The 143,264-nt window shown below is 46.5% G+C and overlaps 3 protein-coding genes across 3 annotated transcripts; all 3 read left to right on the forward strand.

The window, feature by feature from the left end:
• The first annotated feature begins 6,060 nt into the window (after positions 1-6,060).
• On the forward strand, positions 6,061-65,233 carry LOC144249838 (uncharacterized). Its single transcript, XM_077792035.1, has 16 exons — positions 6,061-6,094; positions 7,176-7,219; positions 13,020-13,080; positions 26,139-26,319; positions 36,122-36,226; positions 39,280-39,365; positions 46,226-46,340; positions 46,535-46,632; positions 46,799-46,915; positions 47,890-48,004; positions 49,922-49,986; positions 61,230-61,344; positions 61,539-61,636; positions 61,803-61,919; positions 62,894-63,008; positions 64,926-65,233. The coding sequence occupies exons 4-16, from the start codon at positions 26,187-26,189 to the stop codon at positions 65,129-65,131; spliced, it is 1,485 nt and encodes a 494-aa protein (XP_077648161.1). The 5' UTR covers positions 6,061-6,094; positions 7,176-7,219; positions 13,020-13,080; positions 26,139-26,186; the 3' UTR covers positions 65,132-65,233.
• Positions 65,234-72,655: 7,422 nt separating this feature from the next.
• Positions 72,656-82,400, forward strand: LOC144249839 (ral guanine nucleotide dissociation stimulator-like). The gene is made up of 7 exons (XM_077792036.1): positions 72,656-72,688; positions 76,234-76,348; positions 76,543-76,640; positions 76,807-76,923; positions 77,898-78,012; positions 79,930-80,010; positions 82,393-82,400. Exons 1-7 carry the CDS (start codon positions 72,656-72,658, stop codon positions 82,398-82,400), a joined length of 567 nt encoding a protein of 188 aa, XP_077648162.1.
• Positions 82,401-102,653: 20,253 nt separating this feature from the next.
• LOC144249840 (uncharacterized) lies at positions 102,654-140,241 on the forward strand. Its single transcript, XM_077792037.1, has 16 exons — positions 102,654-102,686; positions 106,232-106,346; positions 106,541-106,638; positions 106,805-106,921; positions 107,896-108,010; positions 109,928-109,992; positions 121,234-121,348; positions 121,543-121,640; positions 121,807-121,923; positions 122,898-123,012; positions 124,930-124,994; positions 136,238-136,352; positions 136,547-136,644; positions 136,811-136,927; positions 137,902-138,016; positions 139,934-140,241. Exons 1-16 carry the CDS (start codon positions 102,654-102,656, stop codon positions 140,137-140,139), a joined length of 1,704 nt encoding a protein of 567 aa, XP_077648163.1. The 3' UTR covers positions 140,140-140,241.
• The last annotated feature ends 3,023 nt before the right edge of the window (positions 140,242-143,264 follow it).

Consider the following 143,264-nt stretch of genomic DNA (forward strand, 5'->3'; position numbering starts at 1 on the left):
GATGAGCTTGGCAGTGCTTGGTGGTGGCCGCTTCTGGCCCAGACATCACCTGCAGAAGAGCCAAGAGGGTTGAGAGTGGTGAGTGGCTTAGGGAGGGCAGAGAGTGGGCTGCTGTGAGGTCTGATGGGGGAGGAGCGGAAGAACAACCAGGAGGGAGGGAGTACCTCCAGATGAGAGCTGCAGAAACAGATCCAGGCCTTATTCATTCACCATTTATAAAGGCTGGTAAAGCTGGGGCCTCAGTGGGACAGGAAAGAGGGCTCAGGGAATAGGTGTCTGGGAGGGGAGGTAGCTTTTGATTCTCTGAATGGGACTAAGTGGTGATAGGACTGAGGATGTCTGAGAAACCTGCATTTTAAACTGATTTGAGCAAAGGTTGAAAGAAAAAAAGCTAAATAAACCAGGAGCCATAGAATGATTTGAAAAGTCATCAAAAGGTGCCACCCACCCAGAAGGCACATTAAAGAATGATTTTTCCTTGTATACACAGTGCCATAGCGTAGCCAGAAAAGGCCTCTCCTAGTCTGTTTGGATAAGGAGCTTAATCCTAAAGCCAGAATGAGTCCATTTATTTGAAATGTACCCATTTATTTAAGAAAAAGTCCTTGTGAGTTGACAACAGGTGCCTCCCCTGTGATCTCTGTGGGCTCTGTCAGGGGGTGACAGTGCCTTGTGCCTGAGGTGAGCACTGATCCAGGTGTTCACAGGGGTCTAGGAGGAGACAGAACAGGGTAACAGGTGCATGGAGATTAGCAAAAAATCTCTCCCCTCCTTTTTTAAAAGCAAGGCAAATTCCTAAATCCAAGAAGAAACAAACAGTTTCTCATGTCAGCATTTAAACTCAGTGTTTTTAGAATCTCTGTTTTTCAGGGTATTCTAACAGTGCAGGTGAGGCTGTGTTACAGGGTCGGTCACCAGCCAGTGATGTTGTTGGGAGGTGAGTCCTCATTCCTGGGGGGAGGGATGTTTGGTCATTGGGGATATTAGGACCCCACCCCTTTCCTCTCTCCTTGGCTTCCTGTTGGCCATGAGGTGAACAGCTTTGCCAAGTGCTTCCTGCCATGGTGTCCTTCCTTACCACAGGCCCAAAGAAGCAGAGTCAAGAGACCACGGACTGAAACTATGAACCAAAATAAACCTTTGCTCCTCTTAAGTTGTTTATCTCAGGCATTTTATTAGAATAATGGGAAACTTACTAACATACTGTGTTAGGAGCCACAGCAAAAATATTGATACAGGCACCTTTGGATTTAATAACTGCCAGCCAGCAATTCACATTCATATGGTAATTGGACTCATGCTGTCTAGCTGGCCCCATTTCAGGACTCAGGTTACTCATGTCACTCTTGTAATGGGAGAGTTCCCATTGGTTGGGAAAGGATGGTAGGAGGGTGTTCCGGGGGAAGGGGAAACCCCCCCGGCTCAGGTAGGAGACACACGTGGTGGACCCACTTGTTAGGGGACGCACACGGCCTCTCTCTAAATAAAACTTTGTCTCAGTTTGACTGGCTTGTGTTTTTGTGCCCAACCGGGTTGTAAGCGCACTGACAGCTCAGCAGGGAGTCGCTCAGCAGGGGTGCGGCAGGCAGGGCTCGGCGATAGAGGTGGCAGGAGCGGAACTCAGCCGACCCGGTCCGGGCAGCCTGCGGCAATACTGTATACATATATTTTCATCATATATATTCATGCTGTCATAAGAGCATTAATATGTGTAGAGGCTCAGAAAATGATACCCCAAAGTATAGTGCTTTGGTATGCTATGCTAAGTGTTTTGAATACTGGACATTGGAAGGCCTTAGAAGCAGACTTAAAACCAAGGTCTCTCTGCCCTCCTATCTCTTGCTTCCACAGAACCAAGTCATAGAAACCAGAATTCCTCTTCTCCAGGACAAGCCATAGAAACTAGAGTCCTTTTTCCCCAAAGTCAGCCATAGAGTCTAAAAATAGTCCTCTCACCTTTCCAGACTTTTCTGTCTCAGAACTGGCCATTAAGAGAGTCTCTGATCTACCTTGTCTAATAGTAGGTCATCAGACCTCCATTTCAGAAGGGGTCCTGCTGCATTCCCAGGAAGAAGGAATCCCGCACAGAGGGGCCAAGAAGAATCTGGCCAGACAGGCCTTGCTGGACTCGCTGGGATCATCACTGTTAGCCACACCCTTTGTCCAGTCACATCTTCACAGAGTTGTTTCTGCTTTCTTCAACTGAAGCAAAAAATAGACGTTTTCCTTTATGTCTTTGAGTCTCTATTTTGAAGGCTTTCATGTCTTATAAAACTGTGGTTAAATATGCATGCTTTGCTGTTCTCTGTGAACCTGTTGTAAGAGTGTTGACTGAGACCCTGTGATGGGGTGGAAAGGGATCAGCCCCTTCCCCTACACAGGTTACCATATCGTCGCATATGCTTACCCTTTCAGGTTGCCTTGAATGACTCTACTGTAATATGTATAGGAGGTTCCAGTTGTGGGACTTTGGGATTTATTCCTTTTTTTGTGTGGGTAAGTTTATATTTTTGTGAAGATGACTTTCCTGCTTCTATACTTATTTCCTGAAAATAGTACATCATCCAAAAAAATACTTTCTTAATGAATAATAAATCTAGTATAGCTTTTTAATTTTCTCCCAGTTCTTCTTTACCGCTTGTTTAGTTATTTATTGCTATCTTTTCTATTAATAGTTCCTCCTCTGAAGAAAGATGTGCTTTTATGGAATCAATTACATTCCCCTCTTGACAATGGGAATTTCTTATTGGGGATGACTTTGAACACTGAATTCTATTCAATAAACATTTACTAACCCATACTAAGTGCCAGAGATGGTAATGTGACAGTGCCTAGGGTCATTAGATACTAGTCTCAAGGCCTTCCCAAATGCAAAAACTTCCCATCCCTATGGCATCTGTATTTGCTCGCTATTCAGCTCCTGCACCTGGAATCATCTAAGAGTACCAGGTACGTTGTAGGCATGCAGTATCTGGTCAGAGACCAAATTGGAATACATATAAAGTATTAAGACAGGGCTGGGATTGTGGCTCAGCGGTAGAGAGCTCGCCTTGCATGGGCGGGACCCGGGTTCGATCCTCAGCACCACATAAAAATAAAGGCATTGTGTTGTGTCCATCTACACCTAAAAAATAAATATTTTTTTTTTAAAGAGTATTAAGACAGACCATGTATGTATTCATGGCAAAGAGTGTCTATGAAATAATGTTCTGCTCACTAATTTAAGGTGATTTCTTATGGTCTAGTATGGTTCAGTATCCCTTATTTCAAATAGTTAGGACCAGCACTGTTTCATATTTGGGATTTTGAGGGATGTTATTTTGGATATTTGCATATACATAATGGAATGGGACCCAACTCCAAACATGAAATTCATGGTTCCCTAGACATGTAACCTGAAGGTAATTTTATGTAGTATCTAATGATTTTGTGGATAAAACAATATTTCATGGTAATGGAATTTCCCACTTGTGTCATATCAGGGCTCAAAAAGTTATAATTTGGGGACATTTCAGGTTTTGTATTTTCAGATTCAGAATGCTCCTTCATATTTTATTTATTTTTAAAATTTTATTTATTTGTTTAGTTAGTTAGTTCTAGATGGACACAATATCTTTTTTTTTTTTTTTTTTTTTAAGTTGTAGTTGGCACAGCACCTTTATTTCACTTATTTTTGTATGTGGTGCTGAGGATCAAACCCAGGGCCTCTCACATGTGAGGCAGGCAGGCAGGCAAGGCAGGCACTCTACCTCTGAGCTACAGCTCCAACTCCCCTATTGTGTTTTAAAATCATCCAAGGTCCGGTTTCACTGTTGGGTCTGAAGACATGGGGTGTCTGTAGCCAATGGCAGAGACCTGCAGAGAAGTCATTGAATGAGATGGATTAAGTGCTGAGAAATGTTGGCCACCTAGTGGTGGTCAGCCTCAACTGCAGGCCATTATTTAGCTTCTGTGGTTTGTTTTCCTTAATGTTTAAAGGGAGAGTTTGGATTGAACGCTGGGTTCTCGTTGAGGCATACAGTTCTTTAATTTTTGTGACTGACTCTTCCAGAAATGCTATGTTGAGGACATACTGTCATTCATGCACCTTTGAACTCTAAATGCCAAAACTGTGAACCTGGGAGCAGGGATAAATAGGATTGTTTTTTTTCTATTTTGCAGGACTTAATTTTTCTGAAAACAAAGTGTACATTTATTGTCTGCATGAGCTGTAGTCCAGATTCTCAGTGGTTAAAAATTAAAATTTTGGGGCTTGGGTTGTGGCTCAGTGGTAGAGTGCTTGCCTAGCACATGTAAAAAAAAAATTAAATTAAAATTTTGTTAGTTGGAATACCAGAATGTTGCAAACTTAAATATTGACTTTTTTTCTCTCTCTCTCACAGCTGTTTGGGGCAACTTTGTTAATATGAGGTAATTGTTTTTAATTACTTGGGTATTGTGGTTGGGTTTTATAGACACATTTTAGTAGTTACCTACATCCTATTGTTTTCATGGGTTAGTGGAATAATTTTAGTGAAACTGAGTATTTTGCTAATTACACATTTGGGCTGTTTCTTTTCTGCTGTGGATATTTTCAAGGAACACAGCTGATTTGAATGTTACCCAGGAAAATTCCATGTAAACAATGGTCAGCTCCTCTCTTCACCTCTTCACTACCCCTTCTTCTGTAGGTAATATAGGTGTGACCCTAACTGTTGCACTACTGAAGTATAAACTGTATTTCTGGGTGGCAAGAGCATGGACACAGGGGCAAAGCCTTTGAGAAAGGATTTGTTCCAGGGAAATGATAGTCTTTTGGTCCCAGAGCAAACTACAACTTGTGTAACCCCTATCCAAAATACTGGGGACCAGAATACTTGGATTTTGAATTTTTTTCTTTGGAATACACACACACACACAGACACAGAGAGAGAGAGAGAGAGAGAGATTCACACACATATATGTACACTATAGAATAGGATGAAGGCAATGGAAAACTATTCTTTAATTTTAAGCCTGATCTTAGTTGTTATTTGTGTGTGTGTGACCTATCACATGAAGTTAGGTGTAGAATTTCCCACTTGTGTTATGTTATCTTGTCAGCTCTCAAATAATTTTAGATTTTGGAGTATTTTGGATTTTATGCTTTTAAATCTTCAGATTAGGGATGTTTAGCTCACACCAGATGTGGATGCTGAGACCACCTGTCAATCTCAGGGTTAGGCTTGAGGAACCCTCTGACTTGAGTATGCATTATTTGTGCCAGTTAACAGGGCAGGAGGGACACTTGCAAAATCCTTATGTTAATTATCTCTACAAAATTAAAAAATAGCCCTTTTTAAAAAGTCAGCAGAAAAGTAATGAGTATTCACTGTGAAGCAAATTTGGCACCATTAATACAGATTTCCATTTAAAGAAAAATTGCTTCACTTTGCTATTCCATGGTGTTAAGAAATGTAAGAATGACACGTTTGTGTTGGTGAAGCTGGCACGAGAAGTTCAGTCCTGCTGCACAAGGACACAAGGGTAGAAGGTCACTGGGCCCCCAGCAGGCTTTTCATGTGGAGTTGGCTTTGCAAGGTGGGTGGGGCCATGTTGGTCTGATTCCTACCGCTGGGTTGTGTGTTTCCTGACAAAGGCTGCTGTGTGTGGCTAGGTGGGGTGCTCAGATCCCATTTAAAGGAGCTTTGTTTTTACTTGGAGAAACTCCATTTTGTGTTAAATCCCTGAGAAAGCCCTGCAGAGAAGCATATACTCTTATAGACATGGCTTCCCGTTTCTAATTTAAAATCCCATGTTGTAATGCAGAGATGAAATTAGTTTGGTTTGATACAAACAACCAGTTGGTTAAAACTGAGAATGTTTGCCTATGTACTTAAGATTTCCTCCTCCTGGTGTCCTACTTTCCCCTGGCACGCCCCCTGTCGGAGGGAGTCGGCACAGATCACTGTGTCAGGGAGGATAGGGCTGCAGCCTTGGGTTTGTTGTGGCAATTTGTGCAGAAACAAATCTTGAAGTCACAAGTTCTTTCAACTGATTTCAGTGTTGTAACTTTCTGCTCAACAGGTCTATCCGGGAAAATGGCGAATTAAAAATTGAAAGCAAGATTGAAGAGGTTGGTTTCTTTTCCATATTTTCTTTTGTCTTAACTATATATATTTGTCAGTTTCACTTCCTTTGCTTATTCTGAGCTCTTTATTTTGGCAGCTTTATGTCATTCAGTGATTTTGAAATTATCTCTCAAACAATCATTCACTTCTTTAAGATACAATGTCTCTGTCACCATTTGCCCATTTTTATAAAGGTCTGGCGTATTAAAACAAATTTTGCCCTGAAGGAAAAATACATTTAAGACTTTTATGTGGCTTCAGATGACCCTTTCTTAGAGGAAGGGAAGTGATAACCTGTGAGAGGTGGAGGCAGATGCCAACACCCAGTCCCTGAGCAGATGCTCAGAGGAAAGCTACCCCAAACCAAATGCAAGGACTTGAGAAATAAAAACAGCATCCATATGCACAGATTGGTGATCACACACCCACCTAGCTGAAGGCAAGCACCTCTACTCGATCATACACTTTCTAGTTTAAGACAATTGCCTATAACAGATAAGTAAATAGAGATACAGCTAGACTATTACCGCATGGGCTGTGGAAGGGGCTAGAGAGTTATCCACTTTGGATTTGAAGCCAGATGCCAATGTCCCAGGGAAGCCCTTGGAATGCTCTCTTTTTGCCTGAGCTCCTGGTGGATGGTGACACACACGAATGTGGTTTGACTCGCAGACTGCGATTTATCTGCAAGAGCTGATAACACAAATATAATCGCAAAAACAAAATGTTAGGATTGTGGGGACCACATGTGGGGGATTCTTTGGTTCCTGAAAAGATGGAAAGTGTTGATCTGCTCCTTTTTATGAACCTGAAACACCTTTCACATTCTTCCTAGTGAGGTGGGTGAGTAAAGAGGTCCATTTGCTCAGATGAAGACCTATGGAGTCAGTGCCAACATAGAGTTTATCTGCTTGATTCTAGCATTGTGACTCGAGTGGTTTATTTTAATTTCAAACTGGAAGTGAATTTGTAGATGGTATTAAAATCTATTTTGCACTATTTCATGCTTGTATGAATCATCAGAATGGAGTGAGAATAGTGGAAGACTGCTTTTGTTTTAAATCTGATTTTGGTTGATTTTTCTAGATTGTTGAACCACTCAGAGAGAAAATCAGAGATTTGGAGAAAAGGTAAGAGCACTTTTTGTTTTGACTTGAGGAAAATGCTTGTATCTTAGTTACATGACAGGAAAGGTCAATATCAAATACAAGTTTTTCTCAGTTGAACTTATATATGAAACTTTTATAATAAGAAAGATGTTAGGCATCCTCAAGAGAAATCCGTTTCCATAAGAACATAAGTTTTTACTTTAAAATCTAAATGCAGGCCTAGGTATACAGCTTATTTGGTAGAGTGCTTGCCTTGCATTACAATGCCCTGGGTTTGATCCCCAGCACCACATACACACAAAAAAATTAAATGCAGTTTTTAAACTATTTTTTCTACCTTTTGTCTTTAAGGACCTTTTCTAATGAAAGCACTAGATACTCTCCATTAAGGAAGATTTATATCTATTTAATTCATTTTAAATTTATTTTTCCAGAGGTCTTGCTGAAGTGCAACCACAAATGCTAAGCTAAAAATCCTAAAATCACTTTGCTTTGCATAAACTACAGCAACTTAACTAAATTACAACATAAAGCTTTTTTGGTTTTGCTTCCATTTGAGTGTGATATTCCAGCAGTCAGCACATGAGAAGAAGAAAGGATCTGGGTGTGCTGAAGTCCTTGCTCTAACCCTGTGAATTCCTGGATTCTGTAGATTTATGACATTTTGAAGCCAAATAAGCTTTCACCTCCTTTGCATTTCTGCAAGGTGGTCAGATGGCTTCTGACATGTGTTCATTAGTCCAACAGTTCCAACCCAAGAGAGCTACCTGGAGAGTGTAAATCAAAGCACCGGTGATCACACTTAAGAAACTGGACACGGAGTCAGTTATTTGTCAGGTTTAGTCATGTATCTGCTTTTGCCACCAGAGTACATCAGGAGATTTGCAGAATTTAGTCCAGGTGAAGTGGCTGGGAGAGAAAGCTTGAATAGTATGGCAAAGATTTCATTTGAATTAGATTTTGGCAAAATATCCTTCTCATCCCTTAATCTTCGGGCTTTCCCTCTTGAATGTGTGAAGCTGTTGTGCCTGTGTCCTCTGTCCGTCACATGCATTTCCAGTTGATGTAGTCTTAAGCACTGGTGCTTTTTCCTTGGGTGTACATATGTGAAGGCATTATGTGATAGTTGAGAAATTTTAAAAGGAAAATGGAAAATTAATTAAAGTTATGTAATTTTTTTCTTTCCTTGGGATGAGTTGGTGATTCATGTCAGCATCCTATACCAAGCTCAGAACAAAAAGGAAGAAGTGAAGAGTAGTTTTTCTTTGGTTTCCATTAAGTGATCAAAGAGAAGTAGGGATCAAGAATTTTCATCAAATGTGTTCATTCATTTTCTTATCCTCTTATCCTGAGCAGTCAGGCAAACTATTTTCAACTCTTACTGAGGTAGAGGTGTTTTTTAACAAATTCCCTTAGGAATGTAAAGCAGAATGAATGAATCAGAAGCAGAATGAAGTATGAAACAAATAATTCATCATTTCTTAGTCCCCAATTAATTATTTATTATTTGGGCTTTAAATTTTCCTTTCCAAAATTTTGTGCTGAAATTCTGTTGCATGTATCAATTTCATTGGATGGGAGCCAGAAATTCTGCCCTCAATAAGTCTGCATAATTTCAAAGTATTTTCTTTTTTCAGTACTGGGATTTGAATCCAGGCATGCTGAACCACTGAGCTACATCCCCAGCCCTTTTTATTTATTTATTTTTAATTTTGAGACAAATTCACACTAAGTTGTTTAGGGCCTCGCTAAGTTGCTGAGGCTAGCCTCAAACTTTTGATCCTCCTTCCTCAGCCTTCTAAGCTGCTGGGATTACAGGTACATACCACCATGCCTAGCTACTTTGAGAGATTTTAATTGAAGATTTTTGTTTTTAAATAAAATGTAAGAAATATTGCACTAATTTTTTCTTTTTTTTTTTTTGGTTCAAGAAAAAGTCTGTCTACTGGTCTTTTTCTTGAGACAAAAACATTCATTTATTTTTGAGGAAAATAAGCTATTGATAGCTTACAGGTAACATCTCTTAAAATCTGAGAATCCATGATTTCTTTTGATATTTTTGTGATGCTTTTTGTGCCTTTGAACCGGAAAAAGAAGTATAAGTCCAAACTCAATCTTAAGGATTTGCCAGTAACCTATTCTTGTCACACTGGGAGAACTGTCTCTAATTAGGGACGGAGAGTAAACATTTGCCTCTTGGATCTGCTTTTTGGTTTCTCATCTAAAACGATTTTGTTTTTCAAGTTCGTGAGCAAGTCAAATGATAAAAAAGAAAAGGCCCGGGTTTTGTTTCAGTTGAAAAGCCAAGTGTAGATATGATTGAAAAGGTTTGTGCTTATTAATGGATTTCTGTCTAGTTTTATTTTTCCTGACTGCAATAAGAATCAAACAGCCACCTCGATACTGGCAATACATGAATGTTTCTGGAGCCAGGCACTGAGGTGCACTCCTGTAATCCCAGCGACTTAGGAGGCTGAGGCAGGAGGATCACAGTTTCACATTACCCTCAGTAACTTAGCAAGGCCCTATCTCAAAATAAAAATTAAAAAGAGCTGTGATATGGTAAGAGCACTCCTGGGTTCAATCCCTAGTACCAAAAAGAATATGTACACTCAGAAAAATGAGAAATTATACCCATTTGATTCAAATGTATGCTATGTCAAGATCATTGTATTGTCATGTGCAACTAATAAAAAAAATGAAAAAAAAAAGAATAGGGACTTCATTTAAAAAAAAAAGAAAAGAAAAAGAATATATCTAGAAATGTTTTCTTGAAACGCTTGTCACTTTGAGCAGAGTGGCCTCTAAGAAGTAAGGATATTTTTCAAGGTTGAAGGTTATATTTATAGAGAGAGATAGGAGGACAGTGCCATTGCAGAAGCCTGAGTAAGTGGATTATATATGTTCCTTATCACATTCCCGCTTAAAGCTTTGATTATACATTTGTCCCTTGGTGTCCATAGCGGATTAGTTCCAGGGCCTCCCTGTGGATATTAAAAATCACAGATGCCTTACATAAAATGGTGCAGTATTTGCATAGAACTTACAAAATGCCCTCGTTTATACTTTAAACCCTCTCTAGATAACTTATAATGCCTATTTAGTGTCAGTGGCATGTAAATAGTTGTTATACTGTATTGTTTAAGGACTAATGACAAAAAAAATAAGCCTATACATGTTCAGTAGATACACTTGTAAAATATTTTTTGATCCATAATTGAATTCATGAATGCTAAACCTGCAGATATGCCTGCACATGCTGTTTGTTTAATTTCATCTCTGTCTCTTTAAATGTTCTTTGAATAGGTAGCTAGTAATGTTAACTGAAATTCCAAGCAGGAGTACTTCTTGCAGGCTGTCCAGGAAGCAGTAAGATCTGAAAATAACACAAAGCACTTATGATCTGAAATGGCCTAAAACCATTATGAAAGGATTAATTTGGGCAGGTGTAAGAGAAGACCCATCATTTGCTTCATACTTCTGCCTCTTCTTGCTGGCTGGTCTCCCACACTCAAGGATGCAGACCTTGTATGGTTAGGGACCGACCTGTTCCCGTATTTACTGCCGTATCCCCATGCCTAGCATGGAACCAGTGTTCCACTAAGGTTCTAAATTAAAAGATGAGCCAATACACTGGGTGAGATTCTACCCGCTGCCCCGATTCAGGCTCTGCCCCTCTGCTGCCCATTGTCCAGCACTGAGTGCAGCAGATGCTGGGGAGTGCTGAGCTACTGGCTGAGAGAGTGGCCCAGCCATGGGCACCCAGCAGCTGCACCCTGATCATCTCGCCTACAAGAAGGCAAACATACAGGGGAGGACCCTGACAGCTCTCCCATCCTGTCACTGCTTCTTGTGGTGTGATTTCTCCAAGGAAGAAACGAGGGTATAAAATGGTCTTTAAGAGTTGAATGACTTGGTACTGTGTTCAAGCTCTGGAACACAGTTGCTGCATACTGAAGAAAACCAAAGCAGGAGACCCAAACTATTTTTTGTTTATTAAATTACAGGTTTCAGCACACAGTGTTGGAAATATATTTTAGTCCATCCTACATACACTAACTGACTGCATGGTGGATAACTGTGCTTCTCCCTCAGATTTTTGAAAAATGAACGTAAAAGTTGTATATATTTATGGGGTATTATGTGATGGTACATGTGTGTATTGTGCAGTGTTCACATCTGCTTCACTTTTATTTAAGTACATTTCCTATAAGAAAACACATTTTCTTCCTGGTATAAGTATTATACTGTTTCATTTTAAGCTTTCAAATAGGGGCTGTAGTTGTCCTTCCATTCCTCAGGTTCTGCATCAGATTCAACCAACCAACCATGAACCAAATATTTCAAGGGAACCGGGTGTGATGGCACACGCCTGTAATCACAGCAACTTGGGATCCTGAGGCAGGAGGATTACAGATTAAAAGCCAACATCAACAACTTAGAGAGGCCCTAGAAACTTGTGCTCGATGGTAAAAAAAAAACAAAAAACAAAAAACACCCTTAGGTTCAATCTCCAGGACCAAAAAAAAGCCAATATATATGGGTGTGGGTGGGTGGATGGGTATGTGAGTGAGGGGGAGGGGAGAGAGAGAGAGAGAGAGAAATGTGCCCATACTGTGTACCTGAACGGACTCTTCTTTTTGTTATTTCCTAAACAATGAAATGAAATGACTGCATAGCATTCACATTGTATAAGGCATTGTAAGTAACCTAGAGATGAATTAAGAATATGGGAGGATGTACACAAGTAAAATGCAAAGATTTTACCACTTTATTTTAGAGGCTTGAGCATCCTCAGTCCCGAGGAGAGGTTCTCTGCAGTCTTCTGCCACTGGCTCTCACTGAGTGGATTCTCTGTCCTTCTGCTTCATTTGCCGGGGCGCAGCTCCACCTCATTCTGCTCAGGCTCTTACTCTAAAGTCATGGGGAGGTAGAGAATGAACCTCTGAGCTGGAGGATAGCTCCTGGTGGATTTCTTGCCTAGCAGGTTCTGGCCCAGGTTCTGTCCCCATCACCAGGTGGTGGGGAGGTAAACTGTCACAGCAGGTAAATACCCAGGCCTGAGGCGGAGCACATTATGGATTCCAGCAGTCTGAGAGCTACAGCCAGGCACAATGCTGCTGCGGAAAAGAGTGCTTTTCCTTGATGCCATGCCACTAAGTGTGGGATGCCAGGGTGCTGTTGCTTAGTGAAGATGAGGGAGAGTGCAGCTGGTATGAGGGTACCCTGGACCACCAGAGCTTTACGTTGCTAGCCCCACATGAGAAACAGAGGAACAGTCATCTGTCTAGCTCCCTCAAGTCCTGCAGTGTGGTCCCAGACCTAAGGCAGAAGGACCCTGTCCCCAAGAAGTGTTGATGACAGACAGGGGCTGCGAGAAGTTAAGACTGCTTGTAACGGAAGCCAGTTTTGTTAATATCTCCTGTTTTCAGCTTGTTTGGCAACCTCCTGCCTGGGGCCTGACCTCATGCAGCAGCCACCCTCCATCTAGACTCCGACGGGCTTCCCCCAGATGCCTCTTGCTCCCACATTTTGTGTTTTTACAGGTCTGGTAGAGGTAGGGCTGCCTCTTCTTTCATGGCTGCTTGCAGCTTCTTAGTTTTCACCTCCCAGGGATGGAAACTTATGTTGTGTCTTTAGCTCGATTCTAAACTGGATCAGGTGAGATGTTTCTTTAACTGAAGCTAGCTAGGGCCTCAGGTGGTGAAGAGAGTAGGAGCAAATTGCAAGAACTTGAGAATCTGGTGTTTGTTCTGATTGTCAATGGAGAAAATGCAGGAGATATTTGACTTTTCTTTTTTAATCTCTTCATATTATACAGCTTTACCCAGAAATACCCACCAGTAAAGTTCTTATCAGAAAAGGATCGAAAAAGAATTTTGGTAAGTTTGCACATCTGATTAATATTTGTAATATTAAGACACTTTTTTTTAATGGAGAGATAATTCATATGCCACAAAATCCAACCTTCTCAAGTACCAGTTCAGTGGTTTGTGGATTGGATAGCTGCAACAGCACCACATAAAATTCCACAGTATGTTCATCACTCCAAAAAGAAACTCTGTACCCGTGAGCACTTACTTTTTCTCACCTCTCTCCCAGCTCCTGGCGACTAAAAGTACTTAGTCTCTGTGGATTTTCCTTTTATAAACATTTCATACAAATGAAGTGATAACATAGGTGGTCTTTTGTGACTAGTTTCTTTCACTGATAATAATGGTTCTCAGGCTCATCCATACTGTTTTATGAAGCAGTACTTAGTTCCTTTTTATGGCTGAAGAATATTCCATTTTGTGGATGGACCTCATTTGTTTATCCATTTCTCAATTGTTGGACATTGAGAGTTGTTTCTGCTTGGAGGGTGTTATGAACAATGCTACAACAAAACATCTGTGTGTGTGTAGGTTTTTAGTTTTAGGGTATACTTAAGAGTAGAACTACTGAATCACGTAATCCTATGTTTAGCTTTTTGAGGAAGTGTGAAACTTCCGGACATTTTCAACTTTTTCTGGCTCAAAGACCACTTTGGTAAATACGGTGATGGCTTCCTTGGCTAATAGTCTTCTTGTTAAACATCCAAACAGGGCTGGGGCTATAGCTCAGTGGTAGAACACCTGCCTCGCATGTGTGAGGCATGGGCTTAATCCTCAGCGCCACATAAAAATAAATAAACAAACAAACAGACATCAATACAAATTTCACCAGTAAAGAAGCCCTATTTTACTATCCTATAGAAAACTGAAGACATTATGCCTTTACACTTTTTTAACTAACGCTTTATTAACATATAACTTGCTTTTTAAAGTGTACAATTCCATGATTTTTCATATAATCCCAGAGTTGTGCAACCTTCATGTATCCAACTTAGAACCCTCAGAAACCCTGAAGCCAGCTGTATGGGCACTTGTTCTCCGCTCAAGTCCCACCACGCCTCAAGCCCTAGGCAGCTATCAGTTTACTTTCTGTCCTATAGATTTACCAATTCTGGATTCATTATAGATGAAATAATGTCATATTTATCCTTTTGTGACTGGTGTCTCTCACTTAGCATAATGTTGTCATGCTTTATTCATATTGTAGCTTGTCTCAGTATTTTATGTGAATAAAACATGTTATTTATACGTACATATTATAAGTCAAATGATGATTCTATGTTTAACCTTTTGAGAAACTGCCAGACTGTCAAAACAGCTGCACCATTTCACATTTCCACCAACAATGTGTGATATTCTGGTTTTTCCACATTGTTGTCTGGTTTTTTTGATTGTAGGTGTGAAGTGATTTCTGTTTGTGGTTTGGATTTGCATTTTTTTTTGGGGGGGGGGCATGTACTGGAGATTGAACTCAGGGACATTTAACCACTGAGCCAGATCCCCAGCCCTATTTTATATATATATTTTTTAGAGCCAGGGTCTCACTGAGTTGTTTAGCTTCTGGCCAATGCTGAGCCTGGCTTTGAATTCTTGATCCTCCTGCCTCAGCCTCCTGAGCCACTGGGATTACAGATGTGCGACACTGCGCCCGGCTGATGCTGGCTTCTTATCATGTGCTCATTGGCCATTTCTTATCTTTGGAGAAATTTATTTTCAGATACTTTTATTTTATTTATTTATTTATTTTTTAGGTGTAGATGGACACAACACAATGCCTTTATTTTTATGTGGTGCTGAGGATCGAACCCGGGTCCCACCCGTGCTAGGCGAGCTCTCTATCGCTGAGCCACAATCCCAGTCCCTTTCAGTACTTTTATATTGGATTATTTTCCTTTCTATTATTGACTTATAAGAGTGCATTAGATAATCCAGATATAGATTTTTTATCAGGTATTTAATACACAAATTTTCTCCCACTCCATGAACTGTCTTCACTTTCTTGATAGTGTTGTTTAAAGCACCAAAGTTTTTAATGTCAACCAAGTCCATTTTTCTTTTGTTGCTTGTACTTTGGTGTTATATTTAAGTCATTGCTTACCCTAAAGTCATAAAACTTTACTATGTCTTCTACTAAAAGTTTTATAGATTTAGTTCTTAAATTTAGGTTTATATCCTGTTTTGAGTTAATTTCTGAATATGGAGTTACGTGAGGTTCCTTCATTCTTTTGCATCTGGCTGCCCAGTTGCCTAACATAGTATGTTGAAAAGATTCATAACTGCCCATCAGATTATCCTGGCACCCTTGTTGAAAATAGTTGATCATAAATGTAAGTATTTCTTTCTAGAGGCTCATCTCCATAGATTTACTTGGCTGTCCTTTGCCAGTATCACATCATCTTGATTACCATAGGTTTACAGTAAGTTTTGAAGTCAGGAAGTGTGATTCCTTTAACTTCATTCTTTTTCCAAGATAGTTTCATTCTTTGGATCTGTATTAGTCATATTTTCATAGCTATGACCAAAATGCCTGACAAGAACAACTTAGAGGAGGAAGACTATATTTTGGCTCACGGTTTCAGAGATTCAGTCCATCATCAGCCAGTTCCATTGCTCTGGGCCCATGGTGAGGCAGAACATCATGGCAGAAGGGTGAGGTGGAGGAGCACTGTTCCATTCATGAGGCCAGGAAGGAGAAAAAGAAAAAGGAAGGGTCTGTAGAAGATGAACTCTTCCATGGTGTGCCCCCAGGAACCCACCTGCCCCAGCTACAGACCACCTGCCTACAATTTCCACCCAGTTAATCCATTCAAACTCGGAGGCACTAATTAGGTTACAGCTCCCACGATCCAGTCATTTTACCTCAACATTTTTGCATTCACACAGGAGCTTTTGGGGAATATCCTATATCCAAACCATAATGGGATTCCTTGCAATTCCTTATGATTTTAGGATTGGCTTGTCAATTCCTCTAGACAAGTCATCCAAGAATTTTTTTAAAAACTACTGAACCTACAGATCATTATGGATGATATTGCCATCTTAATAGTAAGCTTTGTAATTCTTTTTTTTTTAATATTTATTTTTGTAGTTAGACACCATACCTTTATTTCACTTATTTATTTGTATGTGGTGCTGAGGATCAAACCCAGGGTCCCGCACGTGCGAGGTGAGTGCTCTACCACTGAGCCACAACCCCAACCCCATAAACTTTGTAAATCTTTCCATTGTTTCAGGTCTCCTTTCTTTCAACATTTTATTATTTTTTAAATTTTCGAGTACAAGTTCTATACGCCTTTTGTTAAATTTAAGGTGTTTAATTGTTTTTGTTGCTATTTTAGATGGAATTGTTTTATTAGCTTTATTGTATGTGGAAAGTATATTGAGACCAGTTGATTATTTTGCTGGATCCTGCAATCTTGTTGGATTCATTGGTTGGCTTTAGTAATTTTAATTGGATTTCTTCATGTTTTCTAAATGCAAGATAATGTTACCTGCAATTATAAGTAGATTTACCACTGGAGAATGTTCCAAAGAGAAGGACCTCAGAATTAGTAGGGTTCTTGACAAATGTCACAGAAAAGACTTGAGGATACACCAGGTGGAAGCACAAGCAGAGAATTATTTAGGAAAACAAGGATCACACCCTGGGAGGGCAAGAGAGAGGGTGCAGACTGTCTGGCATTGCGTTGGTCTGAGGTTTTAATATTCATAGAGGGATGGTGGCCAGAGGCTAAACTAGAGGTGAAATTGGTTACATAGCTTCGCCTCAGTTGCCTCAGTTGTGCTGTTCTGTGGAAGGGAGAGGGCTGCTTTGCTCGTGCTTGGCATGTTTTCATCAGTGTTTCTTATATGCTGACGGGTGCTTCTTTATTCCAGTGGGATTTATGGGTCTCTTTGAGACTTGGTTTTAATCCCCACATTCCTGCCTCAGTTTAACTTCTGCCTTTTCAATATGAATATCTTTTATTTCATTTCCTTGCCTAATTGCTTTGCCCAGAACTTCCAGTACAGTGTTGACTGTATGTGGAAACAACAGATGTTCTTGCCTTGTTTCTGATCCTGAAGGGTGGGAAACCTTTCAGTCTTTCACAGTTAAATATCATGTTAGGTGTGGCTTTTTTGTGGATGCCCTTTGTCAGGTTGAGGAAGTTACCTCCTAATTTGCTCAGTTTACAACCAATATTACATATGTGAAATAAATCTCATTTGGTTATGGTGAATTTATATTCAAAAGGAATATTGGTCTGTGACTTCTTTTTTTTTAATAAAGTAATACTGGTCTCATAAGATAGATTGGGAAGTATTCCCCTCATGCTTTTATTGATTGATTGATTGATTGATGCGTGTGTGAAGGCTTGGTTTTGATTGTTCTTTACTTGTGTACTGAAATTAACCAAAGAAGCCCTCTGGGCTTGGACTTTCTTAGTAATTTTTTGTGGTTTTTTTTTTTCTTTCAGTTATTAATTCAGTCTTAGATTTTCTGTATCTTAAATCAGCCCTTATAACCTTGTATGTTTCTAGGAGTTTCTCCATTTTACTTAAGTTGTCTAATTTGTTGGCAAATAGTTGGTCACACTATTGCTTCGCTATAATTTATTTCTGAGTTTGGTAATATTTTTCCCTTTTCACTTCTGATTTAAATAGTTTGAATATTTTCTCTTTATTCCTTAGTCTAGTTAAAAATTTGCCAATATTGTTGTTGTTGCTTTTTTTTAAAGGAACTATCTATTGGTTTTCTTGGGTTTTCCTAGTCTGTTTTTATGAATTTATGTTCAAATTTTTCTTTCTTCTGTTGAAGGGTTAGTTTGCTTTTCTGTTTCCAGTATCTTAAGATAGACGTTTAGATTATTGATTTAAGATCTTCTTTATTCAGTATAGGCACATGCAGCTATAAATCTGACTTTAAACACCGCTGTAGCTGCATGCCATAAGTTTGGGTATATTCTTCTTCATTGTCATTCATCTCAAAAGTATTTTCCAATTTTTCTTGTGATTTCTTCTTTGATCCCTTCTATTCAGGAGTGTGTTATTTAATTTCTACAAACTTGTGACTATCTCAGCTTTCTGTGTTTTAGTCAACTTTATGTTGCTGTGACCAAAAAAATATGACCAGAACGAAATAGAGGAGGAAAAGTTTATTTTGACCCACTGTTTCAGAGATTCAGTTAATGGTTGGCCAACTCCAGAGCTGTGGAGGACATGCGATGTAGGACATCTGTGATGTAGGACATCATGGCGGAAGGGTGTGATAGAAGAAAGCAGTACAGAACATAGCAACCAGGAGGTAGAGATCTCTGCTCACCAGGGACAAAATATAAACCCCTAATGCACAACCCCAGTGACTTACTTCCTCCAGCCACACTCTATCTGCCCCACCATTACCACCCAGTTAATCCATCAGCGAACTAACCCACTGATTAAGTTGCACCTCTCATAATCTAATCACTTTCCCTCTGAAAATTTTTGCATTGTCTCACACCTGAACTTTTGGGGGACGCCTCATATCTAAACCATAGCATACTGATAATTTGATTTCATTCTGTTGTAGTCAGAGAACAGCTTTGTATGCTTCAAATCCTTTCAAACATATTGATGCTTGTTTTATAGAATGGGATGTGGTCTAATCTGAAGAATATTTCATTTCTCTTAAAAAGAATCTGTGTTATGACAGTGTTGATTGGAGTATTATGTAGCTATTTTAGGTCTAACTGGTTTATAGTGTTTTCTAAGTCTTCAGTTTCCTTGCTAATCTTCTGCATAGTTCTGTTATAAGCATGGAAGATTGAAGTCTCCAATTATTCTTGTTGAATTCTCTATTTCTTCCTTCAGTTCTTTCCATTTTTTCTTCAATTATTTTGGGTTATTCTTGGTAGGTACATAAATGATTATAAGTGTTATATTTGCCTGATTACCCTTTTGTCATTATAAAAGGCCTCTATCTATTTTAATATTTTTAAAGCATATTTATCTGACATTGTTGTAGCCACTTTTTCTGTTTCCTGATTGTATACTATGTTTTAGAACTTTTTGTGTTCAGCTCATTGTCTTTAAATGTGAAGTGTGCCTCATTTAAATATTTATATTATTGGATTTTTTTTTTGCATTCTTATCATCTCTGCCTTTTGGTGGATTGTTTAATCCTTTGACATTTAATGTTATTGAGATAGTTGAATTTATAACTGCCATTTAACTTTTCTATATGCCTCATGCTTCTGTTCATATTCCCCTATTACTGTTTTCTTTTGCTTTAAATATATTCTTATATAACACCTGCATTATCTTAATGATTTTTTTAACTTTTAAAATTAATTTTATTACTGATTCTGTAGTACTTATGTATCTTATATCTAATTCATTTTTACTAATTGAATTTCACTGACATATAGAAAATTTGCTCTTATATAGTTCTGTAACACCCTCCCACTCTTGTATTATTGTTACGAATATTACTTGTGTCTGTCAGTATTATAAAACCAATACTGTGTTGATGTAATTATCACTTAATGTAATTTAAAGAAGCTGAGAGAAAAGGAGAACCAGGGTAGCTTTATAGAATTGGTTAGGTGAACCTTTTTTGTTACTAAATTCCCCCATTTCTTCCTGAGAATGAATCAACTTTTGGTTTCATTTCTTGCTGCAATATGCACAACTTGGCTGTTTGTGCTGCTATTGTCACATTTATTCATATATGTTGTAGGACTAATCGTACAATTCTACATGTCGTTTTGTTTTATAAACAATTAAGTTTCTTTTTTGTTGCAAAAATATATTCACATTGTTGTATTAATATGATTGCTTTTAAATCAATTAAGAACAAAGATGAAAGATATGCAATTTTATGGTTTTGGATAATTATTTTATTCTCTTATTGGTCCATTTCTCCCCTCTCCTTTTTCCTGTGGATTCCCCTTACTTTCTGGGATCATTACCAGATGGTCTTACCTGAAGATCATTTGTTAGTATTTCTTGTGTTTGCTAGCAATGATTTCTATCACTTTTTGTTTGCTCTTGCAATGTCGTTTTGTTTTTAGAATTGTTTTTGATTATATATAAAATTCTTTACTATCAGTTTTTTTCTCCTTCCTACTTTAAATATGTCATTTACTGCATTCTCCATTGTTTTTTGCAGTAAGTTAGCTATTAACTACATTGGGACTTCCTTGTATTTGATAAGTCACTGTCTTTCTTTTGCCGTACTCACTTCTAGGGCTGCTGTAACAATTATTACCAACTCTGTGGCTTTGAAAAAAATGAAAATTTAATCTCTCACATTTCTGGAAGTTCAAAGTCTTAAAACAAGGTGGTAGCAAAGCCATACCCTCTCTGAAGGCTGTAAAGGAAGAATCATTCTGTTCCATGACTTTCTCCAGCTTCTGGTATTGTAGCAATCCGTAACACTCCTGGGCTTGTGGAGAGGCATCACTGCAATCTCTGCCTCCATCATCACATAGATCCTTATGTGCCTCTCTTGTGGGATTAAGATTCCACCCTAATCTCATATGACCTTATCTTATCTGGATCACATCTGCAGTTGCCAAATTTTCAATCAATGTCACGTTCTGAAGCCCTCTGAAACAAATGAATTTTGTAGTAAATTTGGTATAACTGCTTTCAAATTTTTGTCTTTCTATTTGGTTTTCAACACTTTTGGTATGATTTATGTATGTGTAATTGTTTTTGTTTGGCTTTATCCTACTTAAAGTTGAGCTTCTTGAATATTTAGACTGATAATGTTCAATCAAAGCTCAGGAAATTCATCAGTTATTTCTGTGAATATTTTTATCTGTTCCTGTCTTCCTCCTTTTTTATGTTCCATTTGCATGTATGTTGGTGCACTTAACAGTATCCCCTTTTTGTCTGAAGCTCTACTTAATTTCCTTTCTTTTTCTTTCTTTTTTTTTTTAAATTTATTCTGTGGGTTACAGAAGTCCTCTTAATCTGTCTTAAATTTGCTGATTCTTTTGGCAATTTTGATCAGCTATTGAATCCCTCTGTTGAGTTTTTCTTTTCAGTCTTGTTGCTTTTCAACTCCAGAATTTCCGCTTGTTTCATTTTATATCCTCACTTCTTTAAGCATGGTTTCTGTTAGTTCTTTACACATATTTGCAATGGCCACTTTGAAGTCTGTCACATCTGACATCTGGGCCCTCTCACAGGCAAGCTTTTTGCCTGGTGGTTTCTCTGTGTGTGAGTCACACATTCCTGCTTCTTTATCTGTTTGGTAATTTCTTGTAAAAAATTGGATATTTTAAGCAGTATGTGGTTACATTTCTGGGTGCTATTCCCCTGCTTCTCCACAACTTGTTTTTATTTTTCTTTGCTCTTTTTGTTCAGTGTCTTTGCTGTTCTATTTTAGTGAAGTCTGTTTCGCTATGCAACATCATGATATTTCTGCCTTTTGCTCCTCGTGAGACTGTATCCTTGTCCACACCTCCTGGGATGGTGGTGGCCCTAGCAGGTTGTCATTGACAGTCTCTTTCCCTGATTTCTTGATTAAACTGTCTTGTTTGGTATCACACTCAGCTGTTAGGTTCCAGTGATTGCTGACTAGATTGCACTATTCTTTCAAAAGTGCTCTGTTATAGGAGGGGAGGAGGGATAGTAGAGGATAGGAAAGACAGCAGAATACAACAGACACTAGTATGGCAGTATGTAAAAATGTGGATGTGTAACCGATGTGATTCTGCAATCTGTATACGGGGAAAATGGGAGTTCATAACCCACTTTAATCAAATGTATGAAATATTATATGTCAAGAGCTATGTAATGTTTTGAACAACAAATAAAAATAAATTAAAAAAATAATAAATAAATAAAACCAAAAAAAAGTGCTCTGTTATAAATTATGTTACTATTTGATTTAATGAAATTCTGACCCCTTTAAAGTGGTAGATTTTTAGACCAGTCTTTGGGGTTTGTTCTGATTACAGAGGGCTCTTAAGTATTCCTTTTTCTGGTTCTCTATGTTAAACTAGTTGTCCAAGACTTTGACTTTTTATTCTCAGAGCAACCACTTCTACCTTCATCCTACTACCCGTATCTCCATTATTTGTTTGGGTTTTTTTAAACACCCTTATGCTTATACTTCACCATTTTCTCTTTCAAATAAAGTCAATTCCTCTGGGGATAACTTTGGCATACTCTATTTTTATTGACTAACTTTGTCCTCAGGGAGCAATCCCTGAGCCAGAACTGGGAGTAAAATAACACCTCTACTCTATAATCAGGGTTCTGGGTAGGAGCAATAGACTTGGATCTTTCCTGCCTCTCTCACCATGAAATTACCAAAGGTGACCAGAATCCATTATTCTTGGCCTTTTCTGTTTGGAAAGTACCAGTGATCTGTCCTGTCTAATGAGATATCATCTCTTTTGATTGGTGCCCAGGTCTGGCATTGTTGTTAAAAACTTACATACCTTTTCAATAATTGTTTAAGCCTTATAACAAAGAAGAGATTTATTTGGAAATATAATTTTCTTTGCTAATTTGCTGAGCAGCCTGAGATAGAATGCTGACCTTGAACTGGACAATTTTAATTTCCTATTAGCACTCACTAGGACAAAAAGTATAAGCACATTAAGATGAGCTCATATATTCAGAGTCATGCAAAGCTGTCGAAGTTCTAATCTATTTCCACGTAAGAAGTCTTGCATTTTGCTTTCATTTGAAACACTTCCCTAAGGGATTAAAAAATTACAACTATAACTATTCATCTGTTACATAAATTCTTAAGTATTTATGTTAGAAGTTACTTTAAAACAATACAGAATTCTAGTGCATTTTAATCAAGACTAGGGTGCTTCCAAGGATTTTGTATATTACTTATGAAATATCAGAGGAGTCATGTAATGTAATATACTATATTTGTGTTTTTGCAAGCTCAGTCTTTCAGCCAGGTATTTTGGATGCAGAGATAATGTTAGGGTGCCACAGAATATCTTCCTTTCAGAAACACCTGCATATGACTCTACAGAGTTGCATTAAAAGGGGTTAAGGGGCTGGGGTTGTGGCTCACTGGTAGAGCACTTCCCCAGCATGTGTGAGGCACTGGGTTTGATTCTCAGCACTGCATATGAATAAGTGAATAAAGCAAAAATTCATCAACTACTAAATATATAAATGTGTGTGTATGTGTGTAATTGTGTAATTTTTTTAAAAGGGTTAAGTTTTTTGTTAAAATTTTTTTTTCTGATTTAAAAACTAGAGAGATATTGTAAAGAGGCACAGAATAAAGTTAAAATGAAATGAAATCTCATCCCATGAGTTAAACAGTAATGGTATATCAAATTTGAATATAGGATATTTTCCAAGAAAATTCTTCCTCATGATCATTATGCAGGTACATAAGTAAAATGTAAGTGTGTTTCTGTAACATACCTGAAGATCAGTACTTCCTAAAGAAAAAGGCCTACTGAGCGTTCAGTGTTGTACACTGCAGGTCCAAGGTGGGACTGCCCCATCCTTGGCCCTGGGGAGGACCTCCTGGCAGATGGCATCGTGGCAGCTGTCGGTGAGGAAGAAGGTATCATAGGAGAGTAGGCAGAGCCAGGTCTGATCTTTCATGGTGACGCTCTTGTGAGGGCTGACTGGAACCCCATGAGAACCACATTAATACACTCCAGGGGCATCCCTAGTGGCCTGGACTTGATCTCTAAAAGTCCCATCTTCCCAGCATCACCGCACAGGGGACAGGTTTCTACCACAGGGACCCTTGGGGGACATAACATATCCAAGCGATAGCATCAGGGGTGCTATAGGTTAAAAAAAAAGCACAAACTCGACAAATTGATAGGTAGTGTAGAAAGCCTGTGATTAGGAAGAGTGTAGGTCTATTTTGCCATGACTTGATCATCTGAGGATCTTAATAAAAAAATCAAACTTCTCTGCATCATCAGTTTCTTATCTCTAAAGCAAAGGGGGTTCAGAAAATGATGCGCTCAAGCTAGTTGAAAACTATTGAAAATCCGAGCTTCTTTATCAACCATTCTGTCTTAAACCATTTTGTCAGTATCTTCATCAGAACAAATGGAAATATCTAGTTAGTGGTTAGGAATTGGTTCTCCTTGGAATCTGCCCGATACTGCCTCCTTGTGTTAGTCAGTTTTATATCACTGTGACCAAAACACCTGACAGCAACAACTTAAAGAGGAAAAGCTTATTTTGGCTCACAGTTTCAGAGCTCTCAGTACAGGATTGGTCAAGTGCATTTCTCTGGGCCTGAGGTGAGACCACACATTGTGACAGAAAGTCATGGTAGAAGAAAGTTGCCCAGCTCCTGGAAACCAGGAAGCAGAGAGGGAAAGGGGCCGGGATGAAGGTAAAACCCTTCTAGGGCACACACCCCGTGACTGACTTCTTCAACTAGGCCGTCCCTACCATTCGTCCGTCAGTGGATTAGACTGGCTAATGGATTCATCTACTGGCACGGTCAGAGCTGTCATGATCCAGTCATGGCCTGGAAGCCCTCTTCTTAACCATGCTGCATTGGGGATCATGCAGGGGCCTTCCAGATATAAACCATAATATTCTCCCTTCCTGCCCCTCTTCTTTCTGTGCTTGGCTTTACCTTCTCTCGCCTGTGGCTAACATCACATTGTGAGATTTCAGTTGAGCAGGTGATTCTTGGAAAATAGAAGTTTTACACTACAGACCTAGGAACTTAGGTTTGTAAGTCAGGAGACATGTTTCTTGCAGCTTGAAGCAAGAAGAGAACTAGAATCATGATGAAATGGCATCTAGACAGAACAGGACAGGAACGTGGCTCAATCGCAAGTCTGTTTCCCCAGATGGTGCTTTGCACTCGTACTTCTCCTGTCCCTCTGGGAGAGGAAGCCATCTCTCTCTGGTCACCTCCAGTTACACAGTTCAGTTTGAATAAAATCTTCCTATTCATTTTTAAGAACCTTTTTCAAACAAAATTGACATTTGAGATGGTTTCGGGTTTAGGACACATTGTTGCTTAGCTCCTGTCCTGATCCCTCATGGCTGACATTTTGCTTTGGGCTGTTAGTTGACACTGTGCAGTGATCATGTTCTCCCTCAGACATTAACCCAACAGGGAAACTTCACTTTTATCTTTGGTTCTCAAATGGCATCAATTACCTGTTCTCACAAACAGTTTGAAAGATAACATTTTTCTTGACATGCTTAGTCCAATTTAAATATAATTCTTTTTTTTTTTTTTTGTTTTTGTTTTACATTTTGCTGATTACTCTTTTTAGTTGTAGTATTGGAACCAAATGTACTTGTCCCTATTGTCCCTGGGGTATTGGTTCTAGACTCCCTGAGGATAAAGGAATCTTGAGACTACTTAAGTCACTTATATAAACAGCTTAGTATTTCAATAGAACCTATTTACATCCTTCTGTATACTTTAACTCAACTCTACATTACTTATCCAAGCCCACTGTAAATGCTATATAAATAGTTGTACTGTATTGTTTAGGAATTAATGACAACAACAAAAAGTCTGTAAATGTCTAGTATGGACATAACCATCACAGGCCTACCTAGATTTTCAGTCCATGGCCAGTTAGAGGGGTGGATGTGCACCCCAGATATGGAGGGCCAACTGTAAGGGATGTTAATCATCTCATCTGTGGTAAAACAAGAAACATTTAATGTAAAAAGATTCCTAAGAAGACATTTTGAAACATGTAACTGTGATTTTTCTGTATCATTCACTGAGTGGTAAATCAACATTTTATGCTTCTTGGCAATTCACAGACAGTGTCACTTCTTTGTTTTGGAGTGAGTGTAGAGATCCTGCCTTAAAAACTTTTTCCTCCTCTTCCCTCTTTTTTTTTTTTTTTTTTTGCTTTTTTAAGTTGTAGTTGAACACAATAACTTCATTTTGTTTATTTTTTATGTGGTGCTGAGGATCGAACCTAGTGCCTCATATGTGCGAGGCCAGTGCTCTGCCACTGAACTACAACCCCAGCCCCTCTTCTCTCATCTTAAAAAATTTTAAGTTGGGGTGCACCAAAGATGTGCCTCCATGATGTCAGCCATCACAGTGTTCTCATGTGCCTTTCTCGGGGTATCTCACACGCTGTGTCCCAATGCAGATCACCGGAGGTGCAGGGTTCGTGGGCTCCCACCTAACTGACAAACTCATGATGGATGGCCATGAGGTGACCGTGGTGGACAACTTCTTCACAGGCAGAAAGAGAAATGTGGAACACTGGATTGGCCATGAGAACTTCGAGCTGATTAACCATGATGTGGTGGAGCCCCTCTACATAGAAGGTGAGAGGAAACTGCACATGAGCGTCATTGACAGTTGGACAGCCATCCTCCCCAGAGCAGCCAGATCCCCGTGGGTTTGCCTGGTTTGGCCACATTGAATGTGGTGTGATGTTTTGTTTTTGAAATGGTCTCAATGTGCACAAGGCACCATCCTTGTTCCTGTGGTAAAGAAGGGTTTTCACAGTGTGAATGTCTGTCTCCTCTATCACATGGCCTCCTCTGGTTTTGAACTTCTTGGATTTGGTGAGTAATGTTTGTGTAATGTACCTCTGTTGTGGTCTGAGTGCATATACCCCAGGTTCATATGTTGAAATCTAAACCCCCAGGTGATGGCATTAGGAGTTGGCATCTTTGGGAGATGATCAGGTCATGAGCATGGAGCCCCGTGTGACTGGGATTAGTGTCCTTGTAGAAAAAGCCCAGAGAGCTCCCTCACCCCTTGTACCAAGGGTGGACACAGTGAGAAGCTGCCATCTGTGAACCAGGAAGTGAGTGTTCACCAGATAATTTGCCAGCACCTTGATCTTGGACTGAGAGAGAGAAATTTCTGCTGTGTGTAAGCCACCAGTTTATGATATTTCATTATAGCGGACTGAGTAAACTAAGGTAGCATCCCTATTGCCTAACAAGTCAAATTCCTGAGCTACTTGCATCTAATCACTTCTAGCTTCCTGTAGAAAGTTGGTGATGTGGAATACTGCTATAAGTTTGAATCTTGAATGTCCCCCAAGAGTCTGTGTATTGAAAGCTTGGTCCCTGGGGTTGTGTTATTGGGAGTTGTTAGGGCCTTATGGGGATCCTTAGGATATTGGGGGACATGCCTTTTAAGGGTGTGGTGAGACCCCAACTTTTCTCTTTTCCTTTCCTTCCTGGCTTGTGGTATAATTGATTCTGCTTCACCACAAATTCCTGCCATGATGAGGCCCAAAATCATGGGGTCACTTGATTTTGAGCTGAAACCTCCAGAACTATGAGCCAAAATAAACCTTTCCTCTTTATAAGTTAATTGCCTCAGGCCTTTCATTATAATAACAGAGAGCTGACTAATATAAATATTGAATTAATAATAAAATCTCAGTTATTAGTGTTTAGAGCCCTTTAGTAACTTTGCCATTTTAAAGGGATTATGGTTTGGGCCAATAATAGGTAATATAGTGACTTCAAAATGATTCATCCACATATTAACCTCCAGAACCTGTGAATATACCCTCTGTGGAAAACTGATACATTAAGGATTTCCTATGAATCTAATGTAGATTACCTGAATAGACCATACTTCAAATGGCAAGTGTCCTTATGAAAGAATTGGAGAAAACTCAGACTCACAGGGAGAAAAGGAGAAGGTGATGTGAAGAATGAGAGAGTATCGTTATGCAGCCCCAGGCCAAAGAGTACGTGGAAGAGGCAGGGAAGGCTTCACCTGGAGCCTTTGGAGGAAGTGCAGCCTGACCATGCTGTGTTGCCAGACTTCCAATGTCTAGAGCTGCACAAAAAAGACGTTTTGATTTTTGTGGTTCTTTAGTTAAAGCAACCTTAAGAAGCTAATTCAGGGGCCTTAGGTGCACTTTGAAAGGTCTCCTTCCTCTAAAATCCTCTAAGGTATGCTGAGGTGAGCCATCACGAGGTCTTGCTGGTAGGAGCTCTGAGCTCACAGACTTAAGGTATTCTCGTTCGCATCTGATGGCAACCCGGTGAACTGAATGGACTGGAGTTGGGCTGGAACCTGCCCAAAGCCATGGGGTTATTAGTGGCAGACCCAGAATTCATCCTGGTTCTGTGACTCCAGGGCTTCTACAGTCACCCACACCTCACCCCCACTGCGTGTAGGGTGCAGCATTCTGCCTTCCCCAGTGTTGCGGCGCCGTGAGATTTCCCATGTCCAGCACACTGTCTTGAGAGCCAGTGTAACCACTGAGGAGTACTGCCCCAAAGTTTATTTCATCTTATTTAACATTCTGCAGGGTTTTGTTATAGATACATTTGTTGCTCCTCAGTAAATATCAAAAAGCGAGTTGTTGGGCTGGGGTTGTAGCTCAGTGGCAGAGCGCTTGCCTTGCACATGTGAGGCATTGGGTTCAATCCTCAACACATAAAAAAACGAGTTGTACCAAATATTTCCATGTCGTCTTCATTTTGAGGGGGTGTCCATCTTACTTTGACATTAGTAGCACTAAGTATTATATGTTAACCATTTGGCTGTATTTATCATCTTCCCCCAGTCTGGCTTTTTGGCCTTTTTGTTTCATCAAAACTTTGTGATTTTAATATACTCTCATCTGTTCATTTCCCCTTTGCTATTTTTTCTGTTTATTTTATGTTGTAACCATTTCAAGATTAGATGAACGTTTAATCTTTTAAAAATAGCCTTGGTGGGGTTTTTTGGTTGATTGGTTTTTACCTTGTTTTAAACATTTAATTATTGAATCTGCTTTGGTTTGACTTTGGGACTGGGCTTTGGTTTTTGTAGAGTGAACCAAATTTGGGATAACATGAGTCAGACATTCCACCTTCTGCCCCCAAACTTACTCGTGAAGTGCTCAGGGTCAGCTGGGTGTCACATGTGACAGGGCTCTGCCAGGCTCCTTCCAGGAGTCACTCAGAGATCCAGCTGGAGACTGCTGTAAAGGGACTCTGGCCAACATTTAAGAACCACTTGTTATAAAATGGAGACTATGCTGGATTATCTGGGAGGGCAACAGAATAAGGAGAAGAGGCAGATATATTCTGTGGAAGAGAGGCCCTGGGGAGTCCCAGCAGAGTGGAAACCATGAGATTTGTGTGGGAGAGGCACAGCACTGAGAGCAACTCTGGGCCAGCAGGCGGGACCTCCATCCACAGCCTCGAGGCATATGACCTCATAGCTGGGTAGTTTTTAAGCCTCTAAATTTGTTGAGACAGTAGTAAAACACAGCCCCAGGGTCTCAGCACTGCACCTGGCCCACAGCTACTGCTCCCCAAAGGATAACTATTTTTCTTATTATTACTCTTTGTGTTCTACACTTGGCAATAACATTTATAATAGCATGAAGCAGTTGATTAGATAATTTTAGTACTACTGAGAAATGGTAAAAATTTTGTTAGAAGGTATGTGCTTTAACTGTAAGATGTGACCCAAAGCCTCTCTAGGCCATTTCCACCACTGCTGCCGTAAATCGAGCCTAGAACACATCATACACACAGGCATGCTCCTGCACTGGTGGGATCATGATCAATGAGGAATGTTTTGTCCTGTGCTCAGAGTATTAAACCCCTCAGTTGACATGTATCTTGAGGCACAAGACGTCTCTCCCTCGTAGTTGAAGCCCGCTTTTCGCTTCCTCCTCCCAAGGTTCCCAGCCTTGGCCCAGGGTTCTCCCACATGCTTGATGGTTCCCTCCCTGTCCTGCAGCAGCCCCCACACCATCGCTTCTGCTCTCCCCACCATGCCTGCTTCATTCAGCAGCAGCTGAGCACGGCTTCTCAAGCTCACAAGGAACACTCTACAAAAGTGACCCCTTTCTGGGTCACAGAACACACCTCAACAAACCTGAAAGAACAGAAGCCAGATAGAGTATACTGTCAAGCCACAGTAAAATTAAACTAGAAATCAATAGCAGAAGAACAGCTGGAAAACCACAAAATACTTGAACGACATACTTGTATGTGACACTTGGGTCAAAGAAGAAGTCTCAGTAGAGATTAAAAAGTACTTTGACCTAAATAAGAGAATTAGGTTTTTCATTTAGCATTTGCTAAAGAATGAGATGGGAGAGAATCTTAAGTGTGTATGTGTGACCTAGCTAATACAAATAGGTATTCATAATCTCCCTTACAGAGACAGCAGCCTGTTACATATTGCCCTGCACCTCGTTCTCTTCTCATACTGTATCCTGGTGATCTTTTCATAGTCAGCTGCTTAGCATTCTGTTGTGTGGCTATTCTGGATCTCTTGACAAAGATACATTTTTTCCCCTCAGTGTTATTTATTGAAAAGCCTCCATTGTGTAAATATACAACAATTTTATTATTTCTTGTTATTGAGTCTTTAGGTTCTTTGCAACTTGGGGCCATCGTAAACCATTCTTCAGAGAGCCACCAGTATACACTTGTATGTCCCTTTCATCATGATCTAAACATACCTGGTCGGAGCCTTGTTCAGGCTTCCACTAGATTCATGGAGCCTGTGTTTTCCTGAAAAGCTGTTCTGATTTGCTTTTCAACTAACTGCATGAACAGGAATCTGGACCAGCATTCCTGTAGAGAACTGAAAAAGCAATAATGCCCATCATGTCCTGGGGAGACTGATACCTGGAAATTGCAGTAAGAAAGTTCAGGAAAATAAAAGAATCTGACCTCAGGTAACACTCACTGCACACATCCTGTATTTGAAGCAGCGTTCTGATCATAGTCTGCCTAGTAAATTCAGTGCCCTCAGTACTACATGAAGTAGGCAGTAGTTGTACTCACTGTGCTGGTGAGGAAAGCAAGGCGCAGAGTTCTGTTACCCAGACACTGAACTCCTGTGAAAGGCCATAGGAGAGGTGTAATCAGAGGGGAAATAGCAGAAATTGGGCTGTCAACCCTGGTGTCCACTGAGGAAATAGGGTTTGCCAAGGGGATTGAGTCCATGGTTATGTGCTGGAACACGGGGCTTCCTCCAGAGCAGCTCAGGACACTGGAGGTCTCCCTTACTGTGGTGGCATCTTGAGGCTAGCGAACCCTCCATATCTTGCCAGTAGCACTGATGGGCAACCCCAGGACTGGGGCTGAGCCAGATGTCTGGCATGTGCAGCCTTTTCGCTATGTAAATACTGTTTGACAAGAATCGAGGCAAAATCCCACTGTTCATTTCAGCATAAATGCTGAAAGAAATTTTAGAAGTTCTGCATCTTCTGAAATCCTTTTTTCCCTTATAAATGCTGGGGACAAGGGTTAGGGCCATGCTGTGGGATGCCATGTTGCAGAATGACCTCTCCTTGAGCAGTACAGTCATCCCTCCATACCCAATGGGGACTGGTTCCAGGACCCCTGAGGATACCAAAATCCACAGATGCTCAGGTCTTTTATATACAGTGGTGTGGTTTTTGCACAGAATATACGCATATCCTTCTATGTGCTTAAATTTCTTTCTAAATGACCTGGAATGCCTAATAGAAAGTAAATGTTATGTAAACACTTATTAATACTGTGTTGCTTAGTGAACAGTGATGAGACAAAAAGTCCACACATGTTCAGTACAGACACAGACTTTTGGGGATATTTTTGACCCATGATTGATGGACTCTGTGGGTGTAGTGCCATGGATATGGAGGCCTGACTGTTTTTCTGCCAGGCCTCTGACTTGAAGTGTAGAAAGAAAATCCTGTAGCAAGTGTATCTTTGTGATGGGATTTCATTATATGCTGAATAATCACAGGCATTCACAGAAAGAGCTAACCCTTTTTAGCTGTTTCATTGTCCATAGTCTTCAGTTTCGAGGTACAAATTCCTAACTGGCACTCCACAGTGCTGTTGAGCATGGTGGGAGAAGTTGACACCAGGTACCATGGAAGTTCTGCAGAAGTGATCAACAGAGGCGTGTGTATGTGCAGTCTGTCTTTATGTGGATTTCCCTCTGGTAGAAGTTAACGCTTGATTTCTCTGAAAAGTGGTTTTGGGTTCTCCCAGGAGTTGTTCTGTTTCTGCTGTGTTCTTTTCTTCCCCGGTATGACCATTAGAAAAGTCCATTTGAAGAATATAGAAAGTTCATTTGTGGCAAAAGACGGGGTTTTGCATCATCAGGATTCATGGGAGGCCGAGCAGGCTGTGGCTTCCTCTCACCTGCCTCTCCCCTTCTGGCGGGACTGCTATTGATAATTAATTAGAGCTGTTTATTTCTTGAGGCTCCTTTTTTTTCTACCTGAAATCATGGCACATGTGACCTGGTAATGAGAAGGGTCATGGCAGGGTCACATGGCAGTCACCACATGGCCAACAGATAGGTGGACATCCCTTTCTTTCCCCACTTTAGCGCCTTTCCACTCGCAGCAGGGGTGTTTTTTGTTTTGGTTTTGTTTTGTGGTACTGGGGATTGAACTCGGGCACTCCACCACTGAGCCACATCCCTAGCACTATTTTATTAGACACAGGGTCTCACTGAGCTGCTGAGCGCCTTGCTAAATTGCTGAAGCTGGTTTTGAACTCGAGATCCTCATGCCTCCACCTCCCGAGCTATTGAAATCACAGGCGCACACCCCAGCCCCCAGAAGGGGCTTTTGATGCCACACTCATTTTTTATCTGCTTTGAGCTGCATGGTTCACATGTTTGGGGGACTCTTTCCCTTGACATTCCAGAGCTGGTTGTATTCTGCGGCTTCTCATCCCTGTGTGTTTATCTCTACTCTGAAGTTTCCCTCTTCTCTCCCCTTCATGATTCCTTACCAGATTAATTAAATCAACAGACTGGTGCAGTGTCCTTTTTAGGACAGGAACTGGAGTTGCTGTCATCAGTGTTACAGGCCAAGTACCTCCTCACAGGGAAGAGGAGCTGCAGAGGACTTGGCTTTTCACAGGGCTCGTAGGTTTCTAAGTGGAATGCTGCGCCGTGTTCCACTGAAACAAGGTCATGACACAGTTTTATGGGGCATCCTTAACTTTTCAGGAACAGTAGATGGCAAAACTGTCCAATGATGGGGTGGGGGGAGAACGGATGGAATACCCTTTTTGAATGAAAAAATTCCAAATTATGGCTTCACTCAGCTAACTCAGAGCATTGTTCCCATGGCACCTGGGCCCAAAGGGCTCTTTGTCTTCCACTGAAGGTCTCCAGGTCCATCTACATACAGTTGATGTTCGTCAGCCCTGCAGTGGCTCAGAATCTGTGTTTGCACATACCAGTAGGCCACCAAGGAGGCCTGCCTTCCCGAGACCACAGCTGTGTGGAGAGAGGAAGGGGAAAAGGCATCTAGGTGCTCACTGAGACTGCTGCAGACAAGTGTGGTCACTTGAAGTAGCCTGAAGCCGTTGTGAGCCAGCCTTATAGCCCCCGGCAGCAAGAGGGGGCTTTCTAACGGGGCTGCGGGAGGCTTCCCAGAAACTGGTGTCTGAGTTAGCCTTGGAGAAGAAAGCCTGGCCTGGAGCCTGAGGGAGAAAGTGCAGTTGATGGTTTCCGTTTGATGTCAAGGAAGCATCCTGGGCTCTTCAGGCATTTTGTTTTTTAAGATGAAATGTATTTATTTAATTTTGTGAGTGCGTGTTGTGTGCTGGTGTTGGGATCAAGCCCAGAGCCTTGCACGTGATCGTCAAGTGCTTTGCTGCTGAACTGCCATATCCCCAGCCCTATCAAGGCTTTCTTTCCCCCCTTCATTTTTAGTGCAGTTTTCTGTCTTTCCCTACAGATGTTGTCCCACGGGAGTAAAGTTGGTGCTGAACAGCTTGCTCTGTAAGATCACAACCCGTTGGGGCTGGGGATGTGGCTCAAGCGGTAGCGCGCTCGCCTGGCATGCGTGCGGCGTCGGGTTCGATCCTCAGCACCACATACAAACAAAGATGTTGTGTCTGCCGAGAACTAAAAAAATAAATATTAAAATTCTCTTTCTCTCTCTCTCTCTCTCTCCTCTCTCACTCTCTCTTTTAAAAAAAAAAAAAAAAAAGATCACAACCCGCGCACACTGGCGTACACTCTCTTTGAGGAGCATGGGGTGGCCCCTGTGTGAGAGCAGAAATGCCAGTGGCTTGTGAGGTGTGTAGCAAGATCCAGTTCTTGGCCCACCTCCACGTGCTCTGGGGTCACTCTCAGCTCTGGCTCTGAACGTCTGTTTGACACATTCAGTTTTTGATGACCTGGTCTTGCCCTAGCGTGACAGTGAGTATTGAGGACATGTTTTAGGGAAAGTCTCAGTGCCCATATCTAGGGTTAACCATCTGCCACTTACACCTATAGCCTCAGAATCTTTAAGCACATACACAGGAACTATGCAGTATGTTAGTCACCTTTCTGTTACTGTGACAAATTCCTGAGATAATCAACTTATAAAGAAGAAAGGTTTTTTGTGGTTTATAATTTTAAAGATTTCTATCCTTATTCAGTTTGCCTTATGGCTTTGGGGTTTGTGGTGAGGCAGCACATGGTGAGTGTACCTGGTGGAACAGAACTTCTCACCCCATACAGGGAAAGCGAAAGGTGGGAGGGGAGGGACTAGAGTCCCATTATCCCCTTCAAGGGCACACCTCCAGTGACCTTAAAACCTTCCACAAGTTCCCACCTCTTATGGTTGCATTTCCTTCCACTAATGCTAAGCCGAGGACCAAGCCTTTGCCACAGGGCCTTTCGAGGACATTCCAGATCCAAACTGCACCACACAGGACATGCTGGTCCTCTCTGTAAGCTGGAAAAGACAAGAGCCCCAGGGTTAAGGAATTTTATGAGACTCGATTCTAAAATACTGGTTTATTTCCAGTTCATGTAATAGAGTAGTTTTTTTTTTTTTGCGCTTTTTATTTTTAGCAACTTACCAGGTTAGAATGATTTGTGGGAGTGAGAATGATAAGATTTTCTTGTCATTTGGACACATCCTTTCAATGAATTTGCATATTGGCAGGCGCTCAACCATTTTTAAATGTTTTGTGTTTTCTTAGTTCTCTTGAAAAGAAGATTATTGTTTTATCAAGCGTTAGTTCTGTTTTTAAATTAGGTTGATATTTTTTGAACTTTGCTTTAAATACGCGTGTGTGTGAATACACACACACACACACAAACACACAATACAAACACACAAAAGTTCCAGAGTGTACCCACTTGCAATTCCTATATCAGAGTGTTATCAAAGCATGGCCCCATTGGTAGCTCTGCGAGTGTGTTTTGTGTTACTGTAACAATACCTTAGGCAGGATAATGCATACTAAAAAGAGGTTTATTTAGCTAACAGTTCTGAAGGTCCAAAAGTATGGCATTAACAGTAGCACATACAAGGATTAGAGAGAGAAGAGGAAGAAGAAATCACATGCCAGACAGGAAGCAAGAGAGTAGGGAGTGGCCAGGCCCACTCTTTTATAACAGTTCTCTCTCTTGAGTATTAATATAGCCCACAAGAGCTGGAACTCGAGAGATAGCATTAGTTCACATTAATCTCTTCTGCGAACAATCTGTGGAACCCCCTATGAGGCCCCACCTCTTAAGGGATCCACCCCTTCTCGACACTGCCATACTGGGAACCAAGCCTCCAGCACCTGGTGTGTCAGGGTAGAGGTATTCCCTGCAAGCCTCTTCTCCAGGATGAACCCATGTGCAAAGGATGATTGGTTGCAGCAGCTGGGCTTTCTGATCCCATCCTCAACTTCTCTGTGAGCGATGGGCGTTTCCTTACAGAGCTTAAGAACCACCCTCCTCACCTGTCATCTCAGGGTCTAGTTTTACATGTATAGGATGCAATTTTCTTCCCTAGTTTTGTATTAAATTTGCTCTACCAGCTAAAAACATTCATTTTAGATATACATGCTTAATTCTGTGTCTAAAAATCAGTCTTCCTTCTGATATCATTACTGTATCTGGGACACAAACCTCAGAAAGTTTTCAACTCCGTCATCAGACTTCAGTCAGAGGAGGACAGACTCCACTTACTGGCCTTGCACAGAGGTTTTTTCCAGATAACTAGACTTTCTATTTTTGTTCAAAGTTCTTCTAATTACAAATGTAAATTAGTTTCTATAAAGAATAATGTGCTAACAACTAAAATTTCAGTGAAAGATACACTAACACCTTTATTTCACAGTGTAATCAATAGAAGTTTGAAACTTTCTAAAGTGTTTTACTTGGAAATAACATGCTTCCCTTTTTCTCCTTCAGTTGACCAAATATACCATCTGGCGTCCCCAGCCTCCCCTCCAAATTATATGTATAACCCTATCAAGACGCTGAAGACCAATACAATTGGGACATTGAACATGTTGGGTAAGTGGTCATTTTCTCGTTTTGCTGCCTTTGCTGGGAGTATTTTGGGCAATTCCAAGCATAGATACAGTTGTCCTTCCTTGTCTGCAGTGGGTACATTCCAAGACCACCAGAAACACCTTTTCTCTTAACAAAACACTTATGGCTGTAATTATGCAGTTAGAGATGCAACTACAAAAATAGCTCAAAGATTTTTTTTTCCTTTTTTGCAATTTTAGCTTATGATTAGTTTTTTCTTATTCAAGGACTATCACCTTTCTCTTAAAGGAAATGCTTTATTGCTTCTCTTTGGCATATCTAAATTTCATTCATCTCTACTCTTAGGCCCTGGGAATATTATTAAATAAGGTAAGAGTTTCTTAAACATAAACACTGCCTTATCAGAACAGTTGGTCATTGAGATGGCCACCAAATGGCTGGCAGGTGGGTGGCAAATACAGTGTGGATACACCAGAAAATAGGATGTTTCACATACTGAGCAGAATAGAGTGGCACAGCACAAGAGTTTGTTCTCTATTTAGAGCAGTGCATAGTTGAAAACTAATGAATTGCTTATTTATGAAATTTCCTATTTAATATTTTCAGATTGAGGTTGACCACAGGTAGCTAAAACCATGAAAAACAAAGCAGGCTATGGGGATCCTCATCATTGGAAGTTAATTAGTTTGACCTTGGTATTTATATACCTTCTTCATCACCTTGGCCCTGTTACTTGACAGTTTCACAGTATGTAGCCTGTATGTCATCAGAATTTGTCATGGGGGACAAATTTCAGCATAACTTTTTTGTGCTGTAATCACTGGTATTTGATGCCTCAGGCTAAATCCCCTGGGAGTGACCACAGGTGACCAGCGTTCCTCTTTCAGTTGGCCAGTGCCTAGGATTAATGGCACATCTTGTCCTGGAAGGCTCTGGTCCCAAGATTTTGTGGAGTGGCCTTGCCCAAAGAGGTGGTTCAGCAGCACTCCTGGTAGATTGGGGCCAAGAGGCTGCCCTAGGTGGGTGTTGTGGAAATTGAACTCCTGCTCTAGGCTAACCTTAGGATTCATGTTAGAAGTGGAAGATGAAAGCGTTGGTGACATTAAAAATGGTCACGTGTATTCACAAACAGCGTGCCTTAGATTATGGCTGTGGGTAATATGTACTTGTTAACATTTAAAATTAGAGGCATACTTAAGTTTGGTACTTTTTTTTAAGTAGGTGTTTTGATTATTTGCAAAGTGGAAGAAAGGAACCACTTTTTAAAATGTCAAGTGAAAAACGGATTTAATTATAAGAACATTTAAAGCAGGTTCTAAAAATGGATTTAGGAAAGACAGTCCTAAATATTAATTTGAGTGGAGCATGGAAACAAGGGTCTACAAGGGCAGCCAGAGACTGGATTTTAAGTCTCTAAGGCTGAACATTTTGGAGGATTGTGTTAGGTACTCAAGAGGAACAGAGTAGGAATATAATTAGATATGTAGAAAGGGTGTTATTCGGGTCTGAGGACACAGCTCAGTGATAAGCACTTGCCCAACATGCACAGGGCCCTGGGTTCAATCCCTAGCGCGGCAATTAAAAAAAAAAAATAGAAAAGGAAGAACAGGACTTATGATGGATTGGCTCCTGTGATGGATTGGCTCCTATGATGGATTGGCTCCTGTGATTATAGAAGCTGAGAATTCCCACCTTCCCTCTGCAGGCCGGAGACCCAGGGAAGTGAATAGGATAGTTCAGAGGCCTGAGAACTGGAGAGCTCAGGACAGATCAGTGTTCTGCTTTTTTATTCTATTAGACCCTAAATGAGATGATGCCCATCTCATTTACTTAATCTATAGGTTAAATGCTAATTTCTTCCAGAAATACCTTCACAGACACACCCCCCAAAAAATCTTCAACTAGATATTTGTTGGGGTATATCCTTTAACCTATCTAGTTGATACATGAAATTAACCTTCATAGGGGTCACGTTCTGAGTGAAGTAAGACGATCTATTCTTCTAACCTAGAAAGAACATTTGCCCTCTGTTATTGTCCCCTGCCCTGAACACCAGGCAGGAAAGGATGTCTATCTTCCTACTTAGAAACATGATGTGCTGTACCCAGGTCTTGCCACCACAATCTCCCAGTCACTCTTTTGGCCCCCCATCCCCCTCCATCATACCATAACCAGACACCATGGAGGAAAAACCCCCTGTGCATATGATATCTGATCTTCTATTTAGGGAATTCAGCTACTATACCTAGGGCACTGTACCTTGCACTGTGAGGGGATTTGGATACATTTACCCAGGCTCTTCTGCCGAGGACCTTGGCATTCCATGAGAGGATGCTCTGTAGGCACAGGCATTGGTGATGCAGATGAGGAAGGGGAATGTTCCAGGAGAATGGCCCAACAAGATGCTGTTAAAGTTCAAGGCAAAAGGACTCCTGAGCTAGGGCTTGAGTCAGGAGTAAGAGTGGATGTGGAAGTGTTGCAGGAAGGATGGGGGATCTTCCAGGAATGACATGGACAGAAGTCAAAGGAGACCATCACTAGAATGGGGAGAACTCCACATGGAACTTTGCAGTCTGAACCGAGACATTTTGCACTTGACAAGATGTGGGGTGTCACCTGCTACTGGCATGTCTGCATGTTGTGCTTGACACTAATATCATACTTGGTAGGTGGCAGAAAGTCAATACTGAAGTTAGGCTCTTGTGTTGTAGCAGCAGAGCTGAAGATCCTTGGTGTGCCACCTTCTGCAATCCATGCTGCTCTGTTGGAGTCCTTTAATGACTTCCTGGTGATGAGCATCATGGTCGCCTGGTCTTTGAGAATGGCCAAGCATTGCTCTGTGAATGTGGAAGAGAGTCATGTGGAAGGCTACAGGGAGGATCATTGATCACATACTCTAATCCATATGCCTGTTTAATGACCTGTTTTTTCTTCTTGGGTTTTAAGGGAGACAGTGCCCTCAGACACTTCTGTGCAGCTGGGAATGCAGGCTTCTGCTTCACCTTGAAGGAAGCATTAATGAATCCTTTCCAGAAGACATGAGAAGAGAGAAGTGAGCCTCTGGTATCATGCAGGTTCCTTGCATTGCCCATGGGCTAGAAGAGAGAAGAGTTGCTTCATGAGATTTGATCCCCTTTTTCCTGAAAAGTTCCACACAGAGGTGAGTCCCCAGCATGTTTAGACACCATTTCAGACTGTTTGTTGACGGAAATGAATCACACCCCCTGATGATGTGGAAGAGCTAAACATGTGTTTGCTATGGATTTTCTATTTCATTTCTCAGGGCCTGGGTCAAGCCAGCCATTGTGCTGTTAACACATGAGCTGCTGGTCAAATGTGAGGAAGTGGTCTTGCTTTATGAAAACACCACCCTGATTCAGTGAGCCAGAGGCAGCCTGCAGTCCCTGTTTTCCTGTAAAGGCAGATTGCTGTGGATGGCCTCTGGCCTCGTCATGCAGCCCTGCTCAGAGTAGGGGATTGAGGGACCAGGCAGATCCCTAGTTCCTTTTGACCTTTATTGCCATTGGGCCACCCCAGGGTCCTTGGACTCTACCTGGTCTTCTGGCCTGGGTCAGGGGATGTGAGGTTTGGAATCCCCCTCTGTGGCAGGATCCCAGCCCCCCAGCCACTTGAGGTCAGCACATCCTTCCCTAATTGTGTTAGAGTTGGAGACTTCTCCCACCCATCCTCATCCATGCTCATCCCACATTTTGTAGCTTGGCACCTGAGGACCTTTATTCATTGACTTAGTTGTTAGTGATGATGGTTACTAAGACTAAGTGACTCTTTCAAGTCACATCACTTGCATGGTAGGGCTAGAGCATGGATCTTCCTAATTGATTTCATGGGACTCTCTCATGGAAACTGTGACTGCTTCCTAAACACACACTCTACATTTGGAGTGTCAAAATTCTTGCCACTGCCTCCTTGGCAAGTGTATCTTGTCTTCTACGTGGGAATTTCACAAATATTTTCCTTTGGTTTGTGGAGGTCATGCAGAAGGGATTTCATTTGAAATAGCCCAAACAAGAAATACCAGTTGTCTTTTTCGCACATGGATGTGTGTAGTGAACACCCCTTTCTGTGTGCTTGCATGAGTTACTCCTTTGAATTTGTTGAAGAATGGTTGGCTGGGGAGCAAGTTAACGAGAGATGGATATCAATGGTTGTCAAGTATTCTGACGTGAAGAATGTATTGAGGATGTGAAGGCTTTTCTAGCCAGTTCCTATGGCTCAGTCAGGGATCAGTCAGAGGATTCTGTCTGGTAGACTCTTTGGCACAGATGTCAAAGTGGCCTGGTCTTACCCTGTCCAGGACTGAATGCTGAGCTTGAGTGGGAGCTTCTTGTCATTTCAAGCATTTCCATGAGTCTGTCCTCTGTTCTCTTGTATCCAAGTGGTTTCTAATAGGAAAGCAGAACAAAAATTGAAAGTATGGTGATTGATTATTTTTACCAATGTTATTTCAATCCACTTTGTTTAATACGAAATTACCTTTATGCTAGTAAGATTTCATATGTGAGGAAATAATGAAAATATTGGGGTTAGGGGATGAGAATATGCAAATCAAACATTTTTGAGCACCAAGACCCGTTTTTTGTTTTTGTTTTTGTTTTTTTTAACTTAAATAATATTAAGTGCCAGAGGACCACCGCTGCCATTCAGCCTCAACAACCTCCAGGTCCAGCCTCCAGGTGGCCCATTTCACCAGGGTGTGTGGGACCACACTGTCCTGGGATGAGAGAACAGTACCCACGGATGTTGACATCTCACAGAGTAGATATTGCCAGTGACAGTAGGGAGCTATTGGCACATGAGGAAGGGAAGAGCTCTCAGGATGGGAAGAGGGGGCCGCTTCGAGACTCATTGGGTATGGCACGAGGCTGCTGGGTGTGGTGTTGGCCTGGGCCCACTGAGTGGGGCAGATCCGTGGTCTGTGTTTCTGTACCCTCCTCTGTAGCCTGTGTTGGCAGCAGATCAGGGAATTGCGATCAGAAGTGCTCCCAGTAACACAGGCACCAGCCCCCAGAGTGTGTGCCTATCCGTTTCCCCTCCTGGCCTGACTTAGTGCCTGTCTTGCCTCAGGGCTGAGACCCTACAATCTCTGATGAGGGTGTCTGTGGTCCAGATCCAACCTGCATGGCCAACATGCTCAGACCTTCAGCTGGGTCCTAGGCTGCTGCAACCAAACTCTGTTAACTGGGTGGCCGACAACAGAGGAAGTGTCTTCCGTTGAGCTCCAGAGGCTCAACACAGTAGGTGTTGGGCTGTCCCAGTGCCATAACCCCTCCCAGGTTTCAAGGGGACTGTCTCCCCAACTCTCCCAGCCCTTGCCCACTCTCCTATTGCTGCCCACGATCTGTGGTTCCCATATGGGCATCCCGCCCTGGCTCCAACCTCACATATCCGGTATCCCCCAGTCTCCCTGGTCTCTGGGTCCAGACTCTCCTCTTCCTACAAGAATATCAGATATTGGATTTGGTCCCAGTTGATGCTGTGTTCCATCATGTGAGCTCTTAGCTTCATCACTGTGCAAAGACTCTTTTCCCACACAAGTTCGCACGACTTTTGGCTGGCTAAGAATTTTCAGGCGACACTTTTCTAATGAGTACACTTTCCTTCCTTCCGATCTCCCCCCAGTGAGCATTCCTCGCACCCTTGTCCTAGTTCCTTTATGGCAGTTTCCCTCCTTATGGCTGAGAGGACCTAGTGACCCCTGAATTCACACATTCTCCTTAATCACCAACACACTGCAGAATTCTCCAGGGGGCCATATATGCTCCTGGAAGTTGGTGTTGGAAATAGTTCTCCATCCATTAATCACTCCCTCACTCACTAATGTCCTTGTGTCCTTGAGAAAGGCTCTCCCTTTCCTGGTTTTCCTGAATAGAAATCCTCTTGCCTCTTGGGTGAATAGGGTTATGGGTTGTGCAGAGGGTGTTGGTCCACTGAGCATCTTAGAGACTGTCCTTTATGGAGCCTAATGATCCTCACTGGGGAATGAGGCCAGGGTCCTAACTGTGGTTAGTTAGAGAGGGAAAGAAGGACGAGGGAAACTCAGATGTCCCTTCATGGCCCCTGGAGTTAGAGGACTTACCCCTTTGCATCTGGGATCAGGAGACCTCATTTCCTCGAGGACACGCACACTCAGACGTAAAACTTAAGTGTGGGTTCCTTTCTGGGGTCCAGGGCTGTTGTTAGCCACCAGGAATGACAGTGCTCTCCATGCTGAGTGGAGCCATTTTTGCCAGGAAAGAGAGCCCATGGTCACGCCTTGTGCAAAGCATCCCACGCCAGGGGCTCCCATCCCTACATTCCTGTCCTGAAAGGAAGCCACTCAGAGGCAAGGTGGGTCCAACCACCTCCCATGTATTCACTCATCACTGTGTTCCAGCATCACCCCAGTGAACAGTCCTGATGGGATTGGATGTGGCTCAGAGTGTCACCCTCATGAGCTCTACCCTGCTACAGCTGCATTCTGCAGTGGGAGAAACTCAAAACCTCAAAACACATGCACATGAAAGAAAAGAGCAAGAGCCAGAGCCCAAACAGGCCAGGTGTGGCAAAGACAGCTGGAGTGCCTAGGTTGGGACTCAGAATTATGTCAGTGGGGTGGCATTGCTGCTGGCACCAGCATGATAACCGAGAGCCAGCCCTGCTCATTTTGGGGAGCAGTGTGTTGGGGAAGGCAGCAGAAATTGAGAGGCAGGATTGAGTTTGGCCCTAGGAGGAGGTTGGGTAAGAGGCCAGTGTGGGTTGGAGAGCCTGGGCAGATAGACAGAGGCCAGGGCACACCCCAAAGCCTGGAGACTGCACTTGATGTCCAGGGTTGTGAAACACCACTTCCCCTCTTACTCACAACTGAGAGCAAGGGGGCATTGATGAGTTCAGTTTGTGTGCGGCTGCATCCAAGGTGGCTCGGCTAGGAACCTCTGTTTCCTTGACTCAGGAGGCTGGGAGTCCAGGCTCCACTGAGGCTCGGCTGGGAGGATCGGAGTCTGAGTTTATGCCTGTGTTCCCTGTAGGATCCATGTTGGCTGAGCCTCAGTGTTTTTGTAATGAGAGGATGGGTGACCGTCATGTCTTTATCACAGGACACACTTGCTAAATGGATTTGTTTGCTCTGAGGAGGAAAGAGAGAGGGGGGAGTGGTGCTGGAGACAGGGATGCAGACAGGGGTCATGGACTTGGCATAACTCAGTCTTGGAGGTGATATCCCATCACCTGTACCCACTTCAATTCCCATGAATCCAGAGGCTGAGCCCCCTTGAGGTGAGGGGTGAACCGGTTCTGGGCAGCAGGATGCTGTGGTACCTCGGAGTCTCTGTGAGACCCCAACACTAGACACACTTGGCCCTTTTGAAATCTTAGGAGAAGCCTTGGGAAGTTGTATGGCAGAGGGGAGCAGCCTCTGCATCTCAGTCCCCTCCAACTTGCCATGGTGTAGAGAGGGAACTGCAGCCACGATGGGACGGACATTGGCCATGTCCCTGTGTGGGACACAGGCCTGATTGAGTTAGGGTGCATTCTTTGTCTCTCCCTTTCTTGTGATTATCCCATCTCTACATTTGTGCTTTAGCCACCTGTGAGTCCCATCTCTGGTTTCAGAGAGAATAGAGGGTGTTATGGGCCAATAGACACAATAAACCCTAGAGATTAGATGCTACCCTACTTTCCAGAAAAGACTGGGCACACCATGAGTTGCACAATGATGGGACCAGGGTCCAAAAGCTGCTGAGAGGGAAGGACTGGTTGTGAATGCATTTTTGAAGGCTCCAAGCTGGAACTCTAGTGGCACCAAGCAGGGCAGATGCTGGTGGGGATGTTTGGGTAGTTGTTGGTGAACACCTGCGCACCTGAGATGGGTAGGCATGGAGGAGAAATCGGCAGCCCATAGGGCTGTTGAAAGTGGTCTTATGTGAAAAGAGGCTCAGGTATGGGCACAGGAAATGACATCATTGCCTTGACAATGGATCAAACAGAACATGGAACCCTGGTATCCAGGCACCCACTTCACTGACCAAGCCATCCGAGCTCACTTGGTTGGAGCCACTGGAGGGAGAAGGATGTTCTCCTGTGGTTGCAGACAATGCCGAGCCTCAGGCTCCCAGGAATCTCAGGGGGGCCAACTAGCCCTTTTGTGGATACACTGGGTGAGGCTTCATCTTAGACGCCAGAGCCTCTGGCGATTGTCGCAGAGGAGCTCAAGAGTAACAGTGAGTAGCACAGGGCAGGTGAGCCCAGCAGGCCCTCTAGTCTGATCCCTGATGAATGGCCCAGGACTCCTATTCTGACTCTGTGTGTGTGTGTGTGTGTGTGTTTGTACTGATGGGAACTGTCCCATTGTGCTTTGACTCTAGTGTATTGGCACAAGTCATTTTTCTGTTTGTCACCATTTCCATTTTGACCCCACCATTCTTGGTCCCAACCCAGGGTGAAAATGATCAGAACACGGAGGAGCCCTTCAGGGTTCAGAGCCTTGAACCTTACAGGCAGGACCAGCTTAGGAATGAGCTCCTGCCTGTCATTTGTGGGAGGAACCTACATTTCAGCAGCAACATGGGGTTAATCTCCTGGGATTTCATCCCCACCCAGCAGGTGCTGGATCTCTTGTTCCCAAAACAGCCACCTTCTTCAGTCTTTACTCCTGGTGCCACTCCACATCCTCCAAGGGGACAAGAACCTCAGGTTCTGGATGGATGTTGTAGAATGCCCACAGAGCCAACTGCCAGGCTGGGTGGGGTGCAGTTGCTGGGCTTTGCTGATGTTGTCATCCCCCACAGTTCTTGGAACCTTCTGTGGCAGTGGCATCCAGGACCCCAGCAGCTGTGAGTAGCAGCTCCTCACTGCTTCACTCCAGCGAGCAGGTGGAAGACAGCCGCGTTGTTCACGTCCTCCTAGAGGGACAGAGCCTGAGGGAGACAAAGCGCATCCCGGTAAGCCCGACAGCAGGGCTGCCTCCTGGGTGTCCACACAGTGGAAGGCAGGAGACACAGCCAACCCCAGGGCTATGGTGGGAAATAAAGAAGAGAGAGGTCCGTCTTAAGGGCTTGACCTGAGGAGGGAGAGCATCAGCATGCCCAGCTTCAGTGGTGAGTGGGCCTGTGTATGGTGGGTTTTGCAGGCCAGAAGTGCAGACGGAAGTGCTGTGGACAGATGAAGGCAGAGATATGTCCAGGGTGCAGGCTGCAGTGCCTAGAACTTGGTATTCTCAATGAGTGAAGTTGGAGCAGAGGAGGTGGCAGTGACTTGTCACATGTGTAGGAGGGGATGTGTTCCTGGTGGCAGGGAAGAGAACCTCCTTAGCATGACTAGGTGTAGGAATTTGGGGTCGGGATCACCTGGGGGGTCATGCCAAAGCTTCGGAAATGTTAGGCTTTGCATGTATGTAAATACGGAGCTAAAGGGGTTCTTGGCAGAATTTCTATGGATGTGCAGTAGACACGCTAATGCTGCAGGTGTCCAGCTGCAGAGGAGACATGTTCAGTGACTGCCAGTGCTGAGTCAAGTACATCATTACAACCAGACCCGCACCGAGCTTCCAGAGGCCAGGGCCTCTCAAAGCTATCATGAAGCACTCAAGTGCACACTCTTGTATCTGAGTCCGTTTTGTGTCGTGGCAGTCAGGACCCAAATTTTCAGTGCATCTGCCTCTTCCACCCACAAAGGCAGCCTGCATCCCAGATCACACTTGGTGCGCAGATCCCTGGCCCATTGCTCTCATCTCAGTGAGATGAGAGTGTGTCTGTGCATAGGCAGTTTGGTCCTTTGACATGAGTGGAATGTGGCTCCCCAGGGGGAGGGGAGATGGCAGGTACAGGCAGATATTTGTACCAGGATTGTTCTAGTAGCACATTGCAAGAACCCAGGTGGTATATGGAGGACACACTCAGGTAGCAGGATAACAAGATTGTGCCCTTGTATATGTAGCTGAGATTTCTCCTGAATGTTTGACCACAGTCTTCTGGGTAGCTCTTCTAAAAGCCATTCTCTGATGACATTTGTCCCACCCTGATCCAGGTGACCTTTCAGGAGACGGTGACAAGCCTCATCCGCAGGGCCTTGGACCAAAATTTGTTGCAGCATGAGGATGTGGACAACTTTGAGCTGCTGTATATGATGTCTGAGGATGAGAGTAAGTAGGACAATCAGACAGTGGGGAGACATGATCCACAGTGGGCTCAGGATAACTGACAGCCAAGAGAAAGTGGGCCTTGGCCCCAAAATACCAAAGTGTGATGGGCCTGGCGGAGACTCTCAGGGGTTGTGGGTGTTTTGTGGTATAATCCTTGAGTGCCACCTAACAATTCTCTCCACTTCGCTCTGCAGAAATCAAGGTCTCTGACCACGCACTCGTGTGTCTGTCCATGAATCTGGGAATACAATATTTCATCGTGAGGAAACGCCCCCAGGTCAAGGGAAAGGAGGTAAACACCTACCTTATTCAAGCTGTGCATGTGCTGCCATTCCACTCCGACCTGAGGAAATAAGAAGCCTCAGCACCTGGACATATTTGCTGGAAGCCCATAGAGCCAACTGACAGTCTGGGGTGGCTTTCTGTTTCTGGGTTTGCTGATGTTCCATCCCCCACAGTTCTCAGAATCAACCTGCAAGTCCTCCAGGCCGCTTTCCCACAAGCAGGTGGGAGACACCTGCTTAATTCGTGTCCACCTAGAAACACAAAGTCCAGAGATGGCCAAGAGTGTTCTGGTAAGCCTGGGAGCAGGGGTGTCCCGTGGTGCTTACACCTGGGTGGGGAGCAGACACTGGTCCAATACCATGGACTACTCATGCCCTCTTCAATTTGGAGCTTCTGGATGATCAGGAGGATAGATGGGAATCAAGAAGGGAGAGGTCAGTGTGAAGGGCTGGAGCTGAGATGAGCGAGTGCAGCAGCTTGTCCACTGCCATGTCTGAGGGAGTCTGTGTGTCAGGTGGCAGCATGCAGTCCAGAAGGGCAGGGACAGGTATGGGTGACAGATGAGAATAGGACAGGAAGTAGGTTGCAGGTTCCCTTGTATGGGATGCTGACGTCTATGGAGGAGGACAGCAGTGTGAGGTTCTGCATGTTCCTTGAACAAGGAGCTGAGAGAGTCTCTCTGCAGAGTCGATATGGATGTGGAGCAAGCACACTAAATGTCCAGGTAACCCAATGACCACCCTTGCCGGATGAGGTGCCCTCCTACATCCCAGCCAGCACTGAGCCTCTGGAGGCCAGGAGCTCTCGTGGCTATCTTTCAGCACTCCTGTGTGTGGTCATGTTCCTGGGTCTGTTTTTGGCCCTGGCAATCCAGACCAAAGCCTCTAGGTTTTGTGCCTAGGCCATTCCCAATGCCGCCTGCATCCTCGGGCAGACCTGGGATCTTGGAGGCTATTGTCCCATTCCTCCCAACTTGTGGGATGAGATTGCATCTGTATGCAGGTAGTGGGGTCCTTTCACTCCGAGAGGAGTGCAGCTCCACAAAGAGCAATGGCAGGCCCAGGAAGTCCTATGTACACGGATTGGGCTAGTAGCCTGTGGGAAGAGCCCACACGATGAGCAGGAGGTCAGCCTCGGGTAGTAGGGTCATGGATGTTGCCCTTGTATTTAGAGTGGAGGTGCCTCCAGAATGCCCCTGCCCACTGTCCTTGAGTAGTCACTTCAAGGCCCATTTCCTGAAGGCCTGTCTCCCATGCTGCTCCAGGTGACCTGCCAGGATAGGGCTCCTGTCGTCATCCGCAGCGCCCTCGACCTACACTTCCTTACTGAGGAGAATCCAGAGGATTATGAGCTGGGCCAAATCATCTCTCGCCGTCAGAGTAAGTGAGACAATCAGATAGCAGAGAGCAAGGGTCAGGATGTGGACTCAGGTCAACTCTTAGCAACAAAGAGTAGTCTCTGACCCCCAAGAACACTCCAACAGGTGTGTTGGGTTCGTGCACAAAGCCAACTGCACTTCTGCTGGTGGAAGGTCTTGAGGTCCAATAGTATACCCCAGTGGATATTGCGGCTCCCCACCAGGTGCCCTCCCCTGGACATGAACAGGCATCCAAAGCTGACATCTTTGAGGAGTGAGGAGGAAAGCCTCTCTCCAGGAGCAGTATGTTTTCATGGTCTGGGATAGGAGTGGTTTCAAAGGAACATGGGAATGCATGGGCTAAAGAGGGAACTGGCATTTTGTGGACTGAAGCAGTACTATTGAAAGCCTTCTGTGTGACCAGAAAACCACTGCCTGGGCAGAGCATTGCCAGGATTCTAGCAAGCAGTAACAGGATGAAATTGGGAAGAAAACACAGCCTGGGAGACAGCCTGAATCATCTGTTTTTGCATAAATTCCATGGTCTTACGCACCTGAGTCCACTAGGCAAGGAGTGATCACAATAGCCAGGTTGTGATCCCTAACTAAAGTCAGATGAGGGCTTCCTGAGCACGTAGCCACAGAGCTCATCTGATAATAATGCCAGCGCTTTTTTGTTGGTTGGTTGGTTGGTTTTTGTGAGCCAAACACCACAGCAGCCATTATCCCAGCCTATGTACCCTGAAGACCACCATCCCTATGAGTTCTAGGATCACTTGTCTCCTATCTTAACCTACTGTTAGGTTAGTAGAGTCTATGGAAGAGGAAGTCTGTCTGGGGCCTTGGTAGCCTAAGAAATTCATAGCAGAGATCTCCACATCCAACCCAGAAGGGATGGAGAACAGGCTCTAGGTTAGAGGAGGGCGACAGGAAACACATGTTCAGAGGAAGGAGAAGCGGCTGTTGTATTCCCCCACTCGGGGTCATGGCACCACTGGGCCATACACCATGTTGGAGGGAAGCAGTCCCTTTGCTGGTCTTTGGAACCATTGTTCTCAGTAGGGCAGTATTTGGAATGTGGCCTCCATTCTCAGAAGCCTGGTTCACATGGAGGCGGGCTCCACCAACGCAGAAGCATGGCTCTAACGTGGTATCCGTGCTGGTCAGCCTGTCCTCACTGTGGCCATACTTGAGGAAAATAACTCAGAGGAGGAATCCTAGGCCTTTTCTCTGGGTTTCATAGCTTTCTCTTTGGTTGTGCACTGAGGCTGTCCATAAAGCTCTAGTGTGTGGCAGTGGAGAGCTCCTCAGCCCTTGCCACAAAGGCATAGACTGGGAGAGAGAGAACGAGGCTGGCAGAGAGGGAGAGAGAGAAAGATGGAGAGGGAGGACCTCTACTTGGAGAATGAGGATTCAGTGGAGCCAACAGGAACAAGGTACTGTTGCCCAGGGCACAACCCTGTTTAGGTCTTCCTCCAACCATGCTCAACCTTTCTTCCAGTCCCTCCCACCCCCCAGTAGTGTATTCATCTTGAATGAGAATTTCATGTTGACATCAGAGCACTCACCATCCAATGCTTCCCTCCAAACCCACCTATGAAGATGGCTCATGTGGGGACTGAATCTTCGGCACAGGAGCCTTTTGTGGGAGATTTCAGATGCAAACCCTAGTGGTGTGCTTTGGCAGATGCAAGAGGACCTGAGATATTCTGGAGTCCAAAGCCTTCGGTAGGAACAGACATTAGGTCTGTTGAAGTGCTCTGCCTAGTTCTTCCTCAGGGAGGACTGTGGAGGCTGTCTTTGTTGGTATTGGTGCTGAATTGGAGAGCTCTCAGGTGTGTGGCTCTGGCCTTTTCTGGCACAGGCTCTCAGATGTTGGCGTGTCCTAGGGAGCACCTCCTGAGTGCCACCTTCTTTTTGTACACCCCTCTCTCCCCAGAGCTGAGGATTCCAGCAGAGGCCAACGTATTTTATGCCAAGAATGCTCACAAAAAATCCAACTTTGTGCTGAGGAAAAGGAGCCTCTCCCAAAAGAATGATGGGTGGATCCAGCCTCAACCTCCCTCTCGTCCTGGAAAGAAGGCTCCTGCCCTCCTGAGGATGCTTGCAAAACCATTCTGCTGCTGTGTGCCTGGGCGGGGCTGAGGCAGCCCAGGAATATTTACATTGATTACTATTTTCTTCAAAGTTTAAATCTATAGTTTGCCATTGTCCTTGACCTTGTTTAGTAACACAGTTGTTACTCTATCCTGTATTTGTTGTTTCCATTAATATATTATTATTTTAAAATATATATGTTTTTGTTACCTGATCTACTGTGATGATTTGAGTATACTAAATGTAGCAGTGATTCCTAAAGGACACATCCAAACCAACAGGAAGGAATGTTTCATTCTATCAGCAAGAACTTTGGTTTTTAGGAGTTTGGCAGATGGCGTTATCTGAGTCAGTTTTCCAATGGGGGCAATGAAGTATCAGCTATGATGGTACAAACACAAACAAAGACACACAAACACACACAAGAGCACACACACTCACTGAGAGATAGATAGACAGATGGAGTTGGTCTCTGCTGAAATACTTTGGAGACACGGTTCTGATTTCTCCCCTTTTGGAGTATTTTCAATTGCACAAGGTGTCTTGCAAATGAACCCATGTCTGAGGAAGACATGCATGTGTACTTCACATGCCACTTTTCACATAGCAGGAAGGTCATGTCATGTAATATTTTTCATGCAGCTGTCTTTTGACTGTGAACCATCCCATGAGGTCAGCTGTGGAATTTTCAACTTGTAGCATCACAATGGGGATCCACTCTTTGGATTTGGGGATATTTCCGATTTTCTTGATTCAGATTGGAATGATATATATATTAGTTTTTGATGAAAATTCTGCATTTGATGGTAATGAATGTCGTGCATCTAGGAATCTGTAGAGTGCAGACAATGAATGGATGCCTCCTGTTGTCTGGACTGGTCTGAAAAGTCCTGTAGCATCTGAGCATGTGTGAGGGCTGTACAGGTCTTGCAAAAAGTCCAGGTCAGATGATCCTGCACAAAGCTGAACTCCTAGTGGTCTCCACAACAGTGTAAGGGCCAAGGAGAAACACACTTCCACACAGAAGTTGGGAAGCTACCTTATGAAGGTGATCATAGATACGGGATTATTAATATATCCAGGTTGGCATCTATTATTTTTTTAGCTTTTGACTTTCGCAGCTGTGGGCATCTTGACAACCATCAACTCCCTGTAAGCACAGACAACTCTATAAGAACCTGAGGATAAATTTCCCTGTGCATGTCCCCTTGTGAAACTGCTTAAGCACCGCCTGGTTTACACACAGGTGGAATTTCTAGGTCAAAGTGTGCATGTTTACTTCTTTGACTAAGCACTGCCAGGTGGCTCTTCTGCATAGCTCTACCTGTGGCCAGGATTGTATTATCTAGCTTTCTAACTTTTGCATGTTGAGTAGATACATAGTGGGAGCACACTGTTTTTGTTGGTATTTTTCTTGGTATCTATTCTGATGCTTTTCACTGGGGGATTTTTTCCTGTGAAAACGGGCTTCCTCTACTTGACCTTATTTTCTTCTTTTTAAAATTTTTTCAATGTGACTTTTTAATTTTAGTTTTATTAAAGACATTGCCCCTTGCTTGCATAGTCTATATCTAAAGCACTAGTCCTTGCTCCAAGGCCCAGCTTGCTCTCAGCTGCCCCAGGAGGGGAACAGTCTTTGGCGGTAGACAAGAGACACCCCTGCAGGGGGCACAAGTGCTTTGGCCCTCTGGTGTCTTGCCAGCAGTGCTTCCCATGCTCACAGAGGGTTTCAGACACTGAGTCAATGGTCCAGGTGGTCTTTTGTTCAGTCTGATCTCAAATTGAGCTCCTCTGAGAGGTCATATTGAAGTCCTTGTGTGTACCTGATCCATCATTTTAAACAATATTCCAAGTTCACTTTTTGTGTGTACGTGGGTTCTGGGGATTGAACCCAGGGCCTTGAGCCTGTGAGGCAAGTGACCTACCTGAGCTACACCCTCAGAGACCCCTGTAAAAGTATTTCCCCTTTGCCTCGGGGTCTAAGTTGCCAAGGCTGACCTCAAACGTTCCTCTTGCCTCAGCCTCCCTGGTGGCTGGCATGACAGGCATGCACCTGGGACTGTCACACTCGAGCCTGTGATGGGAACTCATGTGCATCTGTCCAGGGCTGAGCATGGTTAGGCAGAGCTGTGCTCCAGGCTCCCTGCAGGGCTGTGGAGGCTTCTGCTGCCCAGCAGCCCTGGTGCCATGGCCAGGGCTCCTCCCAGCCGAGGGCAGGCAGCTGCCCATTGCTGTAGGCTGACCTTATTTTCTTCTTATGGCACTCGTCCGTTCTCTGGAGTATGTCGTATGGTTTGTCCATCAGGAGTCTAACAGGTCCTCTAGAACCTTCAAACAATTAGTAAAATTCCTAAACAGTAAGTGAGCACGCGCAGAAATTGGGCTAATATTTTGGGAAGAACAATGTTGGATGATATATTCATGGCTTGAATATATCATCCAACATGAAGTTATATTTTATTACTTACAAAATGATAAAATAATGAAGCAATACCATGGGCTGAGCTAAAATAGATCCTTAGGATCTTAGGCATTCTGTAATAAATCTGTGTCACTTGAAGTGTAGAGTTGATCGACTCTGAGTAATGAAACAGAAGTAAAGGTATCAAAGCAAATGATCATCTGTTTCCAATTTTCTGTGATTTGGTTCAAGTGGTAAAGTGGTGATATTTATTAATAATGGATCAAATAGGTTCATAATTGTTTTAGAGTACAATTAGATGCCTTCAAACTTTAGGCTACATGGGCACATTTGAGAACGGTTCCAGCCATTCTCTCATCCTTTGGGTCATTCCCCTCCTATGTCCTGTGAGACATTTTCTATGTGAGGCTTTAAGAAGAAGAAGAGAATATTCTGTAAAGAAAACCTTGTGATCTGTGCAGTATGAAGTTGAATGGGTTCATTCAGAAATCAGAAATTCTATTGAAAGATATTTATTTGCATGAGCCAAATAAAACCTATTTTTAGGCATCCTGGTGAAGACAAGGTTTTATCTTTATGTCTCATTTTCTATGTTTTGTTGTTGTTGTTGTTGTTAGAATGAAATTCATATGTTGCCAGACCATTCTATCAGATGTGTAACTAGATGCCATTTAAATTACCCACTTTTACATGGTAGACAGTTTTTAATGAACACTGCCTGTCTGCACCTTTTTTAAAAACAGGACTGGGATCAGAAGCCCAAATACCAATGGTTAGCTGGAACATATTTTTCATTTGGCCTATCTGTCAGTATTCCCTGAGGTCATCTGTGCAATCAGCTTCGTTACTCCTGCTCCCTCACTGGATTTCATAGAAACCATATGCTATGTATGAATCAGGGACACCAATCCCACAACATAGCATTCTTGGAATATCCAAAGTCCCACTTTTCACTTCGCCATGCCTGAGATCAGCAGTAATATTTATCAGCAAATGTGAGATTTTCAAAGATCCAATTCTATGTGCTCCTTTCTCATAGAGCCTTAGGCAGGGATATAGCATACATAAATATTAAGTAAAGTCCATAGTTTTTAAAATGTCATCCATTGAATAGTTGACACATGTCTGAGATACTTTTTATTTTGGAGGAGGTATTATTTAATAGGGAATTCCAACAGCTACCTAATAGTGAAATGAGAAGTCTTGCATCCATTTTATTTTGTTTCTGATGATTTTTATGAGTAAGGGTAAGATACTTCCTTGTTCTGATGCAGATGTTGCCCACTTTTGTGAATGGATGCGGGGTGTCACCTACTACTTGCATATCTGCATATTGGGCTTGACACTGCTATCGTACTTGGTAGTTGGCAAAAAGTCAATACTGAAGTTAAGCTCTTGTGTTCTAGCAGCAGAGCTGAAGATCCTTGATGTGCCACCTTCTGCAATCCATGCTGCTCTCTTCATGTTCCTTATTGACTTCCTGGTGATGAGCATCATGGTCTCCTGGTCTTGAGAATGGCCAAGCATTGCTCTGTGAATGTGGAAGATGGGCATGTGGAAGGCTCCAGGGAGGAGGGATCATTGAACATGTACTCGAATCCATGTGCCTGTTGAATGACCTGTTTTTTTATTTTTGGGTTTTAAGGGAGACACTGCCCTAAAACACTTCTGTGCAGCTGGGGATGCAGGCTTCTGCTTCACCTTGCAGGAAGCATTAACGAATCCTTTCCAGAAGACATGAGAAGAGAGAAGTGAGCCTCTGGTATCATGCAGGTTCCTTGCATTGCCCATGGGCTAGAAGAGAGAAGAGTTGCTTCATGAGATTTGATCCCCTTTTTCCTGAAAAGTTCCACACAGAGGTGAGTCCCCAGCATGTTTAGAAATCATTTCAGACACCTTTCTGGACGGAATTGAATCAGAGCCCCTGATGATGTGGAAGAGCTAAAGATGGGTTTGCTATGAATTTTCTATTTCATTCATCAGGGCCTGAGTCAAGTCAGTCATTGTGCTGTCAACACATGAGCTGCTGGTCAAATGTGAGGAAGTGGTCTTGCTTTATGAAAACACCACCCTGATTCAGTGAGCCAGAGGCAGCCTGCAGTCCCTGTTTTCCTGTAAAGGCAGATTGCTGTGGATGGCCTCTGGCCTCGTCATGCAGCCCTGCTCAGAGTAGGGGATTGAGGGACCAGGCAGATCCCTAGTTCCTTTTGACCTTTATTGCCATTGGGCCACCCCAGGGTCCTTGGACTCTACCTGGTCTTCTGGCCTGGGTCAGGGGATGTGAGGTTTGGAATCCCCCTCTGTGGCAGGATCCCAGCCCCCCAGCCACTTGAGGTCAGCACATCCTTCCCTAATTGTGTTAGAGTTGGAGACTTCTCCCACCCATCCTCATCCATGCTCATCCCACATTTTGTAGCTTGGCACCTGAGGACCTTTATTCATTGACTTAGTTGTTAGTGATGATGGTTACTAAGACTAAGTGACTCTTTCAAGTCACATCACTTGCATGGTAGGGCTAGAGCATGGATCTTCCTAATTGATTTCATGGGACTCTCTCATGGAAACTGTGACTGCTTCCTAAACACACACTCTACATTTGGAGTGTCAAAATTCTTGCCACTGCCTCCTTGGCAAGTGTATCTTGTCTTCTACGTGGGAATTTCACAAATATTTTCCTTTGGTTTGTGGAGGTCATGCAGAAGGGATTTCATTTGAAATAGCCCAAACAAGAAATACCAGTTGTCTTTTTCGCACATGGATGTGTGTAGTGAACACCCCTTTCTGTGTGCTTGCATGAGTTACTCCTTTGAATTTGTTGAAGAATGGTTGGCTGGGGAGCAAGTTAACGAGAGATGGATATCAATGGTTGTCAAGTATTCTGACGTGAAGAATGTATTGAGGATGTGAAGGCTTTTCTAGCCAGTTCCTATGGCTCAGTCAGGGATCAGTCAGAGGATTCTGTCTGGTAGACTCTTTGGCACAGATGTCAAAGTGGCCTGGTCTTACCCTGTCCAGGACTGAATGCTGAGCTTGAGTGGGAGCTTCTTGTCATTTCAAGCATTTCCATGAGTCTGTCCTCTGTTCTCTTGTATCCAAGTGGTTTCTAATAGGAAAGCAGAACAAAAATTGAAAGTATGGTGATTGATTATTTTTACCAATGTTATTTCAATCCACTTTGTTTAATACGAAATTACCTTTATGCTAGTAAGATTTCATATGTGAGGAAATAATGAAAATATTGGGGTTAGGGGATGAGAATATGCAAATCAAACATTTTTGAGCACCAAGACCCGTTTTTTGTTTTTGTTTTTGTTTTTTTTAACTTAAATAATATTAAGTGCCAGAGGACCACCGCTGCCATTCAGCCTCAACAACCTCCAGGTCCAGCCTCCAGGTGGCCCATTTCACCAGGGTGTGTGGGACCACACTGTCCTGGGATGAGAGAACAGTACCCACGGATGTTGACATCTCACAGAGTAGATATTGCCAGTGACAGTAGGGAGCTATTGGCACATGAGGAAGGGAAGAGCTCTCAGGATGGGAAGAGGGGGCCGCTTCGAGACTCATTGGGTATGGCACGAGGCTGCTGGGTGTGGTGTTGGCCTGGGCCCACTGAGTGGGGCAGATCCGTGGTCTGTGTTTCTGTACCCTCCTCTGTAGCCTGTGTTGGCAGCAGATCAGGGAATTGCGATCAGAAGTGCTCCCAGTAACACAGGCACCAGCCCCCAGAGTGTGTGCCTATCCGTTTCCCCTCCTGGCCTGACTTAGTGCCTGTCTTGCCTCAGGGCTGAGACCCTACAATCTCTGATGAGGGTGTCTGTGGTCCAGATCCAACCTGCATGGCCAACATGCTCAGACCTTCAGCTGGGTCCTAGGCTGCTGCAACCAAACTCTGTTAACTGGGTGGCCGACAACAGAGGAAGTGTCTTCCGTTGAGCTCCAGAGGCTCAACACAGTAGGTGTTGGGCTGTCCCAGTGCCATAACCCCTCCCAGGTTTCAAGGGGACTGTCTCCCCAACTCTCCCAGCCCTTGCCCACTCTCCTATTGCTGCCCACGATCTGTGGTTCCCATATGGGCATCCCGCCCTGGCTCCAACCTCACATATCCGGTATCCCCCAGTCTCCCTGGTCTCTGGGTCCAGACTCTCCTCTTCCTACAAGAATATCAGATATTGGATTTGGTCCCAGTTGATGCTGTGTTCCATCATGTGAGCTCTTAGCTTCATCACTGTGCAAAGACTCTTTTCCCACACAAGTTCGCACGACTTTTGGCTGGCTAAGAATTTTCAGGCGACACTTTTCTAATGAGTACACTTTCCTTCCTTCCGATCTCCCCCCAGTGAGCATTCCTCGCACCCTTGTCCTAGTTCCTTTATGGCAGTTTCCCTCCTTATGGCTGAGAGGACCTAGTGACCCCTGAATTCACACATTCTCCTTAATCACCAACACACTGCAGAATTCTCCAGGGGGCCATATATGCTCCTGGAAGTTGGTGTTGGAAATAGTTCTCCATCCATTAATCACTCCCTCACTCACTAATGTCCTTGTGTCCTTGAGAAAGGCTCTCCCTTTCCTGGTTTTCCTGAATAGAAATCCTCTTGCCTCTTGGGTGAATAGGGTTATGGGTTGTGCAGAGGGTGTTGGTCCACTGAGCATCTTAGAGACTGTCCTTTATGGAGCCTAATGATCCTCACTGGGGAATGAGGCCAGGGTCCTAACTGTGGTTAGTTAGAGAGGGAAAGAAGGACGAGGGAAACTCAGATGTCCCTTCATGGCCCCTGGAGTTAGAGGACTTACCCCTTTGCATCTGGGATCAGGAGACCTCATTTCCTCGAGGACACGCACACTCAGACGTAAAACTTAAGTGTGGGTTCCTTTCTGGGGTCCAGGGCTGTTGTTAGCCACCAGGAATGACAGTGCTCTCCATGCTGAGTGGAGCCATTTTTGCCAGGAAAGAGAGCCCATGGTCACGCCTTGTGCAAAGCATCCCACGCCAGGGGCTCCCATCCCTACATTCCTGTCCTGAAAGGAAGCCACTCAGAGGCAAGGTGGGTCCAACCACCTCCCATGTATTCACTCATCACTGTGTTCCAGCATCACCCCAGTGAACAGTCCTGATGGGATTGGATGTGGCTCAGAGTGTCACCCTCATGAGCTCTACCCTGCTACAGCTGCATTCTGCAGTGGGAGAAACTCAAAACCTCAAAACACATGCACATGAAAGAAAAGAGCAAGAGCCAGAGCCCAAACAGGCCAGGTGTGGCAAAGACAGCTGGAGTGCCTAGGTTGGGACTCAGAATTATGTCAGTGGGGTGGCATTGCTGCTGGCACCAGCATGATAACCGAGAGCCAGCCCTGCTCATTTTGGGGAGCAGTGTGTTGGGGAAGGCAGCAGAAATTGAGAGGCAGGATTGAGTTTGGCCCTAGGAGGAGGTTGGGTAAGAGGCCAGTGTGGGTTGGAGAGCCTGGGCAGATAGACAGAGGCCAGGGCACACCCCAAAGCCTGGAGACTGCACTTGATGTCCAGGGTTGTGAAACACCACTTCCCCTCTTACTCACAACTGAGAGCAAGGGGGCATTGATGAGTTCAGTTTGTGTGCGGCTGCATCCAAGTTCAGTTTGGCTCGGCTAGGAACCTCTGTTTCCTTGACTCAGGAGGCTGGGAGTCCAGGCTCCACTGAGGCTCGGCTGGGAGGATCGGAGTCTGAGTTTATGCCTGTGTTCCCTGTAGGATCCATGTTGGCTGAGCCTCAGTGTTTTTGTAATGAGAGGATGGGTGACCGTCATGTCTTTATCACAGGACACACTTGCTAAATGGATTTGTTTGCTCTGAGGAGGAAAGAGAGAGGGGGGAGTGGTGCTGGAGACAGGGATGCAGACAGGGGTCATGGACTTGGCATAACTCAGTCTTGGAGGTGATATCCCATCACCTGTACCCACTTCAATTCCCATGAATCCAGAGGCTGAGCCCCCTTGAGGTGAGGGGTGAACCGGTTCTGGGCAGCAGGATGCTGTGGTACCTCGGAGTCTCTGTGAGACCCCAACACTAGACACACTTGGCCCTTTTGAAATCTTAGGAGAAGCCTTGGGAAGTTGTATGGCAGAGGGGAGCAGCCTCTGCATCTCAGTCCCCTCCAACTTGCCATGGTGTAGAGAGGGAACTGCAGCCACGATGGGACGGACATTGGCCATGTCCCTGTGTGGGACACAGGCCTGATTGAGTTAGGGTGCATTCTTTGTCTCTCCCTTTCTTGTGATTATCCCATCTCTACATTTGTGCTTTAGCCACCTGTGAGTCCCATCTCTGGTTTCAGAGAGAATAGAGGGTGTTATGGGCCAATAGACACAATAAACCCTAGAGATTAGATGCTACCCTACTTTCCAGAAAAGACTGGGCACACCATGAGTTGCACAATGATGGGACCAGGGTCCAAAAGCTGCTGAGAGGGAAGGACTGGTTGTGAATGCATTTTTGAAGGCTCCAAGCTGGAACTCTAGTGGCACCAAGCAGGGCAGATGCTGGTGGGGATGTTTGGGTAGTTGTTGGTGAACACCTGCGCACCTGAGATGGGTAGGCATGGAGGAGAAATCGGCAGCCCATAGGGCTGTTGAAAGTGGTCTTATGTGAAAAGAGGCTCAGGTATGGGCACAGGAAATGACATCATTGCCTTGACAATGGATCAAACAGAACATGGAACCCTGGTATCCAGGCACCCACTTCACTGACCAAGCCATCCGAGCTCACTTGGTTGGAGCCACTGGAGGGAGAAGGATGTTCTCCTGTGGTTGCAGACAATGCCGAGCCTCAGGCTCCCAGGAATCTCAGGGGGGCCAACTAGCCCTTTTGTGGATACACTGGGTGAGGCTTCATCTTAGACGCCAGAGCCTCTGGCGATTGTCGCAGAGGAGCTCAAGAGTAACAGTGAGTAGCACAGGGCAGGTGAGCCCAGCAGGCCCTCTAGTCTGATCCCTGATGAATGGCCCAGGACTCCTATTCTGACTCTGTGTGTGTGTGTGTGTGTGTGTGTTTGTACTGATGGGAACTGTCCCATTGTGCTTTGACTCTAGTGTATTGGCACAAGTCATTTTTCTGTTTGTCACCATTTCCATTTTGACCCCACCATTCTTGGTCCCAACCCAGGGTGAAAATGATCAGAACACGGAGGAGCCCTTCAGGGTTCAGAGCCTTGAACCTTACAGGCAGGACCAGCTTAGGAATGAGCTCCTGCCTGTCATTTGTGGGAGGAACCTACATTTCAGCAGCAACATGGGGTTAATCTCCTGGGATTTCATCCCCACCCAGCAGGTGCTGGATCTCTTGTTCCCAAAACAGCCACCTTCTTCAGTCTTTACTCCTGGTGCCACTCCACATCCTCCAAGGGGACAAGAACCTCAGGTTCTGGATGGATGTTGTAGAATGCCCACAGAGCCAACTGCCAGGCTGGGTGGGGTGCAGTTGCTGGGCTTTGCTGATGTTGTCATCCCCCACAGTTCTTGGAACCTTCTGTGGCAGTGGCATCCAGGACCCCAGCAGCTGTGAGTAGCAGCTCCTCACTGCTTCACTCCAGCGAGCAGGTGGAAGACAGCCGCGTTGTTCACGTCCTCCTAGAGGGACAGAGCCTGAGGGAGACAAAGCGCATCCCGGTAAGCCCGACAGCAGGGCTGCCTCCTGGGTGTCCACACAGTGGAAGGCAGGAGACACAGCCAACCCCAGGGCTATGGTGGGAAATAAAGAAGAGAGAGGTCCGTCTTAAGGGCTTGACCTGAGGAGGGAGAGCATCAGCATGCCCAGCTTCAGTGGTGAGTGGGCCTGTGTATGGTGGGTTTTGCAGGCCAGAAGTGCAGACGGAAGTGCTGTGGACAGATGAAGGCAGAGATATGTCCAGGGTGCAGGCTGCAGTGCCTAGAACTTGGTATTCTCAATGAGTGAAGTTGGAGCAGAGGAGGTGGCAGTGACTTGTCACATGTGTAGGAGGGGATGTGTTCCTGGTGGCAGGGAAGAGAACCTCCTTAGCATGACTAGGTGTAGGAATTTGGGGTCGGGATCACCTGGGGGGTCATGCCAAAGCTTCGGAAATGTTAGGCTTTGCATGTATGTAAATACGGAGCTAAAGGGGTTCTTGGCAGAATTTCTATGGATGTGCAGTAGACACGCTAATGCTGCAGGTGTCCAGCTGCAGAGGAGACATGTTCAGTGACTGCCAGTGCTGAGTCAAGTACATCATTACAACCAGACCCGCACCGAGCTTCCAGAGGCCAGGGCCTCTCAAAGCTATCATGAAGCACTCAAGTGCACACTCTTGTATCTGAGTCCGTTTTGTGTCGTGGCAGTCAGGACCCAAATTTTCAGTGCATCTGCCTCTTCCACCCACAAAGGCAGCCTGCATCCCAGATCACACTTGGTGCGCAGATCCCTGGCCCATTGCTCTCATCTCAGTGAGATGAGAGTGTGTCTGTGCATAGGCAGTTTGGTCCTTTGACATGAGTGGAATGTGGCTCCCCAGGGGGAGGGGAGATGGCAGGTACAGGCAGATATTTGTACCAGGATTGTTCTAGTAGCACATTGCAAGAACCCAGGTGGTATATGGAGGACACACTCAGGTAGCAGGATAACAAGATTGTGCCCTTGTATATGTAGCTGAGATTTCTCCTGAATGTTTGACCACAGTCTTCTGGGTAGCTCTTCTAAAAGCCATTCTCTGATGACATTTGTCCCACCCTGATCCAGGTGACCTTTCAGGAGACGGTGACAAGCCTCATCCGCAGGGCCTTGGACCAAAATTTGTTGCAGCATGAGGATGTGGACAACTTTGAGCTGCTGTATATGATGTCTGAGGATGAGAGTAAGTAGGACAATCAGACAGTGGGGAGACATGATCCACAGTGGGCTCAGGATAACTGACAGCCAAGAGAAAGTGGGCCTTGGCCCCAAAATACCAAAGTGTGATGGGCCTGGCGGAGACTCTCAGGGGTTGTGGGTGTTTTGTGGTATAATCCTTGAGTGCCACCTAACAATTCTCTCCACTTCGCTCTGCAGAAATCAAGGTCTCTGACCACGCACTCGTGTGTCTGTCCATGAATCTGGGAATACAATATTTCATCGTGAGGAAACGCCCCCAGGTCAAGGGAAAGGAGGTAAACACCTACCTTATTCAAGCTGTGCATGTGCTGCCATTCCACTCCGACCTGAGGAAATAAGAAGCCTCAGCACCTGGACATATTTGCTGGAAGCCCATAGAGCCAACTGACAGTCTGGGGTGGCTTTCTGTTTCTGGGTTTGCTGATGTTCCATCCCCCACAGTTCTCAGAATCAACCTGCAAGTCCTCCAGGCCGCTTTCCCACAAGCAGGTGGGAGACACCTGCTTAATTCGTGTCCACCTAGAAACACAAAGTCCAGAGATGGCCAAGAGTGTTCTGGTAAGCCTGGGAGCAGGGGTGTCCCGTGGTGCTTACACCTGGGTGGGGAGCAGACACTGGTCCAATACCATGGACTACTCATGCCCTCTTGAATTTGGAGCTTCTGGATGATCAGGAGGATAGATGGGAATCAAGAAGGGAGAGGTCAGTGTGAAGGGCTGGAGCTGAGATGAGCGAGTGCAGCAGCTTGTCCACTGCCATGTCTGAGGGAGTCTGTGTGTCAGGTGGCAGCATGCAGTCCAGAAGGGCAGGGACAGGTATGGGTGACAGATGAGAATAGGACAGGAAGTAGGTTGCAGGTTCCCTTGTATGGGATGCTGACGTCTATGGAGGAGGACAGCAGTGTGAGGTTCTGCATGTTCCTTGAACAAGGAGCTGAGAGAGTCTCTCTGCAGAGTCGATATGGATGTGGAGCAAGCACACTAAATGTCCAGGTAACCCAATGACCACCCTTGCCGGATGAGGTGCCCTCCTACATCCCAGCCAGCACTGAGCCTCTGGAGGCCAGGAGCTCTCGTGGCTATCTTTCAGCACTCCTGTGTGTGGTCATGTTCCTGGGTCTGTTTTTGGCCCTGGCAATCCAGACCAAAGCCTCTAGGTTTTGTGCCTAGGCCATTCCCAATGCCGCCTGCATCCTCGGGCAGACCTGGGATCTTGGAGGCTATTGTCCCATTCCTCCCAACTTGTGGGATGAGATTGCATCTGTATGCAGGTAGTGGGGTCCTTTCACTCCGAGAGGAGTGCAGCTCCACAAAGAGCAATGGCAGGCCCAGGAAGTCCTATGTACACGGATTGGGCTAGTAGCCTGTGGGAAGAGCCCACACGATGAGCAGGAGGTCAGCCTCGGGTAGTAGGGTCATGGATGTTGCCCTTGTATTTAGAGTGGAGGTGCCTCCAGAATGCCCCTGCCCACTGTCCTTGAGTAGTCACTTCAAGGCCCATTTCCTGAAGGCCTGTCTCCCATGCTGCTCCAGGTGACCTGCCAGGATAGGGCTCCTGTCGTCATCCGCAGCGCCCTCGACCTACACTTCCTTACTGAGGAGAATCCAGAGGATTATGAGCTGGGCCAAATCATCTCTCGCCGTCAGAGTAAGTGAGACAATCAGATAGCAGAGAGCAAGGGTCAGGATGTGGACTCAGGTCAACTCTTAGCAACAAAGAGTAGTCTCTGACCCCCAAGAACACTCCAACAGGTGTGTTGGGTTCGTGCACAAAGCCAACTGCACTTCTGCTGGTGGAAGGTCTTGAGGTCCAATAGTATACCCCAGTGGATATTGCGGCTCCCCACCAGGTGCCCTCCCCTGGACATGAACAGGCATCCAAAGCTGACATCTTTGAGGAGTGAGGAGGAAAGCCTCTCTCCAGGAGCAGTATGTTTTCATGGTCTGGGATAGGAGTGGTTTCAAAGGAACATGGGAATGCATGGGCTAAAGAGGGAACTGGCATTTTGTGGACTGAAGCAGTACTATTGAAAGCCTTCTGTGTGACCAGAAAACCACTGCCTGGGCAGAGCATTGCCAGGATTCTAGCAAGCAGTAACAGGATGAAATTGGGAAGAAAACACAGCCTGGGAGACAGCCTGAATCATCTGTTTTTGCATAAATTCCATGGTCTTACGCACCTGAGTCCACTAGGCAAGGAGTGATCACAATAGCCAGGTTGTGATCCCTAACTAAAGTCAGATGAGGGCTTCCTGAGCACGTAGCCACAGAGCTCATCTGATAATAATGCCAGCGCTTTTTTGTTGGTTGGTTGGTTGGTTTTTGTGAGCCAAACACCACAGCAGCCATTATCCCAGCCTATGTACCCTGAAGTCCACCATCCCTATGAGTTCTAGGATCACTTGTCTCCTATCTTAACCTACTGTTAGGTTAGTAGAGTCTATGGAAGAGGAAGTCTGTCTGGGGCCTTGGTAGCCTAAGAAATTCATAGCAGAGATCTCCACATCCAACCCAGAAGGGATGGAGAACAGGCTCTAGGTTAGAGGAGGGCGACAGGAAACACATGTTCAGAGGAAGGAGAAGCGGCTGTTGTATTCCCCCACTCGGGGTCATGGCACCACTGGGCCATACACCATGTTGGAGGGAAGCAGTCCCTTTGCTGGTCTTTGGAACCATTGTTCTCAGTAGGGCAGTATTTGGAATGTGGCCTCCATTCTCAGAAGCCTGGTTCACATGGAGGCGGGCTCCACCAACGCAGAAGCATGGCTCTAACGTGGTATCCGTGCTGGTCAGCCTGTCCTCACTGTGGCCATACTTGAGGAAAATAACTCAGAGGAGGAATCCTAGGCCTTTTCTCTGGGTTTCATAGCTTTCTCTTTGGTTGTGCACTGAGGCTGTCCATAAAGCTCTAGTGTGTGGCAGTGGAGAGCTCCTCAGCCCTTGCCACAAAGGCATAGACTGGGAGAGAGAGAACGAGGCTGGCAGAGAGGGAGAGAGAGAAAGATGGAGAGGGAGGACCTCTACTTGGAGAATGAGGATTCAGTGGAGCCAACAGGAACAAGGTACTGTTGCCCAGGGCACAACCCTGTTTAGGTCTTACTCCAACCATGCTCAACCTTTCTTCCAGTCCCTCCCACCCCCCAGTAGTGTATTCATCTTGAATGAGAATTTCATGTTGACATCAGAGCACTCACCATCCAATGCTTCCCTCCAAACCCACCTATGAAGATGGCTCACGTGGGGACTGAATCTTCGGCACAGGAGCCTTTTGTGGGAGATTTCAGATGCAAACCCTAGTGGTGTGCTTTGGCAGATGCAAGAGGACCTGAGATATTCTGGAGTCCAAAGCCTTCGGTAGGAACAGACATTAGGTCTGTTGAAGTGCTCTGCCTAGTTCTTCCTCAGGGAGGACTGTGGAGGCTGTCTTTGTTGGTATTGGTGCTGAATTGGAGAGCTCTCAGGTGTGTGGCTCTGGCCTTTTCTGGCACAGGCTCTCAGATGTTGGCGTGTCCTAGGGAGCACCTCCTGAGTGCCACCTTCTTTTTGTACACCCCTCTCTCCCCAGAGCTGAGGATTCCAGCAGAGGCCAACGTATTTTATGCCAAGAATCCTCACAAAAAATCCAACTTTGTGCTGAGGAAAAGGAGCCTCTCCCAAAAGAATGATGGGTGGATCCAGCCTCAACCTCCCTCTCGTCCTGGAAAGAAGGCTCCTGCCCTCCTGAGGATGCTTGCAAAACCATTCTGCTGCTGTGTGCCTGGGCGGGGCTGAGGCAGCCCAGGAATATTTACATTGATTACTATTTTCTTCAAAGTTTAAATCTATAGTTTGCCATTGTCCTTGACCTTGTTTAGTAACACAGTTGTTACTCTATCCTGTATTTGTTGTTTCCATTAATATATTATTATTTTAAAATATATATGTTTTTGTTACCTGATCTACTGTGATGATTTGAGTATACTAAATGTAGCAGTGATTCCTAAAGGACACATCCAAACCAACAGGAAGGAATGTTTCATTCTATCAGCAAGAACTTTGGTTTTTAGGAGTTTGGCAGATGGCGTTATCTGAGTCAGTTTTCCAATGGGGGCAATGAAGTATCAGCTATGATGGTACAAACACAAACAAAGACACACAAACACACACAAGAGCACACACACTCACTGAGAGATAGATAGACAGATGGAGTTGGTCTCTGCTGAAATACTTTGGAGACACGGTTCTGATTTCTCCCCTTTTGGAGTATTTTCAATTGCACAAGGTGTCTTGCAAATGAACCCATGTCTGAGGAAGACATGCATGTGTACTTCACATGCCACTTTTCACATAGCAGGAAGGTCATGTCATGTAATATTTTTCATGCAGCTGTCTTTTGACTGTGAACCATCCCATGAGGTCAGCTGTGGAATTTTCAACTTGTAGCATCACAATGGGGATCCACTCTTTGGATTTGGGGATATTTCCGATTTTCTTGATTCAGATTGGAATGATATATATATTAGTTTTTGATGAAAATTCTGCATTTGATGGTAATGAATGTCGTGCATCTAGGAATCTGTAGAGTGCAGACAATGAATGGATGCCTACTGTTGTCTGGACTGGTCTGAAAAGTCCTGTAGCATCTGAGCATGTGTGAGGGCTGTACAGGTCTTGCAAAAAGTCCAGGTCAGATGATCCTGCACAAAGCTGAACTCCTAGTGGTCTCCACAACAGTGTAAGGGCCAAGGAGAAACACACTTCCACACAGAAGTTGGGAAGCTACCTTATGAAGGTGATCATAGATACGGGATTATTAATATATCCAGGTTGGCATCTATTATTTTTTTAGCTTTTGACTTTCGCAGCTGTGGGCATCTTGACAACCATCAACTCCCTGTAAGCACAGACAACTCTATAAGAACCTGAGGATAAATTTCCCTGTGCATGTCCCCTTGTGAAACTGCTTAAGCACCGCCTGGTTTACACACAGGTGGAATTTCTAGGTCAAAGTGTGCATGTTTACTTCTTTGACTAAGCACTGCCAGGTGGCTCTTCTGCATAGCTCTACCTGTGGCCAGGATTGTATTATCTAGCTTTCTAACTTTTGCATGTTGAGTAGATACATAGTGGGAGCACACTGTTTTTGTTGGTATTTTTCTTGGTATCTATTCTGATGCTTTTCACTGGGGGATTTTTTCCTGTGAAAATGGGCTTCCTCTACTTGACCTTATTTTCTTCTTTTTAAAATTTTTTCAATGTGACTTTTTAATTTTAGTTTTATTAAAGACATTGCCCCTTGCTTGCATAGTCTATATCTAAAGCACTAGTCCTTGCTCCAAGGCCCAGCTTGCTCTCAGCTGCCCCAGGAGGGGAACAGTCTTTGGCGGTAGACAAGAGACACCCCTGCAGGGGGCACAAGTGCTTTGGCCCTCTGGTGTCTTGCCAGCAGTGCTTCCCATGCTCACAGAGGGTTTCAGACACTGAGTCAATGGTCCAGGTGGTCTTTTGTTCAGTCTGATCTCAAATTGAGCTCCTCTGAGAGGTCATATTGAAGTCCTTGTGTGTACCTGATCCATCATTTTAAACAATATTCCAAGTTCACTTTTTGTGTGTACGTGGGTTCTGGGGATTGAACCCAGGGCCTTGAGCCTGTGAGGCAAGTGACCTACCTGAGCTACACCCTCAGAGACCCCTGTAAAAGTATTTCCCCTTTGCCTCGGGGTCTAAGTTGCCAAGGCTGACCTCAAACGTTCCTCTTGCCTCAGCCTCCCTGGTGGCTGGCATGACAGGCATGCACCTGGGACTGTCACACTCGAGCCTGTGATGGGAACTCATGTGCATCTGTCCAGGGCTGAGCATGGTTAGGCAGAGCTGTGCTCCAGGCTCCCTGCAGGGCTGTGGAGGCTTCTGCTGCCCAGCAGCCCTGGTGCCATGGCCAGGGCTCCTCCCAGCCGAGGGCAGGCAGCTGCCCATTGCTGTAGGCTGACCTTATTTTCTTCTTATGGCACTCGTCCGTTCTCTGGAGTATGTCGTATGGTTTGTCCATCAGGAGTCTAACAGGTCCTCTAGAACCTTCAAACAATTAGTAAAATTCCTAAACAGTAAGTGAGCACGCGCAGAAATTGGGCTAATATTTTGGGAAGAACAATGTTGGATGATATATTCATGGCTTGAATATATCATCCAACATGAAGTTATATTTTATTACTTACAAAATGATAAAATAATGAAGCAATACCATGGGCTGAGCTAAAATAGATCCTTAGGATCTTAGGCATTCTGTAATAAATCTGTGTCACTTGAAGTGTAGAGTTGATCGACTCTGAGTAATGAAACAGAAGTAAAGGTATCAAAGCCAATGATCATCTGTTTCCAATTTTCTGTGATTTGGTTCAAGTGGTAAAGTGGTGATATTTATTAATAATGGATCAAATAGGTTCATAATTGTTTTAGAGTACAATTAGATGCCTTCAAACTTTAGGCTACATGGGCACATTTGAGAACGGTTCCAGCCATTCTCTCATCCTTTGGGTCATTCCCCTCCTATGTCCTGTGAGACATTTTCTATGTGAGGCTTTAAGAAGAAGAAGAGAATATTCTGTAAAGAAAACCTTGTGATCTGTGCAGTATGAAGTTGAATGGGTTCATTCAGAAATCAGAAATTCTATTGAAAGATATTTATTTGCATGAGCCAAATAAAACCTATTTTTAGGCATCCTGGTGAAGACAAGGTTTTATCTTTATGTCTCATTTTCTATGTTTTGTTGTTGTTGTTGTTGTTAGAATGAAATTCATATGTTGCCAGACCATTCTATCAGATGTGTAACTAGATGCCATTTAAATTACCCACTTTTACATGGTAGACAGTTTTTAATGAACACTGCCTGTCTGCACCTTTTTTAAAAACAGGACTGGGATCAGAAGCCCAAATACCAATGGTTAGCTGGAACATATTTTTCATTTGGCCTATCTGTCAGTATTCCCTGAGGTCATCTGTGCAATCAGCTTCGTTACTCCTGCTCCCTCACTGGATTTCATAGAAACCATATGCTATGTATGAATCAGGGACACCAATCCCACAACATAGCATTCTTGGAATATCCAAAGTCCCACTTTTCACTTCGCCATGCCTGAGATCAGCAGTAATATTTATCAGCAAATGTGAGATTTTCAAAGATCCAATTCTATGTGCTCCTTTCTCATAGAGCCTTAGGCAGGGATATAGCATACATAAATATTAAGTAAAGTCCATAGTTTTTAAAATGTCATCCATTGAATAGTTGACACATGTCTGAGATACTTTTTATTTTGGAGGAGGTATTATTTAATAGGGAATTCCAACAGCTACCTAATAGTGAAATGAGAAGTCTTGCATCCATTTTATTTTGTTTCTGATGATTTTTATGAGTAAGGGTAAGATACTTCCTTGTTCTGATGCAGATGTTGCCCACTTTTGTGAATGGATGCGGGGTGTCACCTACTACTTGCATATCTGCATATTGGGCTTGACACTGCTATCGTACTTGGTAGTTGGCAAAAAGTCAATACTGAAGTTAAGCTCTTGTGTTCTAGCAGCAGAGCTGAAGATCCTTGATGTGCCACCTTCTGCAATCCATGCTGCTCTCTTCATGTTCCTTATTGACTTCCTGGTGATGAGCATCATGGTCTCCTGGTCTTGAGAATGGCCAAGCATTGCTCTGTGAATGTGGAAGATGGGCATGTGGAAGGCTCCAGGGAGGAGGGATCATTGAACATGTACTCGAATCCATGTGCCTGTTGAATGACCTGTTTTTTTATTTTTGGGTTTTAAGGGAGACACTGCCCTAAAACACTTCTGTGCAGCTGGGGATGCAGGCTTCTGCTTCACCTTGCAGGAAGCATTAACGAATCCTTTCCAGAAGACATGAGAAGAGAGAAGTGAGCCTCTGGTATCATGCAGGTTCCTTGCATTGCCCATGGGCTAGAAGAGAGAAGAGTTGCTTCATGAGATTTGATCCCCTTTTTCCTGAAAAGTTCCACACAGAGGTGAGTCCCCAGCATGTTTAGAAATCATTTCAGACACCTTTCTGGACGGAATTGAATCAGAGCCCCTGATGATGTGGAAGAGCTAAAGATGGGTTTGCTATGAATTTTCTATTTCATTCATCAGGGCCTGAGTCAAGTCAGTCATTGTGCTGTCAACACATGAGCTGCTGGTCAAATGTGAGGAAGTGGTCTTGCTTTATGAAAACACCACCCTGATTCAGTGAGCCAGAGGCAGCCTGCAGTCCCTGTTTTCCTGTAAAGGCAGATTGCTGTGGATGGCCTCTGGCCTCGTCATGCAGCCCTGCTCAGAGTAGGGGATTGAGGGACCAGGCAGATCCCTAGTTCCTTTTGACCTTTATTGCCATTGGGCCACCCCAGGGTCCTTGGACTCTACCTGGTCTTCTGGCCTGGGTCAGGGGATGTGAGGTTTGGAATCCCCCTCTGTGGCAGGATCCCAGCCCCCCAGCCACTTGAGGTCAGCACATCCTTCCCTAATTGTGTTAGAGTTGGAGACTTCTCCCACCCATCCTCATCCATGCTCATCCCACATTTTGTAGCTTGGCACCTGAGGACCTTTATTCATTGACTTAGTTGTTAGTGATGATGGTTACTAAGACTAAGTGACTCTTTCAAGTCACATCACTTGCATGGTAGGGCTAGAGCATGGATCTTCCTAATTGATTTCATGGGACTCTCTCATGGAAACTGTGACTGCTTCCTAAACACACACTCTACATTTGGAGTGTCAAAATTCTTGCCACTGCCTCCTTGGCAAGTGTATCTTGTCTTCTACGTGGGAATTTCACAAATATTTTCCTTTGGTTTGTGGAGGTCATGCAGAAGGGATTTCATTTGAAATAGCCCAAACAAGAAATACCAGTTGTCTTTTTCGCACATGGATGTGTGTAGTGAACACCCCTTTCTGTGTGCTTGCATGAGTTACTCCTTTGAATTTGTTGAAGAATGGTTGGCTGGGGAGCAAGTTAACGAGAGATGGATATCAATGGTTGTCAAGTATTCTGACGTGAAGAATGTATTGAGGATGTGAAGGCTTTTCTAGCCAGTTCCTATGGCTCAGTCAGGGATCAGTCAGAGGATTCTGTCTGGTAGACTCTTTGGCACAGATGTCAAAGTGGCCTGGTCTTACCCTGTCCAGGACTGAATGCTGAGCTTGAGTGGGAGCTTCTTGTCATTTCAAGCATTTCCATGAGTCTGTCCTCTGTTCTCTTGTATCCAAGTGGTTTCTAATAGGAAAGCAGAACAAAAATTGAAAGTATGGTGATTGATTATTTTTACCAATGTTATTTCAATCCACTTTGTTTAATACGAAATTACCTTTATGCTAGTAAGATTTCATATGTGAGGAAATAATGAAAATATTGGGGTTAGGGGATGAGAATATGCAAATCAAACATTTTTGAGCACCAAGACCCGTTTTTTGTTTTTGTTTTTGTTTTTTTTAACTTAAATAATATTAAGTGCCAGAGGACCACCGCTGCCATTCAGCCTCAACAACCTCCAGGTCCAGCCTCCAGGTGGCCCATTTCACCAGGGTGTGTGGGACCACACTGTCCTGGGATGAGAGAACAGTACCCACGGATGTTGACATCTCACAGAGTAGATATTGCCAGTGACAGTAGGGAGCTATTGGCACATGAGGAAGGGAAGAGCTCTCAGGATGGGAAGAGGGGGCCGCTTCGAGACTCATTGGGTATGGCACGAGGCTGCTGGGTGTGGTGTTGGCCTGGGCCCACTGAGTGGGGCAGATCCGTGGTCTGTGTTTCTGTACCCTCCTCTGTAGCCTGTGTTGGCAGCAGATCAGGGAATTGCGATCAGAAGTGCTCCCAGTAACACAGGCACCAGCCCCCAGAGTGTGTGCCTATCCGTTTCCCCTCCTGGCCTGACTTAGTGCCTGTCTTGCCTCAGGGCTGAGACCCTACAATCTCTGATGAGGGTGTCTGTGGTCCAGATCCAACCTGCATGGCCAACATGCTCAGACCTTCAGCTGGGTCCTAGGCTGCTGCAACCAAACTCTGTTAACTGGGTGGCCGACAACAGAGGAAGTGTCTTCCGTTGAGCTCCAGAGGCTCAACACAGTAGGTGTTGGGCTGTCCCAGTGCCATAACCCCTCCCAGGTTTCAAGGGGACTGTCTCCCCAACTCTCCCAGCCCTTGCCCACTCTCCTATTGCTGCCCACGATCTGTGGTTCCCATATGGGCATCCCGCCCTGGCTCCAACCTCACATATCCGGTATCCCCCAGTCTCCCTGGTCTCTGGGTCCAGACTCTCCTCTTCCTACAAGAATATCAGATATTGGATTTGGTCCCAGTTGATGCTGTGTTCCATCATGTGAGCTCTTAGCTTCATCACTGTGCAAAGACTCTTTTCCCACACAAGTTCGCACGACTTTTGGCTGGCTAAGAATTTTCAGGCGACACTTTTCTAATGAGTACACTTTCCTTCCTTCCGATCTCCCCCCAGTGAGCATTCCTCGCACCCTTGTCCTAGTTCCTTTATGGCAGTTTCCCTCCTTATGGCTGAGAGGACCTAGTGACCCCTGAATTCACACATTCTCCTTAATCACCAACACACTGCAGAATTCTCCAGGGGGCCATATATGCTCCTGGAAGTTGGTGTTGGAAATAGTTCTCCATCCATTAATCACTCCCTCACTCACTAATGTCCTTGTGTCCTTGAGAAAGGCTCTCCCTTTCCTGGTTTTCCTGAATAGAAATCCTCTTGCCTCTTGGGTGAATAGGGTTATGGGTTGTGCAGAGGGTGTTGGTCCACTGAGCATCTTAGAGACTGTCCTTTATGGAGCCTAATGATCCTCACTGGGGAATGAGGCCAGGGTCCTAACTGTGGTTAGTTAGAGAGGGAAAGAAGGACGAGGGAAACTCAGATGTCCCTTCATGGCCCCTGGAGTTAGAGGACTTACCCCTTTGCATCTGGGATCAGGAGACCTCATTTCCTCGAGGACACGCACACTCAGACGTAAAACTTAAGTGTGGGTTCCTTTCTGGGGTCCAGGGCTGTTGTTAGCCACCAGGAATGACAGTGCTCTCCATGCTGAGTGGAGCCATTTTTGCCAGGAAAGAGAGCCCATGGTCACGCCTTGTGCAAAGCATCCCACGCCAGGGGCTCCCATCCCTACATTCCTGTCCTGAAAGGAAGCCACTCAGAGGCAAGGTGGGTCCAACCACCTCCCATGTATTCACTCATCACTGTGTTCCAGCATCACCCCAGTGAACAGTCCTGATGGGATTGGATGTGGCTCAGAGTGTCACCCTCATGAGCTCTACCCTGCTACAGCTGCATTCTGCAGTGGGAGAAACTCAAAACCTCAAAACACATGCACATGAAAGAAAAGAGCAAGAGCCAGAGCCCAAACAGGCCAGGTGTGGCAAAGACAGCTGGAGTGCCTAGGTTGGGACTCAGAATTATGTCAGTGGGGTGGCATTGCTGCTGGCACCAGCATGATAACCGAGAGCCAGCCCTGCTCATTTTGGGGAGCAGTGTGTTGGGGAAGGCAGCAGAAATTGAGAGGCAGGATTGAGTTTGGCCCTAGGAGGAGGTTGGGTAAGAGGCCAGTGTGGGTTGGAGAGCCTGGGCAGATAGACAGAGGCCAGGGCACACCCCAAAGCCTGGAGACTGCACTTGATGTCCAGGGTTGTGAAACACCACTTCCCCTCTTACTCACAACTGAGAGCAAGGGGGCATTGATGAGTTCAGTTTGTGTGCGGCTGCATCCAAGTTCAGTTTGGCTCGGCTAGGAACCTCTGTTTCCTTGACTCAGGAGGCTGGGAGTCCAGGCTCCACTGAGGCTCGGCTGGGAGGATCGGAGTCTGAGTTTATGCCTGTGTTCCCTGTAGGATCCATGTTGGCTGAGCCTCAGTGTTTTTGTAATGAGAGGATGGGTGACCGTCATGTCTTTATCACAGGACACACTTGCTAAATGGATTTGTTTGCTCTGAGGAGGAAAGAGAGAGGGGGGAGTGGTGCTGGAGACAGGGATGCAGACAGGGGTCATGGACTTGGCATAACTCAGTCTTGGAGGTGATATCCCATCACCTGTACCCACTTCAATTCCCATGAATCCAGAGGCTGAGCCCCCTTGAGGTGAGGGGTGAACCGGTTCTGGGCAGCAGGATGCTGTGGTACCTCGGAGTCTCTGTGAGACCCCAACACTAGACACACTTGGCCCTTTTGAAATCTTAGGAGAAGCCTTGGGAAGTTGTATGGCAGAGGGGAGCAGCCTCTGCATCTCAGTCCCCTCCAACTTGCCATGGTGTAGAGAGGGAACTGCAGCCACGATGGGACGGACATTGGCCATGTCCCTGTGTGGGACACAGGCCTGATTGAGTTAGGGTGCATTCTTTGTCTCTCCCTTTCTTGTGATTATCCCATCTCTACATTTGTGCTTTAGCCACCTGTGAGTCCCATCTCTGGTTTCAGAGAGAATAGAGGGTGTTATGGGCCAATAGACACAATAAACCCTAGAGATTAGATGCTACCCTACTTTCCAGAAAAGACTGGGCACACCATGAGTTGCACAATGATGGGACCAGGGTCCAAAAGCTGCTGAGAGGGAAGGACTGGTTGTGAATGCATTTTTGAAGGCTCCAAGCTGGAACTCTAGTGGCACCAAGCAGGGCAGATGCTGGTGGGGATGTTTGGGTAGTTGTTGGTGAACACCTGCGCACCTGAGATGGGTAGGCATGGAGGAGAAATCGGCAGCCCATAGGGCTGTTGAAAGTGGTCTTATGTGAAAAGAGGCTCAGGTATGGGCACAGGAAATGACATCATTGCCTTGACAATGGATCAAACAGAACATGGAACCCTGGTATCCAGGCACCCACTTCACTGACCAAGCCATCCGAGCTCACTTGGTTGGAGCCACTGGAGGGAGAAGGATGTTCTCCTGTGGTTGCAGACAATGCCGAGCCTCAGGCTCCCAGGAATCTCAGGGGGGCCAACTAGCCCTTTTGTGGATACACTGGGTGAGGCTTCATCTTAGACGCCAGAGCCTCTGGCGATTGTCGCAGAGGAGCTCAAGAGTAACAGTGAGTAGCACAGGGCAGGTGAGCCCAGCAGGCCCTCTAGTCTGATCCCTGATGAATGGCCCAGGACTCCTATTCTGACTCTGTGTGTGTGTGTGTGTGTGTGTGTTTGTACTGATGGGAACTGTCCCATTGTGCTTTGACTCTAGTGTATTGGCACAAGTCATTTTTCTGTTTGTCACCATTTCCATTTTGACCCCACCATTCTTGGTCCCAACCCAGGGTGAAAATGATCAGAACACGGAGGAGCCCTTCAGGGTTCAGAGCCTTGAACCTTACAGGCAGGACCAGCTTAGGAATGAGCTCCTGCCTGTCATTTGTGGGAGGAACCTACATTTCAGCAGCAACATGGGGTTAATCTCCTGGGATTTCATCCCCACCCAGCAGGTGCTGGATCTCTTGTTCCCAAAACAGCCACCTTCTTCAGTCTTTACTCCTGGTGCCACTCCACATCCTCCAAGGGGACAAGAACCTCAGGTTCTGGATGGATGTTGTAGAATGCCCACAGAGCCAACTGCCAGGCTGGGTGGGGTGCAGTTGCTGGGCTTTGCTGATGTTGTCATCCCCCACAGTTCTTGGAACCTTCTGTGGCAGTGGCATCCAGGACCCCAGCAGCTGTGAGTAGCAGCTCCTCACTGCTTCACTCCAGCGAGCAGGTGGAAGACAGCCGCGTTGTTCACGTCCTCCTAGAGGGACAGAGCCTGAGGGAGACAAAGCGCATCCCGGTAAGCCCGACAGCAGGGCTGCCTCCTGGGTGTCCACACAGTGGAAGGCAGGAGACACAGCCAACCCCAGGGCTATGGTGGGAAATAAAGAAGAGAGAGGTCCGTCTTAAGGGCTTGACCTGAGGAGGGAGAGCATCAGCATGCCCAGCTTCAGTGGTGAGTGGGCCTGTGTATGGTGGGTTTTGCAGGCCAGAAGTGCAGACGGAAGTGCTGTGGACAGATGAAGGCAGAGATATGTCCAGGGTGCAGGCTGCAGTGCCTAGAACTTGGTATTCTCAATGAGTGAAGTTGGAGCAGAGGAGGTGGCAGTGACTTGTCACATGTGTAGGAGGGGATGTGTTCCTGGTGGCAGGGAAGAGAACCTCCTTAGCATGACTAGGTGTAGGAATTTGGGGTCGGGATCACCTGGGGGGTCATGCCAAAGCTTCGGAAATGTTAGGCTTTGCATGTATGTAAATACGGAGCTAAAGGGGTTCTTGGCAGAATTTCTATGGATGTGCAGTAGACACGCTAATGCTGCAGGTGTCCAGCTGCAGAGGAGACATGTTCAGTGACTGCCAGTGCTGAGTCAAGTACATCATTACAACCAGACCCGCACCGAGCTTCCAGAGGCCAGGGCCTCTCAAAGCTATCATGAAGCACTCAAGTGCACACTCTTGTATCTGAGTCCGTTTTGTGTCGTGGCAGTCAGGACCCAAATTTTCAGTGCATCTGCCTCTTCCACCCACAAAGGCAGCCTGCATCCCAGATCACACTTGGTGCGCAGATCCCTGGCCCATTGCTCTCATCTCAGTGAGATGAGAGTGTGTCTGTGCATAGGCAGTTTGGTCCTTTGACATGAGTGGAATGTGGCTCCCCAGGGGGAGGGGAGATGGCAGGTACAGGCAGATATTTGTACCAGGATTGTTCTAGTAGCACATTGCAAGAACCCAGGTGGTATATGGAGGACACACTCAGGTAGCAGGATAACAAGATTGTGCCCTTGTATATGTAGCTGAGATTTCTCCTGAATGTTTGACCACAGTCTTCTGGGTAGCTCTTCTAAAAGCCATTCTCTGATGACATTTGTCCCACCCTGATCCAGGTGACCTTTCAGGAGACGGTGACAAGCCTCATCCGCAGGGCCTTGGACCAAAATTTGTTGCAGCATGAGGATGTGGACAACTTTGAGCTGCTGTATATGATGTCTGAGGATGAGAGTAAGTAGGACAATCAGACAGTGGGGAGACATGATCCACAGTGGGCTCAGGATAACTGACAGCCAAGAGAAAGTGGGCCTTGGCCCCAAAATACCAAAGTGTGATGGGCCTGGCGGAGACTCTCAGGGGTTGTGGGTGTTTTGTGGTATAATCCTTGAGTGCCACCTAACAATTCTCTCCACTTCGCTCTGCAGAAATCAAGGTCTCTGACCACGCACTCGTGTGTCTGTCCATGAATCTGGGAATACAATATTTCATCGTGAGGAAACGCCCCCAGGTCAAGGGAAAGGAGGTAAACACCTACCTTATTCAAGCTGTGCATGTGCTGCCATTCCACTCCGACCTGAGGAAATAAGAAGCCTCAGCACCTGGACATATTTGCTGGAAGCCCATAGAGCCAACTGACAGTCTGGGGTGGCTTTCTGTTTCTGGGTTTGCTGATGTTCCATCCCCCACAGTTCTCAGAATCAACCTGCAAGTCCTCCAGGCCGCTTTCCCACAAGCAGGTGGGAGACACCTGCTTAATTCGTGTCCACCTAGAAACACAAAGTCCAGAGATGGCCAAGAGTGTTCTGGTAAGCCTGGGAGCAGGGGTGTCCCGTGGTGCTTACACCTGGGTGGGGAGCAGACACTGGTCCAATACCATGGACTACTCATGCCCTCTTGAATTTGGAGCTTCTGGATGATCAGGAGGATAGATGGGAATCAAGAAGGGAGAGGTCAGTGTGAAGGGCTGGAGCTGAGATGAGCGAGTGCAGCAGCTTGTCCACTGCCATGTCTGAGGGAGTCTGTGTGTCAGGTGGCAGCATGCAGTCCAGAAGGGCAGGGACAGGTATGGGTGACAGATGAGAATAGGACAGGAAGTAGGTTGCAGGTTCCCTTGTATGGGATGCTGACGTCTATGGAGGAGGACAGCAGTGTGAGGTTCTGCATGTTCCTTGAACAAGGAGCTGAGAGAGTCTCTCTGCAGAGTCGATATGGATGTGGAGCAAGCACACTAAATGTCCAGGTAACCCAATGACCACCCTTGCCGGATGAGGTGCCCTCCTACATCCCAGCCAGCACTGAGCCTCTGGAGGCCAGGAGCTCTCGTGGCTATCTTTCAGCACTCCTGTGTGTGGTCATGTTCCTGGGTCTGTTTTTGGCCCTGGCAATCCAGACCAAAGCCTCTAGGTTTTGTGCCTAGGCCATTCCCAATGCCGCCTGCATCCTCGGGCAGACCTGGGATCTTGGAGGCTATTGTCCCATTCCTCCCAACTTGTGGGATGAGATTGCATCTGTATGCAGGTAGTGGGGTCCTTTCACTCCGAGAGGAGTGCAGCTCCACAAAGAGCAATGGCAGGCCCAGGAAGTCCTATGTACACGGATTGGGCTAGTAGCCTGTGGGAAGAGCCCACACGATGAGCAGGAGGTCAGCCTCGGGTAGTAGGGTCATGGATGTTGCCCTTGTATTTAGAGTGGAGGTGCCTCCAGAATGCCCCTGCCCACTGTCCTTGAGTAGTCACTTCAAGGCCCATTTCCTGAAGGCCTGTCTCCCATGCTGCTCCAGGTGACCTGCCAGGATAGGGCTCCTGTCGTCATCCGCAGCGCCCTCGACCTACACTTCCTTACTGAGGAGAATCCAGAGGATTATGAGCTGGGCCAAATCATCTCTCGCCGTCAGAGTAAGTGAGACAATCAGATAGCAGAGAGCAAGGGTCAGGATGTGGACTCAGGTCAACTCTTAGCAACAAAGAGTAGTCTCTGACCCCCAAGAACACTCCAACAGGTGTGTTGGGTTCGTGCACAAAGCCAACTGCACTTCTGCTGGTGGAAGGTCTTGAGGTCCAATAGTATACCCCAGTGGATATTGCGGCTCCCCACCAGGTGCCCTCCCCTGGACATGAACAGGCATCCAAAGCTGACATCTTTGAGGAGTGAGGAGGAAAGCCTCTCTCCAGGAGCAGTATGTTTTCATGGTCTGGGATAGGAGTGGTTTCAAAGGAACATGGGAATGCATGGGCTAAAGAGGGAACTGGCATTTTGTGGACTGAAGCAGTACTATTGAAAGCCTTCTGTGTGACCAGAAAACCACTGCCTGGGCAGAGCATTGCCAGGATTCTAGCAAGCAGTAACAGGATGAAATTGGGAAGAAAACACAGCCTGGGAGACAGCCTGAATCATCTGTTTTTGCATAAATTCCATGGTCTTACGCACCTGAGTCCACTAGGCAAGGAGTGATCACAATAGCCAGGTTGTGATCCCTAACTAAAGTCAGATGAGGGCTTCCTGAGCACGTAGCCACAGAGCTCATCTGATAATAATGCCAGCGCTTTTTTGTTGGTTGGTTGGTTGGTTTTTGTGAGCCAAACACCACAGCAGCCATTATCCCAGCCTATGTACCCTGAAGACCACCATCCCTATGAGTTCTAGGATCACTTGTCTCCTATCTTAACCTACTGTTAGGTTAGTAGAGTCTATGGAAGAGGAAGTCTGTCTGGGGCCTTGGTAGCCTAAGAAATTCATAGCAGAGATCTCCACATCCAACCCAGAAGGGATGGAGAACAGGCTCTAGGTTAGAGGAGGGCGACAGGAAACACATGTTCAGAGGAAGGAGAAGCGGCTGTTGTATTCCCCCACTCGGGGTCATGGCACCACTGGGCCATACACCATGTTGGAGGGAAGCAGTCCCTTTGCTGGTCTTTGGAACCATTGTTCTCAGTAGGGCAGTATTTGGAATGTGGCCTCCATTCTCAGAAGCCTGGTTCACATGGAGGCGGGCTCCACCAACGCAGAAGCATGGCTCTAACGTGGTATCCGTGCTGGTCAGCCTGTCCTCACTGTGGCCATACTTGAGGAAAATAACTCAGAGGAGGAATCCTAGGCCTTTTCTCTGGGTTTCATAGCTTTCTCTTTGGTTGTGCACTGAGGCTGTCCATAAAGCTCTAGTGTGTGGCAGTGGAGAGCTCCTCAGCCCTTGCCACAAAGGCATAGACTGGGAGAGAGAGAACGAGGCTGGCAGAGAGGGAGAGAGAGAAAGATGGAGAGGGAGGACCTCTACTTGGAGAATGAGGATTCAGTGGAGCCAACAGGAACAAGGTACTGTTGCCCAGGGCACAACCCTGTTTAGGTCTTCCTCCAACCATGCTCAACCTTTCTTCCAGTCCCTCCCACCCCCCAGTAGTGTATTCATCTTGAATGAGAATTTCATGTTGACATCAGAGCACTCACCATCCAATGCTTCCCTCCAAACCCACCTATGAAGATGGCTCATGTGGGGACTGAATCTTCGGCACAGGAGCCTTTTGTGGGAGATTTCAGATGCAAACCCTAGTGGTGTGCTTTGGCAGATGCAAGAGGACCTGAGATATTCTGGAGTCCAAAGCCTTCGGTAGGAACAGACATTAGGTCTGTTGAAGTGCTCTGCCTAGTTCTTCCTCAGGGAGGACTGTGGAGGCTGTCTTTGTTGGTATTGGTGCTGAATTGGAGAGCTCTCAGGTGTGTGGCTCTGGCCTTTTCTGGCACAGGCTCTCAGATGTTGGCGTGTCCTAGGGAGCACCTCCTGAGTGCCACCTTCTTTTTGTACACCCCTCTCTCCCCAGAGCTGAGGATTCCAGCAGAGGCCAACGTATTTTATGCCAAGAATGCTCACAAAAAATCCAACTTTGTGCTGAGGAAAAGGAGCCTCTCCCAAAAGAATGATGGGTGGATCCAGCCTCAACCTCCCTCTCGTCCTGGAAAGAAGGCTCCTGCCCTCCTGAGGATGCTTGCAAAACCATTCTGCTGCTGTGTGCCTGGGCGGGGCTGAGGCAGCCCAGGAATATTTACATTGATTACTATTTTCTTCAAAGTTTAAATCTATAGTTTGCCATTGTCCTTGACCTTGTTTAGTAACACAGTTGTTACTCTATCCTGTATTTGTTGTTTCCATTAATATATTATTATTTTAAAATATATATGTTTTTGTTACCTGATCTACTGTGATGATTTGAGTATACTAAATGTAGCAGTGATTCCTAAAGGACACATCCAAACCAACAGGAAGGAATGTTTCATTCTATCAGCAAGAACTTTGGTTTTTAGGAGTTTGGCAGATGGCGTTATCTGAGTCAGTTTTCCAATGGGGGCAATGAAGTATCAGCTATGATGGTACAAACACAAACAAAGACACACAAACACACACAAGAGCACACACACTCACTGAGAGATAGATAGACAGATGGAGTTGGTCTCTGCTGAAATACTTTGGAGACACGGTTCTGATTTCTCCCCTTTTGGAGTATTTTCAATTGCACAAGGTGTCTTGCAAATGAACCCATGTCTGAGGAAGACATGCATGTGTACTTCACATGCCACTTTTCACATAGCAGGAAGGTCATGTCATGTAATATTTTTCATGCAGCTGTCTTTTGACTGTGAACCATCCCATGAGGTCAGCTGTGGAATTTTCAACTTGTAGCATCACAATGGGGATCCACTCTTTGGATTTGGGGATATTTCCGATTTTCTTGATTCAGATTGGAATGATATATATATTAGTTTTTGATGAAAATTCTGCATTTGATGGTAATGAATGTCGTGCATCTAGGAATCTGTAGAGTGCAGACAATGAATGGATGCCTCCTGTTGTCTGGACTGGTCTGAAAAGTCCTGTAGCATCTGAGCATGTGTGAGGGCTGTACAGGTCTTGCAAAAAGTCCAGGTCAGATGATCCTGCACAAAGCTGAACTCCTAGTGGTCTCCACAACAGTGTAAGGGCCAAGGAGAAACACACTTCCACACAGAAGTTGGGAAGCTACCTTATGAAGGTGATCATAGATACGGGATTATTAATATATCCAGGTTGGCATCTATTATTTTTTTAGCTTTTGACTTTCGCAGCTGTGGGCATCTTGACAACCATCAACTCCCTGTAAGCACAGACAACTCTATAAGAACCTGAGGATAAATTTCCCTGTGCATGTCCCCTTGTGAAACTGCTTAAGCACCGCCTGGTTTACACACAGGTGGAATTTCTAGGTCAAAGTGTGCATGTTTACTTCTTTGACTAAGCACTGCCAGGTGGCTCTTCTGCATAGCTCTACCTGTGGCCAGGATTGTATTATCTAGCTTTCTAACTTTTGCATGTTGAGTAGATACATAGTGGGAGCACACTGTTTTTGTTGGTATTTTTCTTGGTATCTATTCTGATGCTTTTCACTGGGGGATTTTTTCCTGTGAAAACGGGCTTCCTCTACTTGACCTTATTTTCTTCTTTTTAAAATTTTTTCAATGTGACTTTTTAATTTTAGTTTTATTAAAGACATTGCCCCTTGCTTGCATAGTCTATATCTAAAGCACTAGTCCTTGCTCCAAGGCCCAGCTTGCTCTCAGCTGCCCCAGGAGGGGAACAGTCTTTGGCGGTAGACAAGAGACACCCCTGCAGGGGGCACAAGTGCTTTGGCCCTCTGGTGTCTTGCCAGCAGTGCTTCCCATGCTCACAGAGGGTTTCAGACACTGAGTCAATGGTCCAGGTGGTCTTTTGTTCAGTCTGATCTCAAATTGAGCTCCTCTGAGAGGTCATATTGAAGTCCTTGTGTGTACCTGATCCATCATTTTAAACAATATTCCAAGTTCACTTTTTGTGTGTACGTGGGTTCTGGGGATTGAACCCAGGGCCTTGAGCCTGTGAGGCAAGTGACCTACCTGAGCTACACCCTCAGAGACCCCTGTAAAAGTATTTCCCCTTTGCCTCGGGGTCTAAGTTGCCAAGGCTGACCTCAAACGTTCCTCTTGCCTCAGCCTCCCTGGTGGCTGGCATGACAGGCATGCACCTGGGACTGTCACACTCGAGCCTGTGATGGGAACTCATGTGCATCTGTCCAGGGCTGAGCATGGTTAGGCAGAGCTGTGCTCCAGGCTCCCTGCAGGGCTGTGGAGGCTTCTGCTGCCCAGCAGCCCTGGTGCCATGGCCAGGGCTCCTCCCAGCCGAGGGCAGGCAGCTGCCCATTGCTGTAGGCTGACCTTATTTTCTTCTTATGGCACTCGTCCGTTCTCTGGAGTATGTCGTATGGTTTGTCCATCAGGAGTCTAACAGGTCCTCTAGAACCTTCAAACAATTAGTAAAATTCCTAAACAGTAAGTGAGCACGCGCAGAAATTGGGCTAATATTTTGGGAAGAACAATGTTGGATGATATATTCATGGCTTGAATATATCATCCAACATGAAGTTATATTTTATTACTTACAAAATGATAAAATAATGAAGCAATACCATGGGCTGAGCTAAAATAGATCCTTAGGATCTTAGGCATTCTGTAATAAATCTGTGTCACTTGAAGTGTGGAGTTGATCGACTCTGAGTAATGAAACAGAAGTAAAGGTATCAAAGCAAATGATCATCTGTTTCCAATTTTCTGTGATTTGGTTCAAGTGGTAAAGTGGTGATATTTATTAATAATGGATCAAATAGGTTCATAATTGTTTTAGAGTACAATTAGATGCCTTCAAACTTTAGGCTACATGGGCACATTTGAGAACGGTTCCAGCCATTCTCTCATCCTTTGGGTCATTCCCCTCCTATGTCCTGTGAGACATTTTCTATGTGAGGCTTTAAGAAGAAGAAGAGAATATTCTGTAAAGAAAACCTTGTGATCTGTGCAGTATGAAGTTGAATGGGTTCATTCAGAAATCAGAAATTCTATTGAAAGATATTTATTTGCATGAGCCAAATAAAACCTATTTTTAGGCATCCTGGTGAAGACAAGGTTTTATCTTTATGTCTCATTTTCTATGTTTTGTTGTTGTTGTTGTTGTTAGAATGAAATTCATATGTTGCCAGACCATTCTATCAGATGTGTAACTAGATGCCATTTAAATTACCCACTTTTACATGGTAGACAGTTTTTAATGAACACTGCCTGTCTGCACCTTTTTTAAAAACAGGACTGGGATCAGAAGCCCAAATACCAATGGTTAGCTGGAACATATTTTTCATTTGGCCTATCTGTCAGTATTCCCTGAGGTCATCTGTGCAATCAGCTTCGTTACTCCTGCTCCCTCACTGGATTTCATAGAAACCATATGCTATGTATGAATCAGGGACACCAATCCCACAACATAGCATTCTTGGAATATCCAAAGTCCCACTTTTCACTTCGCCATGCCTGAGATCAGCAGTAATATTTATCAGCAAATGTGAGATTTTCAAAGATCCAATTCTATGTGCTCCTTTCTCATAGAGCCTTAGGCAGGGATATAGCATACATAAATATTAAGTAAAGTCCATAGTTTTTAAAATGTCATCCATTGAATAGTTGACACATGTCTGAGATACTTTTTATTTTGGAGGAGGTATTATTTAATAGGGAATTCCAACAGCTACCTAATAGTGAAATGAGAAGTCTTGCATCCATTTTATTTTGTTTCTGATGATTTTTATGAGTAAGGGTAAGATACTTCCTTGTTCTGATGCAGATGTTGCCCACTTTTGTGAATGGATGCGGGGTGTCACCTACTACTTGCATATCTGCATATTGGGCTTGACACTGCTATCGTACTTGGTAGTTGGCAAAAAGTCAATACTGAAGTTAAGCTCTTGTGTTCTAGCAGCAGAGCTGAAGATCCTTGATGTGCCACCTTCTGCAATCCATGCTGCTCTCTTCATGTTCCTTATTGACTTCCTGGTGATGAGCATCATGGTCTCCTGGTCTTGAGAATGGCCAAGCATTGCTCTGTGAATGTGGAAGATGGGCATGTGGAAGGCTCCAGGGAGGAGGGATCATTGAACATGTACTCGAATCCATGTGCCTGTTGAATGACCTGTTTTTTTATTTTTGGGTTTTAAGGGAGACACTGCCCTAAAACACTTCTGTGCAGCTGGGGATGCAGGCTTCTGCTTCACCTTGCAGGAAGCATTAACGAATCCTTTCCAGAAGACATGAGAAGAGAGAAGTGAGCCTCTGGTATCATGCAGGTTCCTTGCATTGCCCATGGGCTAGAAGAGAGAAGAGTTGCTTCATGAGATTTGATCCCCTTTTTCCTGAAAAGTTCCACACAGAGGTGAGTCCCCAGCATGTTTAGAAATCATTTCAGACACCTTTCTGGACGGAATTGAATCAGAGCCCCTGATGATGTGGAAGAGCTAAAGATGGGTTTGCTATGAATTTTCTATTTCATTCATCAGGGCCTGAGTCAAGTCAGTCATTGTGCTGTCAACACATGAGCTGCTGGTCAAATGTGAGGAAGTGGTCTTGCTTTATGAAAACACCACCCTGATTCAGTGAGCCAGAGGCAGCCTGCAGTCCCTGTTTTCCTGTAAAGGCAGATTGCTGTGGATGGCCTCTGGCCTCGTCATGCAGCCCTGCTCAGAGTAGGGGATTGAGGGACCAGGCAGATCCCTAGTTCCTTTTGACCTTTATTGCCATTGGGCCACCCCAGGGTCCTTGGACTCTACCTGGTCTTCTGGCCTGGGTCAGGGGATGTGAGGTTTGGAATCCCCCTCTGTGGCAGGATCCCAGCCCCCCAGCCACTTGAGGTCAGCACATCCTTCCCTAATTGTGTTAGAGTTGGAGACTTCTCCCACCCATCCTCATCCATGCTCATCCCACATTTTGTAGCTTGGCACCTGAGGACCTTTATTCATTGACTTAGTTGTTAGTGATGATGGTTACTAAGACTAAGTGACTCTTTCAAGTCACATCACTTGCATGGTAGGGCTAGAGCATGGATCTTCCTAATTGATTTCATGGGACTCTCTCATGGAAACTGTGACTGCTTCCTAAACACACACTCTACATTTGGAGTGTCAAAATTCTTGCCACTGCCTCCTTGGCAAGTGTATCTTGTCTTCTACGTGGGAATTTCACAAATATTTTCCTTTGGTTTGTGGAGGTCATGCAGAAGGGATTTCATTTGAAATAGCCCAAACAAGAAATACCAGTTGTCTTTTTCGCACATGGATGTGTGTAGTGAACACCCCTTTCTGTGTGCTTGCATGAGTTACTCCTTTGAATTTGTTGAAGAATGGTTGGCTGGGGAGCAAGTTAACGAGAGATGGATATCAATGGTTGTCAAGTATTCTGACGTGAAGAATGTATTGAGGATGTGAAGGCTTTTCTAGCCAGTTCCTATGGCTCAGTCAGGGATCAGTCAGAGGATTCTGTCTGGTAGACTCTTTGGCACAGATGTCAAAGTGGCCTGGTCTTACCCTGTCCAGGACTGAATGCTGAGCTTGAGTGGGAGCTTCTTGTCATTTCAAGCATTTCCATGAGTCTGTCCTCTGTTCTCTTGTATCCAAGTGGTTTCTAATAGGAAAGCAGAACAAAAATTGAAAGTATGGTGATTGATTATTTTTACCAATGTTATTTCAATCCACTTTGTTTAATACGAAATTACCTTTATGCTAGTAAGATTTCATATGTGAGGAAATAATGAAAATATTGGGGTTAGGGGATGAGAATATGCAAATCAAACATTTTTGAGCACCAAGACCCGTTTTTTGTTTTTGTTTTTGTTTTTTTTAACTTAAATAATATTAAGTGCCAGAGGACCACCGCTGCCATTCAGCCTCAACAACCTCCAGGTCCAGCCTCCAGGTGGCCCATTTCACCAGGGTGTGTGGGACCACACTGTCCTGGGATGAGAGAACAGTACCCACGGATGTTGACATCTCACAGAGTAGATATTGCCAGTGACAGTAGGGAGCTATTGGCACATGAGGAAGGGAAGAGCTCTCAGGATGGGAAGAGGGGGCCGCTTCGAGACTCATTGGGTATGGCACGAGGCTGCTGGGTGTGGTGTTGGCCTGGGCCCACTGAGTGGGGCAGATCCGTGGTCTGTGTTTCTGTACCCTCCTCTGTAGCCTGTGTTGGCAGCAGATCAGGGAATTGCGATCAGAAGTGCTCCCAGTAACACAGGCACCAGCCCCCAGAGTGTGTGCCTATCCGTTTCCCCTCCTGGCCTGACTTAGTGCCTGTCTTGCCTCAGGGCTGAGACCCTACAATCTCTGATGAGGGTGTCTGTGGTCCAGATCCAACCTGCATGGCCAACATGCTCAGACCTTCAGCTGGGTCCTAGGCTGCTGCAACCAAACTCTGTTAACTGGGTGGCCGACAACAGAGGAAGTGTCTTCCGTTGAGCTCCAGAGGCTCAACACAGTAGGTGTTGGGCTGTCCCAGTGCCATAACCCCTCCCAGGTTTCAAGGGGACTGTCTCCCCAACTCTCCCAGCCCTTGCCCACTCTCCTATTGCTGCCCACGATCTGTGGTTCCCATATGGGCATCCCGCCCTGGCTCCAACCTCACATATCCGGTATCCCCCAGTCTCCCTGGTCTCTGGGTCCAGACTCTCCTCTTCCTACAAGAATATCAGATATTGGATTTGGTCCCAGTTGATGCTGTGTTCCATCATGTGAGCTCTTAGCTTCATCACTGTGCAAAGACTCTTTTCCCACACAAGTTCGCACGACTTTTGGCTGGCTAAGAATTTTCAGGCGACACTTTTCTAATGAGTACACTTTCCTTCCTTCCGATCTCCCCCCAGTGAGCATTCCTCGCACCCTTGTCCTAGTTCCTTTATGGCAGTTTCCCTCCTTATGGCTGAGAGGACCTAGTGACCCCTGAATTCACACATTCTCCTTAATCACCAACACACTGCAGAATTCTCCAGGGGGCCATATATGCTCCTGGAAGTTGGTGTTGGAAATAGTTCTCCATCCATTAATCACTCCCTCACTCACTAATGTCCTTGTGTCCTTGAGAAAGGCTCTCCCTTTCCTGGTTTTCCTGAATAGAAATCCTCTTGCCTCTTGGGTGAATAGGGTTATGGGTTGTGCAGAGGGTGTTGGTCCACTGAGCATCTTAGAGACTGTCCTTTATGGAGCCTAATGATCCTCACTGGGGAATGAGGCCAGGGTCCTAACTGTGGTTAGTTAGAGAGGGAAAGAAGGACGAGGGAAACTCAGATGTCCCTTCATGGCCCCTGGAGTTAGAGGACTTACCCCTTTGCATCTGGGATCAGGAGACCTCATTTCCTCGAGGACACGCACACTCAGACGTAAAACTTAAGTGTGGGTTCCTTTCTGGGGTCCAGGGCTGTTGTTAGCCACCAGGAATGACAGTGCTCTCCATGCTGAGTGGAGCCATTTTTGCCAGGAAAGAGAGCCCATGGTCACGCCTTGTGCAAAGCATCCCACGCCAGGGGCTCCCATCCCTACATTCCTGTCCTGAAAGGAAGCCACTCAGAGGCAAGGTGGGTCCAACCACCTCCCATGTATTCACTCATCACTGTGTTCCAGCATCACCCCAGTGAACAGTCCTGATGGGATTGGATGTGGCTCAGAGTGTCACCCTCATGAGCTCTACCCTGCTACAGCTGCATTCTGCAGTGGGAGAAACTCAAAACCTCAAAACACATGCACATGAAAGAAAAGAGCAAGAGCCAGAGCCCAAACAGGCCAGGTGTGGCAAAGACAGCTGGAGTGCCTAGGTTGGGACTCAGAATTATGTCAGTGGGGTGGCATTGCTGCTGGCACCAGCATGATAACCGAGAGCCAGCCCTGCTCATTTTGGGGAGCAGTGTGTTGGGGAAGGCAGCAGAAATTGAGAGGCAGGATTGAGTTTGGCCCTAGGAGGAGGTTGGGTAAGAGGCCAGTGTGGGTTGGAGAGCCTGGGCAGATAGACAGAGGCCAGGGCACACCCCAAAGCCTGGAGACTGCACTTGATGTCCAGGGTTGTGAAACACCACTTCCCCTCTTACTCACAACTGAGAGCAAGGGGGCATTGATGAGTTCAGTTTGTGTGCGGCTGCATCCAAGGTGGCTCGGCTAGGAACCTCTGTTTCCTTGACTCAGGAGGCTGGGAGTCCAGGCTCCACTGAGGCTCGGCTGGGAGGATCGGAGTCTGAGTTTATGCCTGTGTTCCCTGTAGGATCCATGTTGGCTGAGCCTCAGTGTTTTTGTAATGAGAGGATGGGTGACCGTCATGTCTTTATCACAGGACACACTTGCTAAATGGATTTGTTTGCTCTGAGGAGGAAAGAGAGAGGGGGGAGTGGTGCTGGAGACAGGGATGCAGACAGGGGTCATGGACTTGGCATAACTCAGTCTTGGAGGTGATATCCCATCACCTGTACCCACTTCAATTCCCATGAATCCAGAGGCTGAGCCCCCTTGAGGTGAGGGGTGAACCGGTTCTGGGCAGCAGGATGCTGTGGTACCTCGGAGTCTCTGTGAGACCCCAACACTAGACACACTTGGCCCTTTTGAAATCTTAGGAGAAGCCTTGGGAAGTTGTATGGCAGAGGGGAGCAGCCTCTGCATCTCAGTCCCCTCCAACTTGCCATGGTGTAGAGAGGGAACTGCAGCCACGATGGGACGGACATTGGCCATGTCCCTGTGTGGGACACAGGCCTGATTGAGTTAGGGTGCATTCTTTGTCTCTCCCTTTCTTGTGATTATCCCATCTCTACATTTGTGCTTTAGCCACCTGTGAGTCCCATCTCTGGTTTCAGAGAGAATAGAGGGTGTTATGGGCCAATAGACACAATAAACCCTAGAGATTAGATGCTACCCTACTTTCCAGAAAAGACTGGGCACACCATGAGTTGCACAATGATGGGACCAGGGTCCAAAAGCTGCTGAGAGGGAAGGACTGGTTGTGAATGCATTTTTGAAGGCTCCAAGCTGGAACTCTAGTGGCACCAAGCAGGGCAGATGCTGGTGGGGATGTTTGGGTAGTTGTTGGTGAACACCTGCGCACCTGAGATGGGTAGGCATGGAGGAGAAATCGGCAGCCCATAGGGCTGTTGAAAGTGGTCTTATGTGAAAAGAGGCTCAGGTATGGGCACAGGAAATGACATCATTGCCTTGACAATGGATCAAACAGAACATGGAACCCTGGTATCCAGGCACCCACTTCACTGACCAAGCCATCCGAGCTCACTTGGTTGGAGCCACTGGAGGGAGAAGGATGTTCTCCTGTGGTTGCAGACAATGCCGAGCCTCAGGCTCCCAGGAATCTCAGGGGGGCCAACTAGCCCTTTTGTGGATACACTGGGTGAGGCTTCATCTTAGACGCCAGAGCCTCTGGCGATTGTCGCAGAGGAGCTCAAGAGTAACAGTGAGTAGCACAGGGCAGGTGAGCCCAGCAGGCCCTCTAGTCTGATCCCTGATGAATGGCCCAGGACTCCTATTCTGACTCTGTGTGTGTGTGTGTGTGTGTTTGTACTGATGGGAACTGTCCCATTGTGCTTTGACTCTAGTGTATTGGCACAAGTCATTTTTCTGTTTGTCACCATTTCCATTTTGACCCCACCATTCTTGGTCCCAACCCAGGGTGAAAATGATCAGAACACGGAGGAGCCCTTCAGGGTTCAGAGCCTTGAACCTTACAGGCAGGACCAGCTTAGGAATGAGCTCCTGCCTGTCATTTGTGGGAGGAACCTACATTTCAGCAGCAACATGGGGTTAATCTCCTGGGATTTCATCCCCACCCAGCAGGTGCTGGATCTCTTGTTCCCAAAACAGCCACCTTCTTCAGTCTTTACTCCTGGTGCCACTCCACATCCTCCAAGGGGACAAGAACCTCAGGTTCTGGATGGATGTTGTAGAATGCCCACAGAGCCAACTGCCAGGCTGGGTGGGGTGCAGTTGCTGGGCTTTGCTGATGTTGTCATCCCCCACAGTTCTTGGAACCTTCTGTGGCAGTGGCATCCAGGACCCCAGCAGCTGTGAGTAGCAGCTCCTCACTGCTTCACTCCAGCGAGCAGGTGGAAGACAGCCGCGTTGTTCACGTCCTCCTAGAGGGACAGAGCCTGAGGGAGACAAAGCGCATCCCGGTAAGCCCGACAGCAGGGCTGCCTCCTGGGTGTCCACACAGTGGAAGGCAGGAGACACAGCCAACCCCAGGGCTATGGTGGGAAATAAAGAAGAGAGAGGTCCGTCTTAAGGGCTTGACCTGAGGAGGGAGAGCATCAGCATGCCCAGCTTCAGTGGTGAGTGGGCCTGTGTATGGTGGGTTTTGCAGGCCAGAAGTGCAGACGGAAGTGCTGTGGACAGATGAAGGCAGAGATATGTCCAGGGTGCAGGCTGCAGTGCCTAGAACTTGGTATTCTCAATGAGTGAAGTTGGAGCAGAGGAGGTGGCAGTGACTTGTCACATGTGTAGGAGGGGATGTGTTCCTGGTGGCAGGGAAGAGAACCTCCTTAGCATGACTAGGTGTAGGAATTTGGGGTCGGGATCACCTGGGGGGTCATGCCAAAGCTTCGGAAATGTTAGGCTTTGCATGTATGTAAATACGGAGCTAAAGGGGTTCTTGGCAGAATTTCTATGGATGTGCAGTAGACACGCTAATGCTGCAGGTGTCCAGCTGCAGAGGAGACATGTTCAGTGACTGCCAGTGCTGAGTCAAGTACATCATTACAACCAGACCCGCACCGAGCTTCCAGAGGCCAGGGCCTCTCAAAGCTATCATGAAGCACTCAAGTGCACACTCTTGTATCTGAGTCCGTTTTGTGTCGTGGCAGTCAGGACCCAAATTTTCAGTGCATCTGCCTCTTCCACCCACAAAGGCAGCCTGCATCCCAGATCACACTTGGTGCGCAGATCCCTGGCCCATTGCTCTCATCTCAGTGAGATGAGAGTGTGTCTGTGCATAGGCAGTTTGGTCCTTTGACATGAGTGGAATGTGGCTCCCCAGGGGGAGGGGAGATGGCAGGTACAGGCAGATATTTGTACCAGGATTGTTCTAGTAGCACATTGCAAGAACCCAGGTGGTATATGGAGGACACACTCAGGTAGCAGGATAACAAGATTGTGCCCTTGTATATGTAGCTGAGATTTCTCCTGAATGTTTGACCACAGTCTTCTGGGTAGCTCTTCTAAAAGCCATTCTCTGATGACATTTGTCCCACCCTGATCCAGGTGACCTTTCAGGAGACGGTGACAAGCCTCATCCGCAGGGCCTTGGACCAAAATTTGTTGCAGCATGAGGATGTGGACAACTTTGAGCTGCTGTATATGATGTCTGAGGATGAGAGTAAGTAGGACAATCAGACAGTGGGGAGACATGATCCACAGTGGGCTCAGGATAACTGACAGCCAAGAGAAAGTGGGCCTTGGCCCCAAAATACCAAAGTGTGATGGGCCTGGCGGAGACTCTCAGGGGTTGTGGGTGTTTTGTGGTATAATCCTTGAGTGCCACCTAACAATTCTCTCCACTTCGCTCTGCAGAAATCAAGGTCTCTGACCACGCACTCGTGTGTCTGTCCATGAATCTGGGAATACAATATTTCATCGTGAGGAAACGCCCCCAGGTCAAGGGAAAGGAGGTAAACACCTACCTTATTCAAGCTGTGCATGTGCTGCCATTCCACTCCGACCTGAGGAAATAAGAAGCCTCAGCACCTGGACATATTTGCTGGAAGCCCATAGAGCCAACTGACAGTCTGGGGTGGCTTTCTGTTTCTGGGTTTGCTGATGTTCCATCCCCCACAGTTCTCAGAATCAACCTGCAAGTCCTCCAGGCCGATTTCCCACAAGCAGGTGGGAGACACCTGCTTAATTCGTGTCCACCTAGAAACACAAAGTCCAGAGATGGCCAAGAGTGTTCTGGTAAGCCTGGGAGCAGGGGTGTCCCGTGGTGCTTACACCTGGGTGGGGAGCAGACACTGGTCCAATACCATGGACTACTCATGCCCTCTTGAATTTGGAGCTTCTGGATGATCAGGAGGATAGATGGGAATCAAGAAGGGAGAGGTCAGTGTGAAGGGCTGGAGCTGAGATGAGCGAGTGCAGCAGCTTGTCCACTGCCATGTCTGAGGGAGTCTGTGTGTCAGGTGGCAGCATGCAGTCCAGAAGGGCAGGGACAGGTATGGGTGACAGATGAGAATAGGACAGGAAGTAGGTTGCAGGTTCCCTTGTATGGGATGCTGACGTCTATGGAGGAGGACAGCAGTGTGAGGTTCTGCATGTTCCTTGAACAAGGAGCTGAGAGAGTCTCTCTGCAGAGTCGATATGGATGTGGAGCAAGCACACTAAATGTCCAGGTAACCCAATGACCACCCTTGCCGGATGAGGTGCCCTCCTACATCCCAGCCAGCACTGAGCCTCTGGAGGCCAGGAGCTCTCGTGGCTATCTTTCAGCACTCCTGTGTGTGGTCATGTTCCTGGGTCTGTTTTTGGCCCTGGCAATCCAGACCAAAGCCTCTAGGTTTTGTGCCTAGGCCATTCCCAATGCCGCCTGCATCCTCGGGCAGACCTGGGATCTTGGAGGCTATTGTCCCATTCCTCCCAACTTGTGGGATGAGATTGCATCTGTATGCAGGTAGTGGGGTCCTTTCACTCCGAGAGGAGTGCAGCTCCACAAAGAGCAATGGCAGGCCCAGGAAGTCCTATGTACACGGATTGGGCTAGTAGCCTGTGGGAAGAGCCCACACGATGAGCAGGAGGTCAGCCTCGGGTAGTAGGGTCATGGATGTTGCCCTTGTATTTAGAGTGGAGGTGCCTCCAGAATGCCCCTGCCCACTGTCCTTGAGTAGTCACTTCAAGGCCCATTTCCTGAAGGCCTGTCTCCCATGCTGCTCCAGGTGACCTGCCAGGATAGGGCTCCTGTCGTCATCCGCAGCGCCCTCGACCTACACTTCCTTACTGAGGAGAATCCAGAGGATTATGAGCTGGGCCAAATCATCTCTCGCCGTCAGAGTAAGTGAGACAATCAGATAGCAGAGAGCAAGGGTCAGGATGTGGACTCAGGTCAACTCTTAGCAACAAAGAGTAGTCTCTGACCCCCAAGAACACTCCAACAGGTGTGTTGGGTTCGTGCACAAAGCCAACTGCACTTCTGCTGGTGGAAGGTCTTGAGGTCCAATAGTATACCCCAGTGGATATTGCGGCTCCCCACCAGGTGCCCTCCCCTGGACATGAACAGGCATCCAAAGCTGACATCTTTGAGGAGTGAGGAGGAAAGCCTCTCTCCAGGAGCAGTATGTTTTCATGGTCTGGGATAGGAGTGGTTTCAAAGGAACATGGGAATGCATGGGCTAAAGAGGGAACTGGCATTTTGTGGACTGAAGCAGTACTATTGAAAGCCTTCTGTGTGACCAGAAAACCACTGCCTGGGCAGAGCATTGCCAGGATTCTAGCAAGCAGTAACAGGATGAAATTGGGAAGAAAACACAGCCTGGGAGACAGCCTGAATCATCTGTTTTTGCATAAATTCCATGGTCTTACGCACCTGAGTCCACTAGGCAAGGAGTGATCACAATAGCCAGGTTGTGATCCCTAACTAAAGTCAGATGAGGGCTTCCTGAGCACGTAGCCACAGAGCTCATCTGATAATAATGCCAGCGCTTTTTTGTTGGTTGGTTGGTTGGTTTTTGTGAGCCAAACACCACAGCAGCCATTATCCCAGCCTATGTACCCTGAAGACCACCATCCCTATGAGTTCTAGGATCACTTGTCTCCTATCTTAACCTACTGTTAGGTTAGTAGAGTCTATGGAAGAGGAAGTCTGTCTGGGGCCTTGGTAGCCTAAGAAATTCATAGCAGAGATCTCCACATCCAACCCAGAAGGGATGGAGAACAGGCTCTAGGTTAGAGGAGGGCGACAGGAAACACATGTTCAGAGGAAGGAGAAGCGGCTGTTGTATTCCCCCACTCGGGGTCATGGCACCACTGGGCCATACACCATGTTGGAGGGAAGCAGTCCCTTTGCTGGTCTTTGGAACCATTGTTCTCAGTAGGGCAGTATTTGGAATGTGGCCTCCATTCTCAGAAGCCTGGTTCACATGGAGGCGGGCTCCACCAACGCAGAAGCATGGCTCTAACGTGGTATCCGTGCTGGTCAGCCTGTCCTCACTGTGGCCATACTTGAGGAAAATAACTCAGAGGAGGAATCCTAGGCCTTTTCTCTGGGTTTCATAGCTTTCTCTTTGGTTGTGCACTGAGGCTGTCCATAAAGCTCTAGTGTGTGGCAGTGGAGAGCTCCTCAGCCCTTGCCACAAAGGCATAGACTGGGAGAGAGAGAACGAGGCTGGCAGAGAGGGAGAGAGAGAAAGATGGAGAGGGAGGACCTCTACTTGGAGAATGAGGATTCAGTGGAGCCAACAGGAACAAGGTACTGTTGCCCAGGGCACAACCCTGTTTAGGTCTTCCTCCAACCATGCTCAACCTTTCTTCCAGTCCCTCCCACCCCCCAGTAGTGTATTCATCTTGAATGAGAATTTCATGTTGACATCAGAGCACTCACCATCCAATGCTTCCCTCCAAACCCACCTATGAAGATGGCTCATGTGGGGACTGAATCTTCGGCACAGGAGCCTTTTGTGGGAGATTTCAGATGCAAACCCTAGTGGTGTGCTTTGGCAGATGCAAGAGGACCTGAGATATTCTGGAGTCCAAAGCCTTCGGTAGGAACAGACATTAGGTCTGTTGAAGTGCTCTGCCTAGTTCTTCCTCAGGGAGGACTGTGGAGGCTGTCTTTGTTGGTATTGGTGCTGAATTGGAGAGCTCTCAGGTGTGTGGCTCTGGCCTTTTCTGGCACAGGCTCTCAGATGTTGGCGTGTCCTAGGGAGCACCTCCTGAGTGCCACCTTCTTTTTGTACACCCCTCTCTCCCCAGAGCTGAGGATTCCAGCAGAGGCCAACGTATTTTATGCCAAGAATGCTCACAAAAAATCCAACTTTGTGCTGAGGAAAAGGAGCCTCTCCCAAAAGAATGATGGGTGGATCCAGCCTCAACCTCCCTCTCGTCCTGGAAAGAAGGCTCCTGCCCTCCTGAGGATGCTTGCAAAACCATTCTGCTGCTGTGTGCCTGGGCGGGGCTGAGGCAGCCCAGGAATATTTACATTGATTACTATTTTCTTCAAAGTTTAAATCTATAGTTTGCCATTGTCCTTGACCTTGTTTAGTAACACAGTTGTTACTCTATCCTGTATTTGTTGTTTCCATTAATATATTATTATTTTAAAATATATATGTTTTTGTTACCTGATCTACTGTGATGATTTGAGTATACTAAATGTAGCAGTGATTCCTAAAGGACACATCCAAACCAACAGGAAGGAATGTTTCATTCTATCAGCAAGAACTTTGGTTTTTAGGAGTTTGGCAGATGGCGTTATCTGAGTCAGTTTTCCAATGGGGGCAATGAAGTATCAGCTATGATGGTACAAACACAAACAAAGACACACAAACACACACAAGAGCACACACACTCACTGAGAGATAGATAGACAGATGGAGTTGGTCTCTGCTGAAATACTTTGGAGACACGGTTCTGATTTCTCCCCTTTTGGAGTATTTTCAATTGCACAAGGTGTCTTGCAAATGAACCCATGTCTGAGGAAGACATGCATGTGTACTTCACATGCCACTTTTCACATAGCAGGAAGGTCATGTCATGTAATATTTTTCATGCAGCTGTCTTTTGACTGTGAACCATCCCATGAGGTCAGCTGTGGAATTTTCAACTTGTAGCATCACAATGGGGATCCACTCTTTGGATTTGGGGATATTTCCGATTTTCTTGATTCAGATTGGAATGATATATATATTAGTTTTTGATGAAAATTCTGCATTTGATGGTAATGAATGTCGTGCATCTAGGAATCTGTAGAGTGCAGACAATGAATGGATGCCTCCTGTTGTCTGGACTGGTCTGAAAAGTCCTGTAGCATCTGAGCATGTGTGAGGGCTGTACAGGTCTTGCAAAAAGTCCAGGTCAGATGATCCTGCACAAAGCTGAACTCCTAGTGGTCTCCACAACAGTGTAAGGGCCAAGGAGAAACACACTTCCACACAGAAGTTGGGAAGCTACCTTATGAAGGTGATCATAGATACGGGATTATTAATATATCCAGGTTGGCATCTATTATTTTTTTAGCTTTTGACTTTCGCAGCTGTGGGCATCTTGACAACCATCAACTCCCTGTAAGCACAGACAACTCTATAAGAACCTGAGGATAAATTTCCCTGTGCATGTCCCCTTGTGAAACTGCTTAAGCACCGCCTGGTTTACACACAGGTGGAATTTCTAGGTCAAAGTGTGCATGTTTACTTCTTTGACTAAGCACTGCCAGGTGGCTCTTCTGCATAGCTCTACCTGTGGCCAGGATTGTATTATCTAGCTTTCTAACTTTTGCATGTTGAGTAGATACATAGTGGGAGCACACTGTTTTTGTTGGTATTTTTCTTGGTATCTATTCTGATGCTTTTCACTGGGGGATTTTTTCCTGTGAAAATGGGCTTCCTCTACTTGACCTTATTTTCTTCTTTTTAAAATTTTTTCAATGTGACTTTTTAATTTTAGTTTTATTAAAGACATTGCCCCTTGCTTGCATAGTCTATATCTAAAGCACTAGTCCTTGCTCCAAGGCCCAGCTTGCTCTCAGCTGCCCCAGGAGGGGAACAGTCTTTGGCGGTAGACAAGAGACACCCCTGCAGGGGGCACAAGTGCTTTGGCCCTCTGGTGTCTTGCCAGCAGTGCTTCCCATGCTCACAGAGGGTTTCAGACACTGAGTCAATGGTCCAGGTGGTCTTTTGTTCAGTCTGATCTCAAATTGAGCTCCTCTGAGAGGTCATATTGAAGTCCTTGTGTGTACCTGATCCATCATTTTAAACAATATTCCAAGTTCACTTTTTGTGTGTACGTGGGTTCTGGGGATTGAACCCAGGGCCTTGAGCCTGTGAGGCAAGTGACCTACCTGAGCTACACCCTCAGAGACCCCTGTAAAAGTATTTCCCCTTTGCCTCGGGATCTAAGTTGCCAAGGCTGACCTCAAACGTTCCTCTTGCCTCAGCCTCCCTGGTGGCTGGCATGACAGGCATGCACCTGGGACTGTCACACTCGAGCCTGTGATGGGAACTCATGTGCATCTGTCCAGGGCTGAGCATGGTTAGGCAGAGCTGTGCTCCAGGCTCCCTGCAGGGCTGTGGAGGCTTCTGCTGCCCAGCAGCCCTGGTGCCATGGCCAGGGCTCCTCCCAGCCGAGGGCAGGCAGCTGCCCATTGCTGTAGGCTGACCTTATTTTCTTCTTATGGCACTCGTCCGTTCTCTGGAGTATGTCGTATGGTTTGTCCATCAGGAGTCTAACAGGTCCTCTAGAACCTTCAAACAATTAGTAAAATTCCTAAACAGTAAGTGAGCACGCGCAGAAATTGGGCTAATATTTTGGGAAGAACAATGTTGGATGATATATTCATGGCTTGAATATATCATCCAACATGAAGTTATATTTTATTACTTACAAAATGATAAAATAATGAAGCAATACCATGGGCTGAGCTAAAATAGATCCTTAGGATCTTAGGCATTCTGTAATAAATCTGTGTCACTTGAAGTGTAGAGTTGATCGACTCTGAGTAATGAAACAGAAGTAAAGGTATCAAAGCCAATGATCATCTGTTTCCAATTTTCTGTGATTTGGTTCAAGTGGTAAAGTGGTGATATTTATTAATAATGGATCAAATAGGTTCATAATTGTTTTAGAGTACAATTAGATGCCTTCAAACTTTAGGCTACATGGGCACATTTGAGAACGGTTCCAGCCATTCTCTCATCCTTTGGGTCATTCCCCTCCTATGTCCTGTGAGACATTTTCTATGTGAGGCTTTAAGAAGAAGAAGAGAATATTCTGTAAAGAAAACCTTGTGATCTGTGCAGTATGAAGTTGAATGGGTTCATTCAGAAATCAGAAATTCTATTGAAAGATATTTATTTGCATGAGCCAAATAAAACCTATTTTTAGGCATCCTGGTGAAGACAAGGTTTTATCTTTATGTCTCATTTTCTATGTTTTGTTGTTGTTGTTGTTGTTAGAATGAAATTCATATGTTGCCAGACCATTCTATCAGATGTGTAACTAGATGCCATTTAAATTACCCACTTTTACATGGTAGACAGTTTTTAATGAACACTGCCTGTCTGCACCTTTTTTAAAAACAGGACTGGGATCAGAAGCCCAAATACCAATGGTTAGCTGGAACATATTTTTCATTTGGCCTATCTGTCAGTATTCCCTGAGGTCATCTGTGCAATCAGCTTCGTTACTCCTGCTCCCTCACTGGATTTCATAGAAACCATATGCTATGTATGAATCAGGGACACCAATCCCACAACATAGCATTCTTGGAATATCCAAAGTCCCACTTTTCACTTCGCCATGCCTGAGATCAGCAGTAATATTTATCAGCAAATGTGAGATTTTCAAAGATCCAATTCTATGTGCTCCTTTCTCATAGAGCCTTAGGCAGGGATATAGCATACATAAATATTAAGTAAAGTCCATAGTTTTTAAAATGTCATCCATTGAATAGTTGACACATGTCTGAGATACTTTTTATTTTGGAGGAGGTATTATTTAATAGGGAATTCCAACAGCTACCTAATAGTGAAATGAGAAGTCTTGCATCCATTTTATTTTGTTTCTGATGATTTTTATGAGTAAGGGTAAGATACTTCCTTGTTCTGATGCAGATGTTGCCCACTTTTGTGAATGGATGCGGGGTGTCACCTACTACTTGCATATCTGCATATTGGGCTTGACACTGCTATCGTACTTGGTAGTTGGCAAAAAGTCAATACTGAAGTTAAGCTCTTGTGTTCTAGCAGCAGAGCTGAAGATCCTTGATGTGCCACCTTCTGCAATCCATGCTGCTCTCTTCATGTTCCTTATTGACTTCCTGGTGATGAGCATCATGGTCTCCTGGTCTTGAGAATGGCCAAGCATTGCTCTGTGAATGTGGAAGATGGGCATGTGGAAGGCTCCAGGGAGGAGGGATCATTGAACATGTACTCGAATCCATGTGCCTGTTGAATGACCTGTTTTTTTATTTTTGGGTTTTAAGGGAGACACTGCCCTAAAACACTTCTGTGCAGCTGGGGATGCAGGCTTCTGCTTCACCTTGCAGGAAGCATTAACGAATCCTTTCCAGAAGACATGAGAAGAGAGAAGTGAGCCTCTGGTATCATGCAGGTTCCTTGCATTGCCCATGGGCTAGAAGAGAGAAGAGTTGCTTCATGAGATTTGATCCCCTTTTTCCTGAAAAGTTCCACACAGAGGTGAGTCCCCAGCATGTTTAGAAATCATTTCAGACACCTTTCTGGACGGAATTGAATCAGAGCCCCTGATGATGTGGAAGAGCTAAAGATGGGTTTGCTATGAATTTTCTATTTCATTCATCAGGGCCTGAGTCAAGTCAGTCATTGTGCTGTCAACACATGAGCTGCTGGTCAAATGTGAGGAAGTGGTCTTGCTTTATGAAAACACCACCCTGATTCAGTGAGCCAGAGGCAGCCTGCAGTCCCTGTTTTCCTGTAAAGGCAGATTGCTGTGGATGGCCTCTGGCCTCGTCATGCAGCCCTGCTCAGAGTAGGGGATTGAGGGACCAGGCAGATCCCTAGTTCCTTTTGACCTTTATTGCCATTGGGCCACCCCAGGGTCCTTGGACTCTACCTGGTCTTCTGGCCTGGGTCAGGGGATGTGAGGTTTGGAATCCCCCTCTGTGGCAGGATCCCAGCCCCCCAGCCACTTGAGGTCAGCACATCCTTCCCTAATTGTGTTAGAGTTGGAGACTTCTCCCACCCATCCTCATCCATGCTCATCCCACATTTTGTAGCTTGGCACCTGAGGACCTTTATTCATTGACTTAGTTGTTAGTGATGATGGTTACTAAGACTAAGTGACTCTTTCAAGTCACATCACTTGCATGGTAGGGCTAGAGCATGGATCTTCCTAATTGATTTCATGGGACTCTCTCATGGAAACTGTGACTGCTTCCTAAACACACACTCTACATTTGGAGTGTCAAAATTCTTGCCACTGCCTCCTTGGCAAGTGTATCTTGTCTTCTACGTGGGAATTTCACAAATATTTTCCTTTGGTTTGTGGAGGTCATGCAGAAGGGATTTCATTTGAAATAGCCCAAACAAGAAATACCAGTTGTCTTTTTCGCACATGGATGTGTGTAGTGAACACCCCTTTCTGTGTGCTTGCATGAGTTACTCCTTTGAATTTGTTGAAGAATGGTTGGCTGGGGAGCAAGTTAACGAGAGATGGATATCAATGGTTGTCAAGTATTCTGACGTGAAGAATGTATTGAGGATGTGAAGGCTTTTCTAGCCAGTTCCTATGGCTCAGTCAGGGATCAGTCAGAGGATTCTGTCTGGTAGACTCTTTGGCACAGATGTCAAAGTGGCCTGGTCTTACCCTGTCCAGGACTGAATGCTGAGCTTGAGTGGGAGCTTCTTGTCATTTCAAGCATTTCCATGAGTCTGTCCTCTGTTCTCTTGTATCCAAGTGGTTTCTAATAGGAAAGCAGAACAAAAATTGAAAGTATGGTGATTGATTATTTTTACCAATGTTATTTCAATCCACTTTGTTTAATACGAAATTACCTTTATGCTAGTAAGATTTCATATGTGAGGAAATAATGAAAATATTGGGGTTAGGGGATGAGAATATGCAAATCAAACATTTTTGAGCACCAAGACCCGTTTTTTGTTTTTGTTTTTGTTTTTTTTAACTTAAATAATATTAAGTGCCAGAGGACCACCGCTGCCATTCAGCCTCAACAACCTCCAGGTCCAGCCTCCAGGTGGCCCATTTCACCAGGGTGTGTGGGACCACACTGTCCTGGGATGAGAGAACAGTACCCACGGATGTTGACATCTCACAGAGTAGATATTGCCAGTGACAGTAGGGAGCTATTGGCACATGAGGAAGGGAAGAGCTCTCAGGATGGGAAGAGGGGGCCGCTTCGAGACTCATTGGGTATGGCACGAGGCTGCTGGGTGTGGTGTTGGCCTGGGCCCACTGAGTGGGGCAGATCCGTGGTCTGTGTTTCTGTACCCTCCTCTGTAGCCTGTGTTGGCAGCAGATCAGGGAATTGCGATCAGAAGTGCTCCCAGTAACACAGGCACCAGCCCCCAGAGTGTGTGCCTATCCGTTTCCCCTCCTGGCCTGACTTAGTGCCTGTCTTGCCTCAGGGCTGAGACCCTACAATCTCTGATGAGGGTGTCTGTGGTCCAGATCCAACCTGCATGGCCAACATGCTCAGACCTTCAGCTGGGTCCTAGGCTGCTGCAACCAAACTCTGTTAACTGGGTGGCCGACAACAGAGGAAGTGTCTTCCGTTGAGCTCCAGAGGCTCAACACAGTAGGTGTTGGGCTGTCCCAGTGCCATAACCCCTCCCAGGTTTCAAGGGGACTGTCTCCCCAACTCTCCCAGCCCTTGCCCACTCTCCTATTGCTGCCCACGATCTGTGGTTCCCATATGGGCATCCCGCCCTGGCTCCAACCTCACATATCCGGTATCCCCCAGTCTCCCTGGTCTCTGGGTCCAGACTCTCCTCTTCCTACAAGAATATCAGATATTGGATTTGGTCCCAGTTGATGCTGTGTTCCATCATGTGAGCTCTTAGCTTCATCACTGTGCAAAGACTCTTTTCCCACACAAGTTCGCACGACTTTTGGCTGGCTAAGAATTTTCAGGCGACACTTTTCTAATGAGTACACTTTCCTTCCTTCCGATCTCCCCCCAGTGAGCATTCCTCGCACCCTTGTCCTAGTTCCTTTATGGCAGTTTCCCTCCTTATGGCTGAGAGGACCTAGTGACCCCTGAATTCACACATTCTCCTTAATCACCAACACACTGCAGAATTCTCCAGGGGGCCATATATGCTCCTGGAAGTTGGTGTTGGAAATAGTTCTCCATCCATTAATCACTCCCTCACTCACTAATGTCCTTGTGTCCTTGAGAAAGGCTCTCCCTTTCCTGGTTTTCCTGAATAGAAATCCTCTTGCCTCTTGGGTGAATAGGGTTATGGGTTGTGCAGAGGGTGTTGGTCCACTGAGCATCTTAGAGACTGTCCTTTATGGAGCCTAATGATCCTCACTGGGGAATGAGGCCAGGGTCCTAACTGTGGTTAGTTAGAGAGGGAAAGAAGGACGAGGGAAACTCAGATGTCCCTTCATGGCCCCTGGAGTTAGAGGACTTACCCCTTTGCATCTGGGATCAGGAGACCTCATTTCCTCGAGGACACGCACACTCAGACGTAAAACTTAAGTGTGGGTTCCTTTCTGGGGTCCAGGGCTGTTGTTAGCCACCAGGAATGACAGTGCTCTCCATGCTGAGTGGAGCCATTTTTGCCAGGAAAGAGAGCCCATGGTCACGCCTTGTGCAAAGCATCCCACGCCAGGGGCTCCCATCCCTACATTCCTGTCCTGAAAGGAAGCCACTCAGAGGCAAGGTGGGTCCAACCACCTCCCATGTATTCACTCATCACTGTGTTCCAGCATCACCCCAGTGAACAGTCCTGATGGGATTGGATGTGGCTCAGAGTGTCACCCTCATGAGCTCTACCCTGCTACAGCTGCATTCTGCAGTGGGAGAAACTCAAAACCTCAAAACACATGCACATGAAAGAAAAGAGCAAGAGCCAGAGCCCAAACAGGCCAGGTGTGGCAAAGACAGCTGGAGTGCCTAGGTTGGGACTCAGAATTATGTCAGTGGGGTGGCATTGCTGCTGGCACCAGCATGATAACCGAGAGCCAGCCCTGCTCATTTTGGGGAGCAGTGTGTTGGGGAAGGCAGCAGAAATTGAGAGGCAGGATTGAGTTTGGCCCTAGGAGGAGGTTGGGTAAGAGGCCAGTGTGGGTTGGAGAGCCTGGGCAGATAGACAGAGGCCAGGGCACACCCCAAAGCCTGGAGACTGCACTTGATGTCCAGGGTTGTGAAACACCACTTCCCCTCTTACTCACAACTGAGAGCAAGGGGGCATTGATGAGTTCAGTTTGTGTGCGGCTGCATCCAAGTTCAGTTTGGCTCGGCTAGGAACCTCTGTTTCCTTGACTCAGGAGGCTGGGAGTCCAGGCTCCACTGAGGCTCGGCTGGGAGGATCGGAGTCTGAGTTTATGCCTGTGTTCCCTGTAGGATCCATGTTGGCTGAGCCTCAGTGTTTTTGTAATGAGAGGATGGGTGACCGTCATGTCTTTATCACAGGACACACTTGCTAAATGGATTTGTTTGCTCTGAGGAGGAAAGAGAGAGGGGGGAGTGGTGCTGGAGACAGGGATGCAGACAGGGGTCATGGACTTGGCATAACTCAGTCTTGGAGGTGATATCCCATCACCTGTACCCACTTCAATTCCCATGAATCCAGAGGCTGAGCCCCCTTGAGGTGAGGGGTGAACCGGTTCTGGGCAGCAGGATGCTGTGGTACCTCGGAGTCTCTGTGAGACCCCAACACTAGACACACTTGGCCCTTTTGAAATCTTAGGAGAAGCCTTGGGAAGTTGTATGGCAGAGGGGAGCAGCCTCTGCATCTCAGTCCCCTCCAACTTGCCATGGTGTAGAGAGGGAACTGCAGCCACGATGGGACGGACATTGGCCATGTCCCTGTGTGGGACACAGGCCTGATTGAGTTAGGGTGCATTCTTTGTCTCTCCCTTTCTTGTGATTATCCCATCTCTACATTTGTGCTTTAGCCACCTGTGAGTCCCATCTCTGGTTTCAGAGAGAATAGAGGGTGTTATGGGCCAATAGACACAATAAACCCTAGAGATTAGATGCTACCCTACTTTCCAGAAAAGACTGGGCACACCATGAGTTGCACAATGATGGGACCAGGGTCCAAAAGCTGCTGAGAGGGAAGGACTGGTTGTGAATGCATTTTTGAAGGCTCCAAGCTGGAACTCTAGTGGCACCAAGCAGGGCAGATGCTGGTGGGGATGTTTGGGTAGTTGTTGGTGAACACCTGCGCACCTGAGATGGGTAGGCATGGAGGAGAAATCGGCAGCCCATAGGGCTGTTGAAAGTGGTCTTATGTGAAAAGAGGCTCAGGTATGGGCACAGGAAATGACATCATTGCCTTGACAATGGATCAAACAGAACATGGAACCCTGGTATCCAGGCACCCACTTCACTGACCAAGCCATCCGAGCTCACTTGGTTGGAGCCACTGGAGGGAGAAGGATGTTCTCCTGTGGTTGCAGACAATGCCGAGCCTCAGGCTCCCAGGAATCTCAGGGGGGCCAACTAGCCCTTTTGTGGATACACTGGGTGAGGCTTCATCTTAGACGCCAGAGCCTCTGGCGATTGTCGCAGAGGAGCTCAAGAGTAACAGTGAGTAGCACAGGGCAGGTGAGCCCAGCAGGCCCTCTAGTCTGATCCCTGATGAATGGCCCAGGACTCCTATTCTGACTCTGTGTGTGTGTGTGTGTGTGTGTGTTTGTACTGATGGGAACTGTCCCATTGTGCTTTGACTCTAGTGTATTGGCACAAGTCATTTTTCTGTTTGTCACCATTTCCATTTTGACCCCACCATTCTTGGTCCCAACCCAGGGTGAAAATGATCAGAACACGGAGGAGCCCTTCAGGGTTCAGAGCCTTGAACCTTACAGGCAGGACCAGCTTAGGAATGAGCTCCTGCCTGTCATTTGTGGGAGGAACCTACATTTCAGCAGCAACATGGGGTTAATCTCCTGGGATTTCATCCCCACCCAGCAGGTGCTGGATCTCTTGTTCCCAAAACAGCCACCTTCTTCAGTCTTTACTCCTGGTGCCACTCCACATCCTCCAAGGGGACAAGAACCTCAGGTTCTGGATGGATGTTGTAGAATGCCCACAGAGCCAACTGCCAGGCTGGGTGGGGTGCAGTTGCTGGGCTTTGCTGATGTTGTCATCCCCCACAGTTCTTGGAACCTTCTGTGGCAGTGGCATCCAGGACCCCAGCAGCTGTGAGTAGCAGCTCCTCACTGCTTCACTCCAGCGAGCAGGTGGAAGACAGCCGCGTTGTTCACGTCCTCCTAGAGGGACAGAGCCTGAGGGAGACAAAGCGCATCCCGGTAAGCCCGACAGCAGGGCTGCCTCCTGGGTGTCCACACAGTGGAAGGCAGGAGACACAGCCAACCCCAGGGCTATGGTGGGAAATAAAGAAGAGAGAGGTCCGTCTTAAGGGCTTGACCTGAGGAGGGAGAGCATCAGCATGCCCAGCTTCAGTGGTGAGTGGGCCTGTGTATGGTGGGTTTTGCAGGCCAGAAGTGCAGACGGAAGTGCTGTGGACAGATGAAGGCAGAGATATGTCCAGGGTGCAGGCTGCAGTGCCTAGAACTTGGTATTCTCAATGAGTGAAGTTGGAGCAGAGGAGGTGGCAGTGACTTGTCACATGTGTAGGAGGGGATGTGTTCCTGGTGGCAGGGAAGAGAACCTCCTTAGCATGACTAGGTGTAGGAATTTGGGGTCGGGATCACCTGGGGGGTCATGCCAAAGCTTCGGAAATGTTAGGCTTTGCATGTATGTAAATACGGAGCTAAAGGGGTTCTTGGCAGAATTTCTATGGATGTGCAGTAGACACGCTAATGCTGCAGGTGTCCAGCTGCAGAGGAGACATGTTCAGTGACTGCCAGTGCTGAGTCAAGTACATCATTACAACCAGACCCGCACCGAGCTTCCAGAGGCCAGGGCCTCTCAAAGCTATCATGAAGCACTCAAGTGCACACTCTTGTATCTGAGTCCGTTTTGTGTCGTGGCAGTCAGGACCCAAATTTTCAGTGCATCTGCCTCTTCCACCCACAAAGGCAGCCTGCATCCCAGATCACACTTGGTGCGCAGATCCCTGGCCCATTGCTCTCATCTCAGTGAGATGAGAGTGTGTCTGTGCATAGGCAGTTTGGTCCTTTGACATGAGTGGAATGTGGCTCCCCAGGGGGAGGGGAGATGGCAGGTACAGGCAGATATTTGTACCAGGATTGTTCTAGTAGCACATTGCAAGAACCCAGGTGGTATATGGAGGACACACTCAGGTAGCAGGATAACAAGATTGTGCCCTTGTATATGTAGCTGAGATTTCTCCTGAATGTTTGACCACAGTCTTCTGGGTAGCTCTTCTAAAAGCCATTCTCTGATGACATTTGTCCCACCCTGATCCAGGTGACCTTTCAGGAGACGGTGACAAGCCTCATCCGCAGGGCCTTGGACCAAAATTTGTTGCAGCATGAGGATGTGGACAACTTTGAGCTGCTGTATATGATGTCTGAGGATGAGAGTAAGTAGGACAATCAGACAGTGGGGAGACATGATCCACAGTGGGCTCAGGATAACTGACAGCCAAGAGAAAGTGGGCCTTGGCCCCAAAATACCAAAGTGTGATGGGCCTGGCGGAGACTCTCAGGGGTTGTGGGTGTTTTGTGGTATAATCCTTGAGTGCCACCTAACAATTCTCTCCACTTCGCTCTGCAGAAATCAAGGTCTCTGACCACGCACTCGTGTGTCTGTCCATGAATCTGGGAATACAATATTTCATCGTGAGGAAACGCCCCCAGGTCAAGGGAAAGGAGGTAAACACCTACCTTATTCAAGCTGTGCATGTGCTGCCATTCCACTCCGACCTGAGGAAATAAGAAGCCTCAGCACCTGGACATATTTGCTGGAAGCCCATAGAGCCAACTGACAGTCTGGGGTGGCTTTCTGTTTCTGGGTTTGCTGATGTTCCATCCCCCACAGTTCTCAGAATCAACCTGCAAGTCCTCCAGGCCGCTTTCCCACAAGCAGGTGGGAGACACCTGCTTAATTCGTGTCCACCTAGAAACACAAAGTCCAGAGATGGCCAAGAGTGTTCTGGTAAGCCTGGGAGCAGGGGTGTCCCGTGGTGCTTACACCTGGGTGGGGAGCAGACACTGGTCCAATACCATGGACTACTCATGCCCTCTTGAATTTGGAGCTTCTGGATGATCAGGAGGATAGATGGGAATCAAGAAGGGAGAGTCAGTGTGAAGGGCTGGAGCTGAGATGAGCGAGTGCAGCAGCTTGTCCACTGCCATGTCTGAGGGAGTCTGTGTGTCAGGTGGCAGCATGCAGTCCAGAAGGGCAGGGACAGGTATGGGTGACAGATGAGAATAGGACAGGAAGTAGGTTGCAGGTTCCCTTGTATGGGATGCTGACGTCTATGGAGGAGGACAGCAGTGTGAGGTTCTGCATGTTCCTTGAACAAGGAGCTGAGAGAGTCTCTCTGCAGAGTCGATATGGATGTGGAGCAAGCACACTAAATGTCCAGGTAACCCAATGACCACCCTTGCCGGATGAGGTGCCCTCCTACATCCCAGCCAGCACTGAGCCTCTGGAGGCCAGGAGCTCTCGTGGCTATCTTTCAGCACTCCTGTGTGTGGTCATGTTCCTGGGTCTGTTTTTGGCCCTGGCAATCCAGACCAAAGCCTCTAGGTTTTGTGCCTAGGCCATTCCCAATGCCGCCTGCATCCTCGGGCAGACCTGGGATCTTGGAGGCTATTGTCCCATTCCTCCCAACTTGTGGGATGAGATTGCATCTGTATGCAGGTAGTGGGGTCCTTTCACTCCGAGAGGAGTGCAGCTCCACAAAGAGCAATGGCAGGCCCAGGAAGTCCTATGTACACGGATTGGGCTAGTAGCCTGTGGGAAGAGCCCACACGATGAGCAGGAGGTCAGCCTCGGGTAGTAGGGTCATGGGATGTTGCCCTTGTATTTAGAGTGGAGGTGCCTCCAGAATGCCCCTGCCCACTGTCCTTGAGTAGTCACTTCAAGGCCCATTTCCTGAAGGCCTGTCTCCCATGCTGCTCCAGGTGACCTGCCAGGATAGGGCTCCTGTCGTCATCCGCAGCGCCCTCGACCTACACTTCCTTACTGAGGAGAATCCAGAGGATTATGAGCTGGGCCAAATCATCTCTCGCCGTCAGAGTAAGTGAGACAATCAGATAGCAGAGAGCAAGGGTCAGGATGTGGACTCAGGTCAACTCTTAGCAACAAAGAGTAGTCTCTGACCCCCAAGAACACTCCAACAGGTGTGTTGGGTTCGTGCACAAAGCCAACTGCACTTCTGCTGGTGGAAGGTCTTGAGGTCCAATAGTATACCCCAGTGGATATTGCGGCTCCCCACCAGGTGCCCTCCCCTGGACATGAACAGGCATCCAAAGCTGACATCTTTGAGGAGTGAGGAGGAAAGCCTCTCTCCAGGAGCAGTATGTTTTCATGGTCTGGGATAGGAGTGGTTTCAAAGGAACATGGGAATGCATGGGCTAAAGAGGGAACTGGCATTTTGTGGACTGAAGCAGTACTATTGAAAGCCTTCTGTGTGACCAGAAAACCACTGCCTGGGCAGAGCATTGCCAGGATTCTAGCAAGCAGTAACAGGATGAAATTGGGAAGAAAACACAGCCTGGGAGACAGCCTGAATCATCTGTTTTTGCATAAATTCCATGGTCTTACGCACCTGAGTCCACTAGGCAAGGAGTGATCACAATAGCCAGGTTGTGATCCCTAACTAAAGTCAGATGAGGGCTTCCTGAGCACGTAGCCACAGAGCTCATCTGATAATAATGCCAGCGCTTTTTTGTTGGTTGGTTGGTTGGTTTTTGTGAGCCAAACACCACAGCAGCCATTATCCCAGCCTATGTACCCTGAAGACCACCATCCCTATGAGTTCTAGGATCACTTGTCTCCTATCTTAACCTACTGTTAGGTTAGTAGAGTCTATGGAAGAGGAAGTCTGTCTGGGGCCTTGGTAGCCTAAGAAATTCATAGCAGAGATCTCCACATCCAACCCAGAAGGGATGGAGAACAGGCTCTAGGTTAGAGGAGGGCGACAGGAAACACATGTTCAGAGGAAGGAGAAGCGGCTGTTGTATTCCCCCACTCGGGGTCATGGCACCACTGGGCCATACACCATGTTGGAGGGAAGCAGTCCCTTTGCTGGTCTTTGGAACCATTGTTCTCAGTAGGGCAGTATTTGGAATGTGGCCTCCATTCTCAGAAGCCTGGTTCACATGGAGGCGGGCTCCACCAACGCAGAAGCATGGCTCTAACGTGGTATCCGTGCTGGTCAGCCTGTCCTCACTGTGGCCATACTTGAGGAAAATAACTCAGAGGAGGAATCCTAGGCCTTTTCTCTGGGTTTCATAGCTTTCTCTTTGGTTGTGCACTGAGGCTGTCCATAAAGCTCTAGTGTGTGGCAGTGGAGAGCTCCTCAGCCCTTGCCACAAAGGCATAGACTGGGAGAGAGAGAACGAGGCTGGCAGAGAGGGAGAGAGAGAAAGATGGAGAGGGAGGACCTCTACTTGGAGAATGAGGATTCAGTGGAGCCAACAGGAACAAGGTACTGTTGCCCAGGGCACAACCCTGTTTAGGTCTTACTCCAACCATGCTCAACCTTTCTTCCAGTCCCTCCCACCCCCCAGTAGTGTATTCATCTTGAATGAGAATTTCATGTTGACATCAGAGCACTCACCATCCAATGCTTCCCTCCAAACCCACCTATGAAGATGGCTCATGTGGGGACTGAATCTTCGGCACAGGAGCCTTTTGTGGGAGATTTCAGATGCAAACCCTAGTGGTGTGCTTTGGCAGATGCAAGAGGACCTGAGATATTCTGGAGTCCAAAGCCTTCGGTAGGAACAGACATTAGGTCTGTTGAAGTGCTCTGCCTAGTTCTTCCTCAGGGAGGACTGTGGAGGCTGTCTTTGTTGGTATTGGTGCTGAATTGGAGAGCTCTCAGGTGTGTGGCTCTGGCCTTTTCTGGCACAGGCTCTCAGATGTTGGCGTGTCCTAGGGAGCACCTCCTGAGTGCCACCTTCTTTTTGTACACCCCTCTCTCCCCAGAGCTGAGGATTCCAGCAGAGGCCAACGTATTTTATGCCAAGAATGCTCACAAAAAATCCAACTTTGTGCTGAGGAAAAGGAGCCTCTCCCAAAAGAATGATGGGTGGATCCAGCCTCAACCTCCCTCTCGTCCTGGAAAGAAGGCTCCTGCCCTCCTGAGGATGCTTGCAAAACCATTCTGCTGCTGTGTGCCTGGGCGGGGCTGAGGCAGCCCAGGAATATTTACATTGATTACTATTTTCTTCAAAGTTTAAATCTATAGTTTGCCATTGTCCTTGACCTTGTTTAGTAACACAGTTGTTACTCTATCCTGTATTTGTTGTTTCCATTAATATATTATTATTTTAAAATATATATGTTTTTGTTACCTGATCTACTGTGATGATTTGAGTATACTAAATGTAGCAGTGATTCCTAAAGGACACATCCAAACCAACAGGAAGGAATGTTTCATTCTATCAGCAAGAACTTTGGTTTTTAGGAGTTTGGCAGATGGCGTTATCTGAGTCAGTTTTCCAATGGGGGCAATGAAGTATCAGCTATGATGGTACAAACACAAACAAAGACACACAAACACACACAAGAGCACACACACTCACTGAGAGATAGATAGACAGATGGAGTTGGTCTCTGCTGAAATACTTTGGAGACACGGTTCTGATTTCTCCCCTTTTGGAGTATTTTCAATTGCACAAGGTGTCTTGCAAATGAACCCATGTCTGAGGAAGACATGCATGTGTACTTCACATGCCACTTTTCACATAGCAGGAAGGTCATGTCATGTAATATTTTTCATGCAGCTGTCTTTTGACTGTGAACCATCCCATGAGGTCAGCTGTGGAATTTTCAACTTGTAGCATCACAATGGGGATCCACTCTTTGGATTTGGGGATATTTCCGATTTTCTTGATTCAGATTGGAATGATATATATATTAGTTTTTGATGAAAATTCTGCATTTGATGGTAATGAATGTCGTGCATCTAGGAATCTGTAGAGTGCAGACAATGAATGGATGCCTCCTGTTGTCTGGACTGGTCTGAAAAGTCCTGTAGCATCTGAGCATGTGTGAGGGCTGTACAGGTCTTGCAAAAAGTCCAGGTCAGATGATCCTGCACAAAGCTGAACTCCTAGTGGTCTCCACAACAGTGTAAGGGCCAAGGAGAAACACACTTCCACACAGAAGTTGGGAAGCTACCTTATGAAGGTGATCATAGATACGGGATTATTAATATATCCAGGTTGGCATCTATTATTTTTTTAGCTTTTGACTTTCGCAGCTGTGGGCATCTTGACAACCATCAACTCCCTGTAAGCACAGACAACTCTATAAGAACCTGAGGATAAATTTCCCTGTGCATGTCCCCTTGTGAAACTGCTTAAGCACCGCCTGGTTTACACACAGGTGGAATTTCTAGGTCAAAGTGTGCATGTTTACTTCTTTGACTAAGCACTGCCAGGTGGCTCTTCTGCATAGCTCTACCTGTGGCCAGGATTGTATTATCTAGCTTTCTAACTTTTGCATGTTGAGTAGATACATAGTGGGAGCACACTGTTTTTGTTGGTATTTTTCTTGGTATCTATTCTGATGCTTTTCACTGGGGGATTTTTTCCTGTGAAAATGGGCTTCCTCTACTTGACCTTATTTTCTTCTTTTTAAAATTTTTTCAATGTGACTTTTTAATTTTAGTTTTATTAAAGACATTGCCCCTTGCTTGCATAGTCTATATCTAAAGCACTAGTCCTTGCTCCAAGGCCCAGCTTGCTCTCAGCTGCCCCAGGAGGGGAACAGTCTTTGGCGGTAGACAAGAGACACCCCTGCAGGGGGCACAAGTGCTTTGGCCCTCTGGTGTCTTGCCAGCAGTGCTTCCCATGCTCACAGAGGGTTTCAGACACTGAGTCAATGGTCCAGGTGGTCTTTTGTTCAGTCTGATCTCAAATTGAGCTCCTCTGAGAGGTCATATTGAAGTCCTTGTGTGTACCTGATCCATCATTTTAAACAATATTCCAAGTTCACTTTTTGTGTGTACGTGGGTTCTGGGGATTGAACCCAGGGCCTTGAGCCTGTGAGGCAAGTGACCTACCTGAGCTACACCCTCAGAGACCCCTGTAAAAGTATTTCCCCTTTGCCTCGGGGTCTAAGTTGCCAAGGCTGACCTCAAACGTTCCTCTTGCCTCAGCCTCCCTGGTGGCTGGCATGACAGGCATGCACCTGGGACTGTCACACTCGAGCCTGTGATGGGAACTCATGTGCATCTGTCCAGGGCTGAGCATGGTTAGGCAGAGCTGTGCTCCAGGCTCCCTGCAGGGCTGTGGAGGCTTCTGCTGCCCAGCAGCCCTGGTGCCATGGCCAGGGCTCCTCCCAGCCGAGGGCAGGCAGCTGCCCATTGCTGTAGGCTGACCTTATTTTCTTCTTATGGCACTCGTCCGTTCTCTGGAGTATGTCGTATGGTTTGTCCATCAGGAGTCTAACAGGTCCTCTAGAACCTTCAAACAATTAGTAAAATTCCTAAACAGTAAGTGAGCACGCGCAGAAATTGGGCTAATATTTTGGGAAGAACAATGTTGGATGATATATTCATGGCTTGAATATATCATCCAACATGAAGTTATATTTTATTACTTACAAAATGATAAAATAATGAAGCAATACCATGGGCTGAGCTAAAATAGATCCTTAGGATCTTAGGCATTCTGTAATAAATCTGTGTCACTTGAAGTGTAGAGTTGATCGACTCTGAGTAATGAAACAGAAGTAAAGGTATCAAAGCCAATGATCATCTGTTTCCAATTTTCTGTGATTTGGTTCAAGTGGTAAAGTGGTGATATTTATTAATAATGGATCAAATAGGTTCATAATTGTTTTAGAGTACAATTAGATGCCTTCAAACTTTAGGCTACATGGGCACATTTGAGAACGGTTCCAGCCATTCTCTCATCCTTTGGGTCATTCCCCTCCTATGTCCTGTGAGACATTTTCTATGTGAGGCTTTAAGAAGAAGAAGAGAATATTCTGTAAAGAAAACCTTGTGATCTGTGCAGTATGAAGTTGAATGGGTTCATTCAGAAATCAGAAATTCTATTGAAAGATATTTATTTGCATGAGCCAAATAAAACCTATTTTTAGGCATCCTGGTGAAGACAAGGTTTTATCTTTATGTCTCATTTTCTATGTTTTGTTGTTGTTGTTGTTGTTAGAATGAAATTCATATGTTGCCAGACCATTCTATCAGATGTGTAACTAGATGCCATTTAAATTACCCACTTTTACATGGTAGACAGTTTTTAATGAACACTGCCTGTCTGCACCTTTTTTAAAAACAGGACTGGGATCAGAAGCCCAAATACCAATGGTTAGCTGGAACATATTTTTCATTTGGCCTATCTGTCAGTATTCCCTGAGGTCATCTGTGCAATCAGCTTCGTTACTCCTGCTCCCTCACTGGATTTCATAGAAACCATATGCTATGTATGAATCAGGGACACCAATCCCACAACATAGCATTCTTGGAATATCCAAAGTCCCACTTTTCACTTCGCCATGCCTGAGATCAGCAGTAATATTTATCAGCAAATGTGAGATTTTCAAAGATCCAATTCTATGTGCTCCTTTCTCATAGAGCCTTAGGCAGGGATATAGCATACATAAATATTAAGTAAAGTCCATAGTTTTTAAAATGTCATCCATTGAATAGTTGACACATGTCTGAGATACTTTTTATTTTGGAGGAGGTATTATTTAATAGGGAATTCCAACAGCTACCTAATAGTGAAATGAGAAGTCTTGCATCCATTTTATTTTGTTTCTGATGATTTTTATGAGTAAGGGTAAGATACTTCCTTGTTCTGATGCAGATGTTGCCCACTTTTGTGAATGGATGCGGGGTGTCACCTACTACTTGCATATCTGCATATTGGGCTTGACACTGCTATCGTACTTGGTAGTTGGCAAAAAGTCAATACTGAAGTTAAGCTCTTGTGTTCTAGCAGCAGAGCTGAAGATCCTTGATGTGCCACCTTCTGCAATCCATGCTGCTCTCTTCATGTTCCTTATTGACTTCCTGGTGATGAGCATCATGGTCTCCTGGTCTTGAGAATGGCCAAGCATTGCTCTGTGAATGTGGAAGATGGGCATGTGGAAGGCTCCAGGGAGGAGGGATCATTGAACATGTACTCGAATCCATGTGCCTGTTGAATGACCTGTTTTTTTATTTTTGGGTTTTAAGGGAGACACTGCCCTAAAACACTTCTGTGCAGCTGGGGATGCAGGCTTCTGCTTCACCTTGCAGGAAGCATTAACGAATCCTTTCCAGAAGACATGAGAAGAGAGAAGTGAGCCTCTGGTATCATGCAGGTTCCTTGCATTGCCCATGGGCTAGAAGAGAGAAGAGTTGCTTCATGAGATTTGATCCCCTTTTTCCTGAAAAGTTCCACACAGAGGTGAGTCCCCAGCATGTTTAGAAATCATTTCAGACACCTTTCTGGACGGAATTGAATCAGAGCCCCTGATGATGTGGAAGAGCTAAAGATGGGTTTGCTATGAATTTTCTATTTCATTCATCAGGGCCTGAGTCAAGTCAGTCATTGTGCTGTCAACACATGAGCTGCTGGTCAAATGTGAGGAAGTGGTCTTGCTTTATGAAAACACCACCCTGATTCAGTGAGCCAGAGGCAGCCTGCAGTCCCTGTTTTCCTGTAAAGGCAGATTGCTGTGGATGGCCTCTGGCCTCGTCATGCAGCCCTGCTCAGAGTAGGGGATTGAGGGACCAGGCAGATCCCTAGTTCCTTTTGACCTTTATTGCCATTGGGCCACCCCAGGGTCCTTGGACTCTACCTGGTCTTCTGGCCTGGGTCAGGGGATGTGAGGTTTGGAATCCCCCTCTGTGGCAGGATCCCAGCCCCCCAGCCACTTGAGGTCAGCACATCCTTCCCTAATTGTGTTAGAGTTGGAGACTTCTCCCACCCATCCTCATCCATGCTCATCCCACATTTTGTAGCTTGGCACCTGAGGACCTTTATTCATTGACTTAGTTGTTAGTGATGATGGTTACTAAGACTAAGTGACTCTTTCAAGTCACATCACTTGCATGGTAGGGCTAGAGCATGGATCTTCCTAATTGATTTCATGGGACTCTCTCATGGAAACTGTGACTGCTTCCTAAACACACACTCTACATTTGGAGTGTCAAAATTCTTGCCACTGCCTCCTTGGCAAGTGTATCTTGTCTTCTACGTGGGAATTTCACAAATATTTTCCTTTGGTTTGTGGAGGTCATGCAGAAGGGATTTCATTTGAAATAGCCCAAACAAGAAATACCAGTTGTCTTTTTCGCACATGGATGTGTGTAGTGAACACCCCTTTCTGTGTGCTTGCATGAGTTACTCCTTTGAATTTGTTGAAGAATGGTTGGCTGGGGAGCAAGTTAACGAGAGATGGATATCAATGGTTGTCAAGTATTCTGACGTGAAGAATGTATTGAGGATGTGAAGGCTTTTCTAGCCAGTTCCTATGGCTCAGTCAGGGATCAGTCAGAGGATTCTGTCTGGTAGACTCTTTGGCACAGATGTCAAAGTGGCCTGGTCTTACCCTGTCCAGGACTGAATGCTGAGCTTGAGTGGGAGCTTCTTGTCATTTCAAGCATTTCCATGAGTCTGTCCTCTGTTCTCTTGTATCCAAGTGGTTTCTAATAGGAAAGCAGAACAAAAATTGAAAGTATGGTGATTGATTATTTTTACCAATGTTATTTCAATCCACTTTGTTTAATACGAAATTACCTTTATGCTAGTAAGATTTCATATGTGAGGAAATAATGAAAATATTGGGGTTAGGGGATGAGAATATGCAAATCAAACATTTTTGAGCACCAAGACCCGTTTTTTGTTTTTGTTTTTGTTTTTTTTAACTTAAATAATATTAAGTGCCAGAGGACCACCGCTGCCATTCAGCCTCAACAACCTCCAGGTCCAGCCTCCAGGTGGCCCATTTCACCAGGGTGTGTGGGACCACACTGTCCTGGGATGAGAGAACAGTACCCACGGATGTTGACATCTCACAGAGTAGATATTGCCAGTGACAGTAGGGAGCTATTGGCACATGAGGAAGGGAAGAGCTCTCAGGATGGGAAGAGGGGGCCGCTTCGAGACTCATTGGGTATGGCACGAGGCTGCTGGGTGTGGTGTTGGCCTGGGCCCACTGAGTGGGGCAGATCCGTGGTCTGTGTTTCTGTACCCTCCTCTGTAGCCTGTGTTGGCAGCAGATCAGGGAATTGCGATCAGAAGTGCTCCCAGTAACACAGGCACCAGCCCCCAGAGTGTGTGCCTATCCGTTTCCCCTCCTGGCCTGACTTAGTGCCTGTCTTGCCTCAGGGCTGAGACCCTACAATCTCTGATGAGGGTGTCTGTGGTCCAGATCCAACCTGCATGGCCAACATGCTCAGACCTTCAGCTGGGTCCTAGGCTGCTGCAACCAAACTCTGTTAACTGGGTGGCCGACAACAGAGGAAGTGTCTTCCGTTGAGCTCCAGAGGCTCAACACAGTAGGTGTTGGGCTGTCCCAGTGCCATAACCCCTCCCAGGTTTCAAGGGGACTGTCTCCCCAACTCTCCCAGCCCTTGCCCACTCTCCTATTGCTGCCCACGATCTGTGGTTCCCATATGGGCATCCCGCCCTGGCTCCAACCTCACATATCCGGTATCCCCCAGTCTCCCTGGTCTCTGGGTCCAGACTCTCCTCTTCCTACAAGAATATCAGATATTGGATTTGGTCCCAGTTGATGCTGTGTTCCATCATGTGAGCTCTTAGCTTCATCACTGTGCAAAGACTCTTTTCCCACACAAGTTCGCACGACTTTTGGCTGGCTAAGAATTTTCAGGCGACACTTTTCTAATGAGTACACTTTCCTTCCTTCCGATCTCCCCCCAGTGAGCATTCCTCGCACCCTTGTCCTAGTTCCTTTATGGCAGTTTCCCTCCTTATGGCTGAGAGGACCTAGTGACCCCTGAATTCACACATTCTCCTTAATCACCAACACACTGCAGAATTCTCCAGGGGGCCATATATGCTCCTGGAAGTTGGTGTTGGAAATAGTTCTCCATCCATTAATCACTCCCTCACTCACTAATGTCCTTGTGTCCTTGAGAAAGGCTCTCCCTTTCCTGGTTTTCCTGAATAGAAATCCTCTTGCCTCTTGGGTGAATAGGGTTATGGGTTGTGCAGAGGGTGTTGGTCCACTGAGCATCTTAGAGACTGTCCTTTATGGAGCCTAATGATCCTCACTGGGGAATGAGGCCAGGGTCCTAACTGTGGTTAGTTAGAGAGGGAAAGAAGGACGAGGGAAACTCAGATGTCCCTTCATGGCCCCTGGAGTTAGAGGACTTACCCCTTTGCATCTGGGATCAGGAGACCTCATTTCCTCGAGGACACGCACACTCAGACGTAAAACTTAAGTGTGGGTTCCTTTCTGGGGTCCAGGGCTGTTGTTAGCCACCAGGAATGACAGTGCTCTCCATGCTGAGTGGAGCCATTTTTGCCAGGAAAGAGAGCCCATGGTCACGCCTTGTGCAAAGCATCCCACGCCAGGGGCTCCCATCCCTACATTCCTGTCCTGAAAGGAAGCCACTCAGAGGCAAGGTGGGTCCAACCACCTCCCATGTATTCACTCATCACTGTGTTCCAGCATCACCCCAGTGAACAGTCCTGATGGGATTGGATGTGGCTCAGAGTGTCACCCTCATGAGCTCTACCCTGCTACAGCTGCATTCTGCAGTGGGAGAAACTCAAAACCTCAAAACACATGCACATGAAAGAAAAGAGCAAGAGCCAGAGCCCAAACAGGCCAGGTGTGGCAAAGACAGCTGGAGTGCCTAGGTTGGGACTCAGAATTATGTCAGTGGGGTGGCATTGCTGCTGGCACCAGCATGATAACCGAGAGCCAGCCCTGCTCATTTTGGGGAGCAGTGTGTTGGGGAAGGCAGCAGAAATTGAGAGGCAGGATTGAGTTTGGCCCTAGGAGGAGGTTGGGTAAGAGGCCAGTGTGGGTTGGAGAGCCTGGGCAGATAGACAGAGGCCAGGGCACACCCCAAAGCCTGGAGACTGCACTTGATGTCCAGGGTTGTGAAACACCACTTCCCCTCTTACTCACAACTGAGAGCAAGGGGGCATTGATGAGTTCAGTTTGTGTGCGGCTGCATCCAAGTTCAGTTTGGCTCGGCTAGGAACCTCTGTTTCCTTGACTCAGGAGGCTGGGAGTCCAGGCTCCACTGAGGCTCGGCTGGGAGGATCGGAGTCTGAGTTTATGCCTGTGTTCCCTGTAGGATCCATGTTGGCTGAGCCTCAGTGTTTTTGTAATGAGAGGATGGGTGACCGTCATGTCTTTATCACAGGACACACTTGCTAAATGGATTTGTTTGCTCTGAGGAGGAAAGAGAGAGGGGGGAGTGGTGCTGGAGACAGGGATGCAGACAGGGGTCATGGACTTGGCATAACTCAGTCTTGGAGGTGATATCCCATCACCTGTACCCACTTCAATTCCCATGAATCCAGAGGCTGAGCCCCCTTGAGGTGAGGGGTGAACCGGTTCTGGGCAGCAGGATGCTGTGGTACCTCGGAGTCTCTGTGAGACCCCAACACTAGACACACTTGGCCCTTTTGAAATCTTAGGAGAAGCCTTGGGAAGTTGTATGGCAGAGGGGAGCAGCCTCTGCATCTCAGTCCCCTCCAACTTGCCATGGTGTAGAGAGGGAACTGCAGCCACGATGGGACGGACATTGGCCATGTCCCTGTGTGGGACACAGGCCTGATTGAGTTAGGGTGCATTCTTTGTCTCTCCCTTTCTTGTGATTATCCCATCTCTACATTTGTGCTTTAGCCACCTGTGAGTCCCATCTCTGGTTTCAGAGAGAATAGAGGGTGTTATGGGCCAATAGACACAATAAACCCTAGAGATTAGATGCTACCCTACTTTCCAGAAAAGACTGGGCACACCATGAGTTGCACAATGATGGGACCAGGGTCCAAAAGCTGCTGAGAGGGAAGGACTGGTTGTGAATGCATTTTTGAAGGCTCCAAGCTGGAACTCTAGTGGCACCAAGCAGGGCAGATGCTGGTGGGGATGTTTGGGTAGTTGTTGGTGAACACCTGCGCACCTGAGATGGGTAGGCATGGAGGAGAAATCGGCAGCCCATAGGGCTGTTGAAAGTGGTCTTATGTGAAAAGAGGCTCAGGTATGGGCACAGGAAATGACATCATTGCCTTGACAATGGATCAAACAGAACATGGAACCCTGGTATCCAGGCACCCACTTCACTGACCAAGCCATCCGAGCTCACTTGGTTGGAGCCACTGGAGGGAGAAGGATGTTCTCCTGTGGTTGCAGACAATGCCGAGCCTCAGGCTCCCAGGAATCTCAGGGGGGCCAACTAGCCCTTTTGTGGATACACTGGGTGAGGCTTCATCTTAGACGCCAGAGCCTCTGGCGATTGTCGCAGAGGAGCTCAAGAGTAACAGTGAGTAGCACAGGGCAGGTGAGCCCAGCAGGCCCTCTAGTCTGATCCCTGATGAATGGCCCAGGACTCCTATTCTGACTCTGTGTGTGTGTGTGTGTGTGTGTTTGTACTGATGGGAACTGTCCCATTGTGCTTTGACTCTAGTGTATTGGCACAAGTCATTTTTCTGTTTGTCACCATTTCCATTTTGACCCCACCATTCTTGGTCCCAACCCAGGGTGAAAATGATCAGAACACGGAGGAGCCCTTCAGGGTTCAGAGCCTTGAACCTTACAGGCAGGACCAGCTTAGGAATGAGCTCCTGCCTGTCATTTGTGGGAGGAACCTACATTTCAGCAGCAACATGGGGTTAATCTCCTGGGATTTCATCCCCACCCAGCAGGTGCTGGATCTCTTGTTCCCAAAACAGCCACCTTCTTCAGTCTTTACTCCTGGTGCCACTCCACATCCTCCAAGGGGACAAGAACCTCAGGTTCTGGATGGATGTTGTAGAATGCCCACAGAGCCAACTGCCAGGCTGGGTGGGGTGCAGTTGCTGGGCTTTGCTGATGTTGTCATCCCCCACAGTTCTTGGAACCTTCTGTGGCAGTGGCATCCAGGACCCCAGCAGCTGTGAGTAGCAGCTCCTCACTGCTTCACTCCAGCGAGCAGGTGGAAGACAGCCGCGTTGTTCACGTCCTCCTAGAGGGACAGAGCCTGAGGGAGACAAAGCGCATCCCGGTAAGCCCGACAGCAGGGCTGCCTCCTGGGTGTCCACACAGTGGAAGGCAGGAGACACAGCCAACCCCAGGGCTATGGTGGGAAATAAAGAAGAGAGAGGTCCGTCTTAAGGGCTTGACCTGAGGAGGGAGAGCATCAGCATGCCCAGCTTCAGTGGTGAGTGGGCCTGTGTATGGTGGGTTTTGCAGGCCAGAAGTGCAGACGGAAGTGCTGTGGACAGATGAAGGCAGAGATATGTCCAGGGTGCAGGCTGCAGTGCCTAGAACTTGGTATTCTCAATGAGTGAAGTTGGAGCAGAGGAGGTGGCAGTGACTTGTCACATGTGTAGGAGGGGATGTGTTCCTGGTGGCAGGGAAGAGAACCTCCTTAGCATGACTAGGTGTAGGAATTTGGGGTCGGGATCACCTGGGGGGTCATGCCAAAGCTTCGGAAATGTTAGGCTTTGCATGTATGTAAATACGGAGCTAAAGGGGTTCTTGGCAGAATTTCTATGGATGTGCAGTAGACACGCTAATGCTGCAGGTGTCCAGCTGCAGAGGAGACATGTTCAGTGACTGCCAGTGCTGAGTCAAGTACATCATTACAACCAGACCCGCACCGAGCTTCCAGAGGCCAGGGCCTCTCAAAGCTATCATGAAGCACTCAAGTGCACACTCTTGTATCTGAGTCCGTTTTGTGTCGTGGCAGTCAGGACCCAAATTTTCAGTGCATCTGCCTCTTCCACCCACAAAGGCAGCCTGCATCCCAGATCACACTTGGTGCGCAGATCCCTGGCCCATTGCTCTCATCTCAGTGAGATGAGAGTGTGTCTGTGCATAGGCAGTTTGGTCCTTTGACATGAGTGGAATGTGGCTCCCCAGGGGGAGGGGAGATGGCAGGTACAGGCAGATATTTGTACCAGGATTGTTCTAGTAGCACATTGCAAGAACCCAGGTGGTATATGGAGGACACACTCAGGTAGCAGGATAACAAGATTGTGCCCTTGTATATGTAGCTGAGATTTCTCCTGAATGTTTGACCACAGTCTTCTGGGTAGCTCTTCTAAAAGCCATTCTCTGATGACATTTGTCCCACCCTGATCCAGGTGACCTTTCAGGAGACGGTGACAAGCCTCATCCGCAGGGCCTTGGACCAAAATTTGTTGCAGCATGAGGATGTGGACAACTTTGAGCTGCTGTATATGATGTCTGAGGATGAGAGTAAGTAGGACAATCAGACAGTGGGGAGACATGATCCACAGTGGGCTCAGGATAACTGACAGCCAAGAGAAAGTGGGCCTTGGCCCCAAAATACCAAAGTGTGATGGGCCTGGCGGAGACTCTCAGGGGTTGTGGGTGTTTTGTGGTATAATCCTTGAGTGCCACCTAACAATTCTCTCCACTTCGCTCTGCAGAAATCAAGGTCTCTGACCACGCACTCGTGTGTCTGTCCATGAATCTGGGAATACAATATTTCATCGTGAGGAAACGCCCCCAGGTCAAGGGAAAGGAGGTAAACACCTACCTTATTCAAGCTGTGCATGTGCTGCCATTCCACTCCGACCTGAGGAAATAAGAAGCCTCAGCACCTGGACATATTTGCTGGAAGCCCATAGAGCCAACTGACAGTCTGGGGTGGCTTTCTGTTTCTGGGTTTGCTGATGTTCCATCCCCCACAGTTCTCAGAATCAACCTGCAAGTCCTCCAGGCCGCTTTCCCACAAGCAGGTGGGAGACACCTGCTTAATTCGTGTCCACCTAGAAACACAAAGTCCAGAGATGGCCAAGAGTGTTCTGGTAAGCCTGGGAGCAGGGGTGTCCCGTGGTGCTTACACCTGGGTGGGGAGCAGACACTGGTCCAATACCATGGACTACTCATGCCCTCTTGAATTTGGAGCTTCTGGATGATCAGGAGGATAGATGGGAATCAAGAAGGGAGAGGTCAGTGTGAAGGGCTGGAGCTGAGATGAGCGAGTGCAGCAGCTTGTCCACTGCCATGTCTGAGGGAGTCTGTGTGTCAGGTGGCAGCATGCAGTCCAGAAGGGCAGGGACAGGTATGGGTGACAGATGAGAATAGGACAGGAAGTAGGTTGCAGGTTCCCTTGTATGGGATGCTGACGTCTATGGAGGAGGACAGCAGTGTGAGGTTCTGCATGTTCCTTGAACAAGGAGCTGAGAGAGTCTCTCTGCAGAGTCGATATGGATGTGGAGCAAGCACACTAAATGTCCAGGTAACCCAATGACCACCCTTGCCGGATGAGGTGCCCTCCTACATCCCAGCCAGCACTGAGCCTCTGGAGGCCAGGAGCTCTCGTGGCTATCTTTCAGCACTCCTGTGTGTGGTCATGTTCCTGGGTCTGTTTTTGGCCCTGGCAATCCAGACCAAAGCCTCTAGGTTTTGTGCCTAGGCCATTCCCAATGCCGCCTGCATCCTCGGGCAGACCTGGGATCTTGGAGGCTATTGTCCCATTCCTCCCAACTTGTGGGATGAGATTGCATCTGTATGCAGGTAGTGGGGTCCTTTCACTCCGAGAGGAGTGCAGCTCCACAAAGAGCAATGGCAGGCCCAGGAAGTCCTATGTACACGGATTGGGCTAGTAGCCTGTGGGAAGAGCCCACACGATGAGCAGGAGGTCAGCCTCGGGTAGTAGGGTCATGGATGTTGCCCTTGTATTTAGAGTGGAGGTGCCTCCAGAATGCCCCTGCCCACTGTCCTTGAGTAGTCACTTCAAGGCCCATTTCCTGAAGGCCTGTCTCCCATGCTGCTCCAGGTGACCTGCCAGGATAGGGCTCCTGTCGTCATCCGCAGCGCCCTCGACCTACACTTCCTTACTGAGGAGAATCCAGAGGATTATGAGCTGGGCCAAATCATCTCTCGCCGTCAGAGTAAGTGAGACAATCAGATAGCAGAGAGCAAGGGTCAGGATGTGGACTCAGGTCAACTCTTAGCAACAAAGAGTAGTCTCTGACCCCCAAGAACACTCCAACAGGTGTGTTGGGTTCGTGCACAAAGCCAACTGCACTTCTGCTGGTGGAAGGTCTTGAGGTCCAATAGTATACCCCAGTGGATATTGCGGCTCCCCACCAGGTGCCCTCCCCTGGACATGAACAGGCATCCAAAGCTGACATCTTTGAGGAGTGAGGAGGAAAGCCTCTCTCCAGGAGCAGTATGTTTTCATGGTCTGGGATAGGAGTGGTTTCAAAGGAACATGGGAATGCATGGGCTAAAGAGGGAACTGGCATTTTGTGGACTGAAGCAGTACTATTGAAAGCCTTCTGTGTGACCAGAAAACCACTGCCTGGGCAGAGCATTGCCAGGATTCTAGCAAGCAGTAACAGGATGAAATTGGGAAGAAAACACAGCCTGGGAGACAGCCTGAATCATCTGTTTTTGCATAAATTCCATGGTCTTACGCACCTGAGTCCACTAGGCAAGGAGTGATCACAATAGCCAGGTTGTGATCCCTAACTAAAGTCAGATGAGGGCTTCCTGAGCACGTAGCCACAGAGCTCATCTGATAATAATGCCAGCGCTTTTTTGTTGGTTGGTTGGTTGGTTTTTGTGAGCCAAACACCACAGCAGCCATTATCCCAGCCTATGTACCCTGAAGTCCACCATCCCTATGAGTTCTAGGATCACTTGTCTCCTATCTTAACCTACTGTTAGGTTAGTAGAGTCTATGGAAGAGGAAGTCTGTCTGGGGCCTTGGTAGCCTAAGAAATTCATAGCAGAGATCTCCACATCCAACCCAGAAGGGATGGAGAACAGGCTCTAGGTTAGAGGAGGGCGACAGGAAACACATGTTCAGAGGAAGGAGAAGCGGCTGTTGTATTCCCCCACTCGGGGTCATGGCACCACTGGGCCATACACCATGTTGGAGGGAAGCAGTCCCTTTGCTGGTCTTTGGAACCATTGTTCTCAGTAGGGCAGTATTTGGAATGTGGCCTCCATTCTCAGAAGCCTGGTTCACATGGAGGCGGGCTCCACCAACGCAGAAGCATGGCTCTAACGTGGTATCCGTGCTGGTCAGCCTGTCCTCACTGTGGCCATACTTGAGGAAAATAACTCAGAGGAGGAATCCTAGGCCTTTTCTCTGGGTTTCATAGCTTTCTCTTTGGTTGTGCACTGAGGCTGTCCATAAAGCTCTAGTGTGTGGCAGTGGAGAGCTCCTCAGCCCTTGCCACAAAGGCATAGACTGGGAGAGAGAGAACGAGGCTGGCAGAGAGGGAGAGAGAGAAAGATGGAGAGGGAGGACCTCTACTTGGAGAATGAGGATTCAGTGGAGCCAACAGGAACAAGGTACTGTTGCCCAGGGCACAACCCTGTTTAGGTCTTACTCCAACCATGCTCAACCTTTCTTCCAGTCCCTCCCACCCCCCAGTAGTGTATTCATCTTGAATGAGAATTTCATGTTGACATCAGAGCACTCACCATCCAATGCTTCCCTCCAAACCCACCTATGAAGATGGCTCACGTGGGGACTGAATCTTCGGCACAGGAGCCTTTTGTGGGAGATTTCAGATGCAAACCCTAGTGGTGTGCTTTGGCAGATGCAAGAGGACCTGAGATATTCTGGAGTCCAAAGCCTTCGGTAGGAACAGACATTAGGTCTGTTGAAGTGCTCTGCCTAGTTCTTCCTCAGGGAGGACTGTGGAGGCTGTCTTTGTTGGTATTGGTGCTGAATTGGAGAGCTCTCAGGTGTGTGGCTCTGGCCTTTTCTGGCACAGGCTCTCAGATGTTGGCGTGTCCTAGGGAGCACCTCCTGAGTGCCACCTTCTTTTTGTACACCCCTCTCTCCCCAGAGCTGAGGATTCCAGCAGAGGCCAACGTATTTTATGCCAAGAATGCTCACAAAAAATCCAACTTTGTGCTGAGGAAAAGGAGCCTCTCCCAAAAGAATGATGGGTGGATCCAGCCTCAACCTCCCTCTCGTCCTGGAAAGAAGGCTCCTGCCCTCCTGAGGATGCTTGCAAAACCATTCTGCTGCTGTGTGCCTGGGCGGGGCTGAGGCAGCCCAGGAATATTTACATTGATTACTATTTTCTTCAAAGTTTAAATCTATAGTTTGCCATTGTCCTTGACCTTGTTTAGTAACACAGTTGTTACTCTATCCTGTATTTGTTGTTTCCATTAATATATTATTATTTTAAAATATATATGTTTTTGTTACCTGATCTACTGTGATGATTTGAGTATACTAAATGTAGCAGTGATTCCTAAAGGACACATCCAAACCAACAGGAAGGAATGTTTCATTCTGTCAGCAAGAACTTTGGTTTTTAGGAGTTTGGCAGATGGCGTTATCTGAGTCAGTTTTCCAATGGGGGCAATGAAGTATCAGCTATGATGGTACAAACACAAACAAAGACACACAAACACACACAAGAGCACACACACTCACTGAGAGATAGATAGACAGATGGAGTTGGTCTCTGCTGAAATACTTTGGAGACACGGTTCTGATTTCTCCCCTTTTGGAGTATTTTCAATTGCACAAGGTGTCTTGCAAATGAACCCATGTCTGAGGAAGACATGCATGTGTACTTCACATGCCACTTTTCACATAGCAGGAAGGTCATGTCATGTAATATTTTTCATGCAGCTGTCTTTTGACTGTGAACCATCCCATGAGGTCAGCTGTGGAATTTTCAACTTGTAGCATCACAATGGGGATCCACTCTTTGGATTTGGGGATATTTCCGATTTTCTTGATTCAGATTGGAATGATATATATATTAGTTTTTGATGAAAATTCTGCATTTGATGGTAATGAATGTCGTGCATCTAGGAATCTGTAGAGTGCAGACAATGAATGGATGCCTCCTGTTGTCTGGACTGGTCTGAAAAGTCCTGTAGCATCTGAGCATGTGTGAGGGCTGTACAGGTCTTGCAAAAAGTCCAGGTCAGATGATCCTGCACAAAGCTGAACTCCTAGTGGTCTCCACAACAGTGTAAGGGCCAAGGAGAAACACACTTCCACACAGAAGTTGGGAAGCTACCTTATGAAGGTGATCATAGATACGGGATTATTAATATATCCAGGTTGGCATCTATTATTTTTTTAGCTTTTGACTTTCGCAGCTGTGGGCATCTTGACAACCATCAACTCCCTGTAAGCACAGACAACTCTATAAGAACCTGAGGATAAATTTCCCTGTGCATGTCCCCTTGTGAAACTGCTTAAGCACCGCCTGGTTTACACACAGGTGGAATTTCTAGGTCAAAGTGTGCATGTTTACTTCTTTGACTAAGCACTGCCAGGTGGCTCTTCTGCATAGCTCTACCTGTGGCCAGGATTGTATTATCTAGCTTTCTAACTTTTGCATGTTGAGTAGATACATAGTGGGAGCACACTGTTTTTGTTGGTATTTTTCTTGGTATCTATTCTGATGCTTTTCACTGGGGGATTTTTTCCTGTGAAAATGGGCTTCCTCTACTTGACCTTATTTTCTTCTTTTTAAAATTTTTTCAATGTGACTTTTTAATTTTAGTTTTATTAAAGACATTGCCCCTTGCTTGCATAGTCTATATCTAAAGCACTAGTCCTTGCTCCAAGGCCCAGCTTGCTCTCAGCTGCCCCAGGAGGGGAACAGTCTTTGGCGGTAGACAAGAGACACCCCTGCAGGGGGCACAAGTGCTTTGGCCCTCTGGTGTCTTGCCAGCAGTGCTTCCCATGCTCACAGAGGGTTTCAGACACTGAGTCAATGGTCCAGGTGGTCTTTTGTTCAGTCTGATCTCAAATTGAGCTCCTCTGAGAGGTCATATTGAAGTCCTTGTGTGTACCTGATCCATCATTTTAAACAATATTCCAAGTTCACTTTTTGTGTGTACGTGGGTTCTGGGGATTGAACCCAGGGCCTTGAGCCTGTGAGGCAAGTGACCTACCTGAGCTACACCCTCAGAGACCCCTGTAAAAGTATTTCCCCTTTGCCTCGGGGTCTAAGTTGCCAAGGCTGACCTCAAACGTTCCTCTTGCCTCAGCCTCCCTGGTGGCTGGCATGACAGGCATGCACCTGGGACTGTCACACTCGAGCCTGTGATGGGAACTCATGTGCATCTGTCCAGGGCTGAGCATGGTTAGGCAGAGCTGTGCTCCAGGCTCCCTGCAGGGCTGTGGAGGCTTCTGCTGCCCAGCAGCCCTGGTGCCATGGCCAGGGCTCCTCCCAGCCGAGGGCAGGCAGCTGCCCATTGCTGTAGGCTGACCTTATTTTCTTCTTATGGCACTCGTCCGTTCTCTGGAGTATGTCGTATGGTTTGTCCATCAGGAGTCTAACAGGTCCTCTAGAACCTTCAAACAATTAGTAAAATTCCTAAACAGTAAGTGAGCACGCGCAGAAATTGGGCTAATATTTTGGGAAGAACAATGTTGGATGATATATTCATGGCTTGAATATATCATCCAACATGAAGTTATATTTTATTACTTACAAAATGATAAAATAATGAAGCAATACCATGGGCTGAGCTAAAATAGATCCTTAGGATCTTAGGCATTCTGTAATAAATCTGTGTCACTTGAAGTGTAGAGTTGATCGACTCTGAGTAATGAAACAGAAGTAAAGGTATCAAAGCCAATGATCATCTGTTTCCAATTTTCTGTGATTTGGTTCAAGTGGTAAAGTGGTGATATTTATTAATAATGGATCAAATAGGTTCATAATTGTTTTAGAGTACAATTAGATGCCTTCAAACTTTAGGCTACATGGGCACATTTGAGAACGGTTCCAGCCATTCTCTCATCCTTTGGGTCATTCCCCTCCTATGTCCTGTGAGACATTTTCTATGTGAGGCTTTAAGAAGAAGAAGAGAATATTCTGTAAAGAAAACCTTGTGATCTGTGCAGTATGAAGTTGAATGGGTTCATTCAGAAATCAGAAATTCTATTGAAAGATATTTATTTGCATGAGCCAAATAAAACCTATTTTTAGGCATCCTGGTGAAGACAAGGTTTTATCTTTATGTCTCATTTTCTATGTTTTGTTGTTGTTGTTGTTGTTAGAATGAAATTCATATGTTGCCAGACCATTCTATCAGATGTGTAACTAGATGCCATTTAAATTACCCACTTTTACATGGTAGACAGTTTTTAATGAACACTGCCTGTCTGCACCTTTTTTAAAAACAGGACTGGGATCAGAAGCCCAAATACCAATGGTTAGCTGGAACATATTTTTCATTTGGCCTATCTGTCAGTATTCCCTGAGGTCATCTGTGCAATCAGCTTCGTTACTCCTGCTCCCTCACTGGATTTCATAGAAACCATATGCTATGTATGAATCAGGGACACCAATCCCACAACATAGCATTCTTGGAATATCCAAAGTCCCACTTTTCACTTCGCCATGCCTGAGATCAGCAGTAATATTTATCAGCAAATGTGAGATTTTCAAAGATCCAATTCTATGTGCTCCTTTCTCATAGAGCCTTAGGCAGGGATATAGCATACATAAATATTAAGTAAAGTCCATAGTTTTTAAAATGTCATCCATTGAATAGTTGACACATGTCTGAGATACTTTTTATTTTGGAGGAGGTATTATTTAATAGGGAATTCCAACAGCTACCTAATAGTGAAATGAGAAGTCTTGCATCCATTTTATTTTGTTTCTGATGATTTTTATGAGTAAGGGTAAGATACTTCCTTGTTCTGATGCAGATGTTGCCCACTTTTGTGAATGGATGCGGGGTGTCACCTACTACTTGCATATCTGCATATTGGGCTTGACACTGCTATCGTACTTGGTAGTTGGCAAAAAGTCAATACTGAAGTTAAGCTCTTGTGTTCTAGCAGCAGAGCTGAAGATCCTTGATGTGCCACCTTCTGCAATCCATGCTGCTCTCTTCATGTTCCTTATTGACTTCCTGGTGATGAGCATCATGGTCTCCTGGTCTTGAGAATGGCCAAGCATTGCTCTGTGAATGTGGAAGATGGGCATGTGGAAGGCTCCAGGGAGGAGGGATCATTGAACATGTACTCGAATCCATGTGCCTGTTGAATGACCTGTTTTTTTATTTTTGGGTTTTAAGGGAGACACTGCCCTAAAACACTTCTGTGCAGCTGGGGATGCAGGCTTCTGCTTCACCTTGCAGGAAGCATTAACGAATCCTTTCCAGAAGACATGAGAAGAGAGAAGTGAGCCTCTGGTATCATGCAGGTTCCTTGCATTGCCCATGGGCTAGAAGAGAGAAGAGTTGCTTCATGAGATTTGATCCCCTTTTTCCTGAAAAGTTCCACACAGAGGTGAGTCCCCAGCATGTTTAGAAATCATTTCAGACACCTTTCTGGACGGAATTGAATCAGAGCCCCTGATGATGTGGAAGAGCTAAAGATGGGTTTGCTATGAATTTTCTATTTCATTCATCAGGGCCTGAGTCAAGTCAGTCATTGTGCTGTCAACACATGAGCTGCTGGTCAAATGTGAGGAAGTGGTCTTGCTTTATGAAAACACCACCCTGATTCAGTGAGCCAGAGGCAGCCTGCAGTCCCTGTTTTCCTGTAAAGGCAGATTGCTGTGGATGGCCTCTGGCCTCGTCATGCAGCCCTGCTCAGAGTAGGGGATTGAGGGACCAGGCAGATCCCTAGTTCCTTTTGACCTTTATTGCCATTGGGCCACCCCAGGGTCCTTGGACTCTACCTGGTCTTCTGGCCTGGGTCAGGGGATGTGAGGTTTGGAATCCCCCTCTGTGGCAGGATCCCAGCCCCCCAGCCACTTGAGGTCAGCACATCCTTCCCTAATTGTGTTAGAGTTGGAGACTTCTCCCACCCATCCTCATCCATGCTCATCCCACATTTTGTAGCTTGGCACCTGAGGACCTTTATTCATTGACTTAGTTGTTAGTGATGATGGTTACTAAGACTAAGTGACTCTTTCAAGTCACATCACTTGCATGGTAGGGCTAGAGCATGGATCTTCCTAATTGATTTCATGGGACTCTCTCATGGAAACTGTGACTGCTTCCTAAACACACACTCTACATTTGGAGTGTCAAAATTCTTGCCACTGCCTCCTTGGCAAGTGTATCTTGTCTTCTACGTGGGAATTTCACAAATATTTTCCTTTGGTTTGTGGAGGTCATGCAGAAGGGATTTCATTTGAAATAGCCCAAACAAGAAATACCAGTTGTCTTTTTCGCACATGGATGTGTGTAGTGAACACCCCTTTCTGTGTGCTTGCATGAGTTACTCCTTTGAATTTGTTGAAGAATGGTTGGCTGGGGAGCAAGTTAACGAGAGATGGATATCAATGGTTGTCAAGTATTCTGACGTGAAGAATGTATTGAGGATGTGAAGGCTTTTCTAGCCAGTTCCTATGGCTCAGTCAGGGATCAGTCAGAGGATTCTGTCTGGTAGACTCTTTGGCACAGATGTCAAAGTGGCCTGGTCTTACCCTGTCCAGGACTGAATGCTGAGCTTGAGTGGGAGCTTCTTGTCATTTCAAGCATTTCCATGAGTCTGTCCTCTGTTCTCTTGTATCCAAGTGGTTTCTAATAGGAAAGCAGAACAAAAATTGAAAGTATGGTGATTGATTATTTTTACCAATGTTATTTCAATCCACTTTGTTTAATACGAAATTACCTTTATGCTAGTAAGATTTCATATGTGAGGAAATAATGAAAATATTGGGGTTAGGGGATGAGAATATGCAAATCAAACATTTTTGAGCACCAAGACCCGTTTTTTGTTTTTGTTTTTGTTTTTTTTAACTTAAATAATATTAAGTGCCAGAGGACCACCGCTGCCATTCAGCCTCAACAACCTCCAGGTCCAGCCTCCAGGTGGCCCATTTCACCAGGGTGTGTGGGACCACACTGTCCTGGGATGAGAGAACAGTACCCACGGATGTTGACATCTCACAGAGTAGATATTGCCAGTGACAGTAGGGAGCTATTGGCACATGAGGAAGGGAAGAGCTCTCAGGATGGGAAGAGGGGGCCGCTTCGAGACTCATTGGGTATGGCACGAGGCTGCTGGGTGTGGTGTTGGCCTGGGCCCACTGAGTGGGGCAGATCCGTGGTCTGTGTTTCTGTACCCTCCTCTGTAGCCTGTGTTGGCAGCAGATCAGGGAATTGCGATCAGAAGTGCTCCCAGTAACACAGGCACCAGCCCCCAGAGTGTGTGCCTATCCGTTTCCCCTCCTGGCCTGACTTAGTGCCTGTCTTGCCTCAGGGCTGAGACCCTACAATCTCTGATGAGGGTGTCTGTGGTCCAGATCCAACCTGCATGGCCAACATGCTCAGACCTTCAGCTGGGTCCTAGGCTGCTGCAACCAAACTCTGTTAACTGGGTGGCCGACAACAGAGGAAGTGTCTTCCGTTGAGCTCCAGAGGCTCAACACAGTAGGTGTTGGGCTGTCCCAGTGCCATAACCCCTCCCAGGTTTCAAGGGGACTGTCTCCCCAACTCTCCCAGCCCTTGCCCACTCTCCTATTGCTGCCCACGATCTGTGGTTCCCATATGGGCATCCCGCCCTGGCTCCAACCTCACATATCCGGTATCCCCCAGTCTCCCTGGTCTCTGGGTCCAGACTCTCCTCTTCCTACAAGAATATCAGATATTGGATTTGGTCCCAGTTGATGCTGTGTTCCATCATGTGAGCTCTTAGCTTCATCACTGTGCAAAGACTCTTTTCCCACACAAGTTCGCACGACTTTTGGCTGGCTAAGAATTTTCAGGCGACACTTTTCTAATGAGTACACTTTCCTTCCTTCCGATCTCCCCCCAGTGAGCATTCCTCGCACCCTTGTCCTAGTTCCTTTATGGCAGTTTCCCTCCTTATGGCTGAGAGGACCTAGTGACCCCTGAATTCACACATTCTCCTTAATCACCAACACACTGCAGAATTCTCCAGGGGGCCATATATGCTCCTGGAAGTTGGTGTTGGAAATAGTTCTCCATCCATTAATCACTCCCTCACTCACTAATGTCCTTGTGTCCTTGAGAAAGGCTCTCCCTTTCCTGGTTTTCCTGAATAGAAATCCTCTTGCCTCTTGGGTGAATAGGGTTATGGGTTGTGCAGAGGGTGTTGGTCCACTGAGCATCTTAGAGACTGTCCTTTATGGAGCCTAATGATCCTCACTGGGGAATGAGGCCAGGGTCCTAACTGTGGTTAGTTAGAGAGGGAAAGAAGGACGAGGGAAACTCAGATGTCCCTTCATGGCCCCTGGAGTTAGAGGACTTACCCCTTTGCATCTGGGATCAGGAGACCTCATTTCCTCGAGGACACGCACACTCAGACGTAAAACTTAAGTGTGGGTTCCTTTCTGGGGTCCAGGGCTGTTGTTAGCCACCAGGAATGACAGTGCTCTCCATGCTGAGTGGAGCCATTTTTGCCAGGAAAGAGAGCCCATGGTCACGCCTTGTGCAAAGCATCCCACGCCAGGGGCTCCCATCCCTACATTCCTGTCCTGAAAGGAAGCCACTCAGAGGCAAGGTGGGTCCAACCACCTCCCATGTATTCACTCATCACTGTGTTCCAGCATCACCCCAGTGAACAGTCCTGATGGGATTGGATGTGGCTCAGAGTGTCACCCTCATGAGCTCTACCCTGCTACAGCTGCATTCTGCAGTGGGAGAAACTCAAAACCTCAAAACACATGCACATGAAAGAAAAGAGCAAGAGCCAGAGCCCAAACAGGCCAGGTGTGGCAAAGACAGCTGGAGTGCCTAGGTTGGGACTCAGAATTATGTCAGTGGGGTGGCATTGCTGCTGGCACCAGCATGATAACCGAGAGCCAGCCCTGCTCATTTTGGGGAGCAGTGTGTTGGGGAAGGCAGCAGAAATTGAGAGGCAGGATTGAGTTTGGCCCTAGGAGGAGGTTGGGTAAGAGGCCAGTGTGGGTTGGAGAGCCTGGGCAGATAGACAGAGGCCAGGGCACACCCCAAAGCCTGGAGACTGCACTTGATGTCCAGGGTTGTGAAACACCACTTCCCCTCTTACTCACAACTGAGAGCAAGGGGGCATTGATGAGTTCAGTTTGTGTGCGGCTGCATCCAAGTTCAGTTTGGCTCGGCTAGGAACCTCTGTTTCCTTGACTCAGGAGGCTGGGAGTCCAGGCTCCACTGAGGCTCGGCTGGGAGGATCGGAGTCTGAGTTTATGCCTGTGTTCCCTGTAGGATCCATGTTGGCTGAGCCTCAGTGTTTTTGTAATGAGAGGATGGGTGACCGTCATGTCTTTATCACAGGACACACTTGCTAAATGGATTTGTTTGCTCTGAGGAGGAAAGAGAGAGGGGGGAGTGGTGCTGGAGACAGGGATGCAGACAGGGGTCATGGACTTGGCATAACTCAGTCTTGGAGGTGATATCCCATCACCTGTACCCACTTCAATTCCCATGAATCCAGAGGCTGAGCCCCCTTGAGGTGAGGGGTGAACCGGTTCTGGGCAGCAGGATGCTGTGGTACCTCGGAGTCTCTGTGAGACCCCAACACTAGACACACTTGGCCCTTTTGAAATCTTAGGAGAAGCCTTGGGAAGTTGTATGGCAGAGGGGAGCAGCCTCTGCATCTCAGTCCCCTCCAACTTGCCATGGTGTAGAGAGGGAACTGCAGCCACGATGGGACGGACATTGGCCATGTCCCTGTGTGGGACACAGGCCTGATTGAGTTAGGGTGCATTCTTTGTCTCTCCCTTTCTTGTGATTATCCCATCTCTACATTTGTGCTTTAGCCACCTGTGAGTCCCATCTCTGGTTTCAGAGAGAATAGAGGGTGTTATGGGCCAATAGACACAATAAACCCTAGAGATTAGATGCTACCCTACTTTCCAGAAAAGACTGGGCACACCATGAGTTGCACAATGATGGGACCAGGGTCCAAAAGCTGCTGAGAGGGAAGGACTGGTTGTGAATGCATTTTTGAAGGCTCCAAGCTGGAACTCTAGTGGCACCAAGCAGGGCAGATGCTGGTGGGGATGTTTGGGTAGTTGTTGGTGAACACCTGCGCACCTGAGATGGGTAGGCATGGAGGAGAAATCGGCAGCCCATAGGGCTGTTGAAAGTGGTCTTATGTGAAAAGAGGCTCAGGTATGGGCACAGGAAATGACATCATTGCCTTGACAATGGATCAAACAGAACATGGAACCCTGGTATCCAGGCACCCACTTCACTGACCAAGCCATCCGAGCTCACTTGGTTGGAGCCACTGGAGGGAGAAGGATGTTCTCCTGTGGTTGCAGACAATGCCGAGCCTCAGGCTCCCAGGAATCTCAGGGGGGCCAACTAGCCCTTTTGTGGATACACTGGGTGAGGCTTCATCTTAGACGCCAGAGCCTCTGGCGATTGTCGCAGAGGAGCTCAAGAGTAACAGTGAGTAGCACAGGGCAGGTGAGCCCAGCAGGCCCTCTAGTCTGATCCCTGATGAATGGCCCAGGACTCCTATTCTGACTCTGTGTGTGTGTGTGTGTGTGTGTGTTTGTACTGATGGGAACTGTCCCATTGTGCTTTGACTCTAGTGTATTGGCACAAGTCATTTTTCTGTTTGTCACCATTTCCATTTTGACCCCACCATTCTTGGTCCCAACCCAGGGTGAAAATGATCAGAACACGGAGGAGCCCTTCAGGGTTCAGAGCCTTGAACCTTACAGGCAGGACCAGCTTAGGAATGAGCTCCTGCCTGTCATTTGTGGGAGGAACCTACATTTCAGCAGCAACATGGGGTTAATCTCCTGGGATTTCATCCCCACCCAGCAGGTGCTGGATCTCTTGTTCCCAAAACAGCCACCTTCTTCAGTCTTTACTCCTGGTGCCACTCCACATCCTCCAAGGGGACAAGAACCTCAGGTTCTGGATGGATGTTGTAGAATGCCCACAGAGCCAACTGCCAGGCTGGGTGGGGTGCAGTTGCTGGGCTTTGCTGATGTTGTCATCCCCCACAGTTCTTGGAACCTTCTGTGGCAGTGGCATCCAGGACCCCAGCAGCTGTGAGTAGCAGCTCCTCACTGCTTCACTCCAGCGAGCAGGTGGAAGACAGCCGCGTTGTTCACGTCCTCCTAGAGGGACAGAGCCTGAGGGAGACAAAGCGCATCCCGGTAAGCCCGACAGCAGGGCTGCCTCCTGGGTGTCCACACAGTGGAAGGCAGGAGACACAGCCAACCCCAGGGCTATGGTGGGAAATAAAGAAGAGAGAGGTCCGTCTTAAGGGCTTGACCTGAGGAGGGAGAGCATCAGCATGCCCAGCTTCAGTGGTGAGTGGGCCTGTGTATGGTGGGTTTTGCAGGCCAGAAGTGCAGACGGAAGTGCTGTGGACAGATGAAGGCAGAGATATGTCCAGGGTGCAGGCTGCAGTGCCTAGAACTTGGTATTCTCAATGAGTGAAGTTGGAGCAGAGGAGGTGGCAGTGACTTGTCACATGTGTAGGAGGGGATGTGTTCCTGGTGGCAGGGAAGAGAACCTCCTTAGCATGACTAGGTGTAGGAATTTGGGGTCGGGATCACCTGGGGGGTCATGCCAAAGCTTCGGAAATGTTAGGCTTTGCATGTATGTAAATACGGAGCTAAAGGGGTTCTTGGCAGAATTTCTATGGATGTGCAGTAGACACGCTAATGCTGCAGGTGTCCAGCTGCAGAGGAGACATGTTCAGTGACTGCCAGTGCTGAGTCAAGTACATCATTACAACCAGACCCGCACCGAGCTTCCAGAGGCCAGGGCCTCTCAAAGCTATCATGAAGCACTCAAGTGCACACTCTTGTATCTGAGTCCGTTTTGTGTCGTGGCAGTCAGGACCCAAATTTTCAGTGCATCTGCCTCTTCCACCCACAAAGGCAGCCTGCATCCCAGATCACACTTGGTGCGCAGATCCCTGGCCCATTGCTCTCATCTCAGTGAGATGAGAGTGTGTCTGTGCATAGGCAGTTTGGTCCTTTGACATGAGTGGAATGTGGCTCCCCAGGGGGAGGGGAGATGGCAGGTACAGGCAGATATTTGTACCAGGATTGTTCTAGTAGCACATTGCAAGAACCCAGGTGGTATATGGAGGACACACTCAGGTAGCAGGATAACAAGATTGTGCCCTTGTATATGTAGCTGAGATTTCTCCTGAATGTTTGACCACAGTCTTCTGGGTAGCTCTTCTAAAAGCCATTCTCTGATGACATTTGTCCCACCCTGATCCAGGTGACCTTTCAGGAGACGGTGACAAGCCTCATCCGCAGGGCCTTGGACCAAAATTTGTTGCAGCATGAGGATGTGGACAACTTTGAGCTGCTGTATATGATGTCTGAGGATGAGAGTAAGTAGGACAATCAGACAGTGGGGAGACATGATCCACAGTGGGCTCAGGATAACTGACAGCCAAGAGAAAGTGGGCCTTGGCCCCAAAATACCAAAGTGTGATGGGCCTGGCGGAGACTCTCAGGGGTTGTGGGTGTTTTGTGGTATAATCCTTGAGTGCCACCTAACAATTCTCTCCACTTCGCTCTGCAGAAATCAAGGTCTCTGACCACGCACTCGTGTGTCTGTCCATGAATCTGGGAATACAATATTTCATCGTGAGGAAACGCCCCCAGGTCAAGGGAAAGGAGGTAAACACCTACCTTATTCAAGCTGTGCATGTGCTGCCATTCCACTCCGACCTGAGGAAATAAGAAGCCTCAGCACCTGGACATATTTGCTGGAAGCCCATAGAGCCAACTGACAGTCTGGGGTGGCTTTCTGTTTCTGGGTTTGCTGATGTTCCATCCCCCACAGTTCTCAGAATCAACCTGCAAGTCCTCCAGGCCGCTTTCCCACAAGCAGGTGGGAGACACCTGCTTAATTCGTGTCCACCTAGAAACACAAAGTCCAGAGATGGCCAAGAGTGTTCTGGTAAGCCTGGGAGCAGGGGTGTCCCGTGGTGCTTACACCTGGGTGGGGAGCAGACACTGGTCCAATACCATGGACTACTCATGCCCTCTTGAATTTGGAGCTTCTGGATGATCAGGAGGATAGATGGGAATCAAGAAGGGAGAGGTCAGTGTGAAGGGCTGGAGCTGAGATGAGCGAGTGCAGCAGCTTGTCCACTGCCATGTCTGAGGGAGTCTGTGTGTCAGGTGGCAGCATGCAGTCCAGAAGGGCAGGGACAGGTATGGGTGACAGATGAGAATAGGACAGGAAGTAGGTTGCAGGTTCCCTTGTATGGGATGCTGACGTCTATGGAGGAGGACAGCAGTGTGAGGTTCTGCATGTTCCTTGAACAAGGAGCTGAGAGAGTCTCTCTGCAGAGTCGATATGGATGTGGAGCAAGCACACTAAATGTCCAGGTAACCCAATGACCACCCTTGCCGGATGAGGTGCCCTCCTACATCCCAGCCAGCACTGAGCCTCTGGAGGCCAGGAGCTCTCGTGGCTATCTTTCAGCACTCCTGTGTGTGGTCATGTTCCTGGGTCTGTTTTTGGCCCTGGCAATCCAGACCAAAGCCTCTAGGTTTTGTGCCTAGGCCATTCCCAATGCCGCCTGCATCCTCGGGCAGACCTGGGATCTTGGAGGCTATTGTCCCATTCCTCCCAACTTGTGGGATGAGATTGCATCTGTATGCAGGTAGTGGGGTCCTTTCACTCCGAGAGGAGTGCAGCTCCACAAAGAGCAATGGCAGGCCCAGGAAGTCCTATGTACACGGATTGGGCTAGTAGCCTGTGGGAAGAGCCCACACGATGAGCAGGAGGTCAGCCTCGGGTAGTAGGGTCATGGATGTTGCCCTTGTATTTAGAGTGGAGGTGCCTCCAGAATGCCCCTGCCCACTGTCCTTGAGTAGTCACTTCAAGGCCCATTTCCTGAAGGCCTGTCTCCCATGCTGCTCCAGGTGACCTGCCAGGATAGGGCTCCTGTCGTCATCCGCAGCGCCCTCGACCTACACTTCCTTACTGAGGAGAATCCAGAGGATTATGAGCTGGGCCAAATCATCTCTCGCCGTCAGAGTAAGTGAGACAATCAGATAGCAGAGAGCAAGGGTCAGGATGTGGACTCAGGTCAACTCTTAGCAACAAAGAGTAGTCTCTGACCCCCAAGAACACTCCAACAGGTGTGTTGGGTTCGTGCACAAAGCCAACTGCACTTCTGCTGGTGGAAGGTCTTGAGGTCCAATAGTATACCCCAGTGGATATTGCGGCTCCCCACCAGGTGCCCTCCCCTGGACATGAACAGGCATCCAAAGCTGACATCTTTGAGGAGTGAGGAGGAAAGCCTCTCTCCAGGAGCAGTATGTTTTCATGGTCTGGGATAGGAGTGGTTTCAAAGGAACATGGGAATGCATGGGCTAAAGAGGGAACTGGCATTTTGTGGACTGAAGCAGTACTATTGAAAGCCTTCTGTGTGACCAGAAAACCACTGCCTGGGCAGAGCATTGCCAGGATTCTAGCAAGCAGTAACAGGATGAAATTGGGAAGAAAACACAGCCTGGGAGACAGCCTGAATCATCTGTTTTTGCATAAATTCCATGGTCTTACGCACCTGAGTCCACTAGGCAAGGAGTGATCACAATAGCCAGGTTGTGATCCCTAACTAAAGTCAGATGAGGGCTTCCTGAGCACGTAGCCACAGAGCTCATCTGATAATAATGCCAGCGCTTTTTTGTTGGTTGGTTGGTTGGTTTTTGTGAGCCAAACACCACAGCAGCCATTATCCCAGCCTATGTACCCTGAAGTCCACCATCCCTATGAGTTCTAGGATCACTTGTCTCCTATCTTAACCTACTGTTAGGTTAGTAGAGTCTATGGAAGAGGAAGTCTGTCTGGGGCCTTGGTAGCCTAAGAAATTCATAGCAGAGATCTCCACATCCAACCCAGAAGGGATGGAGAACAGGCTCTAGGTTAGAGGAGGGCGACAGGAAACACATGTTCAGAGGAAGGAGAAGCGGCTGTTGTATTCCCCCACTCGGGGTCATGGCACCACTGGGCCATACACCATGTTGGAGGGAAGCAGTCCCTTTGCTGGTCTTTGGAACCATTGTTCTCAGTAGGGCAGTATTTGGAATGTGGCCTCCATTCTCAGAAGCCTGGTTCACATGGAGGCGGGCTCCACCAACGCAGAAGCATGGCTCTAACGTGGTATCCGTGCTGGTCAGCCTGTCCTCACTGTGGCCATACTTGAGGAAAATAACTCAGAGGAGGAATCCTAGGCCTTTTCTCTGGGTTTCATAGCTTTCTCTTTGGTTGTGCACTGAGGCTGTCCATAAAGCTCTAGTGTGTGGCAGTGGAGAGCTCCTCAGCCCTTGCCACAAAGGCATAGACTGGGAGAGAGAGAACGAGGCTGGCAGAGAGGGAGAGAGAGAAAGATGGAGAGGGAGGACCTCTACTTGGAGAATGAGGATTCAGTGGAGCCAACAGGAACAAGGTACTGTTGCCCAGGGCACAACCCTGTTTAGGTCTTACTCCAACCATGCTCAACCTTTCTTCCAGTCCCTCCCACCCCCCAGTAGTGTATTCATCTTGAATGAGAATTTCATGTTGACATCAGAGCACTCACCATCCAATGCTTCCCTCCAAACCCACCTATGAAGATGGCTCACGTGGGGACTGAATCTTCGGCACAGGAGCCTTTTGTGGGAGATTTCAGATGCAAACCCTAGTGGTGTGCTTTGGCAGATGCAAGAGGACCTGAGATATTCTGGAGTCCAAAGCCTTCGGTAGGAACAGACATTAGGTCTGTTGAAGTGCTCTGCCTAGTTCTTCCTCAGGGAGGACTGTGGAGGCTGTCTTTGTTGGTATTGGTGCTGAATTGGAGAGCTCTCAGGTGTGTGGCTCTGGCCTTTTCTGGCACAGGCTCTCAGATGTTGGCGTGTCCTAGGGAGCACCTCCTGAGTGCCACCTTCTTTTTGTACACCCCTCTCTCCCCAGAGCTGAGGATTCCAGCAGAGGCCAACGTATTTTATGCCAAGAATCCTCACAAAAAATCCAACTTTGTGCTGAGGAAAAGGAGCCTCTCCCAAAAGAATGATGGGTGGATCCAGCCTCAACCTCCCTCTCGTCCTGGAAAGAAGGCTCCTGCCCTCCTGAGGATGCTTGCAAAACCATTCTGCTGCTGTGTGCCTGGGCGGGGCTGAGGCAGCCCAGGAATATTTACATTGATTACTATTTTCTTCAAAGTTTAAATCTATAGTTTGCCATTGTCCTTGACCTTGTTTAGTAACACAGTTGTTACTCTATCCTGTATTTGTTGTTTCCATTAATATATTATTATTTTAAAATATATATGTTTTTGTTACCTGATCTACTGTGATGATTTGAGTATACTAAATGTAGCAGTGATTCCTAAAGGACACATCCAAACCAACAGGAAGGAATGTTTCATTCTATCAGCAAGAACTTTGGTTTTTAGGAGTTTGGCAGATGGCGTTATCTGAGTCAGTTTTCCAATGGGGGCAATGAAGTATCAGCTATGATGGTACAAACACAAACAAAGACACACAAACACACACAAGAGCACACACACTCACTGAGAGATAGATAGACAGATGGAGTTGGTCTCTGCTGAAATACTTTGGAGACACGGTTCTGATTTCTCCCCTTTTGGAGTATTTTCAATTGCACAAGGTGTCTTGCAAATGAACCCATGTCTGAGGAAGACATGCATGTGTACTTCACATGCCACTTTTCACATAGCAGGAAGGTCATGTCATGTAATATTTTTCATGCAGCTGTCTTTTGACTGTGAACCATCCCATGAGGTCAGCTGTGGAATTTTCAACTTGTAGCATCACAATGGGGATCCACTCTTTGGATTTGGGGATATTTCCGATTTTCTTGATTCAGATTGGAATGATATATATATTAGTTTTTGATGAAAATTCTGCATTTGATGGTAATGAATGTCGTGCATCTAGGAATCTGTAGAGTGCAGACAATGAATGGATGCCTACTGTTGTCTGGACTGGTCTGAAAAGTCCTGTAGCATCTGAGCATGTGTGAGGGCTGTACAGGTCTTGCAAAAAGTCCAGGTCAGATGATCCTGCACAAAGCTGAACTCCTAGTGGTCTCCACAACAGTGTAAGGGCCAAGGAGAAACACACTTCCACACAGAAGTTGGGAAGCTACCTTATGAAGGTGATCATAGATACGGGATTATTAATATATCCAGGTTGGCATCTATTATTTTTTTAGCTTTTGACTTTCGCAGCTGTGGGCATCTTGACAACCATCAACTCCCTGTAAGCACAGACAACTCTATAAGAACCTGAGGATAAATTTCCCTGTGCATGTCCCCTTGTGAAACTGCTTAAGCACCGCCTGGTTTACACACAGGTGGAATTTCTAGGTCAAAGTGTGCATGTTTACTTCTTTGACTAAGCACTGCCAGGTGGCTCTTCTGCATAGCTCTACCTGTGGCCAGGATTGTATTATCTAGCTTTCTAACTTTTGCATGTTGAGTAGATACATAGTGGGAGCACACTGTTTTTGTTGGTATTTTTCTTGGTATCTATTCTGATGCTTTTCACTGGGGGATTTTTTCCTGTGAAAATGGGCTTCCTCTACTTGACCTTATTTTCTTCTTTTTAAAATTTTTTCAATGTGACTTTTTAATTTTAGTTTTATTAAAGACATTGCCCCTTGCTTGCATAGTCTATATCTAAAGCACTAGTCCTTGCTCCAAGGCCCAGCTTGCTCTCAGCTGCCCCAGGAGGGGAACAGTCTTTGGCGGTAGACAAGAGACACCCCTGCAGGGGGCACAAGTGCTTTGGCCCTCTGGTGTCTTGCCAGCAGTGCTTCCCATGCTCACAGAGGGTTTCAGACACTGAGTCAATGGTCCAGGTGGTCTTTTGTTCAGTCTGATCTCAAATTGAGCTCCTCTGAGAGGTCATATTGAAGTCCTTGTGTGTACCTGATCCATCATTTTAAACAATATTCCAAGTTCACTTTTTGTGTGTACGTGGGTTCTGGGGATTGAACCCAGGGCCTTGAGCCTGTGAGGCAAGTGACCTACCTGAGCTACACCCTCAGAGACCCCTGTAAAAGTATTTCCCCTTTGCCTCGGGGTCTAAGTTGCCAAGGCTGACCTCAAACGTTCCTCTTGCCTCAGCCTCCCTGGTGGCTGGCATGACAGGCATGCACCTGGGACTGTCACACTCGAGCCTGTGATGGGAACTCATGTGCATCTGTCCAGGGCTGAGCATGGTTAGGCAGAGCTGTGCTCCAGGCTCCCTGCAGGGCTGTGGAGGCTTCTGCTGCCCAGCAGCCCTGGTGCCATGGCCAGGGCTCCTCCCAGCCGAGGGCAGGCAGCTGCCCATTGCTGTAGGCTGACCTTATTTTCTTCTTATGGCACTCGTCCGTTCTCTGGAGTATGTCGTATGGTTTGTCCATCAGGAGTCTAACAGGTCCTCTAGAACCTTCAAACAATTAGTAAAATTCCTAAACAGTAAGTGAGCACGCGCAGAAATTGGGCTAATATTTTGGGAAGAACAATGTTGGATGATATATTCATGGCTTGAATATATCATCCAACATGAAGTTATATTTTATTACTTACAAAATGATAAAATAATGAAGCAATACCATGGGCTGAGCTAAAATAGATCCTTAGGATCTTAGGCATTCTGTAATAAATCTGTGTCACTTGAAGTGTAGAGTTGATCGACTCTGAGTAATGAAACAGAAGTAAAGGTATCAAAGCCAATGATCATCTGTTTCCAATTTTCTGTGATTTGGTTCAAGTGGTAAAGTGGTGATATTTATTAATAATGGATCAAATAGGTTCATAATTGTTTTAGAGTACAATTAGATGCCTTCAAACTTTAGGCTACATGGGCACATTTGAGAACGGTTCCAGCCATTCTCTCATCCTTTGGGTCATTCCCCTCCTATGTCCTGTGAGACATTTTCTATGTGAGGCTTTAAGAAGAAGAAGAGAATATTCTGTAAAGAAAACCTTGTGATCTGTGCAGTATGAAGTTGAATGGGTTCATTCAGAAATCAGAAATTCTATTGAAAGATATTTATTTGCATGAGCCAAATAAAACCTATTTTTAGGCATCCTGGTGAAGACAAGGTTTTATCTTTATGTCTCATTTTCTATGTTTTGTTGTTGTTGTTGTTGTTAGAATGAAATTCATATGTTGCCAGACCATTCTATCAGATGTGTAACTAGATGCCATTTAAATTACCCACTTTTACATGGTAGACAGTTTTTAATGAACACTGCCTGTCTGCACCTTTTTTAAAAACAGGACTGGGA

The sequence above is a fragment of the Urocitellus parryii genome, chromosome 12 (assembly GCF_045843805.1).
Source record: "Urocitellus parryii isolate mUroPar1 chromosome 12, mUroPar1.hap1, whole genome shotgun sequence".
In the NCBI taxonomy this organism is placed as follows: Eukaryota; Metazoa; Chordata; class Mammalia; order Rodentia; family Sciuridae; genus Urocitellus; species Urocitellus parryii.

Bases quoted from the DNA above. Each gene is read 5' to 3' on its own strand.
- LOC144249838 (XM_077792035.1), top strand. From the start codon at position 26,187: ATGATGGATGGCCATGAGGTGACCGTGGTGGACAACTTCTTCACAGGC. The intron at 61,345-61,538 runs GTAAGTAGGACA...TTCGCTCTGCAG, and splicing joins TATGATGTCTGAGGATGAGA to AAATCAAGGTCTCTGACCAC. The intron at 63,009-64,925 runs GTAAGTGAGACA...CTCTCTCCCCAG, and splicing joins AATCATCTCTCGCCGTCAGA to AGCTGAGGATTCCAGCAGAG.
- LOC144249839 (XM_077792036.1), top strand. From the start codon at position 72,656: ATGAGCTCTACCCTGCTACAGCTGCATTCTGCA. The intron at 76,349-76,542 runs GTAAGTAGGACA...TTCGCTCTGCAG, and splicing joins TATGATGTCTGAGGATGAGA to AAATCAAGGTCTCTGACCAC. The intron at 76,924-77,897 runs GTAAGCCTGGGA...ATGCTGCTCCAG, and splicing joins AGATGGCCAAGAGTGTTCTG to GTGACCTGCCAGGATAGGGC.
- LOC144249840 (XM_077792037.1), top strand. From the start codon at position 102,654: ATGAGCTCTACCCTGCTACAGCTGCATTCTGCA. The intron at 121,641-121,806 runs GTAAACACCTAC...CATCCCCCACAG, and splicing joins CCCAGGTCAAGGGAAAGGAG to TTCTCAGAATCAACCTGCAA. The intron at 123,013-124,929 runs GTAAGTGAGACA...CTCTCTCCCCAG, and splicing joins AATCATCTCTCGCCGTCAGA to AGCTGAGGATTCCAGCAGAG.